The 134,679-nt window shown below is 44.8% G+C and overlaps 3 protein-coding genes and 2 long non-coding RNA genes across 9 annotated transcripts; 4 read left to right on the top strand and 1 right to left on the bottom strand.

The window, feature by feature from the left end:
* The first annotated feature begins 309 nt into the window (after window positions 1–309).
* LOC310702372 lies at window positions 310–4,674 on the top strand. The gene is made up of 2 exons (XR_014523477.1): window positions 310–2,470; window positions 4,505–4,674. It is a non-coding gene; the product is annotated as an uncharacterized lncRNA (long non-coding RNA).
* A 29,902-nt stretch (window positions 4,675–34,576) lies between these two features.
* SLC1A4 (solute carrier family 1 member 4) lies at window positions 34,577–64,706 on the top strand. The gene is made up of 9 exons (XM_083495189.1): window positions 34,577–35,837; window positions 42,246–42,288; window positions 47,774–47,836; window positions 48,508–48,576; window positions 51,800–51,966; window positions 56,142–56,375; window positions 57,462–57,656; window positions 59,407–59,541; window positions 63,005–64,706. The coding sequence occupies exons 1-9, from the start codon at window positions 35,302–35,304 to the stop codon at window positions 63,252–63,254; spliced, it is 1,692 nt and encodes a 563-aa protein (XP_083351315.1). The 5' UTR covers window positions 34,577–35,301; the 3' UTR covers window positions 63,255–64,706.
* A 13,192-nt stretch (window positions 64,707–77,898) lies between these two features.
* Window positions 77,899–100,693, top strand: CEP68 (centrosomal protein 68). 5 transcript variants are annotated; one of them, XM_083495155.1, is made up of 7 exons: window positions 77,899–78,177; window positions 89,868–90,317; window positions 91,608–93,038; window positions 95,271–95,393; window positions 96,808–96,904; window positions 97,544–97,706; window positions 100,246–100,693. In XM_083495155.1, the coding sequence occupies exons 2-7, from the start codon at window positions 89,919–89,921 to the stop codon at window positions 100,247–100,249; spliced, it is 2,217 nt and encodes a 738-aa protein (XP_083351281.1). In that variant the 5' UTR covers window positions 77,899–78,177; window positions 89,868–89,918; the 3' UTR covers window positions 100,250–100,693. The 5 variants fall into 5 exon arrangements, 3 of the variants coding, with proteins under 3 accessions (XP_083351281.1, XP_083351282.1, XP_083351283.1); XR_014523940.1 differs by having other exon boundaries at window positions 78,006–78,177; window positions 95,268–95,393; XM_083495156.1 differs by having other exon boundaries at window positions 78,048–78,636.
* Window positions 100,694–103,775: 3,082 nt separating this feature from the next.
* On the bottom strand, window positions 103,776–133,050 carry RAB1A (RAB1A, member RAS oncogene family). The gene is made up of 6 exons (XM_083495337.1): window positions 132,476–133,050; window positions 118,932–119,004; window positions 116,402–116,497; window positions 109,541–109,636; window positions 107,634–107,765; window positions 103,776–105,798 (listed from the first exon to the last, which is right to left on the bottom strand). Exons 1-6 carry the CDS (start codon window positions 132,496–132,498, stop codon window positions 105,601–105,603), a joined length of 618 nt encoding a protein of 205 aa, XP_083351463.1. The 5' UTR covers window positions 132,499–133,050; the 3' UTR covers window positions 103,776–105,600.
* Window positions 113,025–116,392, top strand: LOC310703238. Its single transcript, XR_014524028.1, has 3 exons — window positions 113,025–113,333; window positions 113,764–115,036; window positions 115,405–116,392. It is a non-coding gene; the product is annotated as an uncharacterized lncRNA (long non-coding RNA).
* Window positions 133,051–134,679: the final 1,629 nt, after the last annotated feature.

Here is a 134,679-nt window from a genome sequence, read left to right as displayed (position 1 = left end):
CCAGATACAAAAAGAAAGAAAGACAGCAAAGGAAATGATTTCTGCACCTTTAACAGTTGTGTAGAGCAGGGAGTTTCAGCAGAGCTGACATCTCTTCTCTTCAGTGATATGACCTTGTTAATGAAAATTCTGGGTTGAGAGACTACTCAACAGCCCAGCTCATCAGGGTCCAAGTCCCCCGTGGGTCCATTAAAAGAAGAAAATTCCACTCCAAGAAATTTGGAGCAAAACAACAGTCAGTAGACTCAGAGCCTTTATTGTTGCGCAACAGGTTCAACAGCAGCGAGGGAACGCAGAGCATGGGGCGAAATTTACTTTTAAAACTTTCCCACCATATCCCAGAGTACAGTTCGCACAACATCATCAATACATCATTGCTACATCATTAACATGTCACAAAAGGGGAGGGTTACACAAGATTAGCATAGGCAGCTATGTCAGGGCAACACCCAAGTATAAGATTAGCATAGGCAAACATGTCTTAAGTACCCACCACCCAAAGTACAATAGAACTTCCTTTGCATGTCTGGAGCCGGAGGCAAGTCTGGTGATGAGATTTGGCTTCCCTTGGCTAACTATGAGCCCAGCAATCGTCACCTCTGGGCATTTCCTGGGGTAGGAGGTGTGTATACATGTCTTCAAGCTTGGGGAGGTGGAAGGGGAAAGAGTCCTTTTTCCAAGGGCAAAATGGTGTCGGAATGGAGGAACTTGGCAAAGGGGTTGATTTTATAGGATTCATAAAGCTAGGTATATTCCCTTAGCTGTCAAGTTGAAAGCATACATTCAAGCATAGTATTTGTAACATTTAACAACTTTAAAGATGTGCCCCCCCCCCCAGTTAATTTCCGTCACAACCTCTTCAATGACACTACATCATCAGGATGCTCTGAAAAATGTGAATGAAATAAGAATAGTAATTGCAGTGAAAAAGACAATCTTAAACCTGAAAATGTTCTCTCCTACAACTGTAGCATATACACATGGACGTATGCGATCTTAAGTCAAACTTCTTCAATATTTTTCCTTAATTGAGTCAAGCCATGCAAACAGCAGAATCACATTCAGTAGCTCTTTCCGAACTGTACCATTTCAGGCTGCAAGCGGATTTTCAGATGTCTGAATGTCTCCTTAAGTTGAACAAAAATAAATGAATCTCTGTACTGTACATAAAAATGAGCATGCTAGGAAGAAGATATATGCCTGTCTCTGCCACTAGGTGTCACTGCACACTTGTCAACAAGCTGTGAGAAGTGGCTCATTGGTTTTCACATCCCCACCCGGAAAGTGGAATGTTTTGCTGGTGCAAGGCCGTGTGCAGGGGGACGCATGCCCCTAAACATCTTGTGAATCTACGTTTGACCTCATTGAGAGGCAGTATTTCAATATGAGTAGGAAAATGAGAGTACCCCTAAACATTTTTTTAAAGAAAAAAAGCAATGGTGCAAAGGTATACAGTTCAGACTGCTTGCGTAGGCTGGTCCTTTTTCTTCTTCTTTGGCGATCACTCGTAGCCGAGTAAGATTGTCTTCCATAAACACGGTTTTAACAGTGAGTCCGTAAGTGACTGTGGAGGCCAATTCTGGATCCACACGTCCTTCCGCAGTGGGGACATTGGTTTCTGGGCAGGAGTTGATCACGGTGTGGATTTGCCTAGCGTGCATTCCTCTTAGCATGTTTCTCCCTTGCGTCCTGAGTTCGAGTGTCTTCAAAGCCCATGACACCTTTGGTAAAGGCTGTTCTCCAACTGGAGCGCTCGCAGGCCAGTGTTTCCCAGTTGCCAGTGAGGTGTAGTGGTTAAGAGCGGTAGACTCGTAATCTGGTGAACCGGCTTCGCTTCTCCGCTCCTCCACATGCAGCTGCTGGGTGACCTTGGGCCAGTCACACTTCTCTGAAGTCTCTCAGACCCACTCACCTCACAGAGTGTTTGTCGTGGGGGAGGAAGGGAAAGGAGAATGTTAGCCGCTGTGAGACTCCTTGGGGTAGTGATAAAGCGGGATATCAAATCAAAACTCTTCTTATACTACATTTTTAAAGATTTTCCTTGAGACAGTCTTTAAACCTCTTTTGTTGACCACCAGCATTACGCTTTCCATTTTCAAGTTCGGAATAGAGTAGTTGCTTTGGAAGACGATCATCAGGCATCCGCACAACATGACTAGTCCATTGAAATTGATGTTGAAGAATCATTGCTTCAACACTGGTGATCTTTGCTTCTTCCATTACACTGATATTAGTTCGCCTGTCTTCTGCACCTGAGACAAGCAGGTACAGCTGTAAGATAGTGAAGGAGGAGCTGGCAAAGCAAAGACAGGGAGAAGCAGAAGCAAAGGGAGACTATCGTGCCAGCAAATGTCGCTGAATCCAAAACGTCCCTTCACAGGGGCTAGGACCACTTCTTCCCATCTTTGGCTTCTCCCAAATTGACAGCTGCTGGGACAAACAGATGACAGACAAGAGAAGGAGAAAGTTGGTGAGTGTATGCAAAAAGTCCAGCCTTTAACAACTCATTTGGGAAATAATTCAGTTTTACACCTTTCAAATGTTTTTAGATGTTCTTAACTTTTACATTTAAACATTTAAAATACATTCCTATTTTATTTTTTATTGTATTGTTTTTAAAGATTTTGGTGTCTGCCATCCTGGGCTCCATTGGAGGGAAGGGGGGAATAGAATTTTAATAACAAACAAATAAATGAAATCAAGCCTGATTTTCAATGAAGTCCAGAGCAGCAAAGGGTCTGAAAGAGAATGAGGCCATTTGGAGCAGGGGATGCTGGGGCCCTCAAGAGAGCTTTCTCTCTCTTTTCATCTTGCACAAGGGACAATGAGCACCGCCTGCTGCTCCTACAAAGTGTGCAGCAACGTGACACGAATGAAAATGGAGCCCATGGCTGGAGCCATTTCCCACTCCCCATAAGGGTGAGCCAAGGAATGACCATGGAATAATAAGCTCAAGGGAGCCGGCGAAAAGTTACACGGAGAAAACAAAAAGGCCATAAGAAAAAAGAAACCTTCGGAAATCCACAGTTGGACAATACCTTTATTAGGACCAACTAAAATGCGGCAAAATAGTGCACAAGCCTTTGAGTTATCCAGAGCTTTTCATTGGGCTAGATGTTACCCTGCTTTTTTAATATCTACCCTGGGGAACTGAAATCTTTCTGGTTATTTTGCAGCGTTCAGGTTGATCCTAATACATTGGTATCTCTAGTTACGGACTCAATTCGTTCCGGGGTGCCGTTTGCACCCTGAAAAGTCCACAACTAGAGCGCCGCTTTCTTCGCATGCACGTGGTGCAATAGAGCGCTTCTGTGCATGCTCGTGTGGCAAAACCCAGAAGTATACACTTCCGGGTTTGCCGCGTTCATATCCTGAAAAAAAGCAACCGGAGACTGACGTAACAAGAGCCACGGCTGTAAAGTCATTGTCCAACTGTAGACTTCAGAGTGAAAAATTAGTAACCTCTCAGGTTCTAAATAGAAAGGAAGGAGGACAGGAGTGTTTTTCTGAGGGTGAAAAATACAAGCAAGGTGTTTAGCAAATCTGCACCAGAATACTTGAACCCAAGACACTGAGGAAATAATTTCCACTTGAGAGGAGAAGGACACCTAACAGCTGACGAAAAGCGAGGAAGAGGTGCAGAAACAAGCAATCAGCCTCTCTTCTGTAATAATAATAATAATAATAATAATAATAATAATAATAATAATAATAATAATAATAATTTATTGTTTATACCCTGACCATCTGACTGGGTTTCCCCAGCCACTCTGGGTGGCTCCCAACAGAATATTTCAAACACGATAAAACATCAAACATTAAAAACTTCCCTAAACAGAGTTGCCTTCAGATATCTTCTAAAAGTCAGATAGTTGTTTATTTCCTGGACATCTGATGGGAGGGTGTTCCACAGGGTGGGCGCCACTACCGAGAAGGCCCTCTGCCGGGTCCCTGTAACCTCACTTCTCGCAGTGAGGGAACTGCCAGAAGGCCCTCGGCGCTGGACCTCAGTGTCCAGGCTGAACGATGGGGGTGGAGACGCTCCTTCAGGTATACTGGGCCGAGGCCGTTTGGGGGTTTAAAGGTCAGCACCAAGACTTTGCATTGTTCTCGGAAACGTACTGGGAGCCAATGTAGGTCTTTCAGGACCTGTGTTATGTGGTCTCAGCAGCCACTCCCAGTCACCAGTCAAGCTGCCGCGTTCTGGATTAATTGCGGTTTCCGGGTCACCTTCAAAGGTAGCCCCACGTAGAGCGCATTGCAGTAGTCCAAATGGGAGATAACTAGAGCAGGCACCACTCTGGCGAGACAGTCCGCGGGCAGGTAGGGTCTCATCCTGCGTACCAGGTGGAGCTGGTAGACAGCTGCCCTGTACCGCAGGCCAGGGGGTCTGGTGGGCCAGAAGGTGGGCCAGACCCCCCAGGAGGTGGAGCGAGAGCCACTGAAGGGCAAAGTCAACTAATTCCAGGTTTATCTCCATCCTTTCCCTGCTTTGTTCTACAAGGGCAACAGTGCAACAAAGGCGGAGGAAGCTACCAGCTGGTTGTAAGAACACAGGCAGCTGCGGGGTCCAGATCTGCAGTCCCAGGCCCTTTCAAGCACTGCGGACCAAAAGACAATGCTGTTGGTTTTGTTGGTCATATTCTAGCCCTGCTTTATAGTCATGACTTTTCAGACGTGTTTGTGACCATGTCTCCTGTGTATTGTGTCAGCCAGGAAAGGACGAAGGGTGCTTGGCAGCTGTTATAAAGCAATCTGCATTCTTTATTTTTAAAAACAACAACATAATTTTAACTTGATAATTATGGCACACTGTTTTAATTTATGTATAGCTGGTTGCTGTGCTATTTTTGTAGAAAATGAGGTGCCAGAACTCACTGTGAACACCTTTGTTGTCTTAGAATGGCAATTCTAAGACCTATTCTAAGCACCTAGAGGTGCTGGAACTGAGTTCCAGTGAATAGAAGCCCTGCCTGGCTGCTGCCTTGAATGTTTTGACAGAAGAAATTAAGTGTTAGATTCTTAGTTTTTACATTGTTTTGTGATGGGTTTTAGCTTTTGTAATGAATACATATTTTAATACTGGTTGCAAGCTGCCCTGGAGATATCTTTATGTGTCTGTCTGTCTCTATAATTACGACAGGATGTAAATCTTGCTAAGAAAAAAGATAACAACAAATAAATGTTGTTATGTACTAAGCTTGGATCCTAGAGCAATAGGCAAGTAGGATCCTAGAATGCGACAACTGATTGGCTTGTAGGAGAAGACCAATCAGGCTCCAGGAGGAAGTTAATCAGCCTATTAGGTTGGTAGGATCGTAGAATGCAACAAGTGATTGGTCTGCAGGAGAAGACCAATCAGGCTCCAGGAGGAAGTTAATCAGCCTATTAGGTTGGTAGGATCGTAGAATGCAACAAGTGATTGGTCTGCAGGAAAAAGACCAATCAGGCTCCAGGAGGGAAGCAGAATCAGCCAACCACACGGGACTCATTGTGTAAATAATATATGTAAAAGCCTGAGGTTTGGGGGGCAATTCAATCACTGTTTTACAAGCTGCAATAAAGAGCATAAAATCACTACAGGACTCTGAGTATATTTCAAATGTGCTTGGTGTAGTTGTGAGTTTTGAGAACAGGAATGAGTAGGAGCAGGATTGACCAGAGAAGCTCTTTTATGAAGTGGGCTTTTGAAGAGGAATATGCAGAGTGTAACCTATCGGCTCTTGATGTTCTAGCGATAAGGGGGAAACGGGGAAAATGATGTATTCAGCAACGTGAATCTGGGGCAACTGAGGACAGTCATGCCTTATTAGACAGAAAGGAGCTCTGTGAGACAGGCTAAGGCAGAGCCAAGGAAAGCAGTGAAATGAAAGCAGAGAATTTGGACTGGATATGAAAAGAGACAAGAACTAGCAGGAGGGCGAGGGGCAGGGATTTGATGCTGAAGTACACTGAGGACTGTTTCACATCAAGGAGTGGTCAGGTTTTCTTGGGGAAATTTGATATACCCTGCCTTAGTGCGGGATTAGGCAGGCAGAGAGGGGAGTCAACTTGAATAAAAGATTGGGGTGGAGGGAGAAGGAACCTCAGCCGTTGGCTCCTATGCAGGCAGACGTAGGTAGTCCATTTTGTCCTTTCCAGTTCTATGATTCCAACAGGAAAGGAAGAAAGACCAAAGTTTTGGCACTGTCAGCTCCAGGCTGCCCATTTGTGTCTTGCTCCAAACCAAGGCCGCCATTCTGTGCAGGAGAGATAACAGGATGATGTTGCAAGGAAGAAACAGATTAAAGTGTGAAGGACTCATATAAGAGTGATACAACTTGTTTGGGAAGCACAGGAGGAGGGACGGAGGAGGGAAAGGAGCACAACTCCGTAAGTGTAGTAGAAGCATCTGTATGACTGAAACACCAAAAGCTCTTGAGCTAGAAGGATGTAATAATGCAGGGCTTCTGGGTGACAAAAGACAGGGTATTATGGAGAGGGGTGTGAATTGTACTTTTTAAACAAAGTTTGGTGACCAAATCAAATACGCATTGGGTAGGAGAAAATGTCCTCCTCAGCTTTTGAAATATAAAGCCTTCAATGGCTCAGGACTGCCATACTTGAAGGACCGCCTCTCCTCATATAAACCGTGCTGGACTCTGTGTTCATCATCTGAGGCCCTTCTTCATGTGCCCCCTCCAAAGGGTGGCAACATGAGAACAGGGCCTTCTCTGCAGTGGCTCCGTTTGTGGAATGCTCTCGCCAGGGAGGTTTGCCTGATGCCTTCATTACAGTGGTACCTCGGGTTAAGAACTTAATTCATTCTGGAGGTCCATTCTTAACCTGAAACTGTTCTTAACCTGAAGCCCCACTTTAGCTAATGGGTCCTCCCGCTGCCGCTGCGTGATTTCTGTTCTCATCCTGAAGCAAAGTTCTTAACCCGAGGTACTATTTATGGGTTAGCGGAGTCTGTAACCTGAAGCGTCTGTAACCCGAGGTACCACCATATATATTTTTAGGCACCAGGCAAAAACTTTCCTCTTCAGCCAGGCCTTTGGCTGATTAATATTCTACAGTCTTTTAAATGTGTCTGTGGGAAAGGGGGTTATTGTTTTGCTGTTTTGTTTTTAATTATTTACTTGTTTTTATCCTGTATTTCATTCTATGAACTGCACTGAGATCTTATAAGAGCAGTATATAAATCTAATAAATAAATAAAATAAATAAACTTACGGTATTTTTTTTTTAAGGGGGACACAAAACAGTTTTTAACTCTTCAATTGCAAGATAATTTGTCACTTTTTCAAAATGTATCCTGTCTTTATTGGAGTCTGCCTCTCTGTCACACGACACAAAAAAGATACTGAGGCCGGAAGCAAATGCTGGAATGGGAGGACGATTCAGAGGGCAAAGCATGAAACACTTACGGTAATCTCAGGGTTGTGGGTTCAAATCCCATGTGGGGCAAAAGATTCCTGCATCGTAGGGGGAGTTGGACTCAATGTCTCCCATGGTACCTTCCAACTCTACAGTTCTATGATTTAAGCCTGATATTAAGGAAGCTACAGCCAGCTCTTTCTCCCCCCCCCCCCCAATAATCTTTATTAGTTTTTCAGTTAGATACTCCACATACACATACTGTATTACATTTTACATTTATACTTGCTCTTCAGAGCTGACTTCCCTCCTTCCTTCTTCTGGTTTTTATATCACATATAATCTTATCACATTATTTTCTTCCATTTTATATATTGTTATTCATTTTCCATATTTGTCCATAGTGTATCCATAAACAAATAAGTCTTTACGTTTATACAATTCTTGTTGTCTGTCTGTATTCATTTACCACCACTGTTAGTTATATTAGTTTCCTTATTCATTTTGCTTCTTATTATTTTCATTATCCATCACTTTTTTTACTCTTTCCCGTTATGAGGTTTGTTTCCAATTCTAGTGGTTTCACTATTTCATCTTCTTTCCTATATACAACATAAATTTTCCCCATTCTTTTTGAAAGGTTTCCTCGCCCTGTTCTCAAATTTTCCCTGTAAGTTTGGCTATTTCTGCATATTCCCTTACCTTCTGTCGCCATTCTTCTACTGTTGGCAATTGCTGCTGTTTCCAAACCTATAGCCAGCTCTTTCATGGGGCTCCCAGTGGCAGGGCCAGCCCAAGACAAATTGGTGCCTGAAGTGAACCACAAAATGGTGCCCCCCTCCCCATCAGGGAGGAAGAAGAGAGCGAAGACCTACTGCAGGAACAAGGGGTGAATGAAGAGTTACATTGGGATCTTCTGCCCCTGTGGATCCTGCTGCCTGATGGGTGGGCCAGGCCTGCTCAGTGGTCTTCCTTCCTAGTCAGTAATAAGTATGTGATCTGGCACTCTTTTGCACTCTTTGCAACTGCCGCTAGGAAAATTAGAGGAAATTATATAGCCAAGGTAGCCACCAACTGTAAAGGAAATGAATTTATTTGACCCTATCTAGATCAAGCTATAGGGACGCGTGTGGCACTGTGGGTTAAACCACAGAGCCTAGGGCTTGCTGATCAGCAGGTCGGCGGTTCAAATCCCCGCGACAGGGTGAGCTTCCGTTGCTCGGTCCCTGCTCCTGCCAACCTAGCAGTTCGAAAGCACATCAAAGTGCAAGTAGATAAATAGGTACCACTCTGGCGGGAAGGTAAACGGCGTTTCCGTGCGCTGCTCTGGTTCGCCAGAAGCGGCTTAGTCATGCTGGCCACATGACCTGAAAGCTGTACGCCGGCTCCCTCGGCCAATAAGGTGAGATGAGCGCTGCAACCCCAGAGTCAGTCACGACTGGACCTAATGGTCAGGGGTCCCTTTACCTTTACCTTACATCAAGCTATATTCTGTCTTTATCACCAAACTCCGAATATAATTGTACATTGTATTAATTAACATTATTTTTTATTATATTAGTGGCCATGTGATAATTTTAGCTTATAAATTTTGTTGTTTAATGTCTTAACTTGTATATTAAGGTACTTTTATAGCTCTGTTTACAGTAGGTAATGTCTTGATAATATAAATGTTTTAAGTTTTTTGTAGCAATCCAGTATATATATATTTAATTCTGTGTACATTGCGGCAGCCTTTGGCTATGTGCAATAAAAATGACTGACAGTAATTAGGTTCATACCCGCATCACTGCAGCCATTCTGCGATCCGCATCACTGCAGCCATTCTGCGATATCTGCTACTCCCAGTCAGTGCTGTAGTTGGCAACCCACACTAGCGCTAGATCTTTCACATGCCTCTTTTCGATCCTAGGAACCAGCCCACCATTTGTTCCCCAGTAATCCCTCAGCCGTATCCTTCCCAGAATCTCAGATGCTATTGGGAGAGAGGTATCCCCTGTCTGAGTATTTTCCTATGTAATAAACAAAGATCTGCCCTTATTCCCTTATGGAGGACACAAGAGCCCTTGTAGAGTCCTTTGTAGGTTCTCCATCAGTAGGAGAAAATAACAGACCAACCAGAGAATATTGAGAAGCAAAGCAGCTAGCAAGCCTGATCTTTATTGAACTGTTGCAACAGGGTGCTCCCCTCACACGCAGGAAAGGAGGAGGAACCCAGAACCAAGGTGTGCCCGCCCTTATATAGACATTTTAAATTGCCCACCTGGAGTCCAAGACCACCCCCAGAAACATCATACATACATCACAGAAAGGGGTGTAGCTCAAGACCACCCCCCAGATAGATCATACCCACATCACAGAAAGGGCGGTCTACAACAGAAATCTGAGTGCGTTGTTTATCTTCTGTCTGGCAGGTTACCTATTAATGGTCACTTGATTGGATTACCTGGGGAGTCTGGCCAGTCTTTTGTAGTGATAAATACTTAGTTCCTGGGCCAGGTCACAGGCTCACCCTATTCATACACAGACATACCCTTAAGACAGAATTTGTGAACGAGAAGACAATGGGGAGGCTTTTCCATTTTCCTTCGACCTTGCAGAGAAATATTTGAGGTCAATTTGGAAGGGACAAAATGGCTTCAGGTTTCAGGACAAAATGCGGGGTTTCAGACATGTGGTTTATATATGCGGTTATGAACATTTATCTTTTATGGCGTTTTATGGCCGTGTGCTGCTCTGTTTCACCAGAAGCGGCTTAGTCATGCTGGCCACATGACCCGGAAGCTGTACGCCGGCTTTCTTGGCTAATAAAGCGAGATGAGCGCCGCAACCCCAGAGTCGGTCACGACTAGAGCTACTTGAAGAAATCGCTGTGCCGGCTGCTATGTCAACCCACGACTTAACACTGGCGACGAGGATGGGATAGATGGACATCAGAGCACAGCCAGATGCGGCCAGCCTCTGAACTGAGCTGAATCACAGAGCGAAATCACAGAGCGAAATCACTGGGCAGAACCAATTCAGAGCTGACTGTTCTGGCTAGAGCACTGTGTTCCATCCATCGCCCTTCACGCCGGCATCGGAATCATGGCTTCACTTGTGCCTCTACCGCCGTTTGCGCCAGCCTCTGAATCATGGGACTCCTACCTCGCTCGGTTCGACTGCTACCTCCAAGCCAACGAGCTGACAGCAGTATCAAAGGATCGGAAGCGGGGCCTATTCCTCAGCCTCTGTGGGCCTGAGGTGTTTGAGACGGCCCGAGCGTTGGTTGCGCCTGAAGCAGTCCAGGCAACACCATGGGACACGATCCAAGAGAAGCTCCGCAACCACTACGCACCAAAGCCGTCCAAGATTGCTGCCCGCCATGCGTTCTACCACCGGAACCAGGCAGAGGGGGAGTCAATCAACAACTACACCACCGCCCTGCGACAGGCTGCAATGCACTGTGAGTTCCGAGACTTAGACGATGCCCTGATGGATCGAATCGTCTGCGGGGTCCGGGACATCCATCTGCAACGGCGTCTCCTAGCCAAGCCAGACCTCACGCTACAGAAAGCCATTGAGGAGGCTGTGGCCTCAGAAGCTGCTGAACGCTCCGCCCAGGAGATCCGCAAGTCCAGCAGCCCGCGTCTTGCTAGGGAGCCAGTTCCGGTGCATCATGAAGAGGCCAGCAGTGAGGAGGCATCCTCCAGTGAAGACGATGACGTGCACCAGACAAAGCGGGAGCGCAGGAAGTTCCAACAGAAGTCCAAGGGCCAACCGGAATGTGCTGGCTGCGGAGGCAACCATTCCCGTGCCAAGTGTCGATTCAGAGACGCCATCTGTAGGAAGTGTTCCAGAAGGGGCCACATCGCTAAGGTCTGCCGATCGGCTCCGTCTGACACCCCCCCTTCATCGACTCGCAAGTCCAAGTCTTCACTCCAGTCTGCCAAGGAAAGTTGTTTCGCTCTCACCAACTGCCGCTGCCCGTCTGGAACCACGATTGGCCAAACCGACTCGCCTACGCGACGCAAGCTGAACGTCACGGTGCTCATTGAAGGAGCTCCATGTGGCATGGAGATCGACACCGGGTCTGCCCTGTCCATCGTGTCATGGAGCACCATCAAAAGACTGGTACCCAGAGTGTCCAAAAGGCAACTCGACTCTCACCGCGTACACCTGAGAGACTACCAGGGAAACGACATTCCCGTGGTAGGCGTTGGCCGGTTCCGGATCGCCTTCAAGGATTTTTTGGGCCTGCTCCGGTTGGTGGTGGTCGAAGGTCAGCGGCCAAGCCTCCTAGGGCTAGACTGGTTTGATGCCCTCGGCCTGGAAGTCACCGGCATCAACTGCATCTCTAACGCAGAGACTGAGGGTCTGGTCAAAGACTTTGCCGAGGTTTTTGACGGCACCTTGGGCCAATATACAGGTACGCCCATCTCCTTTAGCCTTGATCCACAAGTCGCCCCCATCAAGCTAAAGCCACGCCGGGTTCCCTTTGCTCTCAAGGCTAAGGTGGACGAACAACTGGACAAACTGATCGCCCAAGGAGTTTTGGAGCCGGTTGACCACGCAAAGTGGGAAACCCCCATCGTCACGCCTGTCAAGCCAGATGGGTCGGTGAGAATCTGCGCTGACTACAAGTGCACGATCAACAAGGCACTTCAGCAGCACGCTTATCCGGTTCCTGTTGTCCAACACCTGCTGCATTCCCTGGGTGAGGGTAAGGTCTTCGCTAAGCTGGACCTTGCCCAAGCCTATCAACAACTGCCAGACGATGATGCCACTGCTGAAGCCCAGATGATCGTCACCCACCGGGGGGCATTCCGTTGCCGCCGGTTGCAGTTCGGGGTGAGTGTGGCTCCTGGCATCTTCCAAAGCCTTATGGAGCGTCTCCTGCAAGGGCTTCCGGGCGTGGTACCATATTTTGATGACGTCTTGGTGTCTGCAGACTCACACCAGCAGCTGTTCGAGCGCCTCCGTGCCGTGCTGACCAGGTTCCAGGAGGCCGGGCTCAAGGTAAAGAGGGAGAAGTGCCAGATCGCCGTTCCACAGGTAGAGTTCCTGGGCTATCTTATCGATGCCTCCGGTCTTCATCCAACCACATCCAAGATCCGCGCTATCCAGCAGGCCCCCACCCCAAAGAACAAAACGGAGTTGCAGGCATTCCTGGGGCTGCTGAACTTTTATAACATGTTCCTGCCCCACAAAGCCACAGTGGCTGAGCCTCTTCACCGACTCCTTAGCACTAAGACGCCTTGGACCTGGGGTCATCGGGAGATGGCGGCCTTCAACGCGGTCAAGGCTCTCCTTTCTTCAGACAGTGTGCTGGTACAGTACAGTGAATCCAGGCCGCTGGTCCTTGCCTGCGACGCCTCACCTTTTGGCATCGGTGCTGTCCTTAGTCACCGTTTTCCAGATGGAAGAGAAGCACCGCTCGCCTACTTTTCCAGGACACTATCTCCGACGGAACGGAATTACAGCCAGCTCGACAAGGAGGCATTGGCACTTGTGGCTGGAGTGAAGAGGTTCCATGAATACCTCTATGGCAGGACTTTTGACCTCATCACTGACCACAAGCCACTCCTGGGCCTCCTCGCCGGTGATCGTCCAACTCCACCGGTCCTCTCACCATGCATGCTGCGATGGATTGTTTTCCTGGCTGCCTACCACTACCGGCTCATCCATCGCCCGGGGAAATCGATGGGCCATGCCGACGCCCTCAGCCGTTGCCCTCTTCCAGCATTTGTGGAAGACCCGGCTCCAGCTTCATCGCTCCTTCTGATTGAGGATCTTCCGGCAGCGCCTGTATCGGCTGCCACTGTGGCCTCCGCATCTGCCCAGGATCGCACCATCAGCCGGGTGCTCAACTGGGTGTGGAGGGGGTGGCCACAAGGGCCTTTTGCATCGGAGTTCCAGCCCTTCGCAACCAGACAACATGAACTCTCAGCTCATCGCGGCTGTCTGCTGTGGGGAGACCGCGTCGTGATTCCCCAGGGACTCCGTCAGCGCGTCCTGGAGGCTCTGCACGTTGGCCACCCGGGAATTGTCAAAATGAAGGCGTTGGCTCGGTGTTACGTCTGGTGGCCTAATATGGACGATGCCATCACTGCCTGGGTGTCCGCCTGTCAAGCGTGCCAGGAGTCGAGGCCTGCACCACCGGCAGCTAAGGGACACACCTGGGAGACGCCAAAGACACCCTGGTCGAGGGTGCACATCGATCTGGCTGGCCCCTTTCACGGCCGGACCTTTATGGTAGTGGTGGACGCCTATTCCAAATGGCTGGAGGTTGCCCTGATGCCCTCCACCACTACCGAAGCTGTCATCCGGGTGCTGCGAGGCCTGTTTGCAACGCATGGGTGTCCTGATGTCCTTGTCTCTGACAACGGACCGCAGTTCACGTCAGGCACGTTTGAGCGGTATCTTTTGGGACTGGGCATCCGCCATGCCCTAACGGCACCCTTTCATCCATCCAGCAACGGGCAAGCGGAAAGAATGGTGCGCTCGACAAAAGAGGCACTGGCGCGCCTGGACTGGGGAGACTGGCATGAGCGGGTCGCCGAATACTTGTTCGTGCAACACATCACCCCTCATGCAGCCACAGGGAGGAGTCCTGCTGAACTGCTTATGGGCCGCCGCTTCAGGTCACCGCTCGACCGGCTACACCCAGACTTTGCCGTGGCTGAACCCCCAGGCTGTGCCAACGCACCACGGTCATTTGTCCCAGGAAACCAGGTCTTTGCCCGGAACTATGTGGGGGACATCCCTTGGGTGCCAGCCACAGTAGTGGGAGTCACTGGACCTCGCTCGTACCAGGTGGCACTCGAAGACGGACGCTTGTGGCGACGGCACATAGACCAGCTTAGGCGCAGGGTTGGGGACTTGGACACTACCGAGGTGCCCCCAACTGCGCTTGCGGCTCCAGAAGAGACACGTACAGATGGCGAGGCCCCACCTACACCTCCCTCGCAAACTGCCAGCGTGGAGCCGAACCAAGCCGTTTCAGAACAGACTCAGACCACTCCACTTGCGGAGGCTCCACCCACAGCAGCGGATCCAGGGGAGTTGGTTCCAACGCCACCTAGGGTCGCACCACAGCCTCAGCGAGAACTGTGTGGCCCTCCGGACTTGGCTACCAGTCCCCGGCGGTCTGGCAGAGTTTCCAAGCGCCCAACTTATTTAAAGGACTATGTTGTTGGACAGGTATCACTGTTGGTCTAAGTATGGGAAATGTAACCGATATGCTTTTGTGCCTAATTGAACCATTACGCGTAGTGCTGTATATAAGGAAACCATTACGATTGTAACTAACGCCTTATCTCGGTGGGGAGGGGTGTTATGTAGTGTAGTTTCACCCTGGGCCAACAGGGGGATACTGTATATAGTTTTCACTCAGGTCTGTAGATAGTTTTCACTCAGGTTCGCGCCAGTTATTTTAGGCGGGAACTCTGGGCTGTTGTGGTTACAATGTTGACAGCCGGCTGCCTATAAATACAGGCCGGCTGAGCTGTTCGCAGTCAGTTCTACTCCAGCTTACCAAAATAAAGAGCTACTTGAAGAAATCGCTGTGCCGGCTGCTATGTCAACCCACGACTTAACAACTGGACCTAATGGTCAGGGGTCCCTTTACCTTTACTTTATAAGACCTTACATTTTTTATTTCACCTATCTAGGAATGAAGTAGTTATAAATCTGTGGCCCTACAAATCTTCCTCCACAGGTTGATTTGGCCACAGTGTTTATGTCAGCAGAAAAACATTGGCTATGTTAAAATGTCTTCTACATTGTTTTGTTGCCCTTTAGAATGGGTTTTTCCCTTGATCAGCATTCTACTAAGCAATTCCATGAGTGTCAGCAGACTACACTTTCCAGAGTTCAGCTAAAGGGAAAAGTTTTAAAATTCAACAGATGGATAATTAGTCTGCTGTTTTAGCCATATTCTACATATATCATCACAATCCAGATCCTAGCCTGCATCTCATCTACCTGTGGCTACATTGAAATCTTCGTGTCAAATCTATGTCTGTAAGTTCTGCTGCCTGGGTCTTTCCATATCAAGTGATCCACCTTTTTTACCTCATGCCATCCAAATTTCAGTTTTTCATCTCATCCCATTTTTGAGTTATGAGGGTTTGAAATTTCAAAAAAAAATAAAAATGGTAATTTTGGCCTACACAAAAACCTTTAAAACTCAGCCCAGGATTGAGATATGCCAAAACTAAAACCACCAAAAATGAAACCTGTGCAACAAATGCTCTGGAAAAGTGTTTGGTGTGAAGTATAAATAATGGAAGAATAAATGTTTCCAGACACATTTCATGTGCAAGTCGTCCCCCCCCCCAATTTTGTTTGATATGCATGTAATGTTCATGAGATGAAGTAATAACAAGAATTCTTTCAAAGCATTAATATTTTTTTTTATAATGTGATCCCACTGAGATCTCAAGATGAGATTTTGCAGGAAGCTCTTAGAAATATTAAATACAATTTTTTTGAATAATTTATTTCTATTAATTTTTTAATGACTTTAAAGTTTTACATTTTGTTTTACATCATGTGACATCATATTAAAACCCATGAAGTTCTGAAGAGATTGGTGTTTTCGTGTAGTCCAGAATCAGTGATACTCAGAGGAGACTGATAAATCAAGAGGTAGCTTTCTGGCAAAGTTGTTGATGAGCTGGACAGATATGGGTTGGACCCTAGCACACGAAGAATTGGGGACTGATCCAAGGTATTTTGGGTGAATGGGCTCAAGTGCAGGTGCGTTCTGGTACCTCTGCAGAGGTTGAAGAATAATGATCAATAATGAGCAGCAAATTACTATTAACTGTTCTCATTGCCAATGTTTGTTACGGAGTGGGGGACAAGCTGTGTGTGTTGAAATGCTGACAGTGTCCTAGCAAAGAGCTTTTATTATTATTATTATTATTATTATTATTATTATTATTATTTTAGGTTTTGTCAATAGAAAAGTTTAGAAAATACAAAAGACAAGTGCAAAACAAATACAAAATACAAAAGCACAAAAATACAAAATACAAAAATACAAACAGTAAACACAAAAAGAAGAAAAAACACATATAAAAGAAAAACAAAATTTCTCTCTTTCTTAATCTCTCCACTTTAGGTTAACTTATTTTCCTGACTTCCTCACGTCTCCCATTTTTGTATCCCTTTTAAATTTAGTTCAGCAAATTCATGGTCTATTAGTTTATCTATTGTTAATCCCCTTATACTTTTTACCTTGTTGCTAGAGCCCCTTCAATTCATTTCAATGTCATCAACATTCAAAAATTTTACAATATTTCTGCAAATAAATTTTAAATTTCCTCCAATCTTCTTCCACCGACTCTTCTCCCTGGCCTCGGATTCTGCCAGTCATTTCCGCCATCTCCATATAGTCTATTAGTTGCGTCTGCCATTCTTCCAAGGTGGGTAGGTCTTGTGTCTTCCAGTGCTTTGCAATGAGAATTCTTGCTGCTGCTGTAGCGTACATAAAGAAAGTTCTATCCTTCTTTAACACCAATTGGCCAACAATGCCCAGGAGGAAGGCCTCTGGTTTCTTCGGGAAAGTGTATTTAAATACCTTTTTAAGTTCATTATATATCATTTCCCAGAAAGCCTTAATCCTTGGGCACGTCCACCAAAGGTGAAAGAATGAACCTTCAATTTCTTTGCATTTCCAACATTTGTTATCGGGCACTAGCAAAGAGCTTTAGTTCCTCAATGATTGTGTCAAGCACAGGAAACACCTCAATTTACAGGTGTAAAATGCCCACAAAAACTATCAGGCTTAGGTCAATGGGTTTCCACTTGTTTATTTAGCCCACTCTGGACAAAGTCCTAGCAGAGGATCCTGGTTGGTATTATTAATGGTCAACTGTTCAGATTTCATGGTAGAACGATTGTTTCAGATGACAAAGTGCAGCAATCCATCAGTTGTTTGCCCATGGTTTTGATCTAGCTGGAGCCTTCCCATGTGGTCTTTCACCCCTTGGAATCTGCACTTGTTGAACATCTTACTGATTTACAAAAACTGCATTGCTACCATACCCTACTGCAATTCAGATGTTTATATCTTATGCTGCTTCACAAACTCTCTTGTCTGCCACACTCCATTTTTAAAAATAGTATTTGGTTGTATACACACAATCATTCAGTCTGAAGCCATGGGAGGAATGTTGGTGTGAGAAGGAACTGTCAGTCAACTGTGTGCCCCTTCCCCTAATAATAATAATAACAACAAATTTTTATTTGCATCCCGCCCTCCCCGGCCAAAGCCGGGCTCAGAGCGGCTAACAACAGTAAAAATAGCACAGTGTACATAAAATCACACAGTCAATTAATTAAAATACATTCTAAAATCAATTCAGAATCAAATTAATGGCAACCATTGGGTTAGAGCTCTATAAGGATTACAGAAGGAGAGAGGGGGTCAGACTGTGCCTTGGCCAAAGGCCAGGTGGAACAGCTCCGTCTTGCAGGCCCTGCGAAAAGATGCCAAGTCCCGCAGGGCCCTAGTCTCTTGTGACAGAGCGTTCCACCAGATCGGGGCCACGGCCTAAAAAGCCCTGGCTCTGGTTGAGGCCAGCCTAACCTCCCTGTGGGCCAGGATCTCCAAGATGTTTTTATTTGAAGACCGTAAGGTCCTCTGTGGGACATACCAGGAAAGGCGGTCCTGTAGGTACGAGGGTCCTAGGCTGTAAAAAACACCACCTCACCAAATTTACCAAGCAGCATGAAACCCTGACATATTAACATGGCCTTAACTTTGATCCAGAACTGGCCATTAAGTGTCTGGATTGCAACTCATCGTTTCCTGTCTCAAGCTGGCTTTGAAAGCTTTCCAGGAGGCAGCAGGTGGGAAAGTGCCGCAGATTCACAAAATTGACTTTGTTTTGTCACTTCTCTCCATGGTCAACAGCAACATACCCCTTCCTCTTACAACACACGAGTTTTCTTCTGTGTTTTTCATTTCAAAGAAATATTTTTCATGTTATATTCTTCTTTTCATAGTGCTGCCCCTTCTTACTAATTCCGGGGCTGGGGGAGTGTTTGTTTTCTGTGGGTTTACTTTAGTTCAACTTTGTTATCTGGCGTTCGTTCTTCTTTCCTGAGAGGCTCCTCAGCTGAAAACCCAGTCCCCTTGGCTATTTTTCCAAGCCTTTAAAGCTTTCTGCATCTTTCCTGTCCTTTTCAGATTTGATTCCCCCCCCCTTTTTTTTCTTGATCTTTTAGTGCTTTGTAACATATGAAGGGATATCACATTATCCGATGGGCTTTAATTTGGGACAACCCATATTTCATTCATTTTTAAAAACCTATTTTTCCATTCATTAATTTCTGTGTCAAGTTTTACCTTGGAGCCAAGGTCTTTTAAGTGCATGCACAATGTGACAGAGAGGCTGGAGGACGTCTCTGATGTGGGCAAGTCAGGAAGGAACCCAGAGCTGCTTTGGGGGAAGTCAAGGCTTTGAGGTTCTGTTCAATCATGTCAGATATGGTTAATCTCATCCCCTGCTCTCCCAATATTTATGACATAAATGCCTGACGACTGGTAGGCACAGGATGCAGCCATCTCAGACGCTGTGTGGGAATCTGAACCCTGGTCCTCCTGAGGCATCAGGCATAAGCCTGCATTTTATTAATGTTTGATCAGGACTTGTATATTAAAGAGGGCTTAGATTTTCAAAAGTAGATTTTCAAATGTTTCAATGCCAGGCAGAGAAAACCTTGGCCATTTTCCTAAGACAAGGGGCCCCTTTTTGATTGATAGCAGAAAACAATTCTCAAAGTCATAAAAGCTGAAATTACAGACTAAAAGCAGGACATTGACCCTACATGTTACAGAAGATAACAAAGGCAGAGATAAACATAATTAGGAATGGGCAAATAGTAAAATGATACCATGGGCCTCTTAAACCTTGAGTTGTATTTTCTAAGGCCAGAGGTAAATGGGAGAAAAAACATCTAGCTGACAGAGAAAGAGAGGCTTTTTGGGAAGTCTTTTTAAAGCATCTAGCTGGGAAGTCTTTTTAAAGCTGTTTCTTCCTTAAACAGATAATGGGAAAAGCAGCTTGCTGAAGGGGAGGAGGCTTCTTCTGAAACTGTTTTAAACTGAGTCCTTTTCTTTCTTTCTCTCTCTACTTTAAAAAGGCCTTATTCCTTTTAAGAGGCTATCTGTGTTGTGTATTAAATATGTTGGCCTAAATGTAATTATGCAAAGGATTTAACAAATGCTAGAAGAGTTGTATTTATCTTGAAATTAAGTCAGCCACCAGTCCAGCCTCTTGCCAGACAAGAAGACGCCATCAAATGCTGTCCTGATATATTAGCTGCCAGACATTTGTTTAGAAACCTTCAAATGAAGGATATCTTTCAATGTTGATGTGAAACTCAAGATCCTTGACATATGTTTAAGATAAAAATTTAAGATTAACCATTTGTTTTAGAAGGCAATAGGGCAGGGAGGGCAAGAGGTGAGCTGGTAATTAAGATTCCTTGTTGAGACACATGTAAGATATATTACTACTTATTTGTCATTTATAGATGTAACAATATATAGCTGTTTGTGTTCCTTATAAGGACAGAAGGATATGGGTGTATCTTTTTGTGATTGGTTATAGCAATCAGCCAATAGGAAATCCAACCAGGCTGATTGGACAGAGGCAGCCCAAGGAGGAGCAAAGGGGGCTGGATTAAGGGAATATAAGTGCTGGCCATAATGGCAGGAGGCCAGGCCAGAGCTTGGTAACCATATACCACTGTGCCTCTTATTTATTTGTCTGACAAATAAATTATTTTTTTAATTTCTCTGTTGCTGCGTTGAATATTTCATTCCAGCTAAGCGTTAACCACAAGCAGGATGCTACATTTTATGGTGCCTGCGACTCGGATTAGTGGTCTGCTGGAACGCAGCCCCTTCGCCTCACTGAGCGGGGTACAAGAGAGAGGACAACTGTGCCTACCCAGCGCGCACTGGAAAAATTTTTCCAGGGGAACGCAGCAGTCTCGTCTGTCTGATACCCTGCTCACTGGCGGCGACGGACCGGGGGGAAACGGAACCAACCAGGGGTAAGTGCACAAAGGGATTTTTGGCCCTCCAATTAATTGGGAGGAAGAGAAGTCTTGATCAAACTTCTGCGTCTCAGTAAGTGGGAACTGAGTACGCTAGGTGGTTGGGTATATCAGATGGTGGTCTGGTGGGGGAAAAGGGGAAGTTGGGAGGTAGTGTGTGGTGAAGTATCCAGCGCATTGTATGTGTGAGAAAGTACAGAGCAATCTGTAGCTGACCTGAGTGTGGAGTGGGTAGTACTTCGGTTCCCAGTGAGGCGACTCCATCTGGGCAAGAAACCCCACGAAGCGTGTGTGTGAGTGACTGAGTGGATACTTCACAGGGCCATACAATGGGAGTTGGGGGTTCAAAAGGGGAAAATACACCTCTTGAATGTATGTTAAATAATTTTAAGAAAGCCTTCTCAGGGGCATATGGAGTCAAAATGACGCCAGAACGCTTGAGAACGTTATGTGAACTAGAGTGGCCGAAGCAAAATACTGAATGGCCATCTCAAGGAACCTTTGATATAAATTTAGTAAGCAAACCTTGGTCTAACATCGCCAAAGAAACTGAAGGGAGCCTAATTCAAACCCTCCACCAGTTGTAACCCCAAGGCAAGAAAGTGGAATGAATAATGGGGGTGGAGTCACAGAACTTGATTCCTTGATAGATTATGATAAATATCTTCAGGAGGCATTGGAGTCCTATAATGAAGCCCAAGCAGAAGTGGTTATTCCACCTGTGAGTCCCAGTAGAACTCCATCTACAGTCTCCTTTAGTGGAACAACTGATTGCCTACCCCAAACCCCTGTACATCCAAGTCCTAGAGAATTATTACAGAAGTTACAGGGAGACCTTAATCGGTCAGCAAGCAATACAGCCAGGCGTATAAAGCTGCTAAAAGAACGCCTTGGGACAAATACCATCCCCTATGATTTGAGGCCCCTAGAGCAAAGCGAAGAGAAAGATCACGTAGTAGCCCCTCTCAGAAGAGTATTTGATGCACTTGAGGAGCCTGTCCAGTACATTCCATTCACAACTACGGATCTGATGAATTGGAAAACACCCTATCTTTCGCAGAAAAACCTCAGGCTATGATGGACTTGGTGACTTCAATAGTAAATACTAACAGTCCTACTTGGACAGGTTGTCGCCAGCTCCTGAATACTCTCTTCACCACTGAGGAAAGGAGAGACAAAATTGAAAAGGCACAGATATATTTGCGTGAGCAGGCCAGAGTGGGAAATATTTATAATATTGACCGTCATCTCCAGGAAAACTTTCCCTTGGAAGATCCTAATTGGGATCCAAACAATGCAATTCACCTGGCCAGGCTTACCACCTATCGCCAGACGCTTGTGCAAGGTATCTGCAGGGCATGCCAGAAGCCCACTAATATGTCTAAAGTCTCAGGAGGGTAGACGTGTTACCCATAACACTGTTTCGTGTTCGGTGCACACCCACAAAAGACTTAAGTTGTCACCTTTTGAGCTCCTGTATGGGAGGCCGCCCTCCTTTGTTCAGGATATTCCAACTGACCTCAAACAAATAGGAGAACATGTGACACAGGGACAAGTGCAATCTCTCTCCCGTGTTTTTGTCTCTCTCCCGTGTTTGTTTGTTTTGTTTTGTTTTTTATCTTAACAGGTGGGCCCTCGAGCGCACGCCGTGCAGCATTGCCTGCCGATTCATCAGCTCCAGGCTGGCATAGCATATGGGTGAAAGAGTGGAAACGTGATCCACTTGCACCTAAGTGGCGTGGACCTTACACCGTCTTGCTCTCTACTCCAACAGCGGTGAAGGTAGCTGAGGTGACCCCCTGGATTCATCACTCCCGTTTGAAGAAGTCCGAAGGCAGTTGGACGTGCAAAGGTGACCCCTCTAATCCTCTTAAACTGACTCTCTCCAAAAACCCCTGTATCTAGCCCTACCGGGAACGGGCTGGGTCACGGGCAACATTAGACGACCGGCCTGCTGCAGCCACAAACCTGGAAGCTGGCTGACCTGCGCACGCCTGAAGCTTGAGGAGCATCTGAACCAGCGATTGTGAAAGGAAAGATTCTCTTATACAATTAATTGACTGCCCACCCCCTTGTGGAACAATTATCAGAGATATTACTCATTGGGGATCCTCGGGATATATGTTTTGGTCTTGGTGGTTCCCCATTCCTGTCACTGGGGGAATTATATTGGGACTAATATTTATTTGCTATCACTATAAGGTAATCTTTTGTGGAAGGAATGCATATGCTAGACATCAACATGATTCTATTATTAATCCTGATCCCTTGGGAAGGGGAAGGGTCCTTGAATCTGGCCAAATTGACTAAATATGGATTCCACCATGACCACAATATGTGGGTAGGTTTAGCTGAAATGGTAGCCAATGTTGCAAATAGGACCAATTGCCTTGTTTGCTCTCTTGGGCCAGATGATTCAGAGGGAGGTATGCCCTTATTACCGATACCATTAGATGCCATTGGTATGGTAAGCGAAATACCAAACCAGACAGAAGTACAGAATTTTCCCGGATGGAACTCAACTAAACCATTACGAGTTATACCTGTACAAGGGGAATTCTGTGTACATAAATCATCAGATGCAGCTGATTCCACCATGATAGGCTCTTCTCATTGTCACTATACTTGGGATAATATTAAGAATACCTGGGCACACGATACTACCTATCGAACTCGGAATACCTTGCCCTGTGCACCTCCTTTTATTCATGCATGGAAAGTGGTATGGAACATAACTGTGACAGAGAAAGGCAATCTAACATACTGCACTGTGAACTCTCTACCTCTTGTGATATTTCGCCTTATGCACTCCACATACCAAAAACCTCAGACCCGATGGTTGTGGTGGATATGTGGAGAATGGGCATACAAGAAACTCCCTTCCAAATGGAGTGGGACTTGTTTCCTGGGATGGGTATTACCACCAATGTGAATTATGCCCACTAAATTTGGCCAAGCGTACACGAAGAAACGCTGATATTTCTCATATAGCAGGAGGAAGTACCCAAAGTCGGAGCGGTACTGATGATTGGCCGCCAGGGCGCATTATAGCCTATTATAATCCTGCCTCCTGGAATCCTGGTGAGCTCATACAAGGGGCACGGGATCCTATTTATAATCTAAACAGAATAATTCGATTGCAAGCAGTAGTGGAACTTGTAACCAATGCAACGGCCCGGAGTTTGAGACTTATTGCACAACAATTGGATGAAAGTAGAGCCGCCATTTTGCAGCTGAAAATGGGAATGGATTATGTACTTGCCAAGCAGGGAGGCCTATGTGGAGTCTTGAACTTGACAGGGAATGCCTGTTGCTTTAACATTTCAGATAATGGTGAGGCAATCCGTGTGTTGGCCACAAAGATGGAGAATATAGCACATGTCCCAGTACAAACATGGGAAGGATGGGATATGGGATGGCTCACCAATTGGTTACCTAATGTCACAGGACTCAAAGGGATACTATTGTCTTGCTTGTTTTTCTTGACAGTAGTGGTAATGGTTTTATGTATGATGCCATGTATCATTTCATGTTTTAGAAGTACAATTAGCAAGATGGTTTCAAATGAAACTCTACCTCATATCATGGCCCTATACAGAGCTTTACCTCAGGAATATGATGAAGGTCAAGCTATCAAGGACACTTGGGACGAAGGTCCTTGAGCTTGAAAGGGGGGAATGAGGCATCAGGCATAAGCCTGCATTTTATTAATGTTTGATCAGGACTTGTATATTAAAGAGGGCTTAGATTTTCAAAAGTAGATTTTCAAATGTTTCAATGCCAGGCAGAGAAAACCTTGGCCATTTTCCTAAGACAAGGGGCCCCTTTTTGATTGATAGCAGAAAACAATTCTCAAAGTCATAAAAGCTGAAATTACAGACTAAAAGCAGGACATTGACCCTACATGTTACAGAAGATAACAAAGGCAGAGATAAACATAATTAGGAATGGGCAAATAGTAAAATGATACCATGGGCCTCTTAAACCTTGAGTTGTATTTTCTAAGGCCAGAGGTAAATGGGAGAAAAAACATCTAGCTGACAGAGAAAGAGAGGCTTTTTGGGAAGTCTTTTTAAAGCATCTAGCTGGGAAGTCTTTTTAAAGCTGTTTCTTCCTTAAACAGATAATGGGAAAAGCAGCTTGCTGAAGGGGAGGAGGCTTCTTCTGAAACTGTTTTAAACTGAGTCCTTTTCTTTCTTTCTCTCTCTACTTTAAAAAGGCCTTATTCCTTTTAAGAGGCTATCTGTGTTGTGTATTAAATATGTTGGCCTAAATGTAATTATGCAAAGGATTTAACAAATGCTAGAAGAGTTGTATTTATCTTGAAATTAAGTCAGCCACCAGTCCAGCCTCTTGCCAGACAAGAAGACGCCATCAAATGCTGTCCTGATATATTAGCTGCCAGACATTTGTTTAGAAACCTTCAAATGAAGGATATCTTTCAATGTTGATGTGAAACTCAAGATCCTTGACATATGTTTAAGATAAAAATTTAAGATTAACCATTTGTTTTAGAAGGCAATAGGGCAGGGAGGGCAAGAGGTGAGCTGGTAATTAAGATTCCTTGTTGAGACACATGTAAGATATATTACTACTTATTTGTCATTTATAGATGTAACAATATATAGCTGTTTGTGTTCCTTATAAGGACAGAAGGATATGGGTGTATCTTTTTGTGATTGGTTATAGCAATCAGCCAATAGGAAATCCAACCAGGCTGATTGGACAGAGGCAGCCCAAGGAGGAGCAAAGGGGGCTGGATTAAGGGAATATAAGTGCTGGCCATAATGGCAGGAGGCCAGGCCAGAGCTTGGTAACCATATACCACTGTGCCTCTTATTTATTTGTCTGACAAATAAATTATTTTTTTAATTTCTCTGTTGCTGCGTTGAATATTTCATTCCAGCTAAGCGTTAACCACAAGCAGGATGCTACACTCCAAGTTCAACACTCACACCAAGTACACTACAAAGGATGTCAGCCTCTTGGGCCATGCTAGCAAGAGCCCAGTCAGACTAAGCTTTTGCTTCTTGCACTCCATCCTGGAAAGGTAAAGATAAAGGACCCCCGACTGTTAGGTCCAGTCACAGATGACTCTGGGGTTGCGGCGCTCATCTCGCTTTACTGGCCGAGGGAGCAGGCGTACAGCTTCCGGGTCATGTAGCCAGCATGACTAAGCTGCTTCTGGCGAACCAGAGCAGTGCACGGAAACACCGTTTACCTTCCCACCGGAGTGGTACCTATTTATCTACTTGCTTTTGAACTGCTAGGTTGACAGGAGCAGGGACCGAGCAACAGGAGCTCACCCCATCGTGGGGATTTGAACTGCTGACCTTCTGATTGGCAAGCCCTAGGCTCTGTGGTTTAGACCACAGCGCCACCCGCGTCCCTCCAACACATATAGCAACATAATAAAACTTCAAACATTAAAAACTTCCTGATGCAGGGCTGCGTTCAGATGTCTTATAAAAGTGGGACTCTGAAGATGTCTGTGAATCAAATTACAGTCAGGTTGGGGTAGCAGAACATAATGTATCTCTAACCTAGAAGATCATGCCACCATCTTTGTTTATTATTTTAAAGGCCCTTTTCTGGGAAAGCTCTTCCAAAACAGCTTGCAACATTTTAAAAAAAATCCACAATGGGTGAACTATCACTAAACAAGCCAACAGAAAACACAACACAACAGAAGATTTGCAGGAGCATTTATGGCAGAACAACATTTGAGTTTTGGGTGTGGGTGTCTCTGAACCTGCTGAGTAAGAAAATCCCACATAATTCATGATTTCCTTTTTCCATGAGCCTCTACAACTTCTTTCTGGGGTTACTTACTGGATTCTAAAAGAGCCCATTGGGCCCTGAGAACTTTTTGTTGTTGTTGTTATTAAGGGATAGTTTGCTAATACTGGGAAAGTTGAAATGCTTCAGGATTTCTAAATGATTTAATCATTCAAAGAGTTCTATTTCGCATTTCAGGAATCCCCTTTAAGCTTCTGGCAGGTTGCAGAAAAAGGAGAAATCAGATGATAGGAGACTCCACCTGTCTCTGAGAAAGTCTCCTTTTGTGGTTGTGAAGTTTCACAATCATCTAAGATAACAGAAAAGGCTGAGGTCAGACAAGACCTACACATACTTCCATATCCATACCCTCCAACATTTCTCTGATGACAATAGGGACGTCCCATTCCATAATGATAATTTTACTATTTATACCCCACACATCTTACTGGGTTTCCCCAGCCACCCTGGGGAGCTTCCAACATATATAAAAACATAATAAAACATTAAACATTTAAAAACTTCCCTGTACAGGATTGCCTTCAGACATCTTGGGGGTCAGAGAACTTCATACCCTCCAATATTTCTGCATTGAAAATAGGGACATCCTAAGGAAAAGTAGGGCATTCTGAAATCAAATCAGAAACTTCTCTAAATCAGGAACGTTCCTGGAAAATAGGGACACTTGGAGGCTCTGCATATCACATTGCTTCCACCCATCCTCATACCCCTAAACAGCAAAGTGGATTGTTTCCTCAAAATCTGTTTCCTTTCTTCACTTCACTTTGATGAAACAATTTGACAGCTCATTGCTTTCTTGCAATCTCTAAAGTCTGGTTCTCATCCACAGGTCCCACAACTGGTCACCCCTGCAAAGTTTTCCATTTAAAATCCAACATTGGGGGGGGGTGAAACTGTTGTGTGGCCAAAATGACTACTGCTAAGACCTTAACAAACAAGCTCAAACCTTCCAGTTGTGTTTGGCTTGGCTTGGCTTGCTCTTTGCATTTTCAATTCATAGCAATGAAAGGCTTTTAAAGCATTTTTTAGCGGAAGCTTTCTGCTCTCAGTTCTCCATCTGCCCTCCCCTCTTGACCTCTTGCAACAGAAATTTCTCCAGTGTTTTTGAAATTTACCACTATGACCATGCTTTGCATTTATTATAGCTTTATTGTAACTTGTGATTAAAAACGAGGGTTAAAAAATTGGAGCAGACGTTGCAAGCAGATCCCTCTCCCTTTAATCACTTTGTAAGTTTGTAGTTGGAGAGCAGTTGTTCAAGGGATGTATAATGTGTTTCCGTCTTGTACATCCAACTTACATTCATATAAAGGTCTGCAGTGTGGGCCTGCAGATGTATGAAAAGCAAAGCACCCCCCTCGTAAGCTTCTCTTCTGGAAAGGCCTTTTAAAAATCCCATTAGCTTAATTGTGTGCGTCAGTGTTGTCACTGAACAGAGAGCTCAAACAGCATGGGAATGGGATTAGGATTTAGCTGTCAACCGTCTACCCATACCCTCCATTCCCTAGCATAAAAAATAAATACTCTTTTGCACTTATAACATGGGTATTTTCAGACCAAGGATCCTTGCCCGACTATTACATATTGCAAAAGATTCAACTCAACCCTTTCCCAGGCATACATAAAAGCCATTTGGGGGTTTGTCCTTTTTATCAAAGCCATGTTGGAAAATCCACAAATGTCCAACGCCAGCAGTTCAAAGCGAATCTTGCCAGGTGCAGCCGCCAAAAAAGTAGGTTGTACATAATAGGGTGTTTCTGTTTGGTGTGGTTTTTCTGAAGGAGGAGGCCACTTAAAAACAAGCATTTTATTAAATCCTGGGCTAAATGTAAGAGCTTACAATGTTTGGGTTCCCGTGGGGCCTTGTTCTAGGCCAGCCCTTCTGAATGTCTGTATTACATGCAATTTTTTTTAAAAAAAAATTGTTCCCAAACACAACTCAGAGAGCCAAGTTACATGTTACGTCAATTATGTACTTGCGCCCCAAGGTCCACACCCCACCCAAGTTGCCAAGACAGGGGCCTCGGTCTGGATGATGATGATGATGATGATAATTATGTGCCACCTATCTAACTGCCCCAGCTACTCTGGGTGGCTTCTAAGCAGGATCAGGACCTTATCAAAGAGGGTAGGAGGTTTTAATCCTTTGTCCCCTGATGTGCCCTACACCCTGCAATCTTCAAAAGGAAAAGGCTTCTGTTGTTAATTTTATATATATATTATGAATGCGGCAGTACTTTGTAAATCCTATAAAATGACTTTTGTTGTAAATGTGCTGATTAGCTTTGTTGTTGTTTTGCTTTGTGTTATGTAGATTGCAATCTGTTTACTGATGATTTGTTAATTATTCTATGTGATTTATGTCGTATTTGTGATGTTCTATTCTGCTATTTTTTGTTTGTTTGTTTGCAAGCCGCTTTGCAGTTCATGTGAATGAAAAGCGGCAAAGAAATACCTATAATAAATCAATTAAATCAAATCAGGCATCATAGGCAAGTTGGCCTCTTGGTGATAGAACCATGGAAGGCCACTTTGCTTATAACAAACCCAAAGAAAGAAGCAGCATTGTGGGCAGGAACTGGAAAGTCAAGGAAGAAGGGTGAGATAAGGAAGCAAATCGGCAGAGAGCTCAGGAAGGTTCATTGTAAAGGAAGACAGGCCTGAGAAACAGCAACGTAAATGAAGGACGTGCAAGAGGAAAAGATGGGACGGCGAAAAGTTTGTGCACAGGTAGGATAGTGTTGCTCATGGTCACCAATTCACCACCAGTATTCGGATGGCCTGCTTGCTGTTGCACAGATTAGGCGACAAGGGTAGCAAGATAACAACACTAGTTGACTGGATGGGTTGTTTGGGGTCTTCAAGCTCCCCAAGATGAAACTTCTTTATCTAGTTCATTAGTTTCGGAAGCAAAAATGGCAACACAGTTGGTTTTTTAACTGATCACTTGAGAAAGCATAGCCCACAAAGGTTAATTGGTCAGAAGCTCATTTCTGTCAGGTTGTTTTTTTGTGTGTGTGTTTTTTGCAGATGCAAATCCAAACCCCAACTATCTTCTTTCTCTGCAAACTCTCATTTGTGCAATACCTGGCCAACACACTGCAGAGAACACTGTGACTTTGTGGAAATTAAATATTCACCTTAGATCAATCAATGTTTTCTGTTATGTTTATCCATGATGTTTGGGTAATGAAGTAATATCTGTTCAGCTGTCTGAAACTACTTGAAAGCAAGGCTGCATTTCTCAAAATATGTTTCCACAAGGTGTGGGAACCTAACCAGATTCAGACCATTGGCAGCGAGAAAGGATCCATTGGGATTATGATAAAAATTATAAAAATGTAATATGGGGGAGTTAATGATTGCTAGGCTATGGCAGGATGTTAGGAATGTTCAAAGACCCTGATTTTAGTGAGGGTCATCATTAATTCATACAGCACAAATCTGTATGTGTCCATGTAGAAGTAAATTATCCAGAGTTCAATGGGGTTTACTCCCAAATTATGCTTGCATAGCAGTGCTACCTTATGGATATAGATATCACTGAATCTGAAACTCATTTCCACCCTATGTGGAAAGTTTCACTTTTCTGAGGGGTATCTTGGCAATGAGGCAGCAAGTGCAGAGCAGAGTGGGAAAGCGATTTACTGTCTACTATTCGACAGAGTGAGGCAGGTGTTCATTATTTAAAATGCTATTGTTGCATTTTTATAGCCAAGGAGGGGGAGAGGTGCTTGTGTGAATTTGCCAAAAGTGCCAAAAAACCCACCTGTGCACCTTGACTTTAGATGGGAACACAATTTGTGGCAAAATGTCTCAGGCTGGTCCTAAGGACTTATTATCAACCTGCTATGAAAAATGATGAAAAATCATAATTCAATATGGGGGGGAAATTGTAGAAGGGAATTTGTGCCACAGTGATTCAAATATCTTGGCATGAGGTTATAATCCTAAAATAGAATTAGCTTTCCAGAGACAAGTACACACCATGTACATTACCCAGTTCATTGGATGGTTAATTATAATAACCTAAGGTTACCAGTATAGTAAAAGCCATGGTTTTCCCAGTAGTGATGTATGGAAGTGAGAGCTGGACCATAAAGAAGACTGATCGCCAAAGAATTGATGCTTTTGAATTATGGTGCTGGAGGAGACTCTTGAGAGTCCCATGGACTGCAAGAAGATCAAACCTCTCCATTCTGAAGGAAATCAGCCCTGAGTGCTCACTGGAAGGACAGACCCTGAAGCTGAGGCTCCAAGACTTTGGCCACCTCATGAGAAGAGAAGACTCTCTGGAAAAGACCCTAATGTTGGGAAAGATTGAGGGCACAAGAAGGGGACGACAGAGGACACAATGGTTAGACAGCGTTCTCGAAGCTACAAACATGAGTCTGACCAAACTGCGGGGGGCAGTGGAAGATAGGAGTGCCTGGCGTGCTCTGGTCCATGGGGTCACAAAGAGTCGGACACGACTAAACAACAACAACAAAGGTTACCAGATTTTTATCAATGTATCCAGGGACAATTTTCAACTTCAGTAGGAATGATAGGATTTTGGCAGGGGGCTCATTTGTAAATCCAGGGACTGTCCCTGGGAAACGGGGACGTCTGGTAACCTTATAATTACCTATGTGCTAGAAAGACTATAGATCATGACACAAAGTGCTATAGATCTGCTTCCAGGTAGATGCTTATTGTGGAATGGGGGGGGGGGTTCTCAGGCAAGCAAGTTTTTCAGAGGGTCTACATGATTGGCATCAAAATGCCAGCCTGTTTTTGCCGTCACCCCATGAAATCTGGAATTACTTATTCTGGGGGAAATCCAATAAATTAGCAAAAAAAACCACCCCACCCCTGTTGCCAATGAACCATCTGTGATATCTGAATTATTATTATTATTATTATTATCATTATCATTTGTTAAATTTGTACTCAATCTGAAGATCACAGGGCAGTTCACAACATGAAACTAGAAAATGAGAACACAGGATACACGATAAAACAAAAACAGAAACAAACCAATTATCTCCCTCTTCCCACAAACACATTTAAAAGGACATAGGATGTTAATCAGCCTAAGGCCTGGTTGAAGAGGAGCTTCCCCCCCCCCTGCGCTGAAAGATGTATAATGAAGGTGCCAGATAAGCTTCCCTGGGGACAGCATTCCACTCCACAGAAAAAGCCCGTTCTCATGTTGCCACCCTCCCGGCCTCTTGATGAGGAGGCACACAAAGAATGGCCTCAGGTGGCGATCGCAGGGACTGGGTCGGATCATATTACCTGTTTATGACAATAAGCATATCTGGAAGCACTTGGAGTTCACTCCCGGATTAAATTCATTACCATGGTCCGGTTTTGGGAGACCCTTAGTGCCCCCTTCCCCCCATGCCTTTCCTCTTTGCTCATTCAGTGGCTCCCTGCCAGGGTGCCCAGTGGGAGAGGCCAGCAGAGGCGGCGGCTTCTGGTCTGCCCTTCTACTTGCTCAGGTGCAAGCCCATGCAGCCAGGTACACTTGCTCTGAGCCTCGAAGGGCTAAGCTGGCTGTGGGGTGTGTGTGTATGTGCTTTTTCGTTTGAGTTTATAACTTTATTCTAACAAGACTGCTGCCCTGAGCTTCAAGCAAGCTCTCTGGGCAGTGTAATGCTTGGTCCTGATCCTGCTGTGCTACCCAAAAGGAGTGTCTGGAATGCCTCCAGCTGCCTGAATGCTCTCCAGTGCCCTGGAGAGGACCAGTCTAGGCCCACTTTCCAACTCTGGGAGAGAGTGGAGGCAGCAGCCACCGTCCCTTGCATCTTTTGGTGGTGCAGAAATTGGCGCTGAGTGCACTAAGCCCTGTTGCCTCTGCCTCGCCACCCAGAGGGAGAAGAGAACAGAGGCAGCGGCTGTTCTTTGCAGCTGCCTCTCCCATTTGCTTGTCTGAATAGGAGACCAAGGAGCAGCAGACTATGGGGAGTAGCTGCCATTATCTCTGCCCTCTCTCTGGGCAGCGCAGTGATTGGGGTTTGGCTTTAATTATTATTATTATAAATTTTATTTATACCCCGCCCTCCCCGGCCAGAGCCAGGCTCAGGGCGGCTAACACCAGTAAAATTACAGTAAAAACATAATAGGAAAAGAAACCACCAATTTAAAATACAGGTTTAACAGGCCCAATCTTCCTCTCCTCACCACCTCGAAGGGTAGAGTGGAGACAGCTGCTTTTTGCAGTTATGGACACTGGGGCTCAAGAAGAAGAAGAAAAGAATTTGGATTCAATATCCTACTTTATCACTACCCTAAGGAGTCTCAAAGCGGCTAACAATCTCCTTTCCCTTCCTCTCCCACAACAAACACTCTGTGAGGTGAGTGAGGCTGAGAGAAGTGTGACTAGCCCAAGGTCACCCAGCAGCTGCATGTGGAGGAGCGGGGAAGCAAACCTGGTTCACCAGATTACGAGTCCACCACTCTTAACCACCTACACCACACTGGCTCTCTCCCAAGCGATGGCCAACCATAGAAACACAGGAAGCTGCCTTGCACTTTGTCCACCCATCTCTGTATTGCCAAACACTGACTAGAAGTGGCTCTCCAGAGCTTCAGGAAGAGGAAGCTGGGGATGTAGACTGGGACCTTGCACATTCAAGGCAGGCGCTCTCCTCATGGAGCAATGACTCTTCCCCATCATAAAGGATAAAGGTAAAGGGACCCCTGACCGCTAGGTCCAGTCGTGGCCGACTCTGGGGTTGCAGTGCTCATCTCACTTTATTGGCCGAGGGAGCCAGCATACAGCTTCCGGGTCATGTGGCCAGCATGACTAAGCCGCTTCTGGCGAACCAGAGCAGCGCACAAAAACGCCGTTTACCTTCCCGCCAGAGCGGTACCTATTTATATACTTGCATTCTGATGTCCTTTCGAACTGCTAGGTTGGCAGGAGCAGGGACTGAACAACGGGAGCTCACCCCATCACAGGGATTCGAACCGCAGACCTTCTGATTGGCAAGCCCTAGGCTCTGTGGTTTAACCCACAGCGCCACTCGCATTCCCCATCATAGAATCATATCATTGTAGAGTTGGATGGGATCCCAAGGGTCGTCTAGCCCAGGGGTTTGCAACCCACGGCTCCGGAGCCACATGTGGCTCTTTTACACCTTTGCTGTGGCTCCGGGGCAGATACTAGTGAGGGGAGGAGGCGCATTGTGCTCCCCGACACTCCCCACTTTGGCGGGCGCTGTACTGGCTGTGACGTCACCTTCCGCCCGCCCGCTACATTGTAAGGGGCATGTACGCTGGTCACTGCATTGAAAGGGGGCATGTACGCTGGCCACTGTTTTGAAGGGGAGTGAAGAACACACACACACACACACACAAAGGTAACTTGTTAATTTAACGTTTATTTCTATGAGGAGGAGTAATTCTGAGGGGTCAAACAAAGAAATAATAAAAAAGTGACAAAAAAGTTATTTTTATAATGACGAGTTTTGCGGCTCCCAGTTTTTTTTCTTCGGAAACGGGTCCAAGTGGCTCTTTTTGTCTTAAAGGTTGCAGACCCCTGGTCTAGCCCAACTCCCTGCAGTGCAGGAATCACAGCTTCTTCACCCAAATGAAAAATGCTAAGAGGAACTTTTTGCTTCCGGAGGCAATAATAATAATTTTTTCTTTATACCCCGCCCTCACCAGCCGAGACCGGGCTCAGGGCAGCTAACAACCAATAATAAAAACAATCATAGCCGCTTCTTGCCACTGTCGTGCGGGGGCACCTAAGGCACAGCCTGCTGGCTCTCTCCCTCCAGGTGGGTCCACTTCCCTTTGCTTGTCTGCTTTGGGGGCTGCGGGCGGGGAAGAGGGGGGGCTGCTTCCAGAAGCTCCTCAAAAACCTCCCCGGGGCTTCTTCCGCCTGACAGTGGCGGCTGCTGCTCCTCCGTGACGCCCAGTTAGGGGGCAGCGCCCCCGGGGCGTCCTCCGCGGCCATCCAAGGGATGCCAACCTGGGAGCGGGCTTCGCCGCTCGCCGCAGCTGACGCACGAATGTGGCCCGCACTACTATCAGGGAATCCCTTCTCGGATTGGATGGGATTCCACGGGATGAGCGGCGATTGGGCCCTCGCAGCCGAATGAAGGGGTCGAACGCCGAGGGCCCGCAAAGGGCCGCACCATTGCTGACCACGACATTTGCACAGTTGGCCTTGGACCACAAGACCATCCTTTGACCTTCCTCCTGCTTTTCCAAACCACCCTGCAAATAGGGGATCGCCCGGCAACCAGATTTTCTCCGTTGTTGTTATTATTAAGTGGGAGTTTCTTATTTTAAAAGCGTGCGGCCATTCAAATGCGCCCCCCACCCCCGTCTCCAGAAGTGGTTCGGCCTCATTACGACGCGCCCCCCCCCCCGGGCGATTCTCTGCCAGCCGCTTCATTCCGCTTCCACGCGCCTCGGATAGAAGGTGACGCGCGCCTCTACCTTCTGTCGCCTCCGTCACCATTTATGGGGAAAAGCAGGAGGAGACCGGAGGCGCCCAAAATAAAACGGTAACGGCATTCAGCACTCCGCCTCCCCGGTGGGATCCCGCACGGGCGGCCGGGCAAACGGCGAGCCGAGGGGGAAAGTCTGCCTTTCAGCCCCGGCTGACTGGCAGCAGCTTCAAAGCGCAGTCGCCGCGCCCGCCGCCTGCCAGCCTAGTTGGCTCCACCCTCTCGACAACTCTCTCTCCCCCCCCCCCCGTTTCTTGCTTCTTTTTCGGAGTCCGGGGTTCAACCCCTCCACTTGCAGCGGAATGAGCTGTACCAAAGAAGAGGGGAGGGGGCGCGTGTGAGGGGAGGAGCCTTCCGAGTGGGAAGGGGCGGCGGGAGCAGCTGAGCCCAGACCGCCTTCGCCTTGCATCATCCGGGTTGGGGGGGGGGAGAGGCGAGGAGCGGAGCCGGGCGCCGCTGCCCACCTTGCTTGCGCCTCACAGCTGCTTCAGCCGGCGAGCGCCTTGCCTGCCTGCCTGCCTGCCGCGCGTAAAAGAGGCTGTGAGGGCGCGCGCGACGCTGGGCGAGGGGAGGCTGTCGCTCCGGCCGGGAAGGACGAGCAGCGCTGAGGAAAAGCTCCCGCAGCGCGCCGGGCAGCATGGAGAAGCCCGACGAGAGCCGGAATGGCTACCTGGAGGCGACGGTGGTGTCGGGCTTGGAGGCCGGGGAGGAAGGGGCGCGTCGGCCCCGCCTGAAGCTCTTCCAGCTGCGCGGCTTGGGGGGCTTCCTGAGGAGGAACTGCATGGTGATCCTGACCGTGTCCGGGGTGCTCCTCGGCGTGGCCATGGGCACCCTGGTGCGGCGCCTGCACCTCAGCCCGGCGCACGTCGCCTACCTGGCCTTCCCGGGGGAGATGCTGCTCCGCATGCTCAAGATGATCATCCTGCCGCTGGTGGTGTGCAGCCTGGTCTCGGGCGCCGCCAGCCTCGACACCCGCTCGCTGGGCAAGCTGGGCGGCATCGCCGTCGCCTATTTCCTGATCACCACCCTGCTGGCCGCAGCCCTCGCCGTCGCCCTGGCCTTCATCATCAAACCTGGCGTGGGCGCCGGCAACCTCAACAAAAACTCCCTGGGCTTGGATGACACCGCGCACACCGGCAAGGACACGGTGGACTCTTTCCTGGACTTGGCGAGGTAAGGAGCAAACTCAGGAATGCCACGTGTGTGTTGTCTTCCTGGCGCATAGTCTCCCGTTTTGGGAGAGTAGCATCTGTGCGGTTTTTTTTAAAAAAGCTCTTTGCTAACCTAGTGCGCTTTCTGCCAGACGTGACTGACATTTCGAGATTAGAACCCTGGACATTCCTGCTGGTTAAAAAAATAAAGTGACACGCGCACCCTAGGCTTCTGTCATCAAGCCTTCCTCTCTGGGCAGTTTGTTAATAGTTAGAAACCTTGGTCTTCGTAAAAGGTACTTGGAGCTAGGGAACTCGTGTGTTGCTATGACTGCCAGTTATAGAGATTAAGAGAATTAAATAAGGATTTGAGAGCTTGGCCAGTGCATAGGTGCTTGTACTTCAGGTTTTTATTGCACACAGGTGCATGGTCAGCGCAATCTAAAGGCCAAAATGGGCAGGACTGAGCAGGATTAAGCCAGGCACCCCCAAACTCGGCACTCCATCTCTTTTGGGACTGCAACTCCCATCATCCCTAGCTAAGAGGACCAGTGGTCAGGGATGATGGGAGTTGTAGTCCCAAAACAGCTGGAGGGCTGAGTTTGGGGATGTCTGATTAAGCTCTTTGTGCTTTCAAGCGTTTCATGGTCCAATAAACTTTGGCAAAAAATCATGTTGGTTTACAGAAGAGTATTGCTAAAGAAGCATTCATTTTAATGCTAACTCCAGAGCAGAGGCAGCATTTCTCTGTTGAAGCAAAAATAACAATGTCTTGTGACACATTAAAGTTTAAGTTGAACACTAACAGATTTTTTTGTGGACTGAACTGTTAATGGATCAGAGTCTGCTTCCACTCATGAAGAGAGAGAGAGCGATAATAACCAGGGGATAGGATAGGGCTTGGTCAAGTTATTGTTTATATCTGAATGGCCAACATTTGGTTTTGGAAACATCGTGTGCTTTTTAATCTGTATTATTATCTGTATTATTTTAATGCTTCTGACTTGTGATTCTCATTATGTGTCTCATAATTTATCTCCTTTGTTGTGGTTGGATTGTATCTTGTGGAGGTTTAAGCTTTTGGCACCTGTTCCCTCTGGAAGAGTGGAAGATCTATTAACATGGTCCACTGAAGTCTTTGGAGAGTTTTTCCAGATAGAGTGGCAGATGCTGCTTTGAAGCCCTAGTTCCTCTCTGGGTCGGAGAGACCCTATGCACCCTCTTCCACTGAGCAGATCCAAGGCTTGGTTTGTACCTGAGCTGAGGGCTATGATGCTAGTCAAAGATGGCAGAAAAGCAAGTGGAGCAAAATGCATGATGAATTGGGTTGAACCCAAGTGACAGCCTATTATCAGGCCTACTCATGGTAGTGACAGAAGCAAATAAACTATTTTCCGCCCCCATCGTTTTCTCAGTGTCATCAAAAGTAGCTTTCTCTGGTGTTGTGGGACCTTTTGCAATCGGGGCAGGGTGGGGGAATTTCATAGAAGTCTGGGTAGCAATGCTGTAATGCATTTGCAAGACACTGTGAAGGTCTTGCATATCTATCAGGTATCCTGTCATTTATTGTGAAAAATTATATTTTGATGCATCCCTCCCCCCAAAACCAGCTTGATGTGACCTGAGAAATAGAATGACATAGCTGTGTTTTAAGCTGGTAATGTGTACACAGCCGTAGATGAAACAGATTGTGTGGTAATGGAATGAATGAAGGTCTCACAACACAATCCTAAAAGCATGTCTACTCAGAAGTTTATTCACCTTTCTCTCTTTTTCTCTCTCCCATCCCCTTCTTTTTTTCTTTATTTTCCTCTGGATCTATATTTTTATTTTATCTAGATTAATGTTTTAGTCTGGACAAAAAAAATGTTAATAACTTTTGTATCTCTTTTTATGAAATCTAATAAAATGTATTCAGGCAAAAGAGAAGTTTATTCATCTCCATTCAATGCATTACCATATCCAAGCCCTGATTCCGACCATTCACAGACTTGCTTGCATCTGATGGAAAAGAGACACAGCTGGGGTTTGTTCATGTATTGGTGACACCTTGACTCAAATCTCTGGATGGATTCTCTCAGATATTAAACAACATAGGGCAGGTGCACCAAGTTGCCCTCAACATTGGGGGGGGCATTGTATGCTCATGACGTCACACATGTGCCGCCCCCCCAACCTGGCCAGGCCAATACGGCCCCCGTCAGCTGTCTGACCTTTTGTTCGCCACCGCAGGGCTGAGGCCACCTCCGCAGGTTTACCTTTTGAGGATCGCCACGGAATTTGGGGTGGGACCATCCTTGAAAATATGGGGGGATGGCACCCCTGCCCCCAGATGGCACCCCTGGAAATAATTGATCTGTGTAGATTCCAAGGGGATGAGCAACAGTGTATCTGCCTTGTCCCAGGTAACAGGTTAGGATTTCAGTCTCAGTCCTGAAAAGACAGATCTACTATTGGTGGGTGGATGGCCTTCTGGGTGAGTGATACTCATCCTGTTCTGGAAGTGGTTGCACTCTCCCCCTAAAAGATCACGTCTGCAGTTTGGGAATCCCGCATTGTCCTTAAGCACTCAAAGCATCTTTTATCAGCTTGAGTTGGGTGCCAGCTGCGACCATATGTGGCTTAAGATAGTGTAGTCACAGTTAACCTAACCTAACCTTCCACTTAGGTTGCTAACAGACTATTGCTATTTTATTTGGGACAGTGCTGGATTAAACCCTCTGGAGGTCCCTAGGCAGTTGAAATCTCATGTGCACTCTCTAGTGGGATAACATTGAACTAAGAAAGCTTGATTGTAATTTTCTTTCAAGATAAAATGAATATCGTTGTGATCTGCTGTCACAGGGGTACTAAACAGCGTGGGGCCACAGGCCAGTGCCTACTCTGCTTATTTGGTAATCCAGCACCGATTTGGGGATCCAGTTATATACCAGCAAATTCAGGTTGCACAATTAGAGTTGGTTGGGAGGTCTTGTGCAACAAACCCGCTTCCTCAAAATATCAGACTTTTTGAGATAAGGAAAACTGGGGAAAGTGGGAGATAACACTTCCATTTATTTATCATCATCTAACTCTCCCCTCCAATAAATCAGAACAAATGTCTATTAAATAGCCAATATTTTCTTATGTCCCTGCAAATAAATTTGGATGAAAATGATCAATGAACAGGTCAGGTGGAAGTGTGCTTAGACTTTTGTAATGTGTTGTACTTGGGGCTGCCTTTGAAAATGGATCAGAAGCAGAGGTGAGGTTGGCTCAACCTAGAGCAGGAAGATTACTGACTGGGTGGTTTGACCATACTAAGCCTGAACTTTAACAGCTGCATTGGCTACCAGTCAGTTTCTGGGCCTGATTTTAACTGCCAGATTTAACCTATAAAGCCCTAGAGTGTTTAGGACCAGGTTGCCTGAAAGGCTACCTCTTGCTTCATATTTCTTGATTTAACATTCCCTATGCTTGATAGCCTGCCTCAACAACCCATTTCTCTCTGTCTCTTTGAAGTGTCAAGGTATATTAGCCACATATCCCTATTTTATCACACTTGAGAACAGCATTTTGTATGTGTAAAATTCTGAACTCTACCCATTTCTCCAAATAACATGTGGTTTACTTGTGTTCGCAATTTGTTCTGTGATAAAATTGAGGCATTAGTTGAATGCTTTGGGGGCTATTTTCCTTTTTGTTTGTTTGCTTAGCCTCAGATTAACTGTTTCTGTGAAAACTTGTTTCAGAATGTGTTGTCATCGCACTCAGAATCTACCTGCTCTCCTTCATTGGCTGCTGCCTTTGGGGGCAGAAAAACTGCCATTTCTTCACACATTTTTGTTTATGCTATTGTGAGAGAGAAGAGTTGGTGACGGGCCATTGTTTTCAGTAGCACTCATGCATCTCTTGTGTTACCTAGTTCCTACCCGACAGCTTTTGAAGCTTAACTGTTAACTGGGGCACATTGATTTATAGTGAGATAACCATACCAGACATTGATTTTGCACTTGCTAGGGAGTAAAAACCCTGCTGAATGCAGTAGCGCCTATGTCTCAATAAACATGTGGAGCAGAGCTTTTCAAACTGTGTGTCGTGACATGTTAGTGTGTCGGCTGCAGTGTGCAGACGTGTCGCACGAACGCTCCCCGTGATCCTCCTGGGGCTGGAAAGGGGTTAGTTTAACCTCCGGTTTGCTAGTAAAACTGAATTACTGTGTTGCTAAATGACACATGCCTAAAAAGTGTGTCACCAACAAGGAAAGGTTGGAAAACTCTGATGTAGAAGGTTGCATTTCTGCCTGTGCAGTCAGGTAAAATCAGCTCAAATGGACTTTTAGCAGTCTCCAGTTTGTCATTTAGCACCCTATACCGCAGCCAATGTTGTCCATCAAAGTAGAAGATGTTTCCTTTTTTTTTTTTTACTTAACATTCCTGGACCATCCTGAGGCCAGATTTAGAAGGCAATTGGGCCAGATCCGGCCCCCAGGCCTTAGTTTGCCTACCCATGATTTATACCCTGCCTTTCCCCCGATGGGGCTCAAGGCAGCTTAAAGATAAAAATAAGAACTGTTAAAAACATACAAAAAGAAATCATTGAAAAAGGATTAAACATTGATAGAATTTAAAACATATATAAAATCTAGTAAAACCATACCAATAGTTACAATTAAAACAGCACAGCGCCATTTCATTAAAAGCAGCCAGTCCCGAAAAGCAGTCTTCACCTGCTGGCAGAAAGACAACAGGAAGGGAGTCAGCCTGGCTTTTTCAGGGATGGAGTTCCAAAGTCTGGGAGCAGCAGGCCCTCTCGTTTTCCCCACCAAGCATGCCTGGGAGGTGATGGGAGCATGAGAGGAGGCCTCCTGCAGAGAAAACCCAGGCGAGTTCATATGAAAGTATGTTGCTTTGAGCATAGAAAAGTAACTGATACATTTCTTTTCTTTTCTTTTTAATCAACTATGAACAGTACAAATTAGCTTACTGTGTGTGTCTAGTTAGGCTGCAAAGATGGGGGGCAGCAGTGAATGTACACAAAGCGCCAACGTTTTATGCAGCCAAAGAAGTTTGGGATTAGTTTAAAGAAACTTGTTTGGAATACATCTGAAAAATACAGTCTGATACATTTTGTAAAGTTTGAAATAGAACAATACTTCAAAACCCCTGTATTATTCCCCTTCGTTTCTCGTGGAGTAGGGGTAGAAAAGCAATAACAGGAATACTCAGAAGCTGGCAGAAGCAGTTTTCTGGGCGGTTGTGTGCATGGCTGCTCATGGCTGTGGGAAAGCTTACTCAGTGTGAGTTGAGTAAAGAACGTGAGACCAGGCAGCTTATCTGTGGTTTAGATAATGGCTCTTCCCTTTGTCGTACCAATCTCACTCGTTCACTTTATCTTCATACAATAAGTCCTGCAAGCTTATTGTTTTTCTTTCCACCGCTGTACAGTATATAGACTCCAGTCTCAGATGTATTTTGTTGTTGTTGTTGTTGTTGTCAACTGAAGTTGTTTGCTCTGTGTGTGCCTCTTCTGGGATCTACCCGCTCTCCCTTGTGAAGTGTGACCTGAGTTGTATGGGCTGTTGTGGAAGACGTGTGTACATCTGTACATGCAGAATTGGGCTGGTGGGTTCTAGATTACCAGATCTCATCTCACATGCTATCTTTGAATTACACAGCAAAGTTAAATGTAGCAGTAGTTGTAGTAATAATAACACAAAACGCCTAACCTTTTCTAAGACAGGCTGACCATCTAATACAGGCTTTCTCAACTTCGGCCCTCCAGATGTTTTGTGGCCTACAACTCCCATGATCCCTAGCTAGCAGGACCAGTGGTCAGGGATGATGGGAATTGTAGTCTTTAAACATTTGGAGGACCGAGGTTGAGGAAGCCTGATCTAATAAATAAGATACAGATGGGGAAAGGAAGAGGGAAGGAAGTGGAAACCTGCATTGATGTGGCTGCTTCTTTGCTGGCCAACAGATAGAGTCTTGTTGCCATGCTTAGTTGGAGCAGAGTGGCCTTCCTTGCAGATTGAGGCAGGACATTATTTGGAGAAGTATTAAGAAAAGTCTGGACTCAGTGGATCGGCCAAGGGACTAACCTAATGACATCTGTGGGATCCCAGGATGCCAGTTTGATGATGGCTCTTTTAAAAAAGTTGGATGTTCCATATGGTGGGGAAATGTCATGTGACAGTTATTGATTCAATTAGTTCATTCCTATATTCTGCAACGGCAAGTGTGTCTGCTGAGGCCTAATAAGATTGAGGCAAGAAGTGATTATATGGCATTGTGCAACATTGTTAATGCTGAATTAATACTCTAATCCTACTATATAGGCATAATGTTGTACTAATGTGAAAAGAAATAATTAAGTTGATAAGCTGTCATTAAATTCTAATCTTTCTTTTTCTTCTCTTTTTACTTTTTTTTGGTTCCCGCCCACCCAGAAACTTGTTCCCAGCAAATCTTGTTGCTGCAGCCTTTCGATCGGTAAGTTTCATATGCCTTTTCCTTTCTTTCTTTGGATTGAGATTTCTGAAGCATGTGACCAAGAAACAGAAAGCAGAAACCCAACTCAATTCCTAAGGGGATCATGTCTTTGATATGCTTCCACTGAGACATAATAGTACCTACAATTCTTTACCCTGGATGATTAAGAAAACAAATTATTATTATTATAATAATAGTCACTGAATTTAACCCTTAGTGTGGTTCAACTAGGTATAGTAGTTCACTTGTCAAGATGAATGAGGTTGCAGAAATATGTAGACTCAGATTTAAAAGAGGACTGTTTGCACAGATGTTGTGGAGGGCACAATGAATTTGGATATCTAGCAATTTCAACATGCTGAAGACAGACTAATGGAAGAATTTCAGCACGGAATTCTTTCTTTTTATCTAGTGCATAACCTCTTGATGAGAAGCTACCCACTAGCAATACTACAATGGATATTCTGACATTACCATGATGTATTTCTGTGGCGCTGGCAGAATCTGGCTATTTCAGAATTATTATTTTTTCTCCCTTTTCTTGAACTGGAATATTATCTCACATATACCTCACAGATCTCCCTCATGAAGCAGCTGCTGTCTGAGAAAATTACTTCTGATTCCACAAATAATTCAATTTCCACCACTTATCAGAGGGTCTTTCAAGTCACCAAAACTACAGTTCTTACACAGCCTCCTTAGTTCTGTAACATACTGATCAATAGTTTGCTTTTTGAATGCATATTTCTTTGCATCATTCTTTTTAGACATACTGTATTCTTCAAATTTATCGGTTATTTCTTTTAATTTTATATTCTTACCCTTAGCAAACACAAAATTAGCATATATGTTCAGTGTTTGCTCTTCCACTAGGGTTGCCATATTTTGAAGAGCAAAAAAGAGGACACATTCTCCGACTTCTACTTTTAACTACAGTGGTACCTTGGATTAAGTACTTAATTCGTTCCAGAAGTCCCTTCTTAACCTGAAACTGTTCTTAACCTGAAGCACCAATTTAGCTAATGGGGCCTCCTGCTGCCGCCGCGCCGCCACTGCACTCATCATTTCTGTTCTCATCCTGAAGCAAAGTTCTTAACCCGAGGTACTATTTCTGGGTTAGCGGAGTCTGTAACCTGAAGCGTCTGTAACCTGAAGCGTATGTAACCCGAGGTACCACTGTACAGATCACTTTGACAACTCTAATTTTAAATACTCCTACTAAATGTAGGCTATAGAAGCTATGATATATATCGCTAGTAGCAATGTTCTTAACTTTTCAACAACAAAATAATAAGAATACATACAGTCATACCTCGAGTTGAATGTGCTTCGGGTTGAGCGCGTTCGAGTTGCGCTCCGCGGCAACCTGGGAGTAACGGAGTGTGTTACTTCTGGATTTCGCTGCTCGCGCATGCGCAGACGCTCAAAATGACTTCACGCGCATGCGTGGAAGCGGTGAAACGTGACCCGCACAGGTGCAAATGCGCCGTTGCGTCTTACGTTCTGTTCGGGATGCGAACGGGGCTCCAGAACGGATCCCGTTCGTATCCCGAGGTACCACTGTATTGCTCCCTCACTTGCCACATGAAAGTATTTGGGCTCATGTTCACATCTTTGTGAACATAAGTGTGCACAGAACAATTGAGTAAACTGTTTAACATGTACATATGTGCTCTCCCTAAGGGCAGGAGAGTGTTAACTCTTGCCCTCCCAGACTCCTTCCCCAAGATCTTGTAGCTGAGCCAATATCCTTTTAGTTCAGCCACAAGAGAAGGGATTTATACAGTACGTAGTTAGTTTAAGATGTTGCTCTGTTGTGATTCTCTGCTGCAGACTAGCTTAGCCAAGTGCCTTAGATCTGAGTCTAATGCACTTAGAATTTTTTTCTTGGGCTACTGTAAACAAAAAAACCTGGACATTTTGCCAAATTTTAAAAATCTGCCTGGACAGACATTTTAATTCTGAAAAAGATCACGTGTCGTGGAAAAAGAGGACATATGGCAACATTACACAACATGTAGAAAAGTTGATTATTTGATCTTATCAGATTTCTCTTCTTCTCCCATTGCTGCCAGGTAGAATTCAAACCTTTGTCTAAACCTTTTCCAATTATCTGAAATATCCCCTCACGACTGCAGGCTTGGTGATACAGTAGTTGAAACATATTCATTCCTGTTTATAATAATTCCTCCACTTTAGCAGCACTTACAGATATTGTTGCTTTCACTGGGTGTGGCTCCCACAATTTCTTATCATTTGTTTCTAGCTGTACATCCAGAAAACTGCTTTCAGTTGATTTAGTTTGCTCCTCATTCTGCATTTCAGATGTCATGTAATTATTCTGGATCAACAGACAAACTAGAGGAATGAGTAACGGCTTGAAACAACTTTATTATTCAGAGACTGTAAAACAAACATGTGCAGGCAACTTCTGTGCTTTGGAACTGTGCTTTGAGTCATGTGACCTTAGGACAAATCTTCACATTACAGTGGTACCTCAGGTTACATACGCTTCAGGTTACATACGCTTCAGGTTACAGACTCTGCTAATCCAGAAATAATGCTTCAGGTTAAGTACTTTGCTTCAGGATGAGAACAGAAATCGTGCTCTGGCGGTATTGTAGGCCCCATTAGCTAAAGTGGTGCTTCAGGTTAAGTACAGTTTCAGGTTAAGTACGGACCTCTGGAACGAATTAAGTACTTAACCTGAGGTACCACTGTACCAGTTTCTTAATACTTAACACTAATTTCTGAATTATAAACACTGTCATGACAGGTGTAGCAAAAGAAGGTTCTTTATTTATTATTTTAAAATGTTTTGAAACTGCCCATCTGTGTAGATTCCAGAGTGATATTCAGTAAAGAACATGCCAAAAATACAATACTCAAAAAGCAATAAAACAGCACCACTCATAACATGGAAGTCGCATTTTAAAAAGCCAGTTCATAACTTTAAAATGCCTAGGCTAGAATTGTAAAGTGCAAGTAAGTTCTCATTGCCTTGAAGCTATGGCTGGGGGAAAAAACCCTATTGTTGTCAGTTCATATACCAAAATATTGGGTTGACAATCCGATTGATTAGTTCATAATTCTAGTGATGCAGATGCCAGCTATTTTCCTTGTGGTCCCACTGCTTCAACAGTTCAATTTCCTGGCCTCCGATCTCTACAGTACTACTCCAGCTTTAATTATGTTCTATGCATAGCCTTGTCATTCCTCGTCCTAAACTCCCAATCAATAGCTTATATTTTTATAGCTCTCCCACATTCCTTTGACATGCAAAAGGGGTTACTTGGCAGCAGTTTGAGTAACCAAGTTTTATGCAAAGTTTCATAACCCTTGCTCCGTTAGCAGAAAAAGGTGCTAGTTTGCATGTGGCTCACTTTTTTATTTTGGGCATTTTATGCTAGCAAGTACTGGGAGTTTTTTCAAACTCTTCCTGTGTAATTCATGCCTCTCTGCTTGGTTTAGCATACATGCATTTAACATTCTGCCTATCACTTTTTTACATTTTTGTCAGCAAATACTGGCTTGATAAACTGCAGTCCTTTCTGTTAGCTAATGAAACAGCGTGGCTTTCATTCATGGATAAATTTGGGGTAGGGAGACAAGGGGTGTGTGTGCTTCCTCTGCATCCAAAATCATAAATCTATTTATTTCTTTTAACGTACACAGACACATAGAGGGATGTGGGTGGTGCAGTGAGTTAAACCATAGAGCCTAGGACTTGCAGATCCGAAGTTCGTCAGTTCGAATCCCTGTGATGGGGTGAGCTCCCGTTGCTCGGTCCTTGCTCCTGCCAACCTAGCAGTTCAAAAGCACGTCAAAGTGCAAGTAGATAAATAGATACCGCTCCAGTGGGAAGATAAACGGCGTTTCCATGCGCTGCTCTGGTTCACCAGAAGCGGCTTAGTCATGCTGGCCACATGACCCGGAAGATGTACGCCGACTCCCTCAGCCTGTAAAGTGAGATGAGCACCGCAACCCCAGAGTCGATCATGACTGGACCTGATGGTCAGGGGTCCCTTTACCCTTTACCTTTACACAGACACATGCACACCCAAATAGTCAACAAGAGATTTAGAGTGACCTCTGAGGACACTCTGCACTTTTCCGGGCCAGCAGGCAGCTCGCAGCTCAGATGAATGCTGCTTGTGCTGATCTAATGATACTACTTTGGCAATGTAAACAAAAGAATCATGGTGCCTTTTTGTGATTAGGTGAGGAGGTTGGGGGTGCTGTTGGACCTGACCCTGCTTTTTGAGGGGAAGATGTGGGCAGTGGCCAAGATTAGAAATCAAAAGTACCAACCAGGTGCTCCAGAAATGACTAGCATCTTTTATTGGGAAACCACATCAAGGTGCAAGTAGATAAATAGGTACGGCTCCGGTGGGAAGGTAAACGGCGTTTCCGTGCGCTGCTCTGGTTCACCAGAAGCAGCTTAGTCATGCTGGCCACATGACCCGGAAGCTGTACGCCGGCTCCTCGGCCAATAAAGCGAGATGAGCGCCGCAACCCCAGAGTCGTCTGCGACTGGACCTAACAGTCAGGGGTCCCTTTGCCTTTAAAATAATGTATTGGCAAACAGAAGCTTTGATTGGTTGAAGGTTGAAAGAAAAGTATAAGGGCTTTCTGTATAAGGTTGCCATGGAATGAAAGCAAAGAAGCAGAGCTGTTTTTATTTGTTTATCTATGGATATTATTTATTTCATAACACACACACACACACACACACACACACACACACACACTCTGCTTGAGTGTAAAAAAGAAAGAAAGAACCTCACAGCGGTTTACAAAGAAATATCCACAACTACTTCAAAAAGCAGAAGACAGTGAGCCCCAGACACAAGCTGAATGTACTGCTTCCTCAGACATTGCACATGCGCCACCAGTGTGTCTCTGTCAAAGGAGACAAATAATATCCAGGTACAGCCAAGGGCAGGGCAGGAAAACATCTCAACTGAAAACAGAGCACCTAATAGGGTTGCCATATTTCAAAAAATGAAAATCCGGACACAAAAGTTATTGAGCCCCCCCCCCACTTTTTTCCAAATCTCCCCAAAAATTAATTGACGTTTTTGAGCTATTTTTAAGGAAATCCATCAAAGCCCGGAAATGTCCGGGAAATCCTAGGCATATGGCAGCCATAACCTACCATTGAATCACAGGAAAAGCTGGATATAGGGGACTACATATCGAAAGCAATGTTATTTATTTGTTGAATTTAAAAGATGTTTCACCTGCTCTTTAAGAAACATTTTTCACAAAGGGTCTTACAAAACACACATCAGAACACAACACAAAGATATTAAGAGAGCAAAACTGACCTCTAAATATCAGTAGAGCCTCATCAATGTGAGTAGCAGTTTCCGAAATTACATGTAAGAGATCTGAGATGTTTACAAGCTGTTTTAACAGTGAGCCGGTATATCTGTCTACCAGTGCACCAAATAGGACTCAGTTTATCCTTTTGCATTTACAGTATGCCACCGATTATAAAGCCATAGTAAGAAACGCAACTATCGGAAACGTTACCATTGAAAAGGTAAGCAATGGTTTTGTGTTAATTTCACCCTCTTCATACAAGATTTAGATTAGAATTAAATCTTCCTAAAGTCTTTATAAGATACATAATAACATAAGAGTGGCTGGGGCAACCCAGCCAGATGGGTGGGGTATAAATTATTATTATTATTATTATTATTATTATTATTATTATTATTATTATTATTATTTACTATTTACTATTTCTATAAATCCTAGGCATGCTTGCAAAAGCAAATAACACTGAATTCAATGGGATTTGTTGCTAGGTTCAGTGTATGTAAGATTGAAGGTCAGGGAATGTTCAGAAGTACCAGTGAAGAAAAAGCTCCTAGGCTACCTCTAGACTTGAAATGGTAAAAGAACACTTTGACAAATGTGTTAATTTTATTTGTACCAATGTGTGTGGTGGTTTCCCTTATTATATGTATGAAGCTCTGGATGTGAATTCCCAAGCTGTGTAGCGGTTTTCCCCAAACATCTGCCCTCCAGATGTTTTAAAGTTTAGTTCCCACTTTCCCTGATTATTGACCTTGGTGGTGGGAGTTGTAGACCAAAGCATTGGAAAGGCATAAAAGCTGGGAAAGGCTGCTGCATAACAATGAATTTGCATACCTCTGTAATGATACATAGAATATTTAATCGAAATATTGATTTTTTTTTTGTTAACAGTATATCACTGATTATAATGCAGTAGTGATAAATGGAACTTCTGTTGTTGGAAATGCTTCGATTGAAAAGGTAAGCAATCTTTTCACCTCTCACGTTTTAATTAATTGTTTTAATTAATTAATTAATTAACGGTTTAATTAATTAATTAATTTAATTGTTTTCACCTCTCGCATTTTAAGGTTTCGCATAGATCTTAACATGTAAATGCTTCCTTTAGAGTTGGACTTTTGGCTTCAAAATGTGTGTGATTTTTTAAAAACTAAAGCACTCTCAGAGAACATTGTCGTTTAATCCTTTGTCAAACACAAGGGCAACCTCTATGCAGTGACCTGAGGCCATTCTTGCAGCCCTAGAGTTGATGTTGTTGTTTAGTCGTGTCCGACTCTTCGTGACCCCCTGGACCAGAGCACGCCAGGCACTCCTGTCTTCCACTGCCTCCCGCAGCTTGGTCAAATTCATGCTGGTCGCTTCGAGAACACTGTCCAACCATCTCGTCCTCTGTCGTCCCCTTCTCCTTGTGCCCTCCATCTTTCCCAACATCAGGATCTTTTCCAGGGAGTCTTCTCTTATGAGGTGACCAAAGTACTGGAGCCTCAGCTTCAGGACCTGTCCTTCCAGTGAGCACTCAGGGCTGATTTCCTTCAGAATGGATAGGTTTGAGGGATAGGCAAATCAGCCTGTTTCTTCATTTGTGTCACTTAAAGGGGGAAAAGGCACATTTTCGCCCATTACTAGGGCTTGCTGATTGTGGAGGAGCAACCAGCCTGCTGGAGTCCCAGATCTTCCAGAAAATCGTGAAACGACATGATGCTTCATATTTAGAGTCTAAAACTATATAAAACACATTTGTTAAAAGTTCAGTTGCTAAGGTTGTGCCATATTGGCCAGTTACATCAAAGCCATTGTCCTCTCTGTTTTGTGTCTCATAATGTGGGGATGCCAGTCTGCTAAGCCCCCTTGGTCTGGTGGTGTTGCTGCTAAATGCCAGGTCTTTTGAGAACAAAACATCTGTTATCCATTATTTGTTTGCGGATGAGAGTGCTGACTTGGCATACATAACTGAAACCTGGGTGAATTGACTGGGTGGCCCTATTCTCAGGCGCTTGATGCAGTACCAGCCCAGTTTACGTCACTCATCCATAAACATTGCATATCCTTTACCTGGAGACCTATCTACACTGTGTCTGGGTGTGATGCCTTGTTTGTGGTGTTGGGCCAATGAGACAGAACAGGGATGTTGTTAGTGTACCATTCATCCCAATGCACAACAAACTCCCAAACTAAGCTGCTGGTGGAAGTCTTGGATGTGGCGTTGGAGAATCCTTTCATGCTAGTTTTGGGGGACTTCAGTATCCATGCTGAGGCTGCCTCTGATGGGCCAGCTTGGGACTTGATGTGTCTTAGTATGATGCCCAGATACAGTCAGAGTACAGTGGTACCTCGGTTTAAGAACAGCCCTGTTTACAAACTATTCTGTTTAAGAACTCTGCAAAACCAGAAGTAGTGTCCCAGTTAGCGAACTTTAACTCGGTCTACGAACGGAAGCTGAACGGTGGAAGGGCACCGGTCGGCAGGAGGCCTCATTAGGGAAAGCACGCCTCGGTTTAAGAACGGTTTTGGTTTAAGAACAAACTTCCGGAACAGATTAAGTTCGTACACCAAGGTACCACTGTAATAGGACTGTTTACATTTCAGTTCAGATGGCATGTGTGAAAACTCTTAAGCTACAAAGGGCAAGAGCCAATATGTGCTGTACTGGGTTTATATTATATTTGAAACACACACACACACTGAAACCATTTACCTCTTTTTGTTTTCTCTTGTAAGATTTTAATGTGGCTTTTGGACGCTTGATAATGTGGAATCCTTTTCTCATGTTTTGATCTCCTGGTGCTCTGGTATAATGGAGTCCTGTGTACATTGGAAACACAGCATGATACGCCTTAGGCTGTTCCTGAAATCTGGCTAGCTGTTGCTGACTTTGAACAGTTTTCCTTTCTATTTCTTGAATGATTCATTTTGTTTCTTATTTTAAATAGTTTGATTTTTTTTTTTTACAATCAGAGCATCTCTAAGATATGAACAAAATATTTCTAAATAATCTCTGATTTGGCAGGTTATTGCCCCATGGATAGTTGTGTGTGTTTGTGTGTGTGTGTTTCCATGGGTTTTAGCATCATGCCACATCAGCACTTGTTATGTGAACTGAGACCTCCAGGTACAGGGTGGTATATAAATTCAGTTAATAATAATAATAATAATAATAATAATAATAATAATAATAATAATAATAATTAATTATTATTATTATTATTATATGGTCAATGTCTATTCAAAAATAAGTTCCTGAAGAGGTATGCTTAGGATTCTGATAGATGCAATCCAGCATTAGCCTGAAATGGATTGTAATGGGCAATATTCTATTTGATATTGAGTTACCACTTTAGCAGAGCTGGATTCTTGGGACACATGGAAAAATGGAACATCTCAATTGAATACACACCCACACACCCTGCCCTGATGTACAATGAACAATATAACATTTCACAAGCATGCCTGTGTTTTATTCTTGCTTTTGATGACCTCTCTTGATTATGTAAGTTTTGTTCAGACAACATATGCACCAATCAAACATATGGGGGCAATTTGGGGTTGTGCCTGCAGAACCCCCAATACATGCACAGTCACCCTAAACTCTGCACAGAGTTTACATGTGTGCAATATGTACACTTGCAGACTCCATTCAGACATTATGTCTAATGCATGTGCAGGGCAGGGGCAGTGCACACAATCAGAGTCGCTCAGTGTGCCTTTAGTCAATGCACATACAACACCGTCTTTCACAAAATTTAACCAGATATAGAAGTAATTCTTACCCTATTGGTCTGTATAATCAGTGTATAGAGAAGAATTTCAAGATGTCAACTATATGATACCAATGGTCACTGCTGAATGGAGTAGGCTGTGACCACATGGGGTTGATCCTGTGACAAAGCACTAGCTCTTAAATTTTGAGATTGGGAACGATGGAGGCTCTACTGTCTTTATTCTGAGCTCTCCTGGAAAAAATATTTTCTGTTCAAGGTTTTACATTTGTGTCTAGAGACTGGCTGTTTCTAGTTGTCCCCTGGTGTTTCTACAATATTTTGCATGTATCTTCTGTCCATTCTGTGACCTGCCGTAGTTCATATCAAAAGAGGGGGAAAGGGAAAACTGACCTAAAGATTTAATTTCATACAATTTGAGTTTAGTACTAATGTATTTAATATTACAACTATGTATTGTTTCACAGTTCCCAGTTGGCACGGATACTGAAGGAATGAATATCTTGGGGCTGGTCCTCTTTTCTCTGGTTTTGGGAGTTGCCTTAAAAAAGCTTGGCACTGAAGGAGAAGAACTCATCCGTTTCTTTAATTCTTTCAACGAAGCAACCATGGTCTTAGTATCTTGGATTATGTGGTGAGTGTTCTTTGGGACAATCCTCTCTGGCAATTTTGTGTGTTAGCATCAGCAAAAGCAGCACAAATCAGCTAAATACAGTGGTACCTCGGGTTACATATGCTTCTGGTTACATACGCTTCAGGTTACACACGCTTCAGGTTACATACGCTTCAGGTTACAGACTCCGCTAACCCAGAAATAGTACTTTGGATTAAGAACTTTGCTTCAGGATGAGAACAGAAATTGTGCTCCAGCGGCGTGGCGGCAGGAGGAGGCCCCATTAGCTAAAGTGGTGCTTCAGGTTAAGAAAAGTTTCAGGTTAAGAACGGACCTCCGGAACGAATTAAGTACTTAACCCGAGGTACCACTGTATAGGCACAGGCCAACTTGGAGATTGCCCTGACCCAACAGGCTCTTCTTATGAGATGGGTCTGGATTTATCATAACAGTATCACATATCTTCTTTCTGTGCCCATGCAAATAAATTTTTTAGGGATTTCCTTTGGTGTTCCAGTACTGGGGAACGGGCAAAACTACACGTATACGTACCCACATAGACATTTCTAGTTTACAGGTATGAAGTCTGAACCAGCCTAAGAAGTATTAATGCAGTTCTTAGGGCAGCACATCATCTGCCTGTCTACTTAAATGCCAGTACAGATGCCATATGAAATGCAGGGTCTTTGAAATGTACAGGGGACCTGCTGCTACACTTGATGCTGTTATTTAAAAACTGCATCAGCCACTCTGGGCGGCTTCCAACAAAGATTAAGGTAAAGGTAAAGGGACCCCTTACCATCAGGTCCAGTCGTGACTGACTTTGGGGTTGCAGCGCTCATCTCGTTTTATTGGCCAAGGGAGCCGGCGTACAGCTTCCGGGTCATGTGGCCAGCATGACTAAGCCGCTTTTGGCGAACCAGAGCAGCGTACGGAAACGCCGCTTACCTTCCCACTAGAGCGGTACCTATTTATCTACTTGCACTTTGACGTGCTTTCGAACTGCTAGGTTGGCAGGAGCAGGGACCGAGCAACGAGAGCTCACCCCGTCGCAGGGGTTCGAACCGCCGACCTTCAATCGGCAAGTCCTAGGCTCTGTGGTTTAACCCACAGCGCTACCCGCTCCCAGCTCCCACAAAGATTAAAAATAAAATAAAACATCAGTCATTAAAAACTTCCCTAAACAGGGCTGCCTTCAGATGTCATCTAAACGTCTGATAGTTGTTTATCTCTTTGACATCTGACGGGAGGGCATTCCACAGGGCGGGCGCCACGACGGAAAAGCCCCCTGCCTGGTTCCCTGTAACTTGGCTTCTCGCAGTGAGACAACTGCCAAAAGGCCCTCGGCGCTGGATCTCAGTGTCCGGGCAGAGCGATGGGGGTGGAGATGCTCCTTCATGTATACTGGGCTGAAGGTGCAAGTTGGAGCTGGTTTGTTCAGGAAAAAAAGGGGTTTGGAATAGGGTGGAGAAGGGATGTGCATGATAGGTTATTCTGCCTTGAAGTTTTCTGTTCAAAAGAAAAGTTTCTCCACTAATTACACCACATTGGCTCACAGTCCGGTCTGAAAACTATTTGTTTCTTTCACTGTCTTACAAATAAAATCTGTTAAGTGGTTATGCCTAGTCTCCCACATAAAACCCATGCTTTAAGGGATCGGGCATCCTCCTTGAAACAAGGTGTTCACAGTGAGAAAAGTGGAAGTGGAAGCTAGACTTCACACATAATCACTGCTTTACTTGAAATTCATCATTTTAGAGGGTGTATGCCTGCATCTTCTTAAGAAGCTTTTCTCAGCAGTTAATAGCGTCCAATGGTGGGCTTGATCCGTAAGCAATGGAACGAATCTCATAGAACATATGACCTTAGAAACCAGACCTTTATGTTAGTACTTGCCATTAGGGATTTGTATTAGAGCAGCTTAAGGTTTTTACTTCCAAGGATAATTAGGGATGGATGAGCTCATTAAAGTTTGGCCCACCCAAGTTCTCAGCGTGAACACTGGGGGCAGCTTTCTTCCCATACTGTTCCCCCTGAGAGTAACAGAACATTGTCAGATCCCATCACTCCCCAAAGGACTTGCTGTATACGAATTCAACAAACAATACACAGGCTAGTGATATAATAGCAAAATGCAAAGTCACACAAAAATATATCACCAAGGGCAACTGCTCCACAATAAGGAGCCTTCCTTAGGCTAACAAATAGAAGGCCAGAGAGCCTCTTCCTGTAGTAGTAGTAGTAGTAGTAGTAGTAGTAATAATAATAATAATAATAATAATAATAATAATAATAATATAATTTATTTATACACCGCCTATCTGGCTGGGTTTTCCCAGCCACTCTTGGTGGCTCCCAACAAAATAATAATAATAATAATAATAATAATAATAATAATAATGTAATAAAACATCAAACATTAAAATAAAATAAAAAATCCAAACTTGAACAGCAAAATGCCAATTGTGTCACATGATACTTAGATTTGAAAGTGGCCAAAGGGAGTGTGCGACTTTTGAAGGGCTGAAAGACCTGAAGGCCTGGCTGCTTGTCCCTGTGTTGACCTGTATTATCACTTATATAATAATAATAATTTATTATTTATACCCTGCTCATCTGGCTGGGTTTCCCCAGCCACACTGGGAGGCTTCCAACAAAATATTAAAATACAATAGTAAGTCAAACATTAAAAACCTCCCTAAACAGGGCTGCCTTCAGATGTCTTATAAAAGTCAGATAGTTGTTTCTTTCCTTGACATCTGATGGGAGGGCATTCCACAGGGCGGGCGCCACTACCAAGAAGGCCTTGGGAGAGATGCGTATAAGGACAGATTGGCCCAGTTTTCTAAACTATTGATTGTATACCGTTAAGATTTCACTGTACAGCTTAATAGTTAAGCCCATTTGTGGGAAGAAACGCTGATTATATCAGAACATCATTGACTCACAAGCTGATGTATACACAAGTGATTGTAAAGAAAAAGACTACTTCTGTAATTTATTTATTTGCTTGTTTACACTACTTAATGTGGAGCAGTTGCCCTCGGTGATATATTCTTGTGTGACATTGTATATGAATTCAAAGCATGCAGAGATAAGGAGCCCTGGGTGTTAGTCCAAGTTCTGGATGCCCTACTTTTGGGAGTTTAAACGCAAAACATTTTTATGGACCTTCTTGCAAAGCAATCAGGTGTGTTTGCTCTGGAATCTGAGTAGGATTCCTCTCCCTGCCCCCCGCAATTCCTAAATATAATGCCTTTGTAATATTAAAGCAATTGATAGGTGGCACCGTCATTTTGTCATTACTAAGCCAACACTCCAAGTTAATCAGTCATCAAATAATCCTCCACTTTGTAGATTATGGGCACACATTTTAACTTGACCCTGGAATGAACAGAAATTCTCAGGGCTGCTTTTCTCCTTTTCTGGAATTTATTATCTCTCTCTTTGAAATCCTAATTAGCAAATTGAAGAAAAGCCACCCTGCTATAGATTAAAAGATCAAACAGTTAAGGTTTCTTTTTTTAAAAAAAGTGGGATTCAAAACATCAACTTCATTAGGTTTCATGCTCACATCATATTTAGAAACAAATAATGTTGCTTTTATGCTTGGTGAAACCATTGGTTTATCTTACTCAGAATTATCTGGCAACCACTGCCCAGGGGTTCAGACAGGAATATTTCCTGGCCATACCAAGAAATGCAAGAGAGTCAACCTGGGACCTTTTGTAAGCTTGGATCAATTTGTTCTGCTCCTATGTATTTAGGAGGCCCACACACTTATTTAAACAGTAGCATTGATATGATGTCCCTTGCCCAATAGATGAGAGGAAGAGACAGTAACAGTTTTGCTGTGGGAGCACAGATATTTTACCTGTAGCTCTCAGATCTTCCCCTGCCCCATTTGAGCTGGATCAGTGCTGCAGGGCTGATTTAGCACAGCATGGAAGCTGACAAATAATGAGGGTGGGCCTTAAATATAAGGGTTTGGGAAATGTAGGCAATGCAGAAAGGGTAATATTGTTTGTGGGGGGAAATATGCTCATCAAAGAACAAACCTTAGTCAAATGTTTTAATTAGAATGTTATTCCAGACTTGGTCTGTATGGCATGGCTGTTGCATTCTTCACATGCTTTGGTTTATGGCACTTTAAAGACCTTGTTCCTTACTAATGTTGAATGTTAACTTCCCTGCAGGTATGTACCTATTGGCATTACATTTCTCGTTGGAAGCAAGATAGTGGAAATGGACGACATCATGCTTCTGGTGACGAGCCTTGGGAAATATATATTTGCTTCGATTCTGGGCCACTTCATCCATGGACTGGTCGTTTTACCACTTATTTATTTTGCAATTACACGCAAAAACCCTTTCACTTTTCTGCTGGGACTTATAACACCGTTTGCAACAGCTTTTGCCACTTGTTCCAGGTTGGTTGGTGTAAGCTTTAATATGTGAAAAGGGAATAGCATTATTCTAGTTCAGGGTAATAATTCTAGCTTAATGACCTGCTTAGTCATTTTCGTAGCTTTTATTGCAATGCAAGAAGCCCTCCTATGGGTGTCCAATTTCTCAAAATGTCACATAGGCTTTTAGAATGATATTTGAATGTCCCATGTCTATATACCCTAATATAGCTGTCAGAATTTGACAGAGTAATTCTGCCCTCCTGATCCACTGGCTGAAGAGATTTAAGATGGAGTGAAGTTTCTCCAGCAGAGCAGGGGTGCCCACCAAAGAGCCCACTCTCTCCTTGCACGTGGAAAGCTCTGCAGGTGTAGACCTGCTAATGGTAGTAGCCATTAGTTAGGGCCCGAAATAAGACATTTCAGGAACAGGCCAGAGGCAGCCTTGGTTCCACTGGATCGAAAGTCTTTCAAGATCCTCCAAGAAGCCCCAAGATCAGGCTCATAAGCTATGCCAGTTTGAGACTGACATAGCCATTTCCTCTTATTAGTTTCAAAGCGGGTGGGGGGCATTTACCATTGGGCAAGGGCTAAAAAGAGAGAGACGTCCCTGTTGCAAACCCATCGTGGGCAGCTCAAGCCAGGAGTTGTAAATGATCTGTTTCTTCACTCCCTTTCCCACTTACGAAGGCTCTGACCAGTTTTAAAGGGCCAGAGAAAATAGCAGCACCTCCCTAATAGTGTGAGATAGCTGAGGTGCAAATTGTCTGCTTTTGGCCACCAAGACAAATAATGAAATCCAGTGTAATCTAAATTCTTAGACAGTGTCTTGCTTAAACTAGTCATAACAGCTCTGAAACAGAAACAGCAATTTTAAAATGTACCCTAGACCACCCTTTATTTTTCCTCTAATAAGACTTGGGTGTATCTTTTGGAAATACAGAACGTGGAGCTCTTTTCAGTTCCCGGGTTACCCTGGAACGGCATGTACCTGGGATGCTGCACAATATGTTTAGGCTGGCAGAGAGATCCAGCTGTTAGAATGTTTATATTAATGGGTTACATACATTGCCAGACCTGATGATGATATCCTTTCTTGGCCACATTTAGCTCTGCAACTCTTCCATCCATGATGAAATGCATCGAGGAGAACAATGGAATAGACAAAAGAATTAGCAGGTTTATTCTGCCAATTGGGGCCACGGTGAACATGGATGGAGCTGCCATTTTTCAGTGTGTAGCTGCTATCTTTATTGCCCAGCTGAACAACCATGAGCTCAATAGCGGACAGATCTTCACCATTCTGTAAGTTGCAATGCAGAGCTGCCTTTTTCTGATGGCCGAATGCAGCGATAGCTCCACTGTGGATATGCAATAAATGGAGTTATCTCGCTGTAAAGGTGCAAGAGAGAAACAACAGCTTGCCTTCTTGCAGCTTTCTTGGTTGCACTGCTAGTACTATTTAGAACGTGTGCCCTTCACAGAGGTGGTGGGTTAAATCCAGGCTTTCCCTTCTGTGGATGAAGGAGCTTTCATTTGCGGAAAGTACTCAGATCCACGGGAGTAAGCCTTCCACCAGTCCTGCCGGTTGTGTCCAGTGCCGCTCAACATGCTCTTCTGGAGGGAGGATTCCTCAGACCTTCTTTGGGGATGGGAGCACAGGAGTCTGCAGGGGGAATAGGCAGAAAATAGCGTCCTCTTAAGACAGCACCCCATGGACAGTGTTCCACTTCATGGGTAGTCTGGGTTCAATGTGCTGAAAACATCAGCAACTTTCTCCTCCCAGTGAGAAAACAGTATATTTTGCAGTTGTGAATAAGTGCTCAGATGGGCAGAAGGTCTGAGCATGAGACTCATGATCTCAGGGTTGTGGGTTTGAGCCCCATGTTGGGCGAAAGAGGCCAAGCTGGGTCTTCTTGCAGAGGCAGTTTCAGGGTAGCGTGACCAGTTTGGCCACACTGGGCACCAGCACTGCAGGGGGCACCACAACCATGATGTAGAACAGAGTGTGGCAGTTGGGTGTGCACTGAATTTTAGAGTCACACAGGGGGCCACTGAAATTTGAGAGCCCAAAGTCTGCCACTTGCTCCCTTCCAAGGCAGACCAAGCTAACCCCATTTTTGTGGCTTTCTGCATGGGGGCAATGTTCCTAAGCTGCATGTTACTAAGCTGATGTATAAAGACGTTGCCATTGGTTTAAACTGGTTGTTTCTATTGATGCCTCCTCTTTTTTGCTTTCTTTTATTAATGTTTTATTGTATTGTATTGCTGTTAGCTATTTTGAGCACCGTCTGGTGAAAAGGCAGGCTACAAATTTAAGAAATAAGATAAATAGATACATAATTAAGCCGAGTGTGCACAACAGTGATTCAGATCTGCAGAATACAGCTTGGAGAATATATATGCGCTTTGAATTGTGAGTGTGATGCAAATGGAGACCATGATGAACAAAATTAAACCTAGTGCTGGTAGTAAGTGTATGGTTCCCAATGGTGATATGAATCATCTGTGTTGCAAAAAAGCATTTCTGTTTTTACCTGGAACATAGGGACGTGGGTGGCACTGTGGTCTAAACCACTGAGCCTAGGGTTTGCTGATTGGAAGGTCAGCGGTTCGAATCCACGCAACGGGGTGAGCTCCTGTTGCTCAGTCCCAGCTCCTGCCAACCTAGCAGTTCGAAAGCATGCCAAAAAGTGCAAGTAGATAAATAGGTACCGCTCCGGCAGGAAGGTAAACGACGTTTTCGTGCATTGCTCTGGTTTTGGTGTTCCGTTGCACTAGAAGCGGCTTAGTCATGCTGGCCACATGACCCCGGAAAAAACCTGTGGACAAATGCCAGCTCCCTCGGCCTGTAAAGCGACATGAGCGCCACAACCCCAGAGTCGTCTGTGACTGGACTTAACTGTCAGGGGTCCTTTGCCTTTTTACCTGGAACATGTTGTGCCAGCATGTGGGAAGGTAGAAATATCCCTAGACAAAAAAGGAAACCTTTGGCACTTTTATGCTTATGTGCCATTGCAGCACAACAGTAACCAATATTGATTCCCGTTGACAGTGTCACGGCAACTGCATCCAGCGTGGGAGCTGCTGGAATCCCAGCGGGAGGAGTTCTCACCATAGCTATTATCTTGGAGGCAATTGGACTTCCCACCAATGATATCTCCCTCATATTGGCTGTCGACTGGATTGTGTAAGTACTTGGTGTGTGGTTAGGGCACACATTATTGTGGCGTCGTTGCAGGTGGTTGGTGGCATGAATTGAATATTAAACCACAGAGCCTAGGACTTGCCGATCAGAAGGTCGGCGGTTCGAATCCCCACGACGAGGTGAGCTCCCGCTGCTCGGTCCTTGCTCCTGCCAATCTAGCAGTTCGAAAGCACGTCAAAATGCAAGTAGATAAATAGGTACCGGTCCGGCGGGAAGGTAAACGGTGTTTCCGTGCACTGCTCTGGTTTCGCCAGAAGCGGCTTAGTCATGCTGGCCACATGACCCAGAAGCTGTACGCCGGCTCCCTCGGCCAATAAAGCGAGATGAGCGCTGCAACCCCAGAGTCGGCCACGACTGGACCTAATGGTCAGGGGTCCCTTTACCTTTACCTTTACAAGCTGAGCGTATGATGGAGGGGCTCACAGAATTAACATGCCAAGAATGTCCTGCTTCTCCCATAGCCATAGCCTTGAATCCTAGCAGAAATCAGCCATTGCGTGCTCCCTCCCTCCCTCCCTCCCTCCCTCCCTCCCTCCCTCCCTCCCTCTCTGCGTTTTCAATCTGCCACTTTTGCATCCAGCTTCTAGCTCACATCACTCAACTCTCAACTCCAGCCTCTTGTCTTTCTAACTAACAGAACGTTGAGAAAGGGAGGCCCCCACATTTGTCCTTTGGCACAGAGCCATTCCCATATTTAGTGGGCCATTACCAAGCTGGCTTGGATATTCCAGCAGTTGAATCTGTGCTGGATCCAGGAATTAGCTTGCCTGCCTCCTCCCCACAAACTCATAACAATACCTTTCAGAATATATATTTTTTAAAGCTGACAGTGTGAATGAAGTACAGAATTCCTAAAAGGCAGGAACCTAAAAAATGAAAGAGAGATGCTGTATACTGTAGGTCAGTTATCAAGGGCCAATCTTGATGATGTTATGGCACAGCTTATCCTTAGAATCCCCAGTTAAAGTAATTAGGGACTCAGCTACATTAGTTTTTTAAAAAAACCACCAATGCTTTGAATGTGTAACACCAGATGGCACCAGAGAACAAACATATTTTCTATGCAATTTTTACACAGGGTTTTTTTTTGTTATAACGATTTAATTTCTGACTTATATATAGTGTGTTTTTTTCTGTGTGTAGATCCACTCTGGGTTGCAGTCTACCAGTCAGTAAACAATTTGGGTCCAGATTGACCAACAGTCTGACAAGCTATAAGACAGTTTGTTGTGTTCCTGTGAGGGGAGCGAAAGTTTCTCTCCATAGCAACTTACTTTCCTACAATCCACTCCTCCAGGCACTTTTTGTCTTGGCTGGCAGCACTGGGAATGATTGACTTTTGGCTTATCCACACTTCCCTTTCCTCTGCTCTTTCCAGGCATGGTCTGTACTTTAAAGCTCCGTACGAAAACCTGCTCTTTAAAGCTCAGTTGGAGCAAATAGCAATCCATGGAGAACCCAAATTGACATTTGCTCCGATTGAACGCTGAAAAGTGGGGAAAGCTCAGACCAAAAAAAGAAAATGCTTGGGACACAAGAGCTTTTAAGTGTGGGCCTGTGCTTGGAAAGAGTGGGACAAAAGATAAGTGTGGACAAGCCCTAAGAGAGAAGCATTGTGGAGGGTGGAGCTGTAGGGAGCGTCAGTGTTGGAGCACCCTCTCTGCTTGCAGAAGGACACAGGTTCAATCCTCAACATCTCCAGATAGGACTGAAACGCTGAAGAGCAGGTGCCAATAGCCCTGACAATACTGGGCTAGATGCACTATTGGTTTGACTCGCTATAAAGCAGCCTTCCATTTTCCTATGAGACAAGCCACAATTCAGCAGAGAGTAGCCTCTCCTCCCCTGGAACTGCTGCTGCCCTGTCTGGTTAGAGTCAGACCCTTGGACAATATAAGTATTGATGCCTCCAGCCAGCTATAGTAATCACTGTTTTTGATTACCACTGACCTTTAAAGCCCTAAATGGCCTCGGTCCTGTATACCTGAAGGAGTGTCTCCACCCCCATCGTTCTGCCCAGACACTGAGGTCCAACGCCAAGGGCCTTCTGGCGGTTCCCTCACTGCGAGAAGCCAAGTTACAGGGAACCGGGCAGAGGGCCTTCTTGGTAGTGGCGCCCACCCTGTGGAACACCCTCCCACCCGATGTCAAAGAGAAAAACTACTACCAGACTTTTAGAAGACATCTGAAGGCAGCCCTGTTTAGGGAAGCTTTTAATGTTTAATAGACTATTGTATTTAAATATTCTGTTGGAAACCCAGCCAGATGGGCAGGGTACAAATAATAATAATAATAATAATAATAATAATAATAATAATAATAATAATAATAATAATAATAAATAAATAAATAAATAAATAAATTAATAATAATAATAATAATAAGCCTCTGTGGCTGCAGCACCACTTATAAGAGTCTCATGCTCTACTGACTGAGCTATCATCAAGGAGGAGAGCTGTTTCATTCCAGTCACTTGTTTATTCCTACTGGAGGGAATAAGGAGGTCATTGCTGTGGCTGTTCAGGCTTGTCCTTGTTCATTCTCATGGTGGCTACATTTGCCTGTAGTTGCAACGGAGGAAAACAGGAAAGCAGCTCATGTGTGGCTCCTTCTCAATCTGCTTCTCTCAGTATTGTCCACACTGAATAATAATAATAATAATAATAATAATAATAATAATAATAATAATAATTTATTATTTGTACCCCTCCCATCTGGCTGGGTTTCCCAGCCACTCTGGGCGGCTTCCACAGAGACCAAAAATACACTAAAATGTCACACATTAAAAACTTCCCTGAACAGGGCTGCCTTAAGATGTCTTCTGAATGTCAGGTAGTTGTTTTGACATCTGATGGGAGGGCGTTCCACAGGGCGGGCGCCACTACCAAGAAGGCCCTCTGCCTGGTTCCCTGTAGCTTTGCTTCTCACAATGAGGGAACCGCCAGAAGGCCCTCAGCGCTGGACCTCAGCGTCTGGGCAGAACGATGGGGGTGGAGACGCTCCTTCAGGTATACTGGGCCAAGGCCGTTTAGGGCTTTAAAGGTCAGCACCAACACTTTCAGTTGTGCTCGGAAGCAGCAGCTTTCTTGTGTTTCGGACCAGGTCTCTCTCAGCCCTAACCTGGAGATACCAGGCATTGAATTTGGGGCCTTCTGCATTCAAAGCAGATTCTTTGCCTCTTGGCTGTGGCCCTTCTTCAAGGTTTCAAGGCTTGTTGGGCTGCGTGTAAGTAAAACTGGGGGAGCAGTATCCTGCGTGAGGTGGGCTTTGCTTCTGACCCTGAGACTGCTCACAGAAATTGAGTTCTTCTCAGTTTCTCATGACATCTGAACTGTGTACATCTGGGGGGGGGGGGATGGTACCCTGTAGGCTGACTGAGCAATCTCATCTCCTGTGATGTTTTGTTAACACCCGATACCCTTTGTGTTCTTTCCCAATTGACCAGGGACCGGACCACTACAGTTGTGAATGTAGAAGGGGATGCCTTTGGAGCAGGTATCCTTCATTATCTGAATCAGAAAGAAGCCAAGGAGAAAGCAGAAGAAAAACTAAATGAAGTCTGCGTAGAAGCCATTCCAAACAGCAAGGCTGAGGGGGAAACGTCACCTCTGGTAATGCACAGAAACCAAGACATCTCCTTTGCTGCTCCGCCACCTAGCACTAAAGATCTAGAATCTAAAGAGTCAGTCCTATGAATGAGAAGGAGTGGGGAGACACTGTATGTTGGAGACAACAGGATATATAACTTGGAGCAGACCCAAGCGGCCGTTTGGATTGAACAGATGCGTCCCTTTTCCATTTTGTTGGTATGGAACACTGTGGTAGCCAGTCACGGACTAAGTGTGTGTGTGCACATTTCTGGTGTGTTTTCCCCTTTGAGTGCAGACACTTTTGTGATGAGGTAGTGATGTTTCATAGTTTTGCGTGTGTGCAAAATATGCAACACTCGTGCGCTGATACGAGTGAAAGCAAGGTGTTTGCTTTTTGCTGGAACACTAAAGGCCCACTCTGAGAGGTAGATTTTGACAGCTGGATCGTACTAGGCAAGGTCACCTTGATAGCCTAGCTTGCACGGGGAGACAAATTGAGTTCTCTCCCTTTATTACATCAAGCCTGCCCTGTTGTATTCTGAAAGGCCCCCTCTCTGTGAAGGGATAAGTCTTCTTGATTCTAAGGCCAGAGATTATGGGATTATGTTTCTGCTACCAGTTACTGGATATATCTTGATGATACAGAGTGAACTTGAACCAATGTATGCCAGACATGCATGCCTAATGGAAACTAGTCCTAGCTATTCTAAAAAGTACGTTCTCATTTACCGTATTTTTTGCTCTATAAGACTCACTTTTTCCCTCCTAAAAAGTAAGGGGGAATGTGTGTGCGTTTTATGGAGCGAATGCAGCTATCCCAGAAGCCAGAACAGCAAGAGGGATTGATTGCTGCTTTCACTGTGCAGCGATCCCTCTTGCTGTTCTGGCTTCTGAGATTCAGAATATTTTTTTTCTTGTTTTCCTCCTCCAAAAACTTGTGGTCTTGTGGTCTGATGCGTCTTATAGAGTGAAAAATACGGTATATTTCTCTTATCCCCCTCCTGCTAAGCCACACTATCTGTGTATCTTAAACATTGGGATATTTGGAAAGAATCTTTAGCTGCTCCAGCTAAGAAATGTCAAGAACCTGTAACTATACAAGAATGGCCACAGTGAGCTTGATGCAACAAGTTCAAAGACTGTTTTACACAAGACACTTAATTTGCCTCTGAGCATCTCTCGGCTCCTTTATTCTAACATCTGGCTATTGTTTAGGCAGATGAAAGGCATTTGTAATGTAATTGAACATTCTGGATTATTGGTAAGTGTTAGCATCCATATTACAAACCTGACTGAAGAAAGACTGATTTAAGCTTCCTGTGCAGATATTCTCATTCTGGTTTCCTTCTTATCACTGGTACCAGTTAACACGCATTATTACTTAAGGCCTTAAACCTCAAGAATGCAGACCAAAGAAAAGACTTGAAGCAGTATAGTCATTATTTTCTCTATGACTGTTAAAGTGCTTGTTCTTTGCTTTAGAAGAGCAGTTCTTGACCTCTAATGCACTGCTACCAACTATTTCTGCACTATTATCATTAAATGCCCCCTAAGCCATAGGTAAGAATTAGGACATGAAAACAGGACTCCAGACAAGGCAACTTATTCTAATATATAGGCATAGAGAGCTGTTGCAAATGCATCCCTGCTCAGAATACATTTAATACATTATATCAACTGTTTTGGAGGAAGGGAGAACAGAATGAGAGCCCAACTCTACCTTTCCCCCAAACAGGTACAGTGGTACCTCAGTTTTTGAACGTTTCCATTGACAAATGTTTCAGTTTTTGAACGCCGTAAACCCGGAAGTGAATGCTTCCGTTTTCAAACGTGCCTTGGAAGTTGAACGGCTTCCACTGAGTGTACAGTGGTACCGTCGGGTTAAGTACTTAATTCGTTCCGGAGGTCCATTCTTAACCTGAAACTGTTCTTAACCTGAAACACCACTTCAGCTAATGGGGCCTCCTGCTGCCGCTGCACCGCCAGAGCACGATTTCTGTTCTCATCCTGAAGCAAAGTTCTTAACCTGAAGCACTATTTTTGGGTTAGTGGAGTCTGTAACCTGAAACATATGTACCCTGAAGCGTATGTAACCTGAGGTGCCACTGTATATGTTATTTTTCTCAATTTTCTCTATTATATTTGCAAACTGCCCTTTGCGCCTCGGTTTCTGAACTCGGAACAATCTTCCGGAATGGATAATGTTAAAAAACCGAGGTACTACTGTATTTTAACACCCAGCTGGGACTTCTGGATTGTGCTTTGAATCCAGGCACTCTCCCGCAATCCCTGGCTTGTGTTTCTTTGTACAAGATGGGGAGCTTTTTAGTGTAGGATAAAATGGGATAAGCTGAGATGAACTCCTCCTTGATACAAGGATAGGAAACTTTTGATTATCTTACTAATAATAATAATGCTGATTTCTTATCTGCCTTTTAGGAGGAATGATCCGGTCTCTATCTGCTGAAATGACCCTTTTTCAGTCAGCACAATTTGGTTTAGTGCAGGCCCTTGAAAAAAGGTTGCACATAAATACTGGCCCCCAAAATCTCCCTTCTCTGTGGGAACACAGCAGTATTTATCATGTGTACCTTTCCAAGTGTACTTCTTCTTACAATGTGTTATGCAAAGAATGCCGTCTTGTTTTCCTGGGTCCTATGGCTAAAGGTCTATGACATGCTGACTGACAAAGGCCCTGCTGTAGTCTTAGTAGCCCAGCCAGTTAAACCAGTCCTATTTGCACAAATTGCCAAGTTCTCTTTTGCAAGAAAGATACAATCTGTAAATAATCCCATTGCTTTTCAATTAGATAATCATTGTCATAAGATTGCATCTATCCCTTGCTTAATTTGTTGAGCACACTTCAAAAAGCATGGGGGTATATCCTCACTGTCTGTGGTCTTGATTTCAGGGTTCCTGTTGAACAAATGACAGACATACAGAGATAACAGATGATACAGATAAATTTAGCTTACATTGAAGAGAAAGGCAGTGTACATCTTTTCTTGTTTCTGGCACAAGCTTATAGCTTTGTTTGGGGTTCATGAGTCAAGTATTTCAGCTCACACATTCAAAGTATATAGGAGAGCTTGCAGGGAAGAAGCAATCCATTTGGAGAATAAACACCAGCAAACTGCTTTAATTGATCTAGCAAATGTTTAAGCAGGAAATAAAAGAAGTTCAAAAGTTGAAAGTAGCATCTTTCCCAATCAGTAACAACATTTAAGTTCAGCTGCTCTTCAGGAAATTCCCCATTTTCTCAACCTGTAATATACAGGAGTTACTTTTGTAAGACCAGCTCAAACAATTTACATTTTGCAGGTGATAAAAGCCAAACTACATAGGATATTCATGATTGGATCTCCCAACACATTTAATTTTAACTTAACAGGAACTCTAAGGTCTCGCCTCCCTCCTCTCCCTAAATTGGATCAGGTTGAGGAAGGGGTGGCTTAATTATTTTCCTCTTTACACTGTTTCCCCTGCTTTAACTTGCCCCCACTGCTGCTAACTATGGGAAGCGTAAGTAAGGGAGGCTGTCGTGCTCACTTCTGTTACCTATAAGAGAAGCTAGAGGGTAGAATAAGGAGGGACTAAATGTAACTACTGGAGGTGTAAGAAACAAAGACTTACCTAGTCCAGCATCCTCTTTCTCACAGTGGCCAAGAAGATGCCATGGGGAAGCCCATAAGCAGGGCAATAGCCCTCCCCTGATGGTGACCCCCAGCCAACTGGTATTCAGAGGAAGACCCCCTCTGGTCCTGGAGGTAGTAGACAGCAATCTTGACTATCAGCAATTGACAGCCTTACCTTCCATGTTGAAGTGGCTTATTTCAGATGGAGAGTGAGTACCACGTCCAGGGAGAACAAGGCCATAAAGGTAAAGGGACCCCTGACCATTAGGTCCAGTCGTGACCGACTCTGGGATTGCGGTGCTCATCTCGCTTTATTGGCCGAGGGAGCCGGTGTTTGTCATGTGGCCAGCATGACTAAGCCGTTTCTGGCGAACTAGAGCAGCGCATGGAAACGCCGTTTACCTTCCCACCGGAGTGGTACCTATTTATCTACTTGCACTTTGATGTGCTTTCGAACTGCTAGGTTGGCAGGATCAGGGACAAAGCAACGGGAGCTCACCCCGTCACGGAGATTCAAACCGCCAACCTTCTGATCAGCAAGTCCTAGGCTCTGTGGTTTAACCCACAGCGCCACCCGCGACACACATTAATGAGCCCCAGTTCCATGTTGAGTCTATAGCAGAGGCAGGACTGCTGGGGAACTGCCCCACGAACCTCGGCCTGCTCACCAGCAGCCCCTACTTGCCTACCTCTTTGCTTGCAACTGTGGCACAGCTTCCTTCTCCTTCTTAGCCTCAGTGGTGCCCTTGTGGAACTCAATGGGAAAGATAGGGTCAAAGGTAGAATTAGTTGGCTCCACCTCTCATTGGCTGTGGCTGCACCCACTGTCAGACTCTCTGCCTTCGGTACCACTGGTTCCAATGGATACCACCCAGCGCAGCTTAGCCACACAACTCCCTCTAATTCTTTATGGTGTTCACGGTAGCTACTGTTGTACACACAGTAAACACACCCTTGTCATAGGATAAGGTGGAAGACTAGTTTTCTAACGTCACTGCAGATATCCTCTGTAGCCCATCATATAAATGGGGCTGCAACAGAACAAAACCTGTCTCCCATGCCAGATAAAACCCGTCGTTAATGTATGCAAAGTGTCATGAGATGAAGAAACATTATTGAAGTGATACAGGGTATCATAGAAATGTAATCTGTTCTGCTTTTGGCCACTCAGGTTGCCTAACAAATATGGTATTAAGAGCCAGTACACTTTTTGCCCCGGTGGGAGGCTTGAACAAAGAACCCTTTCGCCGAATCTCCAAAATGGCGAAACCAGCTGAATGTGTTCCCATCATCTTTTGCTGAGAAGATAAAAGCCTTTGGGGATGTTCTTGCCCGTAATGAGGGTACCTTTTCATGCTAAGTATCTGAATTGCAGGCTGATTTGGGAAAAGCTAACTGAGAACAGAAGCTAAAGAGGAAAACACTTGTTTCTCAACATTTTCTTCAGTTCAAATATTGAGTCAGTGCCAACATAATTACCAAATTGCAGTCTTCTCTTTCCTTCTCTTGTTAAACAATTCTGCTTTCCCCAGTATCTTTATTTTCGAGAAAATCAAGTGGGTGCATAGCTGGAAATTGTGCAGGTCATGTGTTCTTTGGCAGCTGCGAACTTCTTTTCTACCAGGCAATCCCTGGACAAAATCCAAGGTGATCGTATCCTTTCTACCCCAACACTGTGTACATTGCGTAACACGTGTCCTTTTGTACCTTTCCAGGAAGCAAATGCAGCTGCTTTTTTGAACATGGATGGTACAGCCTGTCTTCAGGCGCCCTATGGACCTTTAAATTAGCACAGGCACATTAGGCATGGTCACACTACCAGGTCAGACTGTGTTAACCTGCAGCACGGTACTGTCTCCTTTGACTAGCAGCTGTTCTCCATCATCTCAGGCCTTTTGCATCCTTTTCAAGCTGGTTCTTTTTAATTACAGATGCCAGAGACCGCACCTACCTGCACTCTGGTCCCTCACCAGTTGATTTAAATGGCACGAATGTAGTTATAAGAAGCTTTGAGCTTTGTGAGTAGTCTTGCGTATTTGTAGCCTGAAACAGCAAACCTTCACCACCATCTGATAGTTTTAACAACATTCCAGTTTTCTACAGGCCACTAAGAAATCTTAATGTCATAATCTCTGCTCTCCTCTCCAGTCTCTGAATATTTCCCATTCCTTCAAAAGAGAAGGGTTTAAACCACTTGAGATAGACATTAGTCTTGTCTCCCTCTAGAGTAATTAGAGTGAAGAAGGGAATAGTTTTTCCCCCATGTGATAAACTGCATCTGTGTGCGATTATTAGTGCTTCTTTATGTGCAAGCAAACGCTAGCTATGTACACACTCTGCCATTAAAGCACATTTGAAGCAGTTTCTTCCCCTCAAAGAATTCTGGGCACTATAGTTTACCTCTCAGAAATACAATTTCCAGGAACTCTAAACTTCAGGGGGTGGTGGAATGTGCTTTGAATATGCTTTAGAGTAGGGTTTCCCAAACTTGGGTCTCCAGCTGTTTTGGACTACAACTCCCATCATCCCTAGTTAGCAGGACACGTGGTCAGGGATGATGGGAATTGTAGTCCAAAAACAGCACTTATACTACTTCAGTGGCTGAAAAAAGAAACCCTGGAATTTTTTTGAGGATTGTTTTGCCAGACCTCCTTATGCACTTGGACATGGCCAGTAGATTTTTTGTTGTTGTTGTTCTTGTTGTAAGGATTTCTCGTATTTCATGAAACAGCCATATCCTGGGCTAAACTGATTTCCAAAGCCATGAGAGGAGAGTGAAGGATTGATGTAAACACTAAAAGTGAGGATTCAGGTTCATAGTTTAAACAATGAGCAAAGCAGTTGATTTTTGCAGTGCAGTTGTGGAAAGTGCTACTGAAAAGGAAGGTAACTAGTTGGAGGGGAATTGTGGAGAGGGATCGAGACTCACATATTAAGGGGTGGGTTTGGAGAAAACGTGAGGGGTACGTAGAGATGCTGTCCTGTTTTCATAATGGAGGAGATGTGGCCTGAAGTGCGTGTGGTCTTCTGGTGATTTCAGGTGATCCAGGCTAGCTTTCAGCTATCTTGCCAGGAGGGGAAAATGCAAATCTATGCATTGTGACTGGTGAGGCTTCGAAAAGAACTGTGTCCAAACTGTAGCTGACTGATTTGGTGCTACAGAACTCGACTGGATGGGAGAGGGAGGCACCTTAAGGAAAACATATCAACAAACTTAAGTGTTCCCACTATAGCCATTCTTTTAGGCGGTTGCCTTCTGGTTCCTGCTACATTCCCATTTTCTTCTGGTTTAGCGGGATCAGTCCAAACCCTCATGTTAGCAAGATCACTTCAAAGTGGTATATCATTTCAGTGACTAAACTTCTCATAAGGAAAAATACGGTTCTGCCATCTATTTCAGACTTCGGAGTGCTTTCCCGTTCTCTTTGTCTGCGTTTTTAAGCCGTATCTTTACACATGTGCTTTGTGACTCTTCTTAGTTAGGTTTTTAGGAGGAAATATAATGTCACGCCTTGTTACCGTGTAACAATGCCTTCTGTGTCTTTCTCTGCTGATGTCCACAGTAAATGGCGGGTGGAGCCAAAAGAACCTCTGTTAAACTGAAAACGAACCGCTGGATAGATATTTTGCTCAACATGGTGCCTACATAATAAGGAAGGCCCATGCTGGGAAGGCTGTGAGTCTAAAAAAGAACTATGACACCACCTGCCTTATTATACCTCAGGTGCTTTGACCTGCTCAGCGCTGCTGTTGGCCACTGTTTAGTATCTTGCTGTTTTTATAACTATGCAGAGCCTCCTGTTGCTAGCAGTGATGTGGGCCAGTATTCAAGGAGAAGGAGGGCCAAATTACACGAGCAATGGTGTGACTGGTGTTTTTAAAGTAAATAGCAGCTGCAAGAGGGCCTAATCCAGACCATGAACAGAGTAAAGGATAGGGAGGTATTGAACCCTTTACAGCTGCTGCAGTCCCACTTGATCTTGGTTTTTTTTAAAATAATATTTATTGAAACACAATTTTTTTTTAAGATTACACAGAAAAAAGACAACATTACAAAAAAGAGACAAAAAGACAAAAACACAAAAAGAAAAAGAGAAAATAAAACCATCACTTTCAAATTCTCCAATTTCCGTTACCTTCTTTCCATGACCTCCTCCTCCTCCTCCCATCTCTTGTATCTTAATTAATAATTGTCACAGCAAATCCTTTCCATAATTCTCTCTCTCTCAACACACACACACACAACTATTTGCGGTGGAAGGAAAATTCCCATTGGCATCAATTGAATTGTTGGATGTATTCCTTCATTAAACTCACTGGTTCACTGATATGTCTGCTTTTTTAAAACTATGAGTTTGTTTAACAGCGACAGATCAGAAAGGTTATTTTTTTGCATGATTAGTGCAGTATAATTCTGTACTATTCTAATGTTTCAATGAACATTGTTATGTTGCATCACACCTATCTTGTTCTAGTATATTTCGTAGGACTATAAAGGCATAGCCCTAAAAGAAAGAAATTGTCAGATGCCAAAAACCTATGTTGATTGTACAGATAACCACTCCATTTTCTAAAAGTTCCTCCCCTCGCTTTGTGAAATGTTCTTAATATATATTTTGTCCATATGGCTCCATACAGTCCTGATCACTACAAAGGACCAATTACATTTGTGTACATTAAAGGCATTCTATGTAGATATGTGATTGCAGAGCTGATGTTATGATACTATTTGTGTATTTTGCCTCTACACATAAGATGTTCCTCAAGCCCTCACTTGTTCTTGCCTAGAGTGTGCTGCCTAATGAATCAAGTTCCTTTCTAACTTGACAGAGAATAAACTCTCTAACTCCCAAACAATCATGTTTGTTCACTGTTTTTTTTTCCTGAATCTGAAATAAAATTCCTTTAGTCTGAATGCACCATGATTGGTCTTTTTGGAAAAAGAATATAGATTCTATCGTACAGTGGTACAATAGAGGTATTCTTAGAACATGGTACCTTTTGGTATGGCCAGTCAGGAAGCTATTACTTATCATGATTCTTTGCATGGCCAGGTCTGAGTTTATATGTATGACAGCAGTAAGGAGCGCATGAATCTGCCCATTTTTGTCTCTCTCTTTCTCATTGTATTCCATTCTTCACAATTCTGCAATATATTTTCCCGCTGGTATATGCGTTTTTGTGCACACTTGGATTTCTCCCTGTGCGAAGGCTTACATCTTGCCCCCACCATCTTTGCTAGAGATGGATGGGTGGCAAAGTGGCAAGGCAGTATTGGGTTCTGTTCCTTCGGGTAGGGTCCAGTCAAGCCACCTCTACACAGGTAAGTAGCAGAAGGGATACTTTAGTGTAGATCTTAAGACTACAACACGTAAGGTATCCACCGATGGTTGTCGCTTAACCAGCTTTCCCTGTGATTTGCAAGTCGACCAATACTTCTTCTGGTGCCAGCAATGCAGAACGTATTCTCCCATTCTGCATTTGAGCCAAATAGACTCCAGCATTAACCTCTGACATGCTCTGAGGCAGAGATGCCAAACATTCAAGAGATTTTCTCCCTCTCAGCCTGTACTTGTGTGGGGCCACAGGTAGTCTAAATTCAGAGTTGTGGAGAGCAATATGAACAAGCACAACATTGCAGAAAAATGCACCTTTAAATATATAACTGCATGCAAAATCCAAAAGCTGGCCTATTTAAGTGTGAAACGCAACTTTTCCTTACAACTTGTAGAAAACAAGTCAGACTGAACAATATTTTTAACACTTGCTTAATTAATAATGTTGGGCCAGGTGACATGCATTAGTGCCAGATCTAACGTATGGGGTGCACGGTGGCAATCTTTGATCTAAAGCAACATTATTTTATAGTGGTGGAAATGCTTGAAAGAACAGCTTTTGTCCTTCAGAATCGTATGTATTTGGTGTTGTTGTGAAAGGGCCATAATAAACCTTTTAACACATATTTTATTTGTTAGTAAAAAGTAGAGGATAAAGTGGGCTTGTCTTGCCACTTGACATCCCCCAGTTTACTTTACCACTTTGCTCTTTGAGGAGCAGTTCTTGCCTTCAAGACAGAAAGATGCCCTTTAAGATTAGAACTTTGACTTTTCATTTTTTTAAAAGAAATAGACCATTTGCTATGATTTATCTTAGCATCCAAAAGGAAGCAGATCTGAGAGGCTGTATAAAATGAAGTAAGACTATGAATGCATCAAGATACAGCTGGATCCACCTTAGTACCAAAAGTTCTCTTTGAGAAACAGCATGGGTATCATCTCGAGAGATTACTACACTTCGCACCAAGCTAAAATATGGTCTTTTACACCAGCTATAACTAGGGATGTAATATTTGTTTAATAATGGGTTTGATATCTTGATTGAGGCTGCAGTCTTATATCCACTTACCTGGGGTGGAGTAAGACTCATTGAAATGAAAACCAAGGAAAACCATGTGAAACAAAGTGATGAGAGATGCCTGCCCTGTGCATTATAGGAGTATGCAAACCGCTGTAATCTGCAACAGAATGACCAGGTCGGTGCTGAAACTTTTAAAGGCCAGGTTAAAAGTAAAGGTAAAGGGACCCTGACCATTAGGTCCAGTCGTGACCGACTCTGGGGTTGCAGCGCTCATCTCGCTTTACTGGCCGAGGGAGCCAGTGTACAGCTTCCAGGTCATGTGGCCAGCATGACTAAGCCGCTTCTGGCAAACCAGAGCAGCGCACGGAAACGCCGTTCACCTTCCCGCCGGAGCGGTACCTATTTATCTACTTGCACTTTGACGTGCTTTTGAACTGCTAGGTTGGTAGGAGCTGGGACCAAGCAACGGGAGCTCACCCTGTCATGGGGATTCAAACTGCCAACCTTCTGATCGGCAAGCCCTAGGCTCTGTGGTTTAACCCACAGCACCACCCGTGTCCCCAAGGCCAGGTTGCTTCTCTTTACATCACCTGCCTCTTAACTCTGCACTTCTAGAGGGGGAAAGAGAAAGCATAAGACTGGATTATTTTCCTCAGGTAACTTTGTCCTCCCTTTACATATGAAACACCAGCATAGGTCACTTCTGTGCAATCTGCTTATTCAGCATTCATCCTGATTTGCGTGTCTGGAGGAAATACAACATTGCATCATGCAATTTTTATTTATTTTATTTTATTTATTTCTTGCATTTATATTCCACCTTTCCTTCAGGGAGCTCAAGGTGGCTCACATGGCACGTTATCCTCACAACAACCATGTGAGTTAGATTAGGCTCAGAGACTGTGGCTGAACCAAGGTCACCCAGTGAGTTTCATGGCTTGAGTGGGGGATTTGAACCCTTGTCTCCCAGGTCCTAATCCAACACTGTAACCATGGGGAGTATATTCCTATCTAAGGTTACCAGACGTCCCCGTTTCCCAGGAACAGTCCCCGGATTTACAAATCAGTCCCCATACAAAATCCATTGAAGTTGAAAAATGTCCCCGGATTCATTGGAAAAAAATCTGGTAACCTTATTCCTATCGTGCAAGAAGTCTGATATGTGGGGACGGGGGGAGAGCAGATTTGTTGTGCAGGAGTGCCAAAGCAACTTTAATGGTGAAAGCTGAATGTGCTGGAATGGGATTGTATCCCACCCAAAAACAAGAGCAGCCAAAATGAATGCAGCTAAATAAACTGGAGTCTATTTCCATCTTGTGGCTAGATGAAGAAAGTGCAATTTTACTCTTTCCCTAAGAACATAACCGGAGCGTGGTAAACTTGCTTTTTCCCTGTTGACAAAAGTGCAAGGGGTGGAGATATCTGAAGCTCTACATCAGTAGCTGGGATGGGGCAGCTTAAGGTTTACCCCATCCTGCACTATCAACCTCCCTGCTAAGTAGTGCTGAAACCTGTCCAAAAATTTATCCATTATCCTCCCTTGCAAAAGTGCCTTCTATTTTTATTGTGCCACAGAGCACAGAAAACGCTTAAAGGAAGTCCTTCCTTCTACCTTTAAAAACATCTTTCTGCACTGTCTCTAAAAGTGTAAAAGGAACCGTGCTTAAAAAGAACAACAATGAACAGCTGCCAGGTGTTCATGGGGCAATGTCCCCACCTTCCTGTGCTCGCAGGAAAGCCCAGCAGAGGATACCATGAGGTTTTTAGGAAGCACATGCAGTTGGAAAGGCCCCAGAGTGCAACTTGTGCAGAGAGATGTTTTGGAGAAAAAAAGGAAGGGCTCCATGAACACACTTTGGCTGCTTTGAAAGTAAGAGGAGCATAACAAAAACTCAACACGCCACCCATCGGAATTTCACCAAAGTTTTCTATTTATTTTCTCATGGATTGATGGAGAATGGTTAAGAAAAAAATGACCTTTTCACCATATCACTATCTCAAAGCTTTTCTCACCCCTCCACCATCCGTCCCTGGAGCTTTGATTTGGTTTTGGAGTCCTCAACATGGGAAAAAATGGCAGGACAGGAAAGATGGATATTATAACTGGGTGATATCCACTTAGGCTTCTGCTTCTCCCTAACTTCACATCCACACCTTCACATTTAAAACATGTTTAAAGGAGTCGGTGGAAGAAGATTGGAAGAAATTTAAAGATTATTTACAGAAATATTGCAAAATTAATGAATGTTAGAATGATGTTTGATTGAAGTTAAGTGGTTTCTAGCTGTAATGATATAAAAGAAAATGGAAAATTGGATTTCTAAATAGGTAAAAATTTAATGTTATAATATATTAAGATCAAAGATCAGAATAATAAGGAGGGAAAGAAATTGCTGAATTAATTAATTGAATTGGAACACAAAAAAGGGAGGTATGATGAGGTCAGGGAAACAAGGATATGAATGTAAGATATGGAAAGATTGATTTTTTATTTTTCCTTTTTTCTGTAAGTGTACTTACTTTTTTATTCTGTATTTTTCTTGTATTTTTATTTTTGTCTTTTACCTCTGTATTTCTTGTTTTTATGTAATTCCTTTTTCTGAAACTTTAATAAATATTTTATTAAAAAATATAAATAAAACATGTTTAAAGCATCCCTCTCCCGCCCCAAGAATCCTCTGCAACTGGGGATTGCACTGAAAAGAGAAAATAAGGAGTGCCTCAACACTACAATGCTGAATGTCTTACGCTCCTGTTTCATCTCAAGCATTTATTTAACAGGATGCAACTCATCTCAAATGCATTTGAAAAGATGCCTGCCAAGACGCTATTTATTCAGGGTTCATCGCCTACCTCACACCAATGTATTTCAGTGACCATTTGAATGGACAATACATTCTTGTTTGGTTCTTTGTGACATTCCTTAATTATACTGCATAAGCTGCCCATTGCTCAGGAATGCAATGCATTTTTTCCAAATGACTATTTGAAAATCCAGTGCATTTCTCTGGTCATTCAAAAGCAACTAATGTATCTCAGTAGCTATTCATTGTTGTCCTAGGACATGGGTAGGCAACCTAAGGCCTGGGGGCTGGATGCAGCCCAATCGCCTTCTAAGTCTGGCCCGAGGACGGTCCGGGAATCAGCATGTTTTTACATGAGTAGAATGTGTGCTTTTATTTAAAATGTATCTCTGGTTATTTGTGGAGCATAAGAATTCGTTCATTTCCCCCCCTTCAAAATATAGCCTGGCCCCTCCACAAGTCTGAGGGACAGAGGACCAGCCCCCTGCTGAAAACGTTTGCTGACCCCTGTCCTAAGAGGATATATTTTGCTGTGACACCCGTGCAGTATAATGAAAAGTGAAAACAGCAGCGTTTTTCTACTCCCCCCCCCTTCTTTGGTTTTTAAAAGCTCAGAGTCTATAATAATAATAATAATAATAATAATAATAATAATAATAATAATAATTTATTATTTGTACCCCGCCCATCTGGCTGGGTTTCCCCAGCCACTCTGGGTGGCTTCCAACAAAGATGAAAAATACACTAAAATGTCACATATTAAAAACTTCCCTGAACAGGGCTGCCTTCAGATGTCTTCTGAATGTCAGGTAGTTGTTTATCGCTTTGACATCTGATGGGAGGGCGTTCCACAGGGCGGGCGCCACTACCGAGAAGGCCCTCTGCCTGGTTCCCTGTAACTTGGCCTCTCGCAATGAGGGAACCGCCAGAAGGCCCTCGGCGCTGGACCTGAGTGTCCGGGCAGAACGATGGAGGTGGAGACGCTCCTTCACAGATATACTGGACCAAGGCCGTTTAGGGCTTTAAAGGTCAACACCAACACTTTGAATTGTGCTCGGAAACATACTGGGAGCCAATGTAGGTCTTTCAAGACCGGTGTTATATGGTCTCGGCGGCCGCCCCCAGTCACCAGTCTGGCTGCTGCATTCTGGATTAGTTGTAGTTTCCGGGTCACCTTCAAAGGTAGCCCCACGTAGAGCGCATTGCAGTAATCCAAGCGGGAGATAACCAGAGCATGCACCACTCTGGTGAGGCAGTCCGCGGGCAGGTAGGGTCTCAGCCTACGTACCAGATGGAGCTGGTAAACAGCTGCCCTGGACACAGATTTGCCCTGTGCCTCCATGGACAGCTGTGAGTCCAAAATGACTCCCAGGCTGCGCACCTGGTCCTTCAGGGGCAGTTACCCCATTCAGGACCAGAGAATCCTCCACACCTGCCCGCCTCCTGTCCCCCCAAAACAGTACTTCTGTCTTGTCAGGATTCAACCTCAATCTGTTAGCCGCCATCCATCCTCCAACCAACTTTAAACCTTGGGTTCCTAGCTGTTGTTGGACTACAACTCCCATCATTCCTACCCGGCATGGCCAGTGGAGAGAGATTATGGGAGTTGTACTGTATCACAGAATTGTAGAGTTGGAAGGGATCCAGAGGGATCTACTGTAGTGCACCCTCTGCAATGCTGGAATCTCAACTGAAAAAGGAAGGAGAGGCGCCCCTCCTCTCGTGGGGGGGGGGGGAGGGTGTCTTATTCTGGGGGGGGGGGTCCGCCTCAGGTGCCCCAAAGTCTTTTTGACAGCTTCTCCGCCCAGTTTTGGCGCGCAATGCGCCCCTGGCCAAAGCGGGCGAGTCCCGTCCCCCCCCCCCCAATTCCATTTCCAGGCCTCCCTTTGTCTCCGTCTCCCTCACCAAAGCGACAAGACCGCGCCCCCTCCCCCCCCGCGCGCGCCCGCCCGTCCGCCTCCTCTCGTCACTTGGGCGCGCAACACCCCCCCCCCGGAGGCGCGCCAGGCCTGGACGCCCTCAGGTTCCCTCAAGGAAAGGGCGGAGAAGAAGCGCGTTCCGGGCGCGCGCAGCAGCAGCAGCAGCAGCCTCTCCAAGGCTTTGCGCCCCTGCTGCTTCCAAGCGCCTCCATTTCCAGAGGCGGCCCCGGCGGGGCTCCCGCGTCGTGGCCGGACGAGGGCCGGAGGGCGCAGGGCGGCGCCCGGAGCTCGGCCGGCGGGGGACCCTCTTCGGGTAAGGGCGCGCCGCTCTCCCGCTCGCTCCTCCGCCTGCGCGCGGAAGCTCCGCGGAGACGCTGCCGCCGTTTTCGGGGGCCGCCGGGGCGGGAGGCCGAGGGCGGCCCCCTGCGTTGCTTGGGGCCGAGGCGCTGGCCTTCCCTGCTCCGGTTGTCCGGAGAGAAAGCCGGTCCGGCGCCGACCTTCTCCTTTCTATGGCGCAGGGCGGTTTGCAAGACGGAAACGCAAAAGAGGTATTTGAGCAGAGGGCTGAGATTCTTGCATTGGAAGGCGTGGGGCTCAATGACACCCCCCCGGGGGGGGTCCCTTCCAACTCTGCCCTTCTATGATCCTGTGGAGGGTCTTGCATTGCAGAGGATTCGGCTAGATTGGCCCTCGGGGGTCTCTTCCAGCTCTCCAGTTCAGTGGTTCTGATAACAAACAAGGCTGTCCCCCCTTTCAGAAGGCCTGCCCTTGAGTAAGTTATTTGTTATTAATTAATTAAAATCCTGTACCGCCTTTCACCGAAGATCCTAGGGAGGTTCACAACAGAAAAATTGCAAATATATATTATAAAACAGAAACACACCAATAACCCCTCTCCCACAAAAGCATTCTTGATAACGCCTCTAACTTGTTTTTTTCTTCTTTTTTTACAAAAGCCCTCTGCAAGATTTTATTAAATGCCATGGTTCTTTTTAAATCTTTATTTTCTCCTGCTTTGCATCCTTCTAAATTTGCGATTGATAAGCCACAATAGTTGCATCTGTGTGAATGGTAGTGTACAGGGATCGGCTCTCTTGGGTGATTCTTTCATTCGTTTAGGTTTTTGTAAGAAACAAACCGAAACAAGTGTTTTCTGGTGGGTTGAAAACCACATAGTTCACCATCTGTGTAGAGGAGATTTAATTTCTTGGCCAAGGCAGGATCTTTTTAATAGCAATCAAAGCTCTCCAGAGACTTCAGAGAACATTGCAAAATACTATTATTGTCTGGGGACTTGGTTATTAGTATTTAAAAGTCTGGCAGTCGGTGGGTATTAACAAAAGGCAGGGCTGGCATTGTGTTATGAAAACTAGCTGTCTCCACATCTCTACCCACACAGAGTTATGGCAGCCATTCATGTGCTAACATTTCCCCCCCAATAATGCCAGAACAGTTATAGGCTTTCCTGTTACTATTCAACACTTTTTCCACTTAAAGTTAAGGGCAAAACTTACTGACAGCAGTGTCTGTTAGGATTGTAAAGTTTGGGTCCCGATTTTAGTGCTTGGTGGTTAAATTCTGTACTTTTGACTGCTGAAATAAGCAGCCCTTTGGAAACACAAAATAGGAGATCATTGCATCAAAGCCTCTGAAGTCCAGGAGAATTAACTGGCGTTTATTAAGAGTAGTCTTAAATTTCAACTAGGCAGTGTGTTAAATGCATGCCCATAAGAGCAATTGGAACCCAGCCATTGTGTGCAAAGTGTAAGGCAGGCAAGCACAAACCGTTGGCAGGGGAAACGTGACCTGCTTCCTGTTGCCTCCTTCAAGTATGTGTGCGTGTGGGTGCTTGCGGCTCTGGATACTCAGAGAGCTGTGTTGTTGACAGACTGTCCTTAATTTTCATGGGTTTGCTTCCCTGTGGCGTTGGGAACCCTAAAACCCCGAATCCAGATAGTTTTTGCTTGTTCCTCTTCTGCCTGTTGCTGGCCTCAAAGATAGGAGTGAGCGTACCCAATTGAACTGGTCTTATAACCACAGGGAGCTAAATAATAATAATACAGTGGTACCTCGGGTTACATATGCTTCAGGTTACATACACTTCAGGTTACAGACTCTGCTAACCCAGAAATAGTACCTCGGGTTAAGAACTTTGCTTCAGGATGAGAACAGAAACCGCACGGCGGCAGCAGGAGGCCCCATTAGCTAAAGTGGTGCTTCAGGTTAAGAACAGTTTCAGGTTAAGTACGGACCTCCAGAACGAATTAAGTACTTAACCCGAGGTACCACTGTAAATTCTAAGAAGACTCTTGAAGGACACTTGGATTTTTTTTTTTTTAAATGTACAGTGTCAGGTGGTAAAAATAGACAAAAAGTAGTAGAAGGAAATGCCAAAGACCTTTGCCATAACCAGAGCTGTAGCTATGGGGGGCTAGTTGGGGTTTTTGCCCTGGGTGAAACCTCCAGAGGGGTGCCATCAGGTCCGTCTTAAGCATATCCGGTGCCGTGGTACAAAGCGCCCTCCGGTGATGCCCCCCCCCTTTCCCAGAGTTTTTTAGCAAGGATGGCGGGGCTGGAGGAGGCGGGCAGTGGCTGGAGGGTGGCTCCTCCGGCGGGGAAGAGGTGGAGGCTGGATGCGGCGCCTCCTGGCTCAGCTGGACGCTTTGTGCCGTGGTGGCCACGGCAGACGGAGGCTCCGGGTGCAGCGCTGCTTGACAGAGGTGGGCGAGGGTGGCAAGCTGATGCCGGGTGGCACCGCGTCCAGCCTCCGCCTCTTCCCTGGCGCCCTCCAGAACTTGGCGCCCTGTGCCACTAGCCTCTATGGGTAAGACCACCCTGAGTGCCATTGAGGCTTTCAGCGTGTGTGTGTGTGTGTACGCAAATGTGTGTGGGCACAGTGTCAAACTGGGTTCTTGACCCGGGTGAAATAAAGCCTAGTTTCACCGCTGCCATAACAGACAAGTGATGAAAATTGGAACTGTGGGTCGTGCAGTGATACGATTTGCAGAAGGTTTAGGACAGTTATTTGAGGGATTTGCTGGCACAAGATGTGATCTTGGGTAGCTTTAAATGGGGATTTGAGAAATTCGCGGAGTGGAAGGCTCAATGGCTGCTACTTGTGGTGCCTATATGCAACTTCCAGGTTCAGAGGCTGCAAGGACGGAAAATGATGGTTGCTTTCACATTCTGCTTAGGGGCCTTTTGGGCGTACCTGGTTGGGCTCAGTGAGCCTTTTTGTCTGATCTAACAAGGCTGCTGTGTATGACGTGAAATGCTTAACTAAAACCCAGCTCTTGTGCTCCAGTGCAGCTGTGCTGAACACAAGGGGGTGAATAGAAAAGAGTAGCTTTGCTAAAATCCGTGCCCCGGAGACAGGCAAGATGCTGCTGTTCTGGGTGCACCTGAATTTGAGCGGCTTGCGAGCCATCTCATGGTACCTGTAACAAGAGGCACGATGGAGGTGGGTGGCCAAAAACCCCTCACAGACCAGAACAATGGTTTATAGTGTAAACCTGTTCATGTATTATTTTGCTGTGTTATTAGAATTAGGCCCTTGTTCCGTACGGCTTGGGCTGACTCTCGTGAAAGTTTTGTGATGGATCCTCTCAGTTACTTCATCTTTCTTTTGTTTGCATGTTGAGTAGACCTGCCCTTAAGGGAGCGGCAGCTTACTAGTCTCTGGTGGTTTTTTCTTTCTCTTGGGACCGAACAGTGTGCTTGTTATGCATGCCCTGTAAAACTGATGAAGCATTTAATTTGCCTCTTTCATGCTCTGCAGTGATATCAACAAACTGCTTCATATATAGCACCCCTGGTAAAGCGCTCTCACTCTCTTTTCTGAAAGCTTCATTTGCTCCCATGAAGAACCTGCTACATATTGGGAACCTTGAGGGCACCTTCTCTCTTGTGGAGCAGCAGACCAGAGAGATGCAGTGCTGTGGCCAGGACAGAATTAGGCTGTCAGTGGACAAGGCTGCAGGTGGACCTAATGGTGGCATCTCAAAAATGGCATATGAAAGAGGCCTCATGGAATGGAAGGCTGCGTTTGTCCTTTCTCACAATCTCTGCCATTTTTTTGCAGTTGGAAGAATTAAAAAATCCAGCATTGGTTGAATGAGGCCGAGATTTATCTGCTTCAAGTAGAGGTAACATAAAGGGTTTCCCCTCTTCTAGATGTTCAGGAATAACTCTGAAGTTATTTCTTACGTGACACAGGTAACTTTTTTCATTTTAAACAGTGCCTCTTGTTAGTACAGGGGTCAGCAAACTTTTTTTGGAGGGGGCTGGTTCACCGTTCCCCAGACCTAGTGGCGGGCCAGACTGCGCGCACGAGAGCGCACATGGCGGAGGGGGCTTCTCTCTCCCCCCCAGCCCCTCCCCTCCCCCTGCCTACCTCCTTCGTCGCTCTGCCTGCGATTGGGCGCTGGCGGCACCTCTCCTTTTCAGGCCAACTTTCCCAGGCGCAAGGCCAGCAGGTGCGCCAAGCTCCAGCCCACAGCACGGCCATGGGGAGAGGCCCGTGGGCAGGCGGTGAGGCTTTCTATCAAAGCCCAGCTCCCTTCCTCTGCAGGGCAGGGAGAAGCCAGGAAGAGGGAGGGAGGAGAAATTGCCAAAAAATGGCGCCCAAAAAAGATTGGGAAAAAATGGTGATCGTGCTGACCCAAGCAGCGATTGCAGAACTGTTCACGGGCTGGATCCAGAGGGCAATTGGGCTGGATCCGGTCCATGGGCCTTAGTTTGCCGACAAAGTAGCATGGTACTCTAATTAGGATGAACTGAAAAGTCACAGAGTAGCAGTGTGGTACCAATTTTCTTCTTTAAACAGCTGCTGCCTGTTGCTGATACTCGGATCTAGCCAAATAACCATCTTGTTGATGTTAACAGGGCCATTGATCCATCCAGTTAGGCATCACAGTGATGATGATATAGCATCATGCAACTCTTTACATTTGGCTGTTTGTGATGATGTCACTAAGGGCAAATGAAGCTCTCTCACTGGCCTCACTCTTTGCTGGCATCGAAGTGTGTTTACAGTGGTACCTTGCAAGACGAATGCCTCGCAAGACAAAAAACTCACAAGACGAAAGGGTTTTTTGTTTTTTTAGCTGCTTCGCAAGACGATTTTCCCTATGGGCTTGCTTCGCAAGACGGAAACGTCTTGCAAGTTTGTTTCCTTTTTCTTAACACCGTTAATACAGTTGCGACTTGACTTTGAGGAGCAACTCATAGAACGCGGTGTGGTAGCCTTTTTTCAGGTTTTTGAAGACTTTGGTGATTTTTGAAGCTTTTCCAAAACTTTCCCAACACCGTGCTTCGCAAGACGAAAAAATCGCAAGATGACAAAACTCGCGGAACGAATTAATTCTGTTTTGCGAGGCACCACTGTATTTGGGTTCCTACGTCAAGGCAGCAAAACCAATGCTCCCAGCCCTGATATGGTGCTCTGATAGTTCATTACATGCCAGCACACTGTGGCAAGGGAACATTAGCCTACCTGACCTTCACAATCTATAAATATTTATTCCCGCTCCCAGAGCATTGGGAAGAGCAAAAATTGTCTCCCCAGTCTGGACTATCTGAAGTTTTGTATAATACTGTCTCCTCCCAGTGATCTTAGTTTATTTACTGTCTAGTGTTTCTTGACATGGATTTTGATCATGTGCCTGCATCTGTTACAACACAAGGGTTGAGACGCTGAAGAATAAAAATAGAACAGTATCCTGCACCAGCAAACTGTATTTTGTATGTGGTTCTTGCATTCAAGACTTGGTCAGATTGCTCATGTTGCTTACATGTATTGAAAGATCCAACAGAATTTAACTCAGTCATCATACCTACATTACGTAAGGCAGCAGAAGCTTGAGTTATGGGGCAGTGTGCCAACAGATGTTTTCTTCTTTCAGTTTATTTCTTTTTGCATCTGCAATCCAAATGACATTAACACATGTTAGGCATTGCACCAGCTACATCTCAGACGCAGCAGGCATGGGGAACCTGTGGCCCTGCATATGTTGTTGGACTCCAGGTCCCATCAGCCTCGGCCAGCATAGCTGTTGGTCAGGGATGATGGGAGTTGTAGTCCAGCAGAATCTGGAGAGCCGCTCCTTTTTGGATTACAGGAAACCAATTCCTTTTGAAAGCCAAGATGAAGATAAAAAAGGCAAAGGGACCCCTGACCATTAGGTTCAGTTGTGACCAACTCTGGGGTTGCAGCGCTCATCTCACTTTATTGGCTGAGGGAGCCGGCGTACAGCATGACTAAGCAGCTTCTGGCAAACCAGAGCAGCGCACGGAAATGCCGTTTACCTTCCCGCCGGAGCAGTACCTATTTATCTACTTGCACTTTGACGTGCTTTTGAACTGCTAGGTTGGCAGGAGCTGGGAACGAGCAAGGGGAGCTGACTCCGTCGCGGGGATTCGAACCGCCGACCCGCTGATCGGCAACTCCTAGGCTCTCGTTTAACCCACAGCGCCACACACAGCTTAAATATGAGTTACAGATAGGTAGCCGTGTTGGTCTGCCATAGTCAAAATAAAAAAATTTCTTCCAGTAGCACCTTAAAGACCAACTGAGTTAGTTCTAGGTATGAGCTTTGTGTGTGTATCTGAAGAAGTGTGCATGCACACGAAAGCTCATACCTAGAACTAACTCAGTTGGTCTTTAAGGTGCTACTGGAAGGAATTTTTTTATCTTAAATATGAGGACAGTGCTAAATGAAGCATGCTGCTCGACGTATCAAGGCTTCTCCTGCCTGAGGATGCAAACTCTGCTCATGGCTTTAGCTGTTGGACCAGAGTTGAAGCAGGCCTTTTTGTTATTCATGATGGCGTGACCTGAAGCATGTAGCGAATTTCCCAGCAGGCCTTTATTTCACGTGACTCGGTGTTCTCGCCAACAGACTTGGATGGAGAGGGCTAGGAAAAGAAGATTCACTTCTTGTAAAGTTCCTGGTTGGCTGTTAACAGAAGCCTTATTTTTTTTAATTTTAAATATTTTTTATTAGGAATTTCAGTTTAACAGTTTTTCAAAAATACATCATTCTCATTTCCCCCCTCCCCATAAGAAAAAAAAAAGAACAACACAAACAGAACTACCCCCCCCTCGGTCTTCCCTCAGCTCCTCTCTGGTTTTTCAGCACTTGTTATTCTCTTAATGTTATAAAATTGTACATATCCTTAATTTATCTATCTAAATGTTATCAATAAAAAGTTTGTATATGTTTATTCAAAACCTGCCAAGGAGTCCAGTTCATTTTGCTGTTTCTTTAAGTACTTTGTAAAAGGTTCCCATTGATCTTTAAAGTCACAGTTATTCTTGTCATGTAATTTATGTGTCAGTTTTGCCAGTTCTGCGTAGTCCATGAGTTTCTCTTGCCACAGTTCTTTGGTTGGGATTTCCTCATTCTTCCATCCTTGTGCTATTAAGACTCTTGCTGCCGTTGTCGCATACATAAAGATATTTTTCAGTTTCCTTGGCAGGTCTTTTCCTTCAATCCCTAACAGAAATACTTTGAGTTTTTAAACAAATGTTAATTGGAACATTTTCTTCAACTCATTATATATCATTTCCCAAATTTTAAAAATTTTACTACAATCCCACCACATCTGATAAAAAGTCCCTTCTTTTTCCTTACATTTCCAACACAAATTTGAACCGAACAGCCCTGTTTTTGAGCTGAGCAAGGTCTGAAGGGCTTGCAACGTTGGTTCTGCTCTCTGAAGTGCTGGGAAGGAGGGCTTTTTCATGCCCCCTCCCACAGTGCAAAACCCAGCGGAAGGACAATGGGAGCATCCAGGCAGAGTGTCGGTTGTTGCTCATGTTGGGGAACGGGGGTTCAGAGGCCTTACCTGTGTCCTCACCTTGAGGTGTGCAACAGGGATCTTGTGTCGGGAGGTGCTTTTGTATCGGGTTGTGCTGAGGGCTAGATTTGGACCCTGGGTCTGCAGCAAGACCCACAGGAAGTGGGGCTGCCCTTGAGTGTTGCTAGGTTACTGGGATTACCAGGTTACTAGCATGGGGGTAAGCTTTGTTGCTTGGCACTGTAACACCCACAGGCATGGCCAAACTTGGCCCTCCAGCTGTTTTGGGACTACAATTCCCATCATCCCTTACCACTGGTCCTGTTAGCTAGGGATCATGGGAGCTGCAGTCCCAAAACAGCTGGAGGGCCGAGTTTGGCCATGTCTGCATTACGGTGACTAGTAGCTTTTTCTTTCTTTCTTTTTTAGTAAATAAAAACAGTAAGCATCACTGCAGGGGATACTCAACTGTTCCATTTGAGAGGGGAAATGTGTAATGTGAATTTTATTTATTTAATGATCTTTATATACCTCTTCATTGTAAAAACAACAACCCGTGTACAGTTTACAGCAACAACAAAAAACCCTTAAAAGTGGTTAATAAAAAACAGCTAAAAACAAATTACTAAAAAGAGGACTAAAATCAGCAGTAGCTAAAAAGAAACAAAGCACGTGCAACTTAAACATTTGTGGATAGGCTTACCTACACAACGCAAGGATGTGGTTTTGGGGTGTACAGTGTTCATCTTGGCGGTGCAGGAGACAATCCACAGCCACCTGGGAACGTCTCGAGGTGACTGGGCTGTGTTGCTGAAACATCCGGGAGATTTCTTCTCCATTGAAACAGAATTTGCAGTCGCAGGTTGACAGCTACGGGATAGTAGTGTGTGCATGCTTACAATGGAGCAGTTGTCGTTGGAAATACAATCTGGAAATGAAAGTTTCACTTGCATGGGGTCTGTCATATTCACAGTACTTCTGTTAGACCCACACAGGTGAAGGAATACTTAATATGAAGTTTGAACCAGAAAGTGTGTTTGTGTGTTGGAAAATTGGGGGGGGGGGGGGAGCTGCGATTTTTGTTGTTGCATTTTTTGTTTCCTCTCCCATTGTGTCTCCTGCTCCAGGTCCTCTCTTCTCCTTTGTGGTGGGTGTTTCTGCTTTTGGAAGCTGTTGCCTGGAAGTGTGTGTGTGTGTGTGTTGTGGGCGGAGGGGCTTTCCTGTCTTGGGAGAATACAATGGGCATTGGCAATGGGGAGGGAAAAGATGAGATTTTGCCAAGGATTTTCCAGATTACTGCTAGGAGGAAGTGGGAGGGAGAACTTCAGGCCAGAGGACCTCATGAAGGCATCCTCTGTGAACATTCGGTTGGACAAGGCAGGCTGAAATCGCGTAGGCATAAGTTTTTTGAGAGATTGCTGTTGGACACTGCCCCATGGGCTTGTTTGCAGAATGGTTATTATGCATTTTTGTGCTTTCATTTTGTATTTTTATGTTGTGAGCCACCCTGTGATCTTCGGATGAAGGGTGGTGTGGCGTTTGCCCTCCTAGGTGTATGACATTCATAAGGAAAGGGTTAACTAATTGTAAAATGACTAACCAATGGGAACCCAAGGGGCGGCGTTAACTGTGTATAAGGTTTAAGCACAGAGGTTTTAGGGAGTAATAATAATAATAATAATAATAATAATTATTATTATTATTATTATTATTATTAATATTATTTATTATTTATACCCCGCCCATCTGGCTGAGTTTCCCCAGCCACTCTGGGCGGCTTCCAATCAAGTTAGAGTTAAGAGTTAGAGTTAGGGTGGTTGAGAAGACAGTCTGGAGTTAGAAGAGACAGAGAGGATAAGTCTATGGGTTGGGCTAGTCTGATGTGAGAGAGTGAGAGAATTTGTTAAGAGGAGTCAGTCAAACAGTTGAGATAGTCAGAAGGCATTAGGAAGGTATAGGCCGGCAAAGAAACTAAAGTTGAGATACTGACAGGAATAATATCTGAGAAACCATAAACTTGTTAATGTTTATAAAATAAACTTGTTTATTTGGTTCACTGTTAACAGCTGACTGGACTCAGTGTTTTACCCAAGAGTAACGGGTTGGTGGCAGCAGAGAAGCGAGCATAGTGGTGGCACGGGGATCAATAGACCGTTAAACATCTGGGGATCCTGTGTGATCGCCACAGGTGGTATAAAAACTTAAGAAATAAATAAGTAAGTAAAAATAAAACATAGGACCAGTTCTGGCATCACCTTTATCCATGGTTGTGCTCATAGCATCACCAACAAAATCCTCATGTGAGAACCCTTACTCGTTACTTTTCATCTGTTCCCTGTTCCAGGAGATATTGCTTCCATTCTGGCTGCCCCTACTGTAAGGTGGGCCTACGTGGTGCTTCCTGGGTGTTTTGGACTTCGAAACCCTCCAGTCCTGGGCAGCAGGGATGATGGAAGTTGTAGTACCAGATTAGCTGCCCTTGTCCAAAGGCACTGGTTTTAAAGGAGGACCAAATAAAATAACCCAATGAGGCCCAAAAGTTCTGACTTCTGCAGCTTAAGAAGGCTGAATCCCAAATGACAAATACAGCTGAAAAGAATTATGCTTGGGCCACCCGAAAGCTCAGGTTGTTGTTGTTGTTTAGTCGTTTAGTCATGTCCGACTTCGTGACCCCCTGGACCAGAGCACGCCAGGCACGCCTGTCTTCCACTGCCTCCCGCAGTTTGGTCAAACTCATGCTGGTAGCTTCGAGAACACTGTCCAACCATCTCGTCCTCTGCCGTCCCCTTCTCCTTGTGCCCTCCATCTTTCCCAACATCAGGGTCTTTTCCAGGGAGTCTTCTCATGAGGTGGCCAAAGTATTGGAGCCTCAGCTTCAGGATCTGTCCTTCCAGTGAGCACTCAGGGCTGATTTCCTTCAGAATGGATAGGTTTGATCTTCTTGCAGTCCATGGGACTCTCAAGAGTCTCCTCCAGCACCATAATTCAAAAGCATCAATTCTTCGGCGATCAGCCTTCTTTATGGTCCAGCCCTCATTTCCATACATCACTACTGGGAAAACCTTAGCTTTTACTGTACGGACCGTTGTTGGCAAGGTGATGTCTCTACTTTTTAAGATGCTGTCTAGGTTTGTCATTGCTTTTCTCCCAAGAAGCAGGCGTCTTTTAATTTCGTGACTGCTGTCACCATCTGCAGTGATCATGGAGCCCAAGAAAGTAAAATCTCTCACTGCCTCCATTTCTTCCCCTTCTATTTGCCAGGAGGTGATGGGACCAGTGGCCATGATCTTTGTGTTGTTTTTTTGATGTTGCGCTTCAGACCATATTTTGCGCTCTCCTCTTTCACCCTCAATAAAAGGTTCTTTAATTCCTCCTCACTTTCTGCCATCAAGGTAGTTGGGGGCATAAAGTGGGAAAACGATATTGTTACTGGGTTCCTTGGGTGGTCCTGGTGATCTACACCAGTGCCTGCTCTGTGATAATTTGTTAGTTCCTGAATCCAGTAGGAAGCCCATAATAATAAATAGGATTCATATTGTATCATTTTTTAAGCGTAACCTAAGAAATAAAATATTTTACCCATGGCTCTTTATTAAAAGCTCCTTAACTGTTAAATAGATGGTTGTGATTCACTTCCAGGAAATGTGTGTGTGTAACACTTTTCTGCAATGCAGGAATCTCAGCTAAAGCATCCATGACAGCTGTTTATCCAACCTCTGCTTAAAATCTTCCTAGGAAGAAGAGTCTACCACTTTCTGAGAGAGGCTGCTCTACTGTTGAACAACTTTTACTGTCAGAAAGTTCTTCCTGATATTTAGTCGGAATCTCCTTCTTTGTAACTTGAAGCCATTGGTTTGGGTCCTAGAATCTGGAGCAAGAGAAAACAAGCTTCTTCCATCTTCCTCTTGACAGCCCTTTGTTTATTTGAAGATGGCTGTCATGTTTCCTTAGTCTCCTCTTATTCTTGGGTTTGTTTTTTTAAATATCATTTTTACTTGCTTCCTGGGAGTAGGTCCCATTGAAAACAGTATGACCAGCTTACAAATGAATATGCATGGGATTGTAGATATCCAGAACAATCCTAGGGATGCTTTCTTGGACGGCTAATTGGAGCTTACTTGCAAATTAGCATGCATAGGCTTGCAGCCTCTGTGTTAGGTGTGAGTTCTTAAATAATTCAGTTCCATCTCTTGTTTATTTCAGGTTAAAAGACTCACGTTTGAGGCACTGAAGGAAAAGAAACCTGCTTTATAGATGGCCTTGGAGGTAGAAAAATCTCCTTTTGAGGCATCGTTGAGTGCAAAGGCCAAATGCTATGGGAGGTGGAACTACCGAGAACTCGAGATGGACCACTCTGAACTAGTTAGCAAGGTTTGCCAGCCTTCAGCTGTGGAAGAAGAAGGGTCTTTGCCCAAAGAGACGGGGGTTGGAGAGCTCAAGGCCATAGAGAAAGCTGGCCATACATTTCCTGGCATTTTCTGGAGAACTGAAAAATGTGATAAGATGTCTTCAACGGCTTCTAACAAGTTTTGCAAGATGAAAGCAAAAGTAAAGTATGTGGAGAGACGGCCGCTCATCAGTGGGACCACTTTTGGTAGTGAAGTAGCTCCCAGTTTTAGCAGAGGTAGTTTGTTTCCAGAAGAACAACAACAGGTGAGCATATTTAGGTATTCATACTTGCACAATGCTTCCAAGAAAAATGCTAAGGAGACTGGATTCTCACAGTCGAAGAGTGAATGATCATAGTGCAGAAATCATTTTTTATTTCCTTTTATACATCTCTTTCCATTGGCACATGTGACATGGTGGATAAGCAGTTTGGAAGAAACTTTAGGAGTTATCTGAATTAGAAACCAGAGCAAATACCTTGCAGCCTTTGACTGCCATTCTGATTTAGTCACACTTCTGCCTCTTCCTTTAAAATTGTTTTTATTAAACATTGGTCAGGCTGGGTCAGAATGCAGGTGGGGAGGGATGATCAGTGAGAAGGATAACAGATTGCTACCCAGTGTTAGGCACACTTAATTGGGAGTAAGCCTCATTTAACACCGTGGGGCTTTTGAGAAAATGTACATAGGGTTGTGCTGTGAATTTGCGTATTTTAGAGTTTCAGATTTATGGTATTTGCTACTATGGTAATATTGCAAGTGAGGGTGGGGAGGAAGAATGATAGACCCGCTTCCCTGAATGTATTCTTCAGGGTTGGGCAGCATTGTGGACTTTTCTGAAAACCTATCCAAATGGTGCACAAGATAGACCTAGTTTGTTGGCTTAAATACGGGCGAACGCTGCCTGAGCAACAGGAACATAAATAGCCCATGGGAGTGAGTGAATTTGCTTGAATTACAATTGGTCCGGGTCTTTCTATTTGGGTGTGTGTTTTGAGATTCCCAAATACATAAGTAATTAGTGTCATCCTTGTGATGACCCTGCCAACTCTGCAGTTCTATGATTCTGTGTCATGGGTAGGCAAACTAAGGCCCGGGGGCTGGATCCGGCCCAGTCGCCTTCTAAATCTGGCCCGCGGACAGTCTGGGAATCAGTGTGTTTTTACATGAGTAGAATGTGTCATTTTATTTAAAATGAGTCTCTGGGTTATTTGTGGGGCATAGGAATTCATTCATTCCCCCCCCAAAAATATAGTCCGGCCCCCCACAAGGTCTGAAGGACAGTGGACCGGTCCCCTGCTGAAAAAGTTTGCTGACCCCTAATGGCATTCGCATCAGAATGCTGGTTTTCATTCCTCCAGCCTTCAAATTAATCCAGGTTCACTTATTTCTGGGGGGAAAGCCATTGAGCTTAAAAGAAAAGAAAGAAAGAAACAATTGTCAGCAGCCTCCTTGCTAATTAAACCCCCACATATATTGGAATATTCTTTCTTTGTAAATAAAAAAAATTCCTGCCTTTCTTGCCTGACCTCTTTTTAAAAAATGACTTGCACAGGTGACTTCAGCAGAAGACTCGGATTCTGCAGAGCCGCTTCAGGGGTTGCTGGAAATCACAACCAAAGCTATGGACTCAACATTTTACAGCCCTCCCACCAAACCCCTCTACAGCCTTGATGCCGATGGGAGGAGCCAGGTGACAGTTGCGCCTTATTCATCCACTCCCAAACACCTGCCAGGTAAAATAAACCATCGTTTTGATGCTGTAACACCTGCGTTCCCTCAGACTAGCTTCACCTTACAGCCTTCAGAAGAGACTGGTTTTGATCAGCAGGGGATGGCGAGATCAAAGAGCTTTTGGGGGGCCGGGGATCTTTCGTTGTCCCCGGAAACATCTGCTCCCTGGCAGCTGCCTAGTCTCCCTGACCCTTCAGGAAACCACATGCTGGGTGCACACGGGCACATAGCTTTGGATAGCTCCCCCACAGTGGGTCACATGAGAAAGATGTCCTCCTTCCAGGCGGACTACTGGGCGTGTGCCATACCCGATTGCCTGCCCCCATCGCCAGACCGCCAGTCGCCCCATTGGGACCCTAATAAAGAATATGAGGACTTGCTTGATTACACCTATCCTTTGAGGCCGAAGCACAAGCTTGCAAAGAACCCCAGAGAGTCTTCTGTCCACGATTCTGGGGTTGACCTCAACAGCCTTTCCATTTCTCCCGAGAGTACCTTGAAGTCCATGAACCTGCAGGGCCAGGAACCGCTGGCTGCAGAGATCCCACACTCAGAGGGCTTTCCAACCCCTTTATTGGAAAAGTCACAATGCCCCCTTCCAGTTTCTCACTACAGACTCTCACCTGTTGGGAAAGTCTCCTTTTCTGACGGTGTTCCCTCTCCTGGGAGAACTCGCATCTCTGGAGAGATGGCGCATGGCTTGCCTCCTATGTGCCCACGACCAGTTCCATTTGATTCATGCAACTTGGATGAAAGACGCTGGGACACAAGGGGATATGGCTGCCTTACAAAGAGAGGTGCTGTCAGTAGCAGCTTCATCCGCTCCACAAGGGTGCTGCCTTTACGAAACGGGAGTTCCAGTGATGAAGAGTATCTCTCCTTACCACCCAGGCTCAAGGAGTTAGAGACGTTGGCTCAGCAGCTGACTGAGCTTTCACTGATCATAAGGAACCCTGAACATTTTGCATATGGCGATGTGACTGGAGAGCAGCTTCCACTGGAGGCTCCGGGAGATGGTGGAGCCAGCAAGAGTCAGTGGGAAACAGATGGTGATTCTTGTCATACGTGTAGCTTCCATGAACATATTGAAGAAGACCTTCTGAGCAACCAAAGCTGCCAGGACCAGGAGGGGTTTCCAGGAGAGGCTGCTAGTAGCATTGACTTGCTCAAAACAAGATTCCTCGAGAGCGGAGGTCATCATGTCGAGCAAGAGACTAACCATTGCAGAGACTCCCTTGCACTGCATATGAGGGTAAATAAAACAAAAAAATCCAGACCTGAACAGCAAAATGCCAATTGTGTCATATGATCCTTAGATTTGAAAGTGGCCAAAGTGAGTGTGCGAGTTTGAAGGGCTGAAAGACCTGAAGGCCTGGCTGCTTGTCCCTGTGTAGACCTGTATTATCACTTATATTATAATAACAATTTATTATGTACCCCGCCCACCTGGCTGGGTTTCCCCAGCCACTCTGTGTGGCTTCAAACAAAATATTAAAATACAATAGTAAGTCAAACATTAAAAGCTTCCCTAAACAGGGCTGCCTTCAGATGTCTTCTAAAAGTCTGGTAGTTATTTTTCTCTTTGACATCTGGTGGGAGGGCGTTCCACAAGGAGGGTGCCACTACTGAGAAGGCCCTCTGCCTTGTTCCCTGTAACTTGGCTTCTCACAGCGAGGGAACCGCCAGAAGGCCCTCGGAGCTGGACCTCAGTGTCCGGGCAGAACGATGGAGGTGGAGACCCTCCTTCAGGTATACTGGACTGAGGCCGTTTAGGGCTGTAAAGGTCAGCACCAACACTTTGAATTGTGCTCGGAAACGTACTGGGAACCAATGTAGGTCTTTCAGGACTGGTGTTATGTGGTCTCGGTGGCCACTCCCAGTCACCAGTCTAGCTCCCAGATTCCGGATTAGTTGTAGTTTCCGGGTCACCTTCAAAGGTAGCCCCACGCAGAGTGCATTGCAGTTAGGTCATCTGGGGCAAGTTTATGTATAGCACAACCTACATCAGTGTTTCCCAACCACTGTTCCGCGGCACACTAGTGTGCCGCGAGATGTTGCCTGGTGTGCCACGGGAAAAATTAAAAAATTTGAAAGATAGCTTCATATCCGGAGAGGCAGCCTTCAGGCGAGTTTTAATTTTAATTTTCCTTCTCCCACTTAATGCCCCACGCTCGCCCGAGCAGCTTGCAGTCCTCGGTAACCACGGCGACCCGAGGGAGGGGAGGGAACAGGGAAGTCGAGGGCGGCGGCGAGCTGCGATGATGTCAGTGGGCCGCGCCGCCTCGCCCTGGCACGGTGTGAGAGCCCCGGCTAGTGGCGCGAGCTTCGGAATAAGTGGGATCCGCGTGCGCGAGACCGAGATCGCGGGTAAGGAGCTCAGCCCTGGGCAGGAGGAAGCGGGGCCGCGCGTGCGGGCCACATCCCCACAGAGAGCGAGCCTCCCCCGGCCCACCACTCCGGGCAGGTCCACTCGCATGAGGGGGCGGCGATGGCGACGGCCGGCAGCTTGCCTGCAATGCCATCCCTCGAGCAGGCGAGGAGCTCGGAGGCTACCAGATGCGAGTCCTCTTTCCCACCCTGCTCGGGAGTCCAGAGCACTTGGTCGCATTCAGGATCTAGAGTGGGGAAGCGGGGCTTGTGTCTGGGCTGGACACATTGGGCTGCCTGTGCCGCTCGACCTGCGGGGAGAAATCAGGGTGGGAGTCACGACCGTGAGGCAGGGCTGCCAAGTGTGGCAGAAGAGGACACGGCCGTCACAACTGTCCTTAGGTAGGAGCTTCTTCCGTGTCGACCTGCTGCCCTAAAGTCTTGGCTTTTTTCTTGGCTTTTTGGCGGTTGGCACAGAAGGAAGGCAAGGGGGAGGGGAAAAAATTGAAACTTACACTTTCGTGCGTCCCTCCCGGCGTGACGCTGCGCGCTGACGTCACGGGGCTGTAATGGTGGTGTGCCTCGAGATTTTTTTCATGAAACAAGTGTGCCTTTGCCCAAAAAAGGTTGGGAAACACTGACCTACATAATGTCATAGGGCAGGGACCTGAAAACAGGCATTTTCTGCTCCTGCACCGTGCCTGTCTCTGTACCATTTGTGAAGCAGCAGCCACCAGTATTGTATTTAATGTTAATTCTGGAAGTGTCCCTTCCAACACTACAATTCTATGGTTCTATGATATTTGAGGCGGGTATCATACTGGTGTATATTTTGCTCTAGGAGGCTAGGTTAGGTCAGAATCGAGAATACACTTCCAGAATTAACACTGAATACATTACTTCTGGTAAATGAGCCACCGTAGTCCCTCAAGGGTTGTGACAATTTGTGTGCCAGGCTTTTTGGACTCGTCTAGTTTTCAGCTCTCCCACCCCACTACTGCTTCTAACCTGGGAACTGAAACCCCCCCCAAACAGTTTTACAGTTAAGCCTATAAAACTGAATTTTACTATGTCTTATGCATATAATGGGTGTCTTTGTTCTGATTCATCCAAGTAGATATTTTGCTGTCAACTAGAAGAGCTCATTTGTTGGCTGCACAAAGTAGCAGAAGTTACAGACAACTGGATTCCTCCCAAGCCAGATGTTGGAAGTGTCAAGGCAGCATTACAAAGCTACCTGGTAATTCCTTCCCCCCTTTTTCCTCCTTAACTGTGGATTTGAGTAGCTCTGAGGTCACTGGGCTTCATTATGTAGGAGCAACTGACTGCTGAAAAGAGGCCCAATTCAAATCAAATAATCCCTTAAGCAGACCCCTGTGAGAAATAAGAAAAGGCTGCAGCCCCACTGTGGCCTATCAGTTTGGAAGAATGCCTATTGTAGAAAGCTCTTAGTCCACATCATGAAACACCGGTCTCCCCCCCCCCCCCCGCCCAAATGTATAAATCAGTGGAATACGGTATTGGGAAAATGTATATTCTCGCCATGTGCTCACCCTCCTAGGAGAGTTCTGCTGTTCTTGGTGTACAGTTGGTAGTAACCGGAGGGCAGATAGGCTAAGAGCAGGGGTCAGCAACCTTTTTCAGCTGTGGGCTGGTCCATCATCCCTCAGACCATGGGGTGGGCCGGACTATATTTTCGGAAAAAAATATGAATGAATTCTTATGCCCCACAAATAACCCGGAGATGCATTTTAAATAAAAGCACACATTCTACTCATGTAAAAACACACTGATTCCTGGGCCGTCCGCGGGCCGGATTGAGAAGGCGATTGGGCCGCATCCGGCCCCCGGGCCTTAGGTTGCCTACCCCTGGCTGAGAGCATTGTGATCCCTGTTTCATCAGAGCAGCTCACACAACTGATATTCCTGCGCCCTCCTTGCTGCCCACCCCTGACAGCTGTAACCTTTTCCAGAGATCCCTTCTGAACAGTCGAGGCTGCATTGCACAGGGCTGCAGTACAAAGGGGGAAATTGCCTAGACTCTGGCAGCGGGATCTTTCAGCAATGGGAGCTTCTGCTGGCAGACGACCCCTCCTCTCAATTTTAGCTGACTTCCCCTCCTACTTTGCACTGCAGAACTGTACACCACAGCCTCTGCTGTTTCGGGGTGCCCCATTGCCTCCACAGATAGGGTTTTTTATTTTTGTTAAGTACAGCAGCTGCAGGCAGAGGAGGGAAAGAAAAATGGGATACACAGGCTGTCTTCTCACACCGTTGGATCTAACCTATAACTTTTAAATACATTTTGCAGAACCTATGTGCCCACTTGTGGATAATGAGTAATTTTTCTTTAGAAAGATAAATTTAAAGGACCCCTGATCCTGTTTACCTTCCCGCAGGAGCGGTACCTATTTATCTACTTGCACTTTGATGTGCTTTCAAACTGCTAGGTTGGCAGGAGCAGGGACTGAGTAACGGCAGCTCACCCCGTCAGGGGGATTCGAACCGCCGAACTTCTGATTGGCAAGCCCAAGGCTCAGTGGTTTACACCACAGCACCACCTGCATCCCTAATTTTTCTTTACTCATTAATTGATTTTTAATGCTTTGGCTTTGAATACTGTTGCTCATGACATCAATCACATTTCTATGCAGGAGTTCAAAAAGGATTTAGCTGACCACCAGACACTGACTGAAAATGTCTTGCAAGATGGCGATAGGCTTCTCAAATGCATGGTATCAGATTCACCAGGTGAGGGGAGAGACAACTATAAGGGGGAAACAGAACCAGAATATGGTGTAGGGGAGGACAGGGGGACTGCAGGCCACCAGATCAGACCTTGTAATATTTTTCTGAAACTCCTCCACCTTCTCCCACTGGGTTTTCAACTTTCTAGCTCTCATGGTTTTCAACATACTTGGCAAATATAGTTTTCAAGTTTCATCTGTTTAAACAGAGCAAACTTAAGCACATATTTGATGTTCTCATAGAAAGCTGTAGGATTTCAGAATGCTTTATTTTTGCTGAAATATGCCGCATGTTACCTTCTTTTTACTATATAAAGGCTGAAAAACTAGAAAGCACTGTGGCTGAGCTGTGACCTGAGCACGTGTGTGTTCGCTAATAGAAAATGGAGCTTTGGGGTAGTGCTTTTTGGTGAATCCTTCTTGTTAGTTTCATCCGCTTGAGAAAACTGCTATAACTCTCTATTCCTAGCATGCACCATAATCTACTCTTCTTTCTCTTATCCTCTGGTTATTTATTGCAAGCGAATCAGAACGCTTAATGCCTCTTCTTGTGGTCATTTCTAACAGTGTTATTTACCCAAAATTGTTCAGGAGAAACATCACATAATCCGGATCTTAAATTTGTATTAACCCTTGCTTCTAGTTTTACAGAACACTCTCAGCTTGATCGCCAAACAATCTGACAGGCTTGAAAGCCATGCTGAACGCTTGTATGAGACTCTCCTAGCAGCTATGGACACCCTTGGCGATGGCTTGATAAAGAATTGTGATGCTCAGCAAACGGCTGCCCAGGCAGAGTCGTCAAGGTGGGCAAGGGAAGAGAAGATGTGAGGGTGGACCTTAATGAATGTGTTCTTGTGTGCTGGCAAGTAAGGAAGCAGACACAGCTTTCACCAAGCTTGCCTGGCTCCAAGGGCGTTTGAAGTTCCTTAAATAGTAAACTTGCACCCTCTTATGAATTGACGCTCATCTTGAGCTTTTCGTAAACCACTAGAAATTCCGGCAACTTAGGCAGATGCACCCAGTTTTCCTGGGGTGGATTTAAGGGTATAAACGCTTTAAGAAAATCCTCAAGGTTATAATGAATTAAGGTGGAAAGGGTGGTCTGCAGGGGCAGCCCGGGATATTTTGCCACTGTAGGCAAAAGTCCCGTCCCCCCCGAACCAGGCCCCCTCCCTGCCCCCACTGTCACACCCCTGCAGGTTGTCCTTCGCTTCTTATGACTGGGAAAGACTCCTTCCTGCCAGCTGGTCTCAACTGGGCTGGGTGAGCCAATGATCTGATTCTGTGCAAAGCAGTTTCCTCTGCTCCTAATGGGAAATTTGGATCCAAGGTCTAGCACTTTGCACCTGAAGGGACCTCCATTGGCCCTTTTATTCCTCTTTTTGTCCCTGCTCTTTGTGGGTAGAGTGGCTTCGTTAAATAAGGGACAGGGCTTCTGCACTGTTAATGGCTGCCAAGAAGAGTGAATTTGCATGACTATCTGCATCTCTTGAAACTACCTCTCCAACACAACAATTAAAGGTTCAGGAGCCTTTGTTCTTTTTTAACCTGCCATCTTTAGGTGAATCATTAAGGCTGCAATCCTGTACCCAGTTTCCACAGAGTAAGCCCCACTGAATTTAGCGGCACTTACATTGATCAGAGGGACGTGGGTGGCGCTGTGGGTTAAACCAGAGAGCCTAGCACTTGTCCATCAGAAGGTCAGCAGTTCAAGGTCAACGGGATGAGCTCCCATTGCTCGGTCCCTGCTCCTGCCAACCTAGCAGTTCGAAAGCATATCAAAGTGCAAGTAGATAAATAGGTACTACTCCGGCGGGAAGGTAAACAGCGTTTCTGTGTGCTGCTCTGGTTTGCCAGAAGCGGCTTAGTCATGCTGGCCACATGACCCAGAAGCTGTACACCGGCTCCCTCGGCCAATAAAGCGAGATGAGTGCTGCAACCCCATAACTGGACCTAATGGTCAGGGGTCCCTTTACCTTACTTTGATCAGACATGATACAGAACAGCACTGTAAAGGAGTTCAGCTGCCTCTGTGCTAAAGGGTATAAGGATCCCATCCTTCAAACACTTTCTAGCTTTGTTGCTCCTGGCTTTCAGCCAGTGGTTTAATTTAAGCTATCATAGCAATCATAGTCACTAATGTTATTGGTTTCAGAACTCACAGGGTTAAGGAGTTCTGGTGACGTCTCTTTCCTGAGGCGGGGTTAGAAACACTTAAGGGAGTGGTTTGACGCTAAGTGTTTCAGTTTGCCTCTGGGATGCTATGCGAGAGGGAGAAAATGGGCGAGCTGTCGCCAGGTTGAGTTATGATGTTAAACTTCATGATTAAAGGCAAGAGAAGATAAGGGATGCCTTGTGTCTGCTCTGAATTTATTACCCACACTGTTTGCAATTGCTTCTATCTGCTGCGATCGCTCTGCTAACAGCCAGGGAGGCAGAGGACTTTTGGATTGGCACAAACAGTCTGCAAGCTGCGCAACGGGAAGCGTGCCGGACTCCATGTTTGTTTTTCTTGGCACTCATGGCAACTTTGGCCTATCAGTTGCCATAACTAATAGTAAAATGCAGAAAACAATTGGGAAATCAAGCCTGCATTGTCTGAATAGCACCTTCCTGGCCATTGGCTTCTAAAAAGATTTATTACGGGTTGAAAGTGGCAGTATTAACAGTGGCCTTCTAGAAATGTAGAGCTTAGGTTGAAGTTTATCTGTACCTGTAAGGTAAAGGGACCCCTGACCATTAAGTCCAGTCGTGGACAACTCTGGGGTTGCGGCGCTCATCTCGCTTTATTGGCCGAGGGAACCGGCGTACAGCTTCCGGGTCATGTGGCCAGCATGACGAAGCCGCTTCTGGCGAACCAGAGCAGAGCACGGAAACGCCGTTTACCTTCCCACCCGAGCGGTACCTATTTATCTACTTGCACTTTGACGTGCTTTCGAACTGCTAGGTTGGCAGGAGCAGGGACCGAGCAACGGGAGCCATGTAACTTAAGAGGGCTACTTTGCAATGTAACTGAGGCATCATCATCATTTATTCCCCACCCATCTGCCCGAGTTTCCCAGCCGCTCTGGGTTTTTCTAGCCACTTTATGTCCTGAGGAAACTTTGGTTGCAAATAAAAGCATACTAACACCCCCCCCCAAATTATTTAATGTTATTTAAATCCCATAGAGCAAATGAATGCTTGGTACCCTGGGCAATTTTCAGTGTGTAGTCTAAAGGCATTTGATGCAGCAACCTTGCTGAAGTGAATTTAGTGTATTCCTAAGTGTATTTAGTTTGAAGTCCACAATTGGAAAAAAGACAGGATGCATTTGTTAACTTGCAGATTACTTTATTTCAGATAATGCCTCTGTGTGGAATTTGACAGGCCTTTTTTCCCTGAATGAAAGAGCTGCTTCAATAAGGAGTTCGAGGAAATATTAAAGGGCTCTCGACAGTGTGCTTGAAGCCTGGAAGCTATATGTGACCTCTTGCAGCATCACCAAGATTTGTTTCCAAGTTCAGGTGTTTCAGCAACTGGCTCCACCTCTGGCGCCCGTTGGGAGTATGCTGGATACAGCGTCTACAGATGTTGGTGTGGTCATTGACTGGTGTGATGAACGGCCTCTAAAGCTGGATGCCCTTTTTTATGTTATCGTTGTCCAAGTGAACAATTAGAAGTCTCCAGTGCCTGGTCCTTTAATGTACTTGGGTTTTCCTTCGAAATATGGTTCGTTTGTTTACATGTAATTTCTATGGAAGACTACATTTCAAATAAAAGAATTTTATCACCATATATATTAAAGAAAGCACTGGCAATGTGTGATTTCAGTACACCTGCCATCTCCCTGTCACACAGTGATCTCTAAGAAGACATGGATAACTTCACCTGATGCTTTTAAAAGGAATAGTGCCATGGCTGGCTTGTTCTTTGGTTAATCATTGGTAGAGGTTCTCTAGCAAACTGCTGTTTAAGAGCTGCTGATTTTCTTTGGAGTACAGAGAACTTATCCTTATAGCTCTTTTGAAGAATTGCTATGCGGTTTGCTAATGGCCTCATTTCATAAGAGGAATGAGACTGCAGGCCTCTGCTGCCTCCTAGTACAGTGGTGCCTCGCAAGACGAAAAGAATCCGTTCCGCAAGTCTCTTCGTCTTGCGGTTTTTTCGTCTTGCGAAGCAAGCCCATTGACAGATTAGCGCTATTAGCTGCTTAGCGGATCAGCTGATAAGCGGTTTAGCGGCTTAGCAGATCAGCTGATAAGCGGCTTAGTGGATCAGCTGATAAGCGGCTTAGCGGCTTGGGAAAAGGGGGGGGGGAACCTGCAGGAACTCGCAAGACATTGTCGTCTTGCGAAGCAAGCCCATAGGAAATTCGTTTTGCGAAGCACCTCCAAAACGGAAAACCCTTTCGTCTAGCGGGTTTTCTGTCTTGCGAGGCATTCGTCTTGCGGGGCACCACTGTATTTGCTTCCATTTTCAGCTACAGTATAGTTAAGCCTAAACAGGGAAGTGCAGTTTTGCCAAATTCTGGATTATGCTTTGAAGTTGCCCTGTTAAAACTAAACCTGGTTTCAGTCTGGAAACTAATTGTAGTTTAAAACAGTAGCTGTGCCCGTAGATGAGTACCCAAATCCAAGACTTGTTCCCATAGTTTAGTACTGTGTATGATCTTATTCGATGAGGTAAACAGTTTTGCTACTGAAGTTGAGTTTAAGAATCCTTACTGCCAAACCTCTAAATAAGAATTTTGAATATTTAAAATACATCCCCCCAAATTGGCTAACTGGCTGCTCATGCACATTTGGCTAAAGCAAGGCTGCATATTTTTTTCCCCATCGTAGCAAGACTCACTGCATAAGCTATCCATGCAAAATCAAACAACCTGTTTTTCAGTAACTAGTTTGCTCAACACATGCGCCAAAAAATAAGATTCCAAACCAGTTTATTTCTGGTTTGCAGGAAAACATTGGGTTGAGTAAACCAGTTTGCATCTTAAATGCAGCAACTGTGCCTTTCCTCGTATTTGCTTCTCCTCAATCATGCGGAATAAAATGAACACAAGATGAGACCAAGGCCCTAAATAGGCTGTATGAATTGAACATTTTCCTGCTGTTTTCAACTACGCCACTTCAATTACCGCTACGGTGATAGCTGTTGTGAGTAGTTTAATCTTCGCCTATTTTCTAACCTAGATCCTAGCTGCATCATTGCAGCTTTAAAATAATGTGCTTTTTACAGGCTTCCCATTCAACTCCTGCTATAATGCTCTTCAGCAAGACAGGTAGTTTTAGTTGTCTGATACCACTGTTCTGAAGGTGACATGATAGAAGGCACCCACATTTAGCAATTGGAACCTTTAAACGGAATGATCCCAGTATGTTGAACTGTGGCTGTTGCGAGCTCAACTTTACCAGAGCCCAGTGCAAAAGAGATTTGCTTACAAAGAACAGAGGGTGGCATACCGTCTCAGTACCAGTCCTTCCATACAAAAACCCATTCTGCTTACCTTCTCCCCCCAGCAGTTTTCTTCATTTCAGCAGTATAATTTGTAAGTGGGAGATCATTTTGTTATTGCCGTTCTTCAACTGGGAAACAAAACAGGAAGCAGCAGTGACGTGTGGATATGTACACTCAAGCTAACCTGCTATTGTTGCTTTATGAACATGCTTCAGGAATAACAAGACATCCCAGTTACTCAGTTCTATGTCTTGCAACCCAAACTGTCCTGTGGATTTGAACTCCCTGAAGCTGTAGTAATAGCACTATTTGAAACTTCCAAGTTCCTGCGGGGGGCAATAACTTAAAATATAAACAAGTAACGGAAATGAGAACCTATCATCTCATTACATTTCCGCTGCTTCTGAGAAAAATACTCTCATGACTGACACATGGGAGTTTCATAGTGCAAGTTAACTCTTGGTATTTTGTGACATGTTTGAGTGCCCAAACCACAGTGCTGTTTTGCCTTCATCCTAGTAATGCGGATAAATTACTGCTTCATGGAGAGCAGTGAGGCGATGGAACGTGCATCAGAGGAGACAGTGATGGCCAACAGCTTGGATGGCTTTTAAAGATTAGATTAGCCTTTTCCTCTTCTCACAGTGACTGTTCTACCTCCACTGTCAGTGACGGGCATCTCAGGTGTGCAGAGGGCTGTGGCACTCACTTCCTGCTTACAGGCTTTCCACAGGCTTGGTTGGCCACTATGAGAACAGGAGGCTGCAGTAGATGGGCTATTGGTTTGATCCAGCAGACTCTTTACTACTCAAATACTAAGAAGGACCTGCCCTACAACTAACAGGATGTAATTTACACAGCTCTTTGTGTTTTCAGGATAATGGTTAGAACCTGCCAAGATTAACCGGGTGCTTAACTTCAGCAAATAGGCACAGAAGGGTCCTCTGTTATACTAATAAAGTATGGTGCCTACATTAACCATGTGAAACTGGCTAAGCACCCAGTTGTCAAAATGTGTTCATCAGCAAGATCTGCTCTCCCCTTTGCCAGGGTCTTAACTTCAATAGCCTGGTTCTCGGTGTTAAACCTGTGAGAACCTGAATTAACTCTGCACACGAGGATGAATCAAGTAGGCAAACAGATTACAAGTTTGTTAACCAGAGGTTATTTGAGAACAATGGGTATATAGATTTCGTACACTTTTATTCCAGAACCTATTTGCATCCTAGATGTTTTCTGCACTTCAGAAATGAATTTGAATGATTGTGCTCAATGAATTCACTTTATAAACTTTCAGAAGTAGCTTCAGAATAACCAAAATTCCATGAACACAAAGTATTCTAGCTGGATATCTTCTACGTAAGAACCATTTTGATCAAAACAGTACACTATTACCCTCAAAGCATGTTAGGAATTGATCCACTAAGCACATCTCATTATGAAGTACACTTTATTGTGAAGTTCAAGAGCATATTCAAAGTTTCAGTAATTTCAATCTTCTGACAACAGTATGAAGACTTAAGGTACTATGTATTCCAGTTGTGGATGCAAATCACGTTTATCCCAATATTGGGATGAGTAATCATTTTAGTGATTTGCTAATACACTTGCCTCTCAACATATCTAACTGGCATATTTTGCAGTCACATCTGGTTGTTTTCTTGCAAAAAAAGCCTTAATGGCAGTTTTAATCTCTTTTAAAAGAGAGATTATTTAATCAAGTTGGTAACTTTAAAACCCAGATAACAGGCACTAATGGATTAGTTTCTCTGTACAAGACGTGGTCGCTGTAGCAATAAATCAAGTTTTGAATTTTTGCTCAGACTTACATTTTAGAGTCTTCTTGCTGCACAAAGTTACATTAGTCATCTGGTTATTTCCTTGATAACCAGTTCCCACCACTCCAGCTTCCTTGTGCATAACCAAGCCAACCAATAAATTGCACTAAGTTTTATTAAAGTCAACAGTATTTGATTGTGAGAGAATGGAAGTAACATTATTTAGAAAAGACATAACATCAGATTTTAACATCACCTTGTTAGTTTGAAGTCATTCATATATTAGGAAAATACTGCTTTCCTCTTCTATGACAGAGCAAGAGAGACAAGGTATTTCTAAATGAAATCATTTAGAAAGATCCAGACACTTAGGAGCAGGGAGGGGGAGAATATGGTACATTTAGAGTGATTATGATTCTATAAACAATGTTATAAGATTTTGTGTTCCAAGTATAGCATACACGCCAGAAACACCATGGCAACTTTTAGTCATTTAAGCCATACTTGCTAGTTACTTGTTCGGCTGGGAAGGTATGGTCCAGGAAAAGGTTCTAAAGTGCCATTACTGCACATAAAAAGGTACATTTGGGGCACAATGCAAGCCTTTCCGCTTTGCCATAAGAATTAAGACAATACTTAATCACCATACAGTTTGATATTACTTCCAATAAGTACAATATTTATTAAACATTTCTTCAGCTTGTTACATATTGTGCAACAAATTACAATGTTCTGCAGCCACAAATTATATGCAGAGTGTTAAGAAAAATCAGCATCTTGGATCCAAAGAGCTACTTTAGGATTGCCCAAGATCTAAGGCATTGCCAATGGAAATCTGCGACTTTCCTTTCAGGGGCAGCCACCCCCCACCCCCAATGAAACATGCCTCTGTTTTAAAAAAAAGAAAAGGTTTGCCTGGGAGAGGTACAAGTAGAGTCCAAACCTGCCTTGGGCGCACAGAACCAATTAGTGCAGTTCTTTGGATCAAAGACAGATTGTAATCTCTCTGTTTACAACTCTACAAGGAACTAGCAAATCAGATCTTACATAGGACATGTGTCTTACTGAACTTTATTATGCATGGAAAAGTGACAAGACACACTTGTGCTGTTGGGTACAAAAAAGGGCTACACTTCATCTTCAGAAGACTAAACCTGACATCTAAACATGCCAATATGATCAGAACAAAATAATATATTCCAAGTTTAGCCAACCACAGGAAACGATCTGGTATAAGAAAAAGCAACAAGGATTACACGCATTTTATAAACCAGCACACAAAAGGTTTAACATATTTCTGAAAATGAAGTTAGCTTTATTGAATCGGGGGAATAAAAAAGTCAGTATTGACCATTTACAATCTCTGACCTTTGTGGAGACGATAAGAATCTGTTGTAGTGCAGCTACATACAGTACAATTCAGGCATTTTTTTTCAGTTGGGTTCAGGTTTCAGATTCATTGCAAATGGGGAGGAGAGTTTTAGCAGCAACCTCCACTGGACTGCTTGACGGGAGTGCTCTGAATTTTAACATTGGACTTCTCTGCACCACCTGCTGTAGCTCCAGGGCCCATCCGTTTTTTGATCTCAGCAGCCATGGTCATGAAAGACTGTTCTACATTTGTTGCATTCTTTGCACTGGTTTCCAAAAAAGGAATCCCAAGGGAATCTGCAAATTCCTGTAGGTAAAGCATATCAGTGTTAATTATGCTGTCCAAAACTTGGAGAAAAATAAAGTAGCTCTGCATTTTGCCACTGTACACGAGCAAGTCAGGTGTATATTAACGCCTTACTACCGAAGTCAACACCATCCTTTCACTAGGTACATTTTACATATCTTGAATCATTGGTACTAGGACTGTGTGATTTATTGATACATTGCTGAAAACCAGCTTAATGTCCAGATCATGATAAAGGTTTGATAATTTTTTGGCCATACAATACTCTGCTCACAAGGAGTGGAAGCAGTTGCTGAACTCCTTGCTGCTAAATGCCTCCGTGCTTGCAAGGAGTGTGCTATCAGCTGGCAATGTAGTCCTTTACTGCAGAGTAAATAGGTCCCGCTCTGGCGGGAAGGTAAACACCGTTTCCATGCGCTGCTCTGGTTCGCCACAAGCGGCTTAGTCCTGCTGGTCACATGACCCGGAAGCTGTACGCCAGCTCCCTCGGCCAATAAAGCGAGATGTGCGCCGTAACCCCAGAGTCGGCCACGACTGGACCTAATGGTCAGGGCTCCCTTTACCTTTTTAAAGCATTTTACTGCCATGTAAAGGGCTGCTAGCCAGCTCTGAAGCAGCTCTGCACCCTGTTGTCCAGGGAAGAAGGAAAAAGGAGTGGAATTAAGCACAGCCAATTGTAATCTGCTCTCTTTGGAGGCTGTCCTTATCATTGCTCTGTCAGGCAATGGATCTCTTGCAATGGAAATTGTTCCTAGAGGGAACTGGAGAGGAGGGATGCAGAAACCAAAATTGTCCTCAGGGACAGTGGAGGAAATCATGACCGTGGATCTGGTTCATGAGACCTTGCAGAGGGAGGTGGGACTGTGCTTGCCAAAGCCTCTATGTTGCGATTCTTTTGCAAGAAACTTTCTCCCTCTGTTTTTTAAAAAAGATAATTCCCTCCCCCTCTCCCCACCACTTGTTGATCTCCTATTCTTTAGTTGCAACTGCAAACCTGCTTCTAGGCAAAACAAGGTTTAGGAGGAGTCAGGCTTGGAAAAGATTCTCTCCCCGGCCCCAATTTCCTAGCTTACAACTTATATCCTAGTAGCCCCAGTGGACTTCTTTAAAACGTTTTCCACTGCTATTTCTGGTTGAAACTGGCCAACGTGGAAATAGCTTGACTCCAGGCCCTTAAGTGCCTTAAATTTCACCCCCACCCCCCAGCCAAGAAATGGTTGAGTTTTCAGCTGGGCGGGCAATGATTGATTCCCCCCCCCCCCAATTCAAAGAGTGACTAAACAACTGGGCATTTTTTTTCACACACACACACACGGAGCAACTGCCAATCATTACACAACTGTTGCTCTAACTAAAGGGCAATATTGTCTTTTTAATTTAGTGAATAGCACTTCTAAAAAATTTAAAGTAGACACTGAACACTTTAAAAACAAGGGTATCCCTGGGGTGTGTAGTTCTCCTTTCACTTGTTCATGGTTATGTTTTTGGTACATTCCTGGGGAGTTTTAAAAAGTGCAAAAAAATTCCTCCCCCCCAAAGAAAATGCAAGGAAGTGCTGCAGGAGAACAGTGTTCTTGGCTAGGGCTGGGCAATGCATTGTCCAAAACTGGTGTGAAGTTCACATCCAGGAATCAACGGCTTTCCCCTCCCCACCTTCCCCACCTTCATTCTTATTTCAGACATTGTCATATATATTCTTATATCACGACATTTAGCTGGCGACATAGCACAATGTTGAAAACCAGATATTGCCCAGCCCTACACCACCTTAACCCATATCCAAAGTCAGAACTGTTGCAATTATTTTAAAAAAATTGTAAAATCAGCTGACGTACCTTTGCTGTTGTATAGTCTACTACTTTCTTTGTGGTCAGATCACACTTGTTCCCTACCAACAACTTGTTAACATTTTCACTGGCATAACGATCTATTTCTTGAAGCCACTGTTTTACATTATTGAAAGACTCCTGGAACATAAGGAGGTATATGTTAAATACTGCCTTGTACAAGTGTACGAGAGAACTTGAAAAGTTGCTATAAGCTCGCTTAAAGCTCACCCTAGCAATTTTTTTTTTTAAACTGGACATATTTTTTTGACTAAGGTACTTAAGACACACTCTTCTTAGCTCCATCACTTCTTCCTGTGGCTGCAGCCAAGGAAAAGGACCTTGTCAAGCGCAAGATCTTTCCTTCAGACATCCACAATAGCAATGTACCTTATTTTTCGCTCTATAACACGCAGATTTTTTCTCCTAAAAAGGAAGGGGAAATGTCTGTGCGTGTTATGCAGCGAATGTGTGGTCCCTGTAGCCGAAAAATAAGGCAAAAATCAAACCGCGCTTCAGGGAGAAGGGAGCTCCGTGAGAAAGCTGTTGCTTTCCTGCATTCTGCCTCAGGGTCTCTCTGCCCACCCTGCTCTGTTTCGTTGCTGTGTTTGCTCAAACGGAACAAAGAGCAGGGAAAGCCCCTCCCCTCCAGGCAAGTAGAGAGGAAAGCAGAGCATCGCTCTATCCTGTCCCTGCTCCGGAGGGAACAATGTTTGTGAAGGGAAGAGCGATTACAGGTTCGGCTTAAAATTCTGATTTGACTTCCTGCTTTTTGTTTTTGGAGACACACAGCATTCAAATATGCTTTCTTCCATTTAAAAGGATGAAATCCTTAAACAGTGGCTGGCTTGTGTGGGTGGGTGGGGGAAAACTTTTGCCTTCCTTTCCTCACGTTATAGCCCTCTCCTGCATTCTTAGCCTTCTGTGTTTTTCCTTCCCTCCCCACTTAAAATGTGGTTACAAAGCATGGATCCACATGGATCCTCAGGATCTTTGCATTGGGTCACCCCAAATTCACCATCAGAGCACACAGCATGTCCATGGCTACAGCCTGTCCCCCCCAAAAAAAATCACACACCCATTGTTGCCTGGGGCTGCAATGGTGCAAAAACGTGGTTACAAAGCATGGATCCACAGGGATCCTCAGGATCTTTGCATTGGGTCAGCCAAAATTCACCATCAGAGCACATAGCATGTCCATGGCTACAGCCTGTCCCCCCCAAAAAAAATCACGCACCCACTGTTGCCTGGGGCTGCAATGGTGCAAAAACGTGGTTACAAAGCATGGATCCACAGGGATTCTCAGGATTTTTGCATTGGGTCACCCCAAATTCACCATCAGAGCACATAGCATGTCCATGGCTACAGCCTGCCCCCCCCCCCAAAATCACGCACCCACTGTTGCCTGGGGCTGCAATGGTGCAAAAACGTGGTTACAAAGCATGGATCCACAGGGATTCTCAGGATTTTTGCATTGGGTCACCCCAAATTCACCATCAGATCACATGTCTGTGGCCACAGCATGAATCACAAAAATGATACGTCCACTGTTTCATTCAGAATATTTTTTCCCTTGTTTTCCTCCTCTAAAAACGATGTGCGTGTTATGGTCAGGTGCGTGTTATAGAGCGAAAAATACGGTAAATAAGCTGCATTTAAAGCAATTTGGTGTGTGTATGTAAACTCTAAAACAGACACCTTTCTGGTCACCTAGGAAGGAATAATTGAAAGACTGCCAGGAAAAGTGGAGCAGGAGGCTCAGAGGGTAGAACTACCACTTTATATGAGCCTCCTCTCTGTACACAAGCTTTTGACACCTATGTACAAAGTTTACATTTCCCCATGGTTTGCTCAGAAACCATAAACAAGCTTTTAGACACTGTTTCCTCAAAGGCAAAAAAAGGCTAAGTGCTTACCTGATCTGTAACATCATACACAACTATGATGCCATGAGCTCCTCTGTAGTAACTAGAAGTGATAGTTCGAAATCTCTCTTGGCCTGCCGTATCCCACTACAAAAAAACAAAAGAGAACTTAGAAGATGGCATGTGTTCAGAGAAGCAGCTCACCCTATTCCAATAGAGAAAAGGGGAAACAGGGAAAGTTAAAAGGAGTTCTGTAAATTCTTTCAGTGATCCTTTATGGACTGCTCTGAAGTACCTGCCACAAAAAAGACGACACCTGTGAAATTGAAAGATACTGCCATACGTTAAGGCAAGGTGTGTCAACTGTAAAACGTGACTATTCAAGGACCCTCAGTACATTTCCCCACCCCAGCACGCCCCTCTCTAAATAGCACCTGGCTTTAAAGAGTGAAGCATCAAACCCTCAACAGTGAGGGTTAGCAGCAGCCCTGCCACCATGCACCTTCAATTAGCAGCCAAGAAGCTCAGAAATAAACAGCACAGTGATGTGGAGCAGCAACATGGTAATTTCCCTGGTCTGGCAGCCGTTGTACTACTAACTTCAGTGAATTACAATTCAGAAGCTTTTTACATATTTAAGGTCCTCAGTTTTTGGAGAGCTGCACTGGTCTTGAAAGTGCAAAGGCTTTTAGATGGTCACTGCTGTGCCATGGAGCGCAAAGGATGATTGAAATGTGAAATCTCATGGGAGCCTTTGCTTTTGAAGTGTTCTATAGAACTCCGATTTCCCACATTCAATGCATCAAGCACAGATTGCAAATTTGGAGGGTCACATGAGCCAGGCTTATCTTTGCAGAAGTTGCACGTTTATTATTTAAGACCTTAAAAAGCAGGAGAAGTCCTGCTGCCTGCCATCTCCCCCAAAAGGATACGAGGCAAAAGTGACAGACCCCAGGAGACAGTCAGTGACCTGGCCTTTGCTGCTGCCTACTTTCACAGTTTAAAAGAAAAATGCTACCACCAGAAAGGTAAGCTCTCTCCTCCTCACCTCCCCAATTCGTATTTCCACCCCTCAGATTACTGGAACGGCACCTGGTCAGTGTTCAAAATTAGCCAGGCGCCAGTCACATTCCACGACTGGCAGCTGGGCCTTTGCAAAGGCGTGCAGATGGCCGGGCGCCATATTTTGCACCCTAGCTGTGGTGGGAGACGCGGCAAAGACAAAAACTGCCGAAGAGCCGTTTGTGACTGCCACCTGGAGCCCCCCCCCCCCGCTGTGAATGGGGAGCTGCTGCTTGTTCTGCCCTCCATGGAGCCCCTGGCTCAACCCAACCCTGCCACCCCCTCGCCCCACAAGGCAGCAGACGCGTTCTTGCCGCCACTGCCTTCTCCTATTTTCCATTCCTCCCTTTCCCTCCGCTCCGCTCTCTTCATGGGTGGGAAGCTCTCCCTTCTGCAGCCTCGAGCTCTGCTCACCCGACTCTTGAGTAAGCCACTGTGTTTCTCCGTCTGAGGGTGCAGACTCCAAAATAAAATTAAGAACAGTTTCCCAGATTCATCTGAATACTATGCTGAGAGAACAGAGGGACAGGGGAGGAAAGGTGAGCCCACTGAAGGAGAGGGTTCCCCAGGCAGCACAGAGAGGGAAAAGTGCCTTGTATGTTGGTTTAGATCATGGGTAGGCAAACTAAGGCCTGGGGGCTGGATGCAGCCCAATCACCTTCTCAATCCGGCCCACGGACAGTCCAGGAATCAGTGTGTTTTTACATGAGCGGAATGTGTCCTTTTATTTAAAATGCATCTCTGGGTTATTTGTGGGGCCTGCCTGGTGTTTTTACATGAGCGGAATGTGTCCTTTTATTTAAAATGCATCTCTGGGTTATTTGTGGGGCATAGGAATGTGTTCATTATTATTATTCCCCCCCCCAAAAAAAATATAGTCTGGCCCCCCACAAGGTCTGAGGGAGAGTGGACAGGCCCATGGCTGAAATAGGTTGCATGAAGTTGCAGCCGTGGGGTGGGGCCTCTTCTGGGTTGGGGTGGCATGTGTTTCTCTACCAGATACAGTCATTCTCTTGTGATTCCAGCCCAATTCAACACATTAAACCTGAAGAGCTTAGCTTAGCAGTTGTTCACACCTTTTTTTTCCGTGTGTGAGAGTGTGCATGCGTGTGTATTTGCAACTCCCTCTCCCTCCCTCTGTTGTGAATTGTGTATTAGATCATGTGTTTCAAAAAAACAAATAGAAAGTGCTATCACAGTTGTTGTTGTTGTTTTTTTGGGGGGGGAATAGTGACTTGCCATTTTATATTTGTGACTGAAACCCAGGTTCCAGGCGCCTTGTGGTGAATAGCTTTTCTAACACTGCACCTGGTTCACCCCTTCCCCATTTATAGCCAAAGGTTCTCAGAATTTGAAAGTTCCATTCTCAGTGTCGCCAAACGTCATGCAGAATCTAACTTGAGAAAGTCCTTTTAAATTCTACGTCAGCTATGGACAGACCATGAATACAAAGAACAAGACAAGACTGCACCACTACAGTGGTGCCCTGCAAGACGAATGCCTTGCAAGACGGAAAACTCACTAGACGAAAGAGTTTTCCGTTTTGGAGGTGCTTCGCAAAACGAATCTCCTATGGGCTTGCTTCGCAAAACGACAATGTCTTGCCAGTTCCTGCTGGTTTTTTCCCCTCCCCCCCTTTTCTAAGCCGCTAAGCTGCTTATCAGCTGATCCAATCAGCAGATAAGCCGCTAAAAGCCTCTAAAAGCCGCTAATAGCGCTAATCCTTCAATGGGCTTGCTTCGCAAGACGGAAAAAAACCGCTAGACGAAGAGAATCACAGAACGGATTCTTTTCGTCTTGCGAGGCACCACTGTATCATGCATTTCAGTACATATGTAGACCATGGTTTGTTGCTGCTCTGCCCAGCTGTGGAGCAATGCAGGTCTGCTTATGCCATAGCCAGTCCTATGACTGAAGTGCCACTAAAACACTCCAGCCTATGTCATATGTGGAATTAGTGTCAACTGTTGATCACACATTATCAAATAGGTTTCTGCTTCCCATACAAATGGATTCAAGTTACAAGAAAGGAGATTTCAATGAAACACCAGGAAGAAATTTCTGACAGTAAGAATTTCAACAGTGAAACAGACTCCCTCAGAAGGTGGTTGACGTTTTTCAATGGAGATTTTAAAGCAGAAATTAGATGGCCATCTGTCATAGATGCTTGAGATTCCTGCATTGAAGGGTTGGGCTAGATGACCCTCAGAGTCTCTTCCAACTTTACCATTCCAAGTGTTCAGGAGATTTACAGCTTCTATAAGCAACCTAAATTTCTTCCTAAACCAGCTTGCATATACCTTTTCAGCTATTTATCCACTATCTTAGGGACACTCAGGGTGGATAAAAATCAAAGCTTTTTAATAAAATAAATAAATCAGATTTCTAAAATTTAAATTGGATTTATAAAAATAAAATGCTTTTAAAGGAAAAATCGTTCTAAAGAGAGTTTTCTATTTAAGTTACATTATAGTCCTAAGGCTATTCATCAGGAAATAAAGATTTGTTTTCAATTATGTGGCATGAGGCTTTATGTGCAATGTTTAATTTTTTTGGGAAAAATGTCATGATCTTCCAGAGGTTTCTGCAAGATTATTTGGGACAGTTTTTCTAAGGAGAAGGCATTATCACAGATGCTTGTTTTTGCAGTTTTCAAAAGTGTGAATTTGTGTCTGCAGAGATAGCATGCCTTTTCTTCACAGGAAAAATGTTATAAAATAAATATACAGAGTTGAGGGGAAAACCTTAATCCCATTGTTCCTCTGCAAATTTATATACAGTGGTGCCTCGCAAGACAAAAAGAATCCGTTCTGTGATTCTATTCGTCTAGCGGTTTTTTTCGTCTTGCGAAGCAAGCCCGTTGATGGCTTAGCGATATTAGCGGCTTTTAGTGGCTTATCTGCTGATCGGATCAGTTGATAAGCGGCTTAGCGCTATTAGCGGCTTATCTGCTGATCAGATCAGCTGATAAGCAGCTTAGCGCTTTTAGCGGCTTATCTGCTGATCGGATCAGCTGATAAGTGGCTTAGCGGCTTAGAAAAAGGGGGGGGAAGGGAAAAATAAACAGCAGGAACTCGCAAGACATTGTCGTCTTGCGAAGCAAGCCCATAGGAGATTCGTTTTGCGAAGCACCTCCAAAACAGAAAACTCTTTCGTCTAGCGAGTTTTCCGTCTTGCGAGGCATTCGTCTTGCGGGGCACCACTGTACACAGAATCAACCCCTTACCTCTTAAATGCTAAGTCCCAAGAGGTTCAATGAATAGATTGTTTGGAGTGGAATAGATCTGCACAAGTAGCTAAGTGTGAAGCAGTAAAAATAAAAGTGCAACCTTGTGAGCAGAATACTCCGCAAGTCTTGGGATCTTTGTGTAATAATTATGCAAGTCAGTTGCATGTCTGTGTGACTCAGACTTGAGGCAAGTGCTGAAGGCACTTCAGGGCTGGCAACCTCTATCCAATCCCATTGAGTTAAAGAAACTAACACTTAACTGTACAGAATAGGCACCTGAATGTAGAAGCAAATCTAAAGGGATGGTTGCTGGTGGAAATACAGAAGTTTTAAGTTTTTCATGTGTGCTAAAACTCAGTCTAAGTTTTTTGGGGTTTTTTTTAATGTTTAACCACGTCAGTTAACAAACATGGAAACATATGCTATAATGTTATTGTTTTAGTTAAAGAAATTATTTAAGTTGTTATTAAGGAAATGATTATTTTTCTCCTTCCAATAAAATACAGCAGAAAAGTTGTCCAAATATAAACAGTTAACTTATTAAACCTCACAATAATTTCATAATTATCCGTCTATGTATTTCTAATATTATAACCAAATCAATAATTTTTTATATAACTATAAAAACTACTCTGAAAATTTATTATTCCAAAAATGAAACCTTCATCTGGTTGTAAATATTAAGATTATACTAGCAAGAATGAGTCTTTCTGTAAAAAAAGTGATTTAAATCTATTCTTACTGACTAGTGATTTAAATTGATTTGATTTAAACCAAATCTACCCTGGGGACACTATAGCCCTATTACTGTTTCTGCATAGGCCTCCCACAGCTAACCCCAGCCTTAACCCTTAACCATTTCAGATACAGAATGTCATCTCACTGTATCAAATATTTTGACAGACTTTGATTCTACGTAAGAGGATGGCAGAACCTTGAGTTTAGTCCACTGTGCACCTGAGGTGTCCAACACAGGCATTTCCCCAATTAGCAAGCGTAGCTGAAAAAAGGGGTGGCATACCACAAGAAATACAAATTTGCAAGCAATACAAACCACTGATAGATAGTTGGCTTAACATGAAGAGGCTCTTAATGGGCTACAGCAGGGAAATGCATTAGATAACATATGAAAATTAGCTTCAGTAAAGAAAGAGAGTAGAACCTTATGGAAATAACGCAGCCATAACCACGTGCAATCTCACTACCAAATTATTCTGCCCTATTAAGTCATCTCTGATATTGCCCAAGGATATACCGTATTTTTTGCCCCATAGGGCGCACCGCCCCATAGGACACACCTAGTTTTTTGGGGGAGGGGGGAATAAAGAAAAAAAAATTATTTCCCCCCCAGGCGCGGGGGAAGCCCGAGCTTCCCCCAACCCCAGCCCCGAGAACAGCCTGCTATCCGCAAGCCTAGGGAGCCCGGCAGGAAGTCGCGCCGGTCTCCCCAGGCTTGCGCAGAGCTTCCTGAAGCCTGGAGAGCGAGAGGCGTCGGTGCGCACCGACCCCTCTCGCTCTCCAGGCTTCAGCGAAAGCCTGCATTCGCTCCATAGGACGCACACACATTTCCCCTCCATTTTTAGAGGGGGAAAAGTGCATCCTATAGGGCGAAAAATACGGTAAGCTCTCCAAGAAGAGTAAGGAACCTGTGCCCTTCCAAATTAACTCCAAGTGCCATCAGCCTTAGCCAGCATGGCCGCAGGTCCAGGGGTCCGGCAATATCTGGAGGGTCTAGGTTCCCTACCCCTGCTCTGAATCTTACTGTGTTTTCCTTAGTTTGCTGCTCCCTAGTATATCCCAAAGTGTCATGAGTGCACTTGGTTTTCACTGTGTTCAGGGTTAATGGAGCTTGTTAATTGTATCCTTGCAGAAGTCTCTGCATTTAGCACATTAAGATACACCAGATTTCCCAGACTTGTAGTTTGCCAATTGCTTAATTTAGAAATATCGCCTTGCTTAGCAGAGAATACAAACAGCAGTCAAGTTGACTGAAATGAAAAGTCTTCCCTGGAAAAGAGCCTATAAGGGTTCATTGTTGGCTTCTGCACAAGGTTTCCTACCCCTCCCCAGCACAGACAAAAGCAGGTTATTTTGCTTCAGGAAGTCAGAACATAGCAGCAGGAATGTAAGTCAGAAACCAAACAAGTTTCCAGTTTTAAAACTGGAGCAGGAACCATATCAACGGGAACGAATTGTTCGGCCTAGCGTTGCAATAATAATAACAACAACGCTTGACTTGAAATCACCAGACTGCATTTTAATTAAATATGGGTAAAAAAATCACAATTCCCCAAACTATCTGATTAGCAGCAGTAAAGCACTTGGACCATTCATTCAGCTCCTACTTCTAATATTTAACCACTTTATAGCACTACAGAAATTAACAAATGGGGCTGGATTCAGCTAAGCAGTTGCACAATAAATCCTAATAGTGGTACAGGGCTGACCCCTTCTCTTCACCTGCCCCCTGTCCCAAATCAGCACTGGGGGTGTGTGTGTGTCCCCCCAAGAACAGCACATAGGAGAGAGAGATTGCACTGAAGGGACAATCATACTGGCACAATGTTGAATTCCTTCCATGAACTAGATTAGACTCACCAAGCAGAACAGGGGATACTTACTATCTGAAGTTTGATTGTTTTCCCATCTAACTCTATAGTTCTGATTTTAAAGTCCACGCCAATTGTGCTGATGTAGCTTTCTGTGTACGTATCATCCTAAATGGGAGAAGAGAAGAGAAAAGAATATCACCATTTACAAATCAGCAGCACTGTGTCCTACAAAGGCCAAACCAGAATCAAGAAAAGTCAAGGTTCTGGAAAGGGTGGAGCTGAAGCCATTATACCAGCCTGTACTTTCACCTTGCGTAAACAGTGATGCAACTATATGTACCAGCAAAGGTAAGGTGTCATGGCTCACTGCAGACACGACTTGCACTCAAAGTTTGGCCACAGTCACAACTATTGCAATATATATTTCAATAATGCAATGGGTGAGGAAACCTTAAACCACTATCTGCCTGGTGTCACAGTAAGGGCTGATTCAAGTAATTCTGTCAGGGACAGAAAAGGAGCGAGAAAAGGCATGCTCAAAAAGAAAAGCATGAATTATCAATATGGTGTGTGGTTTTCCATTGAACCATGCACTCCCCATTACCAACCCCAAAATATTGGGTGGGATTCAACTAAGTTATTGCACAAGTCGAATTGTATAAGGAAACTCCTTCCTCTCATCTGTTCTGGGGTTTTCATCATACCTCTGCAAATTAAGGGATGGCATAGGGCACATGCAGGGGGAAGAGAGGGAGAAGTCCTGTTGTGCAAGCTCACATAATTATTTAGTTAAATACTGTCCGCAGTTTATATTAATCAGTTTATTATTCAGTTATAATTTACTCACATGCTATATAGAGCTAGGGGCCCTAGAAGTGGTTTTACCCAAAGAGGTTCTTTCTGCTCCAGGTTGGTTTTATCTCTTATTGTGCAAATATTTACTTACTTACCTACTATTTATTTACTTGTTCTGATATTGTTGTTTTAAGAAAAAAACTATTAAACTGTTGTGATTATTGAGATACATTGGACACCCTTTTCATTATATTACTATGAAGCAAATATATCCTCTAGACATTGTTTCTGTTTTGTTCTTCTTCTGGGTTATAAGTCCAGTATTTTGCTCACACATATTTTCTGGTTTTGCCTCTAGGGCTTCCCAATAACGTAAATTCCTCACTGGGCTAACACTGTAGAGTCTATTGTACCCAAACAGCTTTTGTGTTCGACTATGTTTTTGGACGCAGGCGGCACTGTGGTCTAAACTACAGAGCCTAGGACTTGCCAATCAGAAGGTTGGCGGTTTGAATCCCTGCGATGGGGTGAGCTCCCGTTGCGAAAGAACGTCAAAGTGCAAGTAGATAAATAGGTACCGCTCCGGCAGAAAGGGAAACAGTGTTTCTGTGTGCTGCTCTGGTTTCGCCAGAAGCAGCTTAATCATGCTGGCCCCATGACCTGGAAGATGTACGCCGGCTCACTCGGCCAGTAAAGCAAGATGAGCGCGGCAACCCAAGTCGTCCAAGATTGGACTTAACGGTCAGGGGTCCCTTTACCTTTAATGTTTTTGGATCATGATGATACCAATAAAATCTTCATTAACTTGTGAATTAAGAGTTGTTGACTCTTAAGATAAGCAATAAGGGACTTTCAAAGCAGTTTGTGATGTAGCATGGAGCCTGCTTTTCAAAGTGAAAAGCATCAGGCATGCTCAAGATTCTGGCCTACCGATTCTCCCCTGCTGCCAAGTCTTAGATAAGTTATTGAATGTTAGTGCTTTGTTGGAAGCCGCCCAGAGTGGCTGGGGAAACCCAGCCAGAAGGGCGGGGTATAAATAATAAATTATTATATTATTATTAGATTTAGTGAAGGAAAGAATAAGAAAGACAACCACCACAATGTTCCTCCCTGAGTTATAAACTAAATGTAGAACTTCATTGTCTTATGCAAAATTAGGCACAACTCACAGCTGCAAACCTTAGCATACTTATTCCAAGTATACTTGGAACTCCATGCAACTGTCCTATTGAACTCCACACAATTTACTTTCAATTTAATTGTGCATAAGATTAAGCTAAGAGTTGAACCTGCTTGTGTTTCGTATTCTACAAATATTACAAATCATAGGATTAGTTCTCAATATGGCCTACAGTTATCATGTGGTAATTGCAAAGATCATATAGCAGCATGTTCAAAGAGCCTATGTTTTGATAGCTCTCCATTCAAGCTACCAAAGGAAGCAAGCTTATCAAGCAAGACTTTTTTTCACTCAACAGCTGGCATCTGAACCAATCATGCAAACGAGCTCGGCATAATTGCACAGCAAGGAGAATTCAACAATATGCAAGTTTTCAGGTGAATTTGCAACTAAAAAACTAAACTTCAGTTCTGCCTGCTAGAAGAACCCATTTGAATTTGAAGGGTAACTGCACCCATACAAGGAGAACTCCTTTTCATGTGACTGTAGATTGGTATTTTCTTTTGATTATGATTAGCCAGTAGGAAAGAAAAAACAGGAAACCTGGAACACATTCATTTTTGCATTACAATCAGTTTTTAGGGTTAATCGTTAACAAAAAGTTGAAGATGCATGACAACTTACTGCAAACCTAAGCAGAAGGCAAGATTTTCCAACACCAGAGTCTCCAATCAGAAGCAGCTTGAATAAATAGTCACTGAAAAGAGAAAACCATAATTAAATCTACTATAGTATGGCACATAGCAATTGAAACTGTTGGTTCATAATACACTTTGTTCTATTTCTATCACAAACCAGGGAAATTTCACACCTGTGTGTGTGCGTTTATGAGAGACCTATACAGTGGTACCTCGGGTTACATACGCTTCAGGTTACACACTCCGCTAACCCAGAAATAGTGCTTCACGTTAAGAACTTTGCTGATGAGAACAGAAATCGTGCAGCGGCAGCGTGGGAGGCCCCATTAGCTAAAGTAGTGCTTCATGTTAAGAACAGTTTCAGGTTAAGAACGGACCTCTGGAACGAATTAAGTACTCAGCCCGAAGTACCACTGTATAAGTAATGCTTGTATCCAAAGTACAAATTTAAAACTAAATTCCATGGTTACCTGGAACTACACTTTTGTGAAGGTACTGAAAAAGGTTAAAGATCCTTAAGTTTCTTCAAAAAAACTACAAGGCTGTCCAGATGGGAACTGCTGGTTGTAGAACCTGGTCAGCTGGTTCCACAAGGTGATGTTAGGTGACTATTGTTCCACACACTGGCACGAGTGTCATCGTGTTCCATAGGGCTCTATCTTGTCTTTGGACATCATCCACTGAATTGGAGTCTTATTTAACGTCTAAATGAAACTACAGGTTAGGGCACCTGGGCTAAGTGTCAACAGTATATAGATTACAACTAGCTTCACATCTTTTCATCCAATCCGGGTGAAGCAGTGGGCATTCTGAACCAGGAACCTAGCTTGCTAATGGACTGGATGAGGGTCAATAAACAGACAAGAGAGAAGCACTGTTGGGGGTGCTCCTAGCTGTTTATTGAGGCTCTGGTATCTTGGAACACCTTTCATAAGCTACAGTCATCTATACTCTGGTACCCTCCCAGGGTGACCACTGCAATGCATTATACATGGGGCCGTCCCCAGAGAGGCTCAACTAGCACCTATTGTCTTTTAAATGCCAGGTAAATAACGTACTATTCGTCAAAGCCTTTTAGCTTCATTTTTGGATACTGTACTAAAGCTACCCCCACAGGCTGCGTGCTGTTGCTAATATTTTAGCTGCTTTTCCATACTACATGTGTTGTTGGGGTTTTAAATTGTCTTCTTGGTAACATTCACCTTAAAAAAAGGTTTACCATGTTGCAAACTGTCTAGAGCAGGCTTCCTCAACCTCAGCCCTCCGGATGTTGTGAGACTACAATTCCCATCATCCCTGACCACTCGTCCTGCTAGCTAGGGATCATGGGAGTTGTAGGCGAAAAACATCTGGAGGGCTGAGGTTGAGGAAGCCTGGTCTAGAGGACCCAGTAGGATGAACAATACTCAAGTGTGACAAATATATAAAGGCTTCAGAGACACCTTCTAGCCCTTAAGAAGAGGTGTGCACCATTGTAGAGATGGTTCAAACTCCTGCTGTTCAGTAGCTATGAATAATAGGATGCTTAAGACATTTGTGATAGCATGGTTGATTCTTTTCCTATCTTGCCCCTTCCAGATTTTTGTGGAAGCCAGAAAAGAAAACATTGCTACTCTCAGGAGACTTCTCAATAAGTTACTTAAAAAACACTAGGCTAACAACTAATCACAGCATGGAATATGTTTTCAATAGAAGAGGGATCATGTGAAGACCACGGAGTTTGTGTAGATAGGAGAGAACTCTCACAAACCTGAAGAACAGTCCCAATGCCACATAACTTATAACCCTCTTTAAAACACAGGAAATCCCATTTTTATTAAGGTTGCTGTGAAAAGCCTTTTGAACACCTAGGCTTTACTACCTGCCATAGGTTGCATTACAAAGAACCCAGTATGCATCAAGAGCAATACTAGTTTCAGGTGATCATAAATCCCCTAGAGTAGCTGAAAGTAAATAATGAACAGCAATTATAGAAAGGCTTTGTATATGCAACACCACAATCCTAAACTCATTACTTGGACAAAGTAAAACTCAAATAAGATTGACTTCCAATTAGTTTGGGATTAAAATTCAAGAGTAAGAAGAGGTAGAATAATGAAAGCTAAAGGGTTCAACTAGTATGTGTGCCCCATGTTTGTTCCATGTCACGTTTAGAAGGAATAGATAAAGCACAAACCACTTAAGTCCAGTATGTCATATTTATTTAAATATATAGATTACAAGCAATTATGAATACACTGAGTTGCCGCTGACCTATCTCAGTATTAGCAGCTGCTAACATGATACACTTTCAGGAAATGTTTGTCTTGAAAGCTTGAGCCTGTTAAGACTGTTCAGAGAATAACACTCACTACAGTGCCAAGACTTCCTTAGAACAGATTTCTTGTTTAGCACTCCATGTTGTTAGCTTTACCTAACCAAAATAATGTGACAAAATAATGTACTGCATTAACTACTATGGCAGCTGTAATTAGGTCCAGTTAAAGAGTATAGGAGACATAAGGGAAGCTCATCAGAAGCACCTATTCTATTTTTAAGTGCCCTAGAGTAGCTGCAAAAATTCAAATGCATTTTGCAGATTTGACTTTGGAATGAGGACCTCTCACTTTAACAGTATCAAGCAAGTTAACACTGATTAACCATCACAGTAAAAGCACTGTTATTGTTCAACGAAGTCTCTGTCCTGACAGTAATATTGAATCACTCGTTCAAAAGCATTTTCATCTTAAAAAGAACAATCTTATTATTACATTTATATCCCACTTTTTCTCCAATGAACGCAGGGTTTCAGTTTTCTGGTATAGTTTTCTGAATATTAAAAGCAGATTTGACATTGCAGATAAGTTTTCGGCAGTGGGAAGGATCCGATTATCGCAAGTGCCATTCCACATGGTATTTGATATTAAAAACCCAGAGGTAGGCTGATGAACTTTCAGACATGAGCAGCCTACATATCGGTATGCAACTGCTGGAAAAGATCTAAATAACAAGATTTAGAAACAAAGCTTAATGATGCAGTCCTATGCAAACTTTCCTGGGTCCAAGTGCCAATGAAACAGTGACTCTTATTTCTGAGAATACCTACCGCATCCTTCATTCAAGGATCACAGGGCAGTTTACAATATAAAAACACAAACATAATAACAAACAAAATACCCCACCAACAGTTTAAAAGGCCATAGATTGTTTAATTCAGTGTTTCCCAACCGGTGTGCCGCAGCACACTAGTGTGCCGCGAGACGTTGCCTGGTGTGCCGCGGGAAAAATTAAAAAATTCGAAAGATAGCTTCATATCCGGAGAGGCGGCCTTCAGGCGAGTTTTAATTTTAATTTTCCTTCTCCCACTTAATGCCCCATGCTCGCCCGAGCAGCTTGCAGTCCTCAGTAACCACGGTGACCCGAGGGAGGGGAGGGAACAGGGAAGTCGATGACGTCAGTGGGCCGCGCCGCCTCGCCCCTGGCACGGTGTGAGAGCCCCGGCTAGTGGCGCGAGCTTCGGAATAAGTGGGATCCGCGTGCGCAAGACCGAGATCGCGGGTAAGGAGCTCAGCCCTGGGCAGGAGGAAGCGGGGCCGCGTGTGTGGGCCACATCCCCACAGAGAGCGAGCCTCCCCCGGCCCACCACTCCGGGCAGGTCCACTCGCATGAGGGGGCGGCGATGGCGACGGCCGGCAGCTTGCCTGCAATGCCATCCCTCGAGCAGGCGAGGAGCCCGGAGGCTACCAGATGCGAGTCCTCTTTCCCACCCTGCTCGGGAGTCCAGAGCACTTGGTCGCATTCAGGATCTAGAGTGGGGAAGTGGGGCTTGTGTCTGGGCTGGACACATTGGGCTGCTTGTGCCGCTCGACCTGCGGGGAGAAATCAGGGTGGGAGTCACGACCGTGAGGCAGGGCTGCCAAGTGTGGCAGAAGAGGACACGGCAGTCGCACCTGTCCTTAGGTAGGAGCTTCTTCCGTGTCGACCTGCTGCCCTAAAGTCTTGGCTTTTTTCTTGGCTTTTTGGCGGTTGGCACAGAAGGAAGGCAAGGGGGAGGGAAAAAAATTGAAACTTACACTTTCGTGCGTCCCTCCCGGCGTGACGCTGCGCGCTGACGTCACGGGGCTGTAATGGTGGTGTGCCTCGAGATTTTTTTCATGAAACAAGTGTGCCTTTGCCCAAAAAAGGTTGGGAAACACTGGTTTAATTAGCCAAAGGCTTGTGAGAAGAGGAATGTTTTTGTCTGGCACCTAAGATATGTAACAAAGGTGCCAGGTCAGCCTGTCTGGGGAGAGCATTCCTTAAATGAAGAGCCACCACAGAAAAGGCCCGCTCTCATGTTACCACTCTCCACACCTCTCAGATGACAGGCCTCAGATAATGATCACAGAGCCCAGGTCAGTTCATATGGGAAGAGACGGTCCTTGAGGTATTGGAGTTCTGAGTCCCTTAAGGCTTTATGGATCAAAACCAGAACTTTGAGTTGGGCCCGGAAACTAATTTGCAGTCAGGCCAGGATTGGCATTATATGCCCAAACTGCTTTGCCCCGTGAGCAACCTGGCCACTGAATTCTACACCAGCTGAAGTTTCCAAACTGTCTTCAGAGGCAGCCCCATGTTTAACACACTGCAGTAATCTGACCAAGAGGTTACCAGAGCACAGACAAAAGAACTTAAGTTATCCCTGTCTAGATAGGGGCACAGCTGGGCCACCAGCCAAAGCTGATATAAGTCACTTCACTTCACTGAGGCCACCTGAGCCTCAAGCGACAACAATGGATCCAAGTACAGTGGTACCTCGGGTTACAAACGCTTCAGGTTACAGACTCCGCTAACCCAGAAATAGTACCTTCGGTTAAGAACTTTGCTTCAGGATGAGAACAGATATCGAGCTCTGGCGGCGCGGTGGCAGCAGGAGCCCCATTAGCTAAACTGGTACTTCAGGTTAACAACAGTTTCAGGTTAAGAACGGACCTCCAGAACGAATTAAGTTCTTAACCCGAGGTACCACTGTACCCCAAATTTGCGTACCCACTCCTTCAGAGGAAGTCTAACCCCATCAAGGCCAGACAACCGCCCATCCATCTGGTCTAGGGAACCACCCACTAACACTGCTTCAGTCTTTTATGGAATGAATTTCAGTTTATTGGCTCTCACCCAGTCTATTACTGGATGAGAGACATGGGTCCAGAACATCCATTGCCACACCTACAGATGCAAAAGAGCTGTGTGTCATCAGCATATTGCTGACAATGTACTCCAAAACTCTGGACAACCCTCCCCCACACTAAAGACTTCACAGGCCCGAACCCTAACCCTAAGCATCATCCTCTGAAAATGGCCATCCAAGTAGGAGCGGAATCACTGCAAAGCGACGCCACCCACTCCTAACTCAGACAGCTGCTCCAGAAGTATACCATGGCCGATGGTATGGAAAGCAGCTGAGGGGTTGAGGAGAATTAACAAGGACACATTACCCTGTCTCTCTCATGACAGAGCTCATCCTAGAGTGTAACCAAAACAGGAATGTATGATCAATTTATTTCCTAGGCTTCCCATGTTCATCTGCATGTTTCTCCTCTTCCTCTATTGTTTTGTTGCACCCACTTTCAGAATGAAAGGTCCCTGGGCCACTACAAATACATAAAATACAGTCCATTCTTCAGAATATCTGAACTGGGAAATCAGCAATACCAGAGAACATTTGATTTTAATGTGCTAAAACGTGCTATTATTAAAACATGCTAAGTACAGTCGTACCTTGGATCCCAAACGCCTTGCAAGTTGAAGTGAGTGTTCCGGTTTGTGAACGTTCTTTAGAACCCAAATGTCTGATATGCGGCTTCTGATTGGTTGCAGGAGCTTCCTGCAGCCAATTGGAAGCCGCGCCTTGGTTTCTGAATGTTTTGGAAGTCGAACGGAATTCCGGAATGGATTCCGTTCGACTTTTGAGGTGCCACTGTACTGTTAGTTCACAGCCATTATTTTATTCATATTAAGAACTCACTTCTTACTGATTTCAAGGGCTGGGAGCAAAAGAACTGTGCAACTAGTTTTACATGTCCAATGGCATTACACCGGGTTGCTTCACTTGCACATTAGCCTCTCCTACTATTGTGCAAACTAGTTCTGAAAACCAAGGATACTTCCATAAGGATCTGGCACACCAGACTGCATTCTTCACAAAGGCAAAAAGAGCAACTGACCTGCACAAGTCCTTGGATGGGCCTAAAGTAGCTCACTAAATCGCTGCCATTAAATCTATATGGACTATAGTAATGACATTCTTCACTAATCCATACACAAGATGCAGCCCTTTATGGAAATACTGCATTAAAACAAACATTTGCAGCAAATAATTATTCACTGCTGATCTCCTATTTTAGACACACCAGAAACTGAAATGAACTTTTGTCATCAGAATCATCCATTTTATTTCCATATTGCCCTTCCTCACATGGGAGCTTAAGGAGATGAAGATTAAAAAATCCAAAAATAACTGAAAGCACCTAAAAATCACACCTCAACAATTAAAAAAGCATTGGTAGGTATTGGGGGAGGCAGCCCTTTACATTCTTGGGCCCCACACCTTTTGGGGCTTTACCCCAGTATCAGCACCTTGAATTGGCCCTGGTAGCACACACAGTCTCAGCTTGCTGCCCTGCTGAGCAGGGAGTTCGGCCACCTGGGCCTCCAGGGAAAATCTGGAATTAAGGAAGAAACCCAAGCTACATACCTCAAAGGGAGCACAACCCTAACCAGAACAAGTTGTCTCCCCAATTTCTGGAGATGAAGACCACCAATCTCTAACACCTCCAGATCATTAGCATTCAGCCTCAGTTTATTGTCCCCCATCCAGCCCATCATTTATCCCCACGCTGGTCCAGCACAGCCTCTCCGATGCACGTGGAATGGAGAGAGAAGAGAGTATCACTCCAAATTTTAGGATGACAGTTCCCAGCAGCTTCACAGAAGTATGAAACAACATGGTGGACAGAATATACCCCCACAGAGCAACACACCACAGGTACCACAAGGTCAAGCAGCAGTTCCCCAGCACTACCCTCTGGTGACAATCCTGCAGGTAGGAGCAGGAATGCTGTTAACATGGTCAAACACTGCTAAGAGATCAAAAGCCATCCAAGTCAAACATCTCCCTGCCCCTCTCTCCAAAGGTTATCAATAATCAAGATGACCAAGACTGTGTCAGGGTCAAATCCAGATCTGAAGATAGACTGCCTCAGCTTTGACAGAAAAGGGAGGGTGGGGGGAAGCTTTGCGGAGGGAACAGTAGCTGAGAGAGGGGAGGCTTCGCTTCCCTGCCTGGTCATGCAGAGGGGGCTGGCCATCCTCTGCAGTGTTGGGGAAGGGGAAGAAATTAGGAAAGCTCCACCTGACAGAGGGAGCGAGGCAGTGATAGAAACTGGGATAGGATTGCTAGGAGTCATGTGGCTTCTGGGACCTAGGTTGCCGGTGCCAAAACAAAATGTCTAAGCAACATTTTTTAAAAAACCAAAATGCTGGTAGTGGGGCAGCCTCACAGAAAAAAAGGTGCTAGGCAAATCAGGGGAGGTGCAGGGTAGTGTGGCACCAAAAGACACGTATTTTGCTACCACGCTACCCTGTCAAACACCTGCTTCACCATCAGCATAGAACAAAAAAAGAGGTGTTTTTTGGCTGCTGTGCTACTGGGCAAATAAGGCACCAGTCATTTGCTACCACTGTGGCTGGCAGGCCAGCTGACTGCAAACAGGCAGGTGGAGATGCTAGGTGCCAAGGGTGGCTCCTGAACATTTCCATCCTGTCGCAAAAGGCTGGCTACCTGATACAAAATGCGACTGGCACCCGGCTAATTTCAAACGCTGGAGGGAGAATAGGAGCTCTCCTGCTGCTGTCGCCTTGTGGAGCAAGAGGGTCATGGGGTTGTTTGGAGCCATAACACACCTGACACTGAAGTCTGGAAGCTGTGGGAGCTGCTTAAGAAGTTGCAGCAGCAGAACAAGCAGCTCTACAACTGCAGTGCCGGTAGGGCTCCAGGCAGCCGCCGCAAACAGCATCTTGGCAGAATCCACAGCGGCAGGGGGTAGGAGTCTGTATGCCACTGATTGTGCCACTTGCCGTGGCCGTCGGCACCCTGCTGTTGCCTTCGCCACTGTTCCCTGCCACCAGCCTTCTGCTGCCTGGTCTCAAGGAGTCACTGCCTCGGCTCCAACAAAACTGAGCCCAGGTGGCCTCTGCTGAGTGGGTAAAAAAGGAAGAGGAAGTGGCTTGGCACCGGTGGACGTTTCAGCGGCAGGGGAAGCCGCAGAGAATGGCAGCCTTATTATCAGTGGAGCTGCTGAAGCCTGATGAGCTGGACTGGCTGTGGGGAATCACCTGGCTTATGCAGCACCAAAAGATGTGATTCTTTTGGTGCCGTGCAAGCCAGGAGATCTGTGGGGCACCGTGGCACAAATGGGACTAGACACTGTGTTTTGGAGCCCCACAACCCAGTTCCAGGCGCCATGTGGTACCTAGCTTTGAACACTGCCTCAGATGTCATAGCCCAAGGGTCTGCAACCTTTAAGACAGAAAGAGCCACTTGGACCCGTTTCCGAAGAAAAAAAACACTGGGAGCCACAAAACCATTGCAACATTTAAAACAAATATATCTCTGGAGCCGCGATCTGACAGCAGACGGGAAGGTGACGTCGGGACGGTGCGTGACTAACGCACGCACCGTCCCCATGCGACGTCACAGCCAGTACAGTGCCGCCACAGTGGGGAGTGTTGGGGCGCACAATGCACCTCCTCCCCTCGCTAGTATCCGCCCCGGAGCCGCGGCAAAGGTGTAAAAGAGCCACATGCGGCTCCGGAGCCGCGGGTTGCAGACCCCTGTCATAGCCTAACCCTCACATCATACCTTCCCTGAACCCTGCTGACCCACGCTCTGAGCTCTCTCTGTCCCCCATCTCCCAGTCACATGCTCTTTTCTTACTAATTTCAGCAGAACACAAGAGGAGAAACTAAATCCAGCCATAATCAAGTGCGGGATGCAGCAACAAATTAGATTGTTGGAACCCAAGTTTAGACTGGCAGAATTTCTGTGCAGTACTTTAGCCATATAATGCTAAAAAGATGTGTATCTTAGCTTTTTCTTCACCATTCATGCAGATCAAATGGGTTTCTAAAGTTAGTAGTACTAGTACCACTCTAACATCCTATTGCAAATCAAAGTAACATGTGAAAACACAACCTGAGTCTCTTGATGGCTGGGACACAATCTGTCCAAAATTAAGTAGTACCTACTTAACTTTCTCTCAGCTGTGGGAGGATTTTGTCTTTGGTAACTTGCTGTTTTTTTAATAATCAGCTGTTTCCGCATCCCCACAATGATCTGACTATATTTCCTAATCCCATCCACCCTCCCGATAATTCAGCAGACTCCTAGCAAACTTCACGTTGGCACTCTTTAAAATAATCACAGCTCCACAGAGTCAACAGATTCACCTCTTGAAATTATTTACCAGACAAGACAGATTTATGTGAAATTATCTGCTACCTATGAGCTCACTTCAAAGACACAAAAAGATATCACTCAGTATTCCAATCTGAAACATCAAGAAACTTGTTACTGCAATTTAAATATCCACAGCATATCAAAACAAGTTACAGCTGTGTTGTTGTTGTTTTTTCAAAAGGGGGTATTAGGATGAAACATGGATACAACACCTGACCATTTCTTTAATGTTTCTGTTGCAGAATACAGTATTAGAAACAAATATAAACTTCCTAGAGCTGGGGCTGACTCACAGCACAGGCTCTTGAAATAAATTTGCAGAAAATGTGCTTATGCTAATTTACATGCATGGGTGCAAAATTTTGGCTGAATTTCATAGGGGAAACTTTTTTGCCTCTTGCTATGGGTTTCCAAAAGAATTTCATTGGTATAGTGGGTTATAGCCATTGCTAATCCTGTTCAGAGTAGACCTAGTGAAGTTAAGTAACATGGCTAACTTAGGTTGATTAATTTCAGTGGGTCTACTTTGAGAAGAACTTAATAAATGGATTGGGTCCTACACCCCACCTACATTCTACATGCACCTATTAAAAACTTGAAGAAATCTTGTCCAATATCTAACATAACACTCCTGCTCTCTTTCACAAACACTTCTCCTTCCACATGCCATTCAGCTATTGCATATATTCACAAGTCCCCTATCACCAGTCAATACCATCGACACACAATATTCAACAACCACGATCTATACTAGAATTGGGAAGCAAATGAAAACAGGGTGGTGGGGTCTCAAAGCACTGTGCTTTGCAGTTCACCCAGCCATCCTATAGGCAGGTTTATTTTTATTTTTTTGGACTGGGGGAGGTGAGATGAACCACGGTCTAGCACAAAAGACCCAGGGTCAGTCCCCAACATCACCCCTGCCTAGTGTCCCCATACAAAGTTTTGAGGGTCATAATAAATTTAGATTTATTGCCCTACAGTGTCACTGCTGTTGCCAGAAGCAGAACATGATCTCCTGATAGCAGCCTACACAGTTCTCAAGAGAGGAGGAACTTAAAAAAGTGCAGGGGTCAAAGAAGTTCAACAGTTAAACAACCATTTTAAACAGCTAAATAACTTCTTTTCTTAGAAGCTATCACTGTGATGCAGCAACATTGCAAAATTAACGTTAAGCCCACAAAGCATTTTGTAAGCATCATGTGGTGAGCACATGACCAGCAGCTAAGTGAAGGGTAGACATCTATGTCAAGCAGTCAACAGCAATTGGTTGAAAAGTATGTTAGATGAACTGCCAGAATGAGACAAGACTTCACTTTATTCCTTACAGCTTAAATTTAGGGAAATCAACTAAGCTTTACTACATTTTAATACAAAACAGCAGGGTTCATTAGAAAATAAGCTTGTATGGCAGCCTTAAGGGCGTAAGTAAAGTAGGCCTGCTATGTGCGCAATTGCTTCTCAGTGTAGAGGAGAAAATATCATTAACTTTTCATGACGTGTCATAAAATCTTCTCACTCCCCATCTGTGACCACTGCTGTTTGTAACCCAAACTCCCATGGGACAACATTACAGGCTTCCTTCATTTCCCTTTCATTCACCTTCACGTTTGTTAAGTTTCTAATACATTTTGAAGACAGCTGAAGCCCGAAAGTGTTTCAGTAGTGTAAACAGAGTCAACTGCTAAGAGTGCAATTTTCAGCCAACAATTTCTTGCCTCAATTGTTAAATCCACTAGATGGCTACTCCCAGCTTCATTCCACTTCCTGCACTATGGAAATAATACTGACTTCTCTGTTAAAGCAGGGCTGAAACCACAAGGCCTCTGGGTTGACTGTGCTCCTATATGGCAGGAGTAGAGAATCTGATCCAACCCCCCTCTGTCTGACCCTTGAGATTCTCCCCAGTCACACCCTCTAGTATTTGTGCTCTGCTGGAATGTGTTCTTAACTATGGAAGTGCCTCTTGCTTGTCCGGATGGGTGACAGAAGGACGTGTGTGAGTACTAAAGTACTGTACAAAGGTAAAACTTACATTCATTGCTCCACCCACTTTTGCCTCTGGACCTGCTCACCACTGACAAGCTCCATAAAGTTGCACAGAAAAGAATGCAGCCCTTGCGTTCCCCATCCCTGCTAAATTTATTTTAAAAAAATAATTGACCACACTTTCAAATAAAATATTGCAAGGCAGTAAACCACCTAAAAACACCAATACGGGAACCTGAGGTGCTCAGAATTTGTGGTCTATCTTCACATTTGTGTAAGAGCAATCCAAGTCCATCATAACAGAGCGAGGACAGGAGATAGTCTGCACCACTACTTCTGTACTGTCCCTCCTATATTCTGAAGCACATAGTGACACTGATACCAGTTTTTCCAGTCTTCTGCAGCTGGCCAACTAAGCTGCATGTTCACCTGAATCTCAGATCCCTTCATTAAGATACTGATGCTACTAAACTAAACTAAGAAAAAGGAGTTTGGACAAGACAGCAGGCCTTCAGGGGGAGAGAAGCAAACAATGAAAATTGGGACGGGGAGGCTGGGAAGAGAAACTGGTAGGTGGGAAAGACAAATATGGGAGAGTTGACAGGCATAGCAACAAAGTTGCAGTTGTAGAGACTTGTAAGGCAAACGGTGAAGGGTGTCGCTGAGATACCTAAGTGAAGATAGAGACTGCACCTGCAAAGAGGGAAAGAGTGCCATGGGGTATAAAGAGAACAGAAGAAATGTTGAGAGAGAGAAGTTCAGGGAGGCCTGTAGCCACGGGGTGGGAGAGGAATAAATACACTTATGGGTCACAGAGAAAAAGAGGGGGTGAAGAGAGAGATTACAGTTAAAAGTTACAGCTGAGGGCACAAAGCAGGGGTCAGAGCACAGGACTTAAACCTGGGAGACCATTCAGTCACAACTCATGCAAGCGATCAGTTGTTACGGCATAAGACTCTTAATCTCAGGGTTGTGGGTTCGAGTCCCATGCTGGGCAAAATTTCTACGCATTGCAGAGGGCTGGACTAAATGATCCTCATGGTCCCTTCTAAATCTACAATTCTATGATTCTATCCTGGGTAACCTTGGACTAGTTACCTATCCTATATCAAAGGAATGTTGTGAGGATTAAAAAGAGGCAAGCCACATATACTGCCCTGTGCTCACTGGAGAAAAAGTGGATTTTTTAAAAAAACAGCCCCCATTGACTTTCAGAGATTAAAATACTAACACAGCTCTAGTGTGTTAGTGAAAGCATTCTACACGGTGTGATTTGAGTTGTGCACCTCTACTATAAGGTTTGCCAGCAAGTATGCATACTACTACTTAGCATCTGGGCTCCACAATTTAAAGTTTGAGTTGCATACAACATAGGTGTGCAGAACACAAAGGCACAAGAACGGTATTGGGCAAAACCATATCTCACAAACACTTTTTAAAAGAGATTGTTTTGCCAGAATCTGTTCTTGTGCCTTTGTGTTCTGCGCACCTATGGTGAATGCAACTCAAACGTTAAATAGCGGAGCGCAGACGCTAAGTAGTAGTATGCATAGTTGCATACTATAGTAGTAGAGGTGCACAACTCACATCAGGCTATATATCTCTCCACAGCAGGAACTGTTACCGAGAATGTCATCAGGAAGCAACCTGTGACATCCATTCCCCTAATACTGGGGCCCCTTTATAGATCCTCGCCGGCCAAATGCGCCCAAACCGTCCCCCTCCCGGCCCCACAACAGGACTTGGGAGAAAAACCCTCAGGCACATTCAATTCCACCAGTTCGTCTCCACAGGACCCCCGCCCCAATATTCCATTAATACCACTTTTTCGCAGGCCCTTCAGCCCCCTGCTTTCTGGGGCTGGGCCGGTGGGAGCAACTCACCGCCCCCCCACCCCGCGTCCAGCCCCCTCCACCCCAGAGATATTTCCCCCCCCCCGCACCTACTCCCTTCGACTTCCGCGTCGCCCCCAACCCCGAATTAGGGTTTTCCCCTCCCCCTCATAGCCCCCCCTTCGGCCCACACGCAGGCGCAGAGCGACCCTCTCCTGGCGCGGCGCTACTCACTATTCGGGATTCATGCTTGACATGTCAGCGGGGCCCCGCGGCCTGTGAAGAACGAGCTCGCTCCGCGGAGCAGGCGGCGGTCAGACCCACCGGTGGCGGCGGCGGCTCCTCCCGGCGGTCAGGCTCCCTTTATCCGACCGAGCAGCGGAGGGGCGAGCGGAGGGCAGCACCGGCAAACGGACGCGGCGTCTCCCTTCTTGGCCGGGCTCCACTCCTCCCCTCACAGGCGGCAGGCAGCGTCCGCTCCGGCACCCAGATCCCAAAATGGCTGCCGGCCCCGCGAACCAGGAAACAGAGAGGCACCCGAGAGGAGGGGCCGGGCTTACATTGCGGCGCCCGAGCGGGGGAGGCCTTCTCGGGGCACGCCGGGAAATGGAGTCTCCGCGGGAGGAGGCGGCCCTCGGACCGCCGCGGAGGCGTGAGGAGGGAGGGAACTCAGTTTCCCGGCGGCGCCCTCGGCGCAGCTGGCGCGTGCGCGGTCCGGGTCGCCTGTCTCCCCCCGCGGCTTCCCGGTTGACTCAACTCCGATGTTCTGGTAGCGGATTGGCTGGCGGGCGAGGCCGGCCGGGTTAACGTCAGCAAGGAAACGTGGCAGCTCGGGCGAGCCGTTGACCTCGCCGGACGGGAGGGAGGGAGGGGCGGGGCCTGACAGCCTGTGTGGGCGGAGCCACGCCGGCAGGCGGAGGGCGGGATTCGAACTGAGGGGCAAAGTTACCTCTGGCCCCTGATCCGAGTCCCAGAACAGCAGGGCCGGCCCAGTCGTGAGGCAAGGGGAGGAGGACGCCTCAGGAGGCAGGGTGTACAGGAGCATGTAGATCGTTATTCTCAAAAAAAAATAATTATTAGCTTTCACAACATTATAAACAAACAAACACATAAAACAAACAAAAATCATAGCCTTATTAAAAATTACACTTAATAACATTGTTGAGTGACTTCCTCGCTTCCCCTTGGTTGAATTTCATTGCATGTCCTTTTAACGGTTTTCCAAATCACAGTTATTAAAAAAATTTAACTTAAACATTAACATCCTTAGATCTTCACATTATGAAATTAAACATATTAATTCATCACTTAAATAAAATCCTAAACCAATTAAGTATCTGCAAGCTGTTTTCACGTAATTTAACTTAACATATTTAACTAAGTAATCATTAAATTTGATCCAATCTTCCTGATACTCCTCCTCCTTCTGGTCGCAGACTCTTCTAGTTAGGTCAGCTACCTCCGAGAAATCCATAATCTTCATCTGCCATTCTTCTATCATTGGTAATTCTTGGGTTTTCCACTTTTTAGCTAACAAAATACGAGCCGCAGTTGTGGCATACAAAAATAATTTAACATCTTTCTTGGGCAATTCCAAGCCTGTTATTCCAAAAAGAAAGGCCTCTGGTTTCTTTATAAATGTATATTTCAACATTCTTTTTCAATTCGTTATATATCTTTTCCCAGAAGTCTCTCACCTTGGGGCAGGTCCACCACATATGATAAAATGTTCCTTCCTTTTCTTTACATTTCCAACATAGATTATCACAGTTATGATATATCTTTGCTAATTTTACAGGAGTCAAATACCATCTGTACATCATTTTCATTCTATTTTCCTTTAACGCAGTAAATGCGGTGAACTTGACCCCTTTCTTCCACAATCTTTCCCAATCCTCAAACATTGTATTATATCCTACATCTCTTGCCCAATCTATCATCACAGATGCAGATCTTTATTCTCTCCCCCCCTCCAATCCCTGTAGATCTTTCCTCAGCCCCTCTCCCCTGACTGGGGGAATGGGCGCAATTTTGTGGTTTGTCTGGGGCACCAAAATGTCTAGGGCCAGCCCTGCTGGAACGTAGACAGGGAGCTGTCTTGTACCACCCGCCCTGTGGAATGCCCTCCCATGACTTTTAGAAGACATCTGAAGGCAGCCCTGTTTAGGGAAACTTTTAATATTAGATGAATTATTGTATTTTAATATTTTGCTGGAAGCCACCCAGAGTGGCTGGGGAAACCCAGCCAGATGGGTGGGGTATAATAAATTATTATTATTATTATTATTATTATTATTATTATTATTATTATTACTATTATTCTACCGAGTCAAGCCCATTGCTCCATGTAGCTCAGTATTGTCTACACGGACTGGCAGCAATGGCTCTCCAAGCTTCCAGGCAGGGAGCCTCTCTGTGGATTGAACCCAAGACCTTCT

The sequence above is a fragment of the Podarcis liolepis genome (genome assembly GCF_965112155.1).
Source record: "Podarcis liolepis genome assembly, chromosome: 3".
Classification (NCBI taxonomy): Eukaryota; Metazoa; Chordata; class Lepidosauria; order Squamata; family Lacertidae; genus Podarcis; species Podarcis liolepis.
This window is presented reverse-complemented; position numbering and strand designations above follow the sequence as displayed.

Excerpts from the sequence above, each read along its gene's own strand:
- SLC1A4 (XM_083495189.1), top strand. The coding sequence starts at position 35,302 with ATGGAGAAGCCCGACGAGAGCCGGAATGGCTACCTGGAGGCGACGGTG. Across the intron at positions 51,967-56,141 it reads TTAGTATCTTGGATTATGTG|GTATGTACCTATTGGCATTA; the intron begins GTGAGTGTTCTT and ends ACTTCCCTGCAG. Across the intron at positions 57,657-59,406 it reads GGACAGATCTTCACCATTCT|TGTCACGGCAACTGCATCCA; the intron begins GTAAGTTGCAAT and ends TCCCGTTGACAG.
- CEP68 (XM_083495155.1), top strand. The coding sequence starts at position 89,919 with ATGGCCTTGGAGGTAGAAAAATCTCCTTTTGAGGCATCGTTGAGTGCA. Across the intron at positions 93,039-95,270 it reads CCCTTGCACTGCATATGAGG|ATATTTTGCTGTCAACTAGA; the intron begins GTAAATAAAACA and ends TCATCCAAGTAG. Across the intron at positions 95,394-96,807 it reads CAGCATTACAAAGCTACCTG|GAGTTCAAAAAGGATTTAGC; the intron begins GTAATTCCTTCC and ends ATTTCTATGCAG.
- RAB1A (XM_083495337.1), bottom strand. The coding sequence starts at position 132,498 with ATGTCAAGCATGAATCCCGAATA. Across the intron at positions 119,005-132,475 it reads TCAAGCATGAATCCCGAATA|TGACTATTTATTCAAGCTGC; the intron begins GTGAGTAGCGCC and ends TTCTCTTTTCAG. Across the intron at positions 107,766-109,540 it reads TGTATGATGTTACAGATCAG|GAGTCTTTCAATAATGTAAA; the intron begins GTAAGCACTTAG and ends CTTATGTTCCAG.